A 139,160-nucleotide genomic window follows, 5' to 3' on the forward strand; every position below is an offset into this window, starting at 1 on the left:
TTTGGGATGAACTAAATATGATTGGAAGTGTGTGTGTGTCTGTGGGTATGTGACTAAGCAGCAGCTCATATTTAAGCACATCGTTAAGTGAGTTAGTGAGGAGGGCAGAGTTGCTCCACCAGCCTGCTCCTCCCTTTCACCGACATGCATGAGTGTGTATTTGTAAGGCTTTTGTTGCAATTTTCTAATGAACAGTGGGAAAGAAATAATCAAACACTGTGCAAAAGGCATTCCAGGTGTTCTACCTGGAACAATGCATAGGATTATGGCAGTTCACTTGCATTTCTGAAGACAACAGGTATTTTGTATTTCCTCTTTTAACCTGACATTTGAAAACCTGAAATTAAATACCTTCCAGTGGTTGTTTGTGTTGAAGTGTGATTCTGGCAATGTCCTCCCAGATTTCTACAGTCTTGGTTTTTTCTTTTCAGTGTTCTGCTGCTGAGCATAGTAATCAGTAAACTTGTTATTGACTCCTTTGGTAAATTTAATAAATCTTCATGGGACTCGATGAGAGTTTGGCAGGGTTTCATTTTAACTTTCAATAGAACTTCAGAAGTTACCTTTACATTAAGCTTAAATTTCAGACTGTCCTTCAAATTCTGATTTTCACCAGGGAGTAGTTTAAATGGGGGGAGGTAGAACAGAAGCCTCAGTGAGTCTCACAGCCCTGCATGGGCACGGGCACACTCAGAGCAAGTGCCCAGGTCCCAGCCTGGTCTCGGTGTGGGTGCAGAGCAAAGCAGGGCAGAGTGAGGAAAGGCAGCATGTGCCAGTCTCGGCTGCAGGAGCTCTCAGCTCCACGACTGACACTGGAGATGAGGCAGAGTTCACTTTTTCCATGCCTGGGTCAGAGCCCAGCTGCCCTCCTGGGTGTCACTCAGCCCTGACTGGCACTATCTTGGAGTTCTTCTGACTTGACTAAAAATAGGCACTCTGGAAACCTCCTGAGAGACCTGGCTTTGCAGAAGTCTCTCACCGAGCTCTGCAGAGCAGCAAGCACGGGGACATTTCTGTTAAAAATCTTCAAATGGAAAGAACAACCTTAGCCTGTGGGATTTTCCCCTTCAGTGCCCAGAGAAGCATCTCCTGCCCTAGTCATCCCTGCCTTGCTCGGTACGATAGGGATCTCGCAGAGCTTCCTTATCTGGGACCACGTGGCAGCTCTTGCAGCTTCAGCTGTTCAGACAGCATAGCAGATGAGCGTTGGGCCAGGGATCCCACTGTCCTGTGGGTCAGGGACCCTGCTGTCCCATGGCCCTGGGGCTCACCAAGGGGGCTGTCAGCATGTTCCTTGCTCTGCACAAGGTTTTGTGACTGAACCTCCCTTGGTGCTGCCTCCACCCCAATAGATCAGCTCTGCAAAATGCCTAAATACATCAAAGCTTGATAAAAAGGTGATAGGTGTCCTAGAACTACCAAACTGAACCCCTTTAAGTTATTTTGCCCTGTAAGCTGGAATAGACTCAGATAATTTCAGCATTTCATTGTGTCATCTTCAGTTTAATACACAAATTACTTAATGTGGAGTTGTGACTGCAGGAACACGTTGCTGTTTCCTGTCCTGGTCTTAGCAATATTGAATTTCCCCTGCCTCACCAGGACTCAGCTCCTCGTGCCAATCACAGAGATTGGTCATTAAAAATGAGAGACAAGAAAACAAGGAGCTGTTCCTGTAAGCCGTGTGCTCCAGCTGATGGGAAAGGCAGGAAGGAGGAGATGGGCTTTGCTCCTAATCAGCCAGAGATGCTGCACTCTGCAGAAACAAATCTCACTGCACCCAACACAGGCCTGAGCCACAGGCTTTGCTGAGACTGGCCTTGGACCTGTCTGTGTCCTGGCTCAGCAGCAATCCTGACATGTTGCTGACACATTCTCCTTCTCTGCTCACAGATCTCCCACTCCCGGGGTGGCTGCCCTGTCCCAGGGTCAGCGTAGGCACGGGGAGGGTTGGACAGCAGACTGGTCCCTGGCTGGGGGAGGATGGTTTGCTGGAGTTTAGGGAAAGCTTTTAGTTCCACGGCCAGGAAAGCAGCCACAAGCCGTGTGCTGTGCCAGGGCTGTGCCCTGAGCTGCCGAGGGGCTGTGGGGGCATGTTGGGCACACCAGGGGCTGGCCCAGGTGCCATAACAGCACTGCTGCAGCAGCACAAACACTCAGCCTGGGGCCCCTCTAGCAGGTTGTGGGAGCACAGCAGGCGCTGCTCCACTTTGACAAGCACAGGGAGTGATTAATGAGCCAGGGAAAACAGGGTGACACATGCAAATACTAGAGATCTGCAGAGGAAATTCTGAGGATCAAGTCCACCTTTGTAAACAGAAATATCTCTATTATTGCGGAAGACAAGAAGGGAGCAGAGAAGCTCCGTGAGTTTCCCAGACAGTCTCTAATGATACTTTCTGCAGTTTGCATCAATCCAGATTAAGCTTTGGGCTGACACAGACGGGTCCTAACTAGGCTCTCCTCCAATGGAGTTGCGTGTTCCCTGTCCCCCGCTTTCCCTGCTGCTGAGCTGGGCTCCGTGCCTGACGCAGAGTGTCTGCACATCCCCTGGAGCAGCTAACCCTGCTCCCCTGATTGCTCTGCCAAATGAGGCTCTGGTTTCACTGTGATCAGGAGTGCTGCATTGATGAGGGCAGTCTGTGTGCGGGAGGAAGTGGGTTTGGTCTGTAACTTCAGTTGTTCCAGGCAGAAATTGGAGCAGCTCACAGAACTGCTGAAGGAGGCATTCTTGGTCTCCCAGGGTATCTCTGCCAGTGTAAGGCCACTGACATTGCCAGCCCCCGAGAACTACTGCTTCGTTGTGGACTAAGCCTTAAAAACACCTCCCAGTGTGGGAAACAAATCAAAGCAGAGTTGTGGGAAATGGGAAATGCCACTGTAGAAGCCTGGGATGTGCTGAGCCAGGGTGGGATGAATGGTGCACAGCAGTGCTCCTTCCACTGTAGTGTTGAGAGCACGGAACGTGGCTCCTGGTCTCTCTCAGCCTGGAAAAGTTCACATCAGGTTCTGCAGTCTGCACAGTGCCCAGAGCAGCCCTGTTAGTGCAAACCTGGGCATGTAGCAGTCTCAGCCGTGCTCTGCAGGCGCCACTCACTAACAACTGCTGCTTCTCAGAGCATCACCAAGAACTGCATTCTCTTTTGGAAAGAGATTTCACTGGGGCCTCCAAAGAGGAGAGCAGTAATTATTCCTCTGCTCTCCATCTGGGGAGGAAAGCCTTGACCTCCTGGCACATGGTCAGATACTGGAAACAGTTTCCTGCCAATACAAACTTCTGAAATTTTCCCATGTCGCATGAGAGGGAAGGCTTTGCTATGAGATTGCAGAGCTTCTTTTGGAGTCCATTTTCTTTAGACAGCAAATACTGATTGAATATCTGTACTTTGGTGTAAAAAAGGTTGAATAAGGAGGAAGTCCTTGAGCCATACTGTGGTTTACTGGGACTCACCCACGGACAGCTGTGGATTCTTTTGCATCAACCTGAGTCTTCTCCCTGTGCCTGCTGCTCATGGAAGTTGTCCCAGGGCTCTGTGGACGCCACTGTACAAAAGCAGGCTCTCAACATAGCCTGGTAAACCTGGAGAATTGTTCTGGGGCAAGTGGGGACATGAGGAGCATGGTTGAACATGCCATGTGTCAGTCAGCGATGCCATACCTTTAGCAGATAAGGGAACAAGGGAATTGACTTTTCCAGGCTTGTGTTACCTGGAAACTTTCTCCCAGGTGGTGAGAGTCTGCAGTAGCACAGAAGCGTTGGTAATTGCGATCAGCACGGTGCACATGCTGCTAAGGTGAAGCCTTCTACCTCTTGAGAAGGCATGAGCTTGGAAGGGTTCTGGGCTTGATTGTCATTCTAGACAAGTGTATCCTGACATCCTTTCCTTTTTACTATAAATCAGAAGCAAAGTGAATAAATTAGTTATTGAAGTTCCTTGTGGGCTTCATTGATGCGATTGCAGGTGGAAAAGACAGGTAACATAACCAGAGGGAATTGGTGTCAAGGCTGCTCCTTACAGACCCGGATTATGTCACCAATCAGCTGGTGAAATAAAGAGATTTCCCGCGTATATTTAGTAAATCAACATGACAATGTCATATACAATCGCAGTTAATTAGGCAAACCTTCTTGCTGTGTACAGCATACCTCATGCCTTAGAGGTAGAGAGGCTTCCGTCAATGCTGCAGCTCTGGAAGCGTCAGGGGGAGTGGGCTGGGTGCAGCTTGGTGTTGAGAGGCCCCTCAGCAGCCTCCTCCTCCTCCCCGGGTATGCTCAGGGTGAGCTTGGGCTGGGCAGTTGCATGGCACCAGCTCTGAGGACGCAGAGGCCCGGCCTGCAGCACTGGGTGCTGTTGGGAGGGGCACCGCAGGGTTTGACACAACGGGGAGGCAGGAGCCATGTCAGAAGGCTCGGCACTCCCCAGGTTCCCTTGGGCCCTGTGACTGTGACCTGCTGCATTGCCACAAGTCCCCCAAGAGCACACACTGCAGGAGGTGCTCTGGCATACGACACTCACTTCTGGGGTCAAGGAGGGACACGACTGGCACCCCTGCCCTGCTCGAGCAGCTCACAGCTTCCTGGCATGGCTGCAGCAAAAAGCTTCTGATCCCTGAGGGCCTTTCCTCGCCCCTGCCCCGGGGAGGAGAGGCTGAGTGTAGGGCAGTGGAGGGGCTTGTCCGAGGTCAGCCCGTGTCAGGGCCGGGAGCCCTGCACCATTTCCTCCTTCTGACCGTGGGACTCCCATCTGGTTTGATTCAGCTGTCAACCCTGGAGCAGAGAGTGGCAGTAACAAAAGGCTTTTTCAGACATAATCCCACTAAACGGAGACAATCCTGTTATGTTTCCAGGCGACAGGAATTGAGACTTTAGTGCCAGAGTATGAGGACTCTGCCCTTAGGGCTTTGTTTCAGGACTTAACGTCAGGTGATCTCAGGGCCAGCCTGGTCTTTGTGCCCTAAAGCAGCACAGATTAAGCCCTAAAAATGTATTTTTAAACTGAGGAAAGCCCAAGAGGTGTGATAGACAATCTGGGATGGGGAGGAAACACCAGACCCACATCCCAGTAAGGGGGATTAGTCTGGCCAAGACAATAGAAGCCGTGAATCTCCGAGGGGCATGGCCTGACGTGCCAGCTGAGGGCTGGGCTGCCCTCCCCATGCCAGCTACACCAGCCTGCCAAAGTTCAAATGTCTGACAAGCATCACACTGCAGCTCCTGTATTCCCAGCCCATGTGTCCCTGCTCCCCAGCAGAGGCCAGTTAATACCCAATTAACAGGACTCTTTCTAATGAACTGAGCTTTAACTGCCAGCCACTTCATCCTTTAATCTCTCCCAGCCAGTGGAAGGGCTTGGCAGGTGTCACTTCAGGCTAGGGTGACAGGGCAGATCTGGCCTGCCGAAGCACAGCCACATGTCCCCTGTCCCCTGTCCCCTCCCTGGGGCCTCCTCCCCGAGACACCATTTACCCCAGGGCAGAGAGAATGTCCCTTGTTTCCATCGGCCCTGCAGCTCTGGAGTTCATCTCTCCTTGTCCCTGGAGCTAGGAGCTGTTACTTCCCTGGCCAGGGCAGGTATCCCAGTTTTTCTCAAATGACTCTCTTGGTCAGTCACGCTCTGTCAAAGCTGTTCTTCTTCCCCTGTTCCCTCGTCCCTTTTGTAGCCATGCTCAGTGTGAAGGAGCCAGTGGCACTCTGTGTGCCCAGGCAGCCCCAAATGCATGAGTCAGCAGCCCCTTGTGAACATCCCAAGGATGCAAGGAGAAACAGAACCTCACTTAGGACATACGACCATTCCAGAGCCCTCACCAGACAAACTAGGACTGGGTGTCATTAGCTGTAAATTTTTAGCACAGAGGGAAGCCACACCTCCTGGTGTCACAGGTCCCCTCAGCACCGCAGAGGGCTGGATGTGGCTGCAGCAAACCTTAGGAGTGAGCAGCTCTGGAGTTACCTTGGCTTTGGGAGCATTGGGGTGAAGCTGTTCCCACTGTACAGAGCAGCTGCCTTGCTTTACAGGGACTGGTGTGCAAACCAGACTTTCCCTTCCATGTTCATCCCAAAAGTAGAAATCTGTGATGTGGAACAAGCTGGGAAATCCTCTGCACATCCTATCTCAGCTCCCCCAGCCTTATCTCTGCTCACAGGGGCTGTGGGCATGCGATGCACAACAGCCTCGGGCAGAGCAAAGGGTGAAGATGCAGCACAGTGTGGGTGCTGTGCAGTCTGGGGTTGGGGCCAAATGAGGCCATGGGGGAAGAAGGATCACATGAATTGTAATTCCTGCAGGCTAGGGACATCCCTGCTTCTCCTGTGCCTCTCTGGCTTCAGGTAGCAGCAGCAGAAGCTGGTGGCTGGTTATGCAGCCAGTCCTGCCCTGAGCACCTGATCTACCTGGGAGGTGCCCCAAGCCTCACAAAGAACTGGTTTTCAGTGGGGAGCCTGGGAGAGGCAGTGCTTAGCGCACAGAAATGATCTTGTAGCACTCAAATCTTCCTTAAAGATGACACCAGCTTCTGCAGGCTGGGCTAGCACAGAGATTGTTTCATTGCATTTCCCTGTTCCTTTCACCTGCAGATCTCAGCATGCATCACATGCACTATTGCAGACACTGTCCTGGGAAGGGCTGGGATAGCCTCAGCCCAGCTCACAAAGCGGGAAGTAGAGAGCAGGAATGCATTAAACGTCGGCTTTTGTCTCTGTCAGGTGCATGCAAGAAGCTGGGCCAAAAAGTATTTGCTTTAAGCCCCAGAGCAAATGGCTGGAACAGATCACTGACTGTGCTCCAGCCTTTGGCTGCCTCAGCCACAAAACAGCTCTATCCCCATGACTGGGACAGGATACAGTGGGAGAGGAGTATGATTTCCTAGGTCACAGGGCTTCTCTAGATTTTTGGGGAACTAGTGGCACAGCCCCAGATGCTGTGGCACAAGCTGCTGGCACTGCTGGTGCTGTGACAGGCTCTAGCCTGGCCTGAATTGTGTCCATTGCCCTGATGTGACGCAGAGCCGGGCAGCTCCTGCCGTGTGACACTGCTGTACCCCAGCCCGGCACAGAAAGGTTTGAGCTGTTCACACACTTGTTTTCTAGAGCTGAAGAAGCAGACTGGATCCTGAGGGGTCACTGAGGATCCTGTGGGATCTATACAAACATATTGCCAGAGCAGCTTGTGCAGCTCCCCCCACTTTGCAGCCAGCAGTGTTGAACAGCAGAAGTGAGTGTGAAACAGCTTCCCCGCAGACCCCATTAGCCTGAGCTGGAATTGCCAACATAAGGCCGGGCCCTGCAGCCCTGGAGAGATGCTTGAGCTGAACAGTGCATCCTGTCAGAGCTTCCCAAAGCAGGAGGGAGTGAGACTCAGTGAGCAATGGCAGTGCCCTTTTTGCTTCTAGGCACAGGGCCACCACTTGCCCTTTGCTTCCAAGCAAAGCCCTGGTCCCTGCCCCATGCCAGCAGCATTCCCTCAAGGATCAGGCTGCACTGCGGGTGTCCTTCTGCCTCTGATGGGGTGGGGCTTCTCTCTGCTTTAATTTTCTCCCAGATGAATTTCTCCTGTGCCTCTAATTAAGCTTCCTCTTTGGCTTAGGACTGTGGACAGTCTGAGCATTTGTAAATTAGCCATCCACCAGACAGGCTTTGTCCAGCTCTCAGCCCTCTAATTACTCTGCTCAGCCCCCAGAGATGAGGGATCTGCAGCAGGCAGACTGAGCAGAGCAGATCAGGTGCGACAGACCCTGCTTGGACAGCAGCCCTGGGATACAGGGTGCTGCTGCCCAGCGCAAAGAGTGGGGGGACACAGCCCGAGCCTGGGCCCAGCAGAGCTCCGTGCTTGCACGTTGGGAAGAAGAAAACTCTTTACTTGCATGTCTGGGCTGTGTCAGAATCCCCCAGGCCGCGTGTGCCGCAGGCTGCTGCTCCCCCATGGCACAAAGTCGTGCCAAAGCGCAGAGCTGATGGCCCGTGCCCCTGGGCTGCGCCCAGCCAGCTCTGACCGAGTCCCTTCCTCCCTGCCAGTGTGCCGCTGTGGTGCCCTGATCCCAGGGAGAGGGAGGTGACTGTCCCTGACTGAGCAGGTGACCAGCAGCTGGAAGCACCCGAGCAGGTGACTCCAGTTTGCTGTCTCACTTCAGAGAGCTCTCTGGGGCAGGACAGTGCTGCGAATGAGTGCAGTAGGCTGCTTTGGGAGAGTTTGGACTTCCATATAACACAGCCTGTGAGACTAGTTCAGCGTTTGAAGGAGACACACTGCAAGTCATTTGCAATCTCCTCTGCAGCTTCTTCACCAGCAGAGCTTGAGCAGCCCTTGCTTGCATATTTGGATTTGTTTACAGAAAGTATTTGGACAATGCAGCAATTCTGGGGTTTCTGTTTTTTTAAAAACTAACATGCAGCCAGAAGTGTTGGGGTCATACACTGAGCTTTGCAAGACCAGGACTAAAGAAACTTGTCCAGCTGGGCTTGACTGGGGAGGCACTGAGAACAGAGAGCCCAGCTGACTGCTGCTCCAGGTGGAGGCACAGGCAGCCCTGCCCAGTGCCTGGCAGTCACTGCCACAGACACAGCAGAGGACAGGGGCATCTTCGGGGGCAGCAGTGTGTTTGCCCTGTCCCCCCGGGGCAGGGCAGCTGCTGCAGGATCACTCTTTATGCAAAGATTAAAAGAAAAAAATGCTGCTCTCTGAGCTTGCTGCTTTGTCTAAGTCTTGAATGATTTTCTGTCACTAGGTATCAAACTGCAGTTGAAAGGATTTCCCGTTGACATTTAGCAGTATTAAATTACAAAATAACCACAAGTCAGCCACTCAGTATGATATAAACAGTGGGATTTGACAGAGCTTTTTCTGGCCTTGGGGACCAATTTACTCATTTTTACAGTCCCAACTCCAGTCATCCACTGGTAATGCACAGTGCCTTTTGGACACCACCTATTTGGAATTAGAGACACATATGGCAGAGTGTAATTACCTATTTACTCTGCTGCTGAATCAGCAAACTGAGGCTAGTTAACATTACAGCTCATAAGCCCCTTTCATAAACATGGGTCAGTGCTGGAACTGAGCAAAATTAATTCAAAAGAAAGAAAGAATTCCTCTCAAAAGGGAAGCCAAAAAAATCGGATGATTTAACAGGGAAAAAATGGACCCTCAATGCTTTCTGTAAGGAAGAATCTGAGGAACCCCGGCCAGGCTTCTGGGAGGAGGGGCCTGGACCATCGCTTATTCCCACTGGTGCAAATCGGGAGTAGCTGTGGAAATGTCTTGCTGAAAATCTAAAATAAATGAGAGGGAAATCAGGCACACTGGCCAGAGCTCCGGCTCAGCTCCCTGAGGAAACAGGCAGCTGCTCTGAGCTCTGGGCTCTGCATCCTGCCACCCCATGGGGTCCAGCTCCTGCCAGGCTTTGTGCTGGCTTTTGGGGCTGGGCTGTGAGTCCCACTTGTTTGCATCGAGAATTTTTTAGCCCCTTGTCACTGTGGGCTGAATGTGCGCAGGGCCTGGGTGAACTGCCCTGCTCCCGGCTCGTCTTCTGCCCCCGGCAGCCCTGCCCTGGTTAGCAACCAGCAGCAGAAAGAGCTTTGCAGCTCCGTGAAGCTCAAGCATTTCCTGGTGAGTAAATGCAGAGCGGCCAGGCTGGGGAGCGCTGCCCGGGCAGGAGCGCTGCGGGGAGGCACTGCTTGGCTGGCACGGCACAGGGGCTTCCCCAGCCTGCAGCCACGGAGAGTCCCAGCCCGTGGCACCCGGAGAGCCCCAGAGCTCCCGGACAGTCCCAGCCTGCGGTGCTCCAGCAGCTGCAGAGGTGACACTGTGGAGGAGAGGGTTAACTCCCACCGGTACCAGCTGCAGAGGAGCAGTGCCCTGCCCTCTGGGCAGAGCAGCCGAGGGGAATCTGTCCGGTGGGTAACTGGATCTCCCAGCCCTGTGTCTCAAGGGCGCTGGGGGCTGCTCTGTTCCTGTTAAATGGTTCATGTGTGGCACTCCGGGGAATTTCAGCGCCCATCCACTCTTGGCTGCAGGATCTAATGGATTGTGTCTTAATCCAGGCACTGGCACGTGGGTGTGGGTGTTGTGTCTTTGTTCCTGGGGTTTGCATATTTACGGTCTCTGAATACGAAGCATCACAACAGCAGAGCTCTGTGGGACATGACTGGAAATGTTGTGGAGCAGAAAAATGTCCCTGTCAGCCTGGGGTGTGGGAGAGGTGCTCCAGTGTCTAAAGTTTGCCAAGTTGCAGTATGACACGTGTCGGGCTTGTGGCTGAGGAGTGGGGGAAGGGGACCCTTGGGAGGGCAGGGAGGGCAACTGAACAGCTCAGATGTGGAGCTGGGTCTCTGCAAGGGCAGTGTGAGCCCCTTGTTCCTCTGGTCACTCCAGTGGCGGGCAGGGCTTGGCAGCAGCTCGGCCAGTCAAGGGCAGGGGAAGGAGGCAGCTTCCCCTCCTCTCCAGATGTGCCAAACAGGCAAAATAATAGGAATCTAAGCTGCCAGCAGAAAAGTGAGAGACGCTTCTGGAAAGCACCATCTAAAGCTGTAGGAACATGTTTCTCCTCCCACTGACTTTCAGAGCTTTGCAGTGATTAAGACACATCACTGCCAGGACTCCTCCGTAAAGCTGCTCTTCGGTGGTTTCCCTGTGGGACAGGGTGAGGCCCAGGACTCCTCAGGATCTGAAGTGAGATAGGAGGTGAGGTGTTGGTGCCTGGCTCCATCCACGGCTGGTCCTGGCTCGGGCGTGTCTCCCCTCTGCTCTGTGGTCCTGCTGTGGAAAGCACCCATGGGCTGCGCTGTTCACAGGGCAGGTGGTGGCACGTTGCAGCCCCTGGCCTAACTGGAGTCTCACATGGCTCCTGCTATTCCAAAATGGAAAGGAGCCATTTTAATTTCCTCCCTCTATATTAAATTTGCCATGGTGACCAGTCACTGCCACTAAAAGAAGGAGGGAACTGAGTTCCTTGGCTGAGCTTCAGAACCTCAGGGGCCACAGCTGACAGGGAAGGGAGCAGCACAGCAGGGTGGGCACAGCCACCCTGTGTCTTTGCCCTGACAAACCTCATGATCTGCACAGACAAGTTCCCAGTTGTACCCAGCACCCTGGTTTGTACAGCTGTAATATGGGGACAGCAGTGACTGCACTGCAGTGCTACAAAGGCTGATGTTCAACTTGTATTTTTAAGTGCTTTGGGGTAAGACATTACTGTGAAGTGAGTGTGGCATCCTGGAGCCACCGGCTCCTACAGGTGCACCCACTCGTGCTCCTTCTCTTTTCATTTCCACTCTTCAAAGGGCTGGGCATCTCCTAGGCAGTGTATGGGGACCTGGGATTTGAACTCATTAGCTTTGTGCAGCCTGCATTTACGTCTGCAGCCTTTTTGTTTCTTGGTTTGGTTTGGTTTGGTTTGAGAGGGGAGGAGACCAAAGAGTGAAAATGACAAGCACTTGGGAAGACCAGCTTGTTCTGGGTGAGGTGCTGCCCAATAGGAGCAACAATGCCTCAGAGGTAGCTGGTGAAACTGTTCCAGGGGACAGGACTGACAAACTCATCCCCCTCACTGAGCTGAGGCCTCATTTGCAAAAAGGGACTGTGCTGGGGAAGCTTCTCTGTGGGTGCTGCTTGGACCTCTCCTGCCTAATGTGTGGGCAAGGCCAACCCCACGGTGCATCTCCAGTTGTGGAGGCCTTGTTTGGTACCAGCAGAAAATAACACAAAATTTCTTCCTCTTTGCCCCATCCTCCCTGCACGGGGACTGTGTGGAGGAGAGGAGGCTCAGACCATAAAGCTGGGCGGCAGGACTTGCGTGTCTTTAGTCTTCCCTCTGCTAATATTCTCTCTGCAAGCATGGATTTTTAACTTGAAGCATAAGTTTCTCAATCTGTAAAACAGAGATGGAAACGAGAAGCCTCGCAGGAATATTCTACACACTTCAGATGAAGTTTGTCTTATCTGAATTCACATCTCCCTCCCTCATCCCCACAGCCCTGTATCTTTTTCTTTCTCTGTGATTTCACACAGAGTCTCATAAATCTTGTTCCAGGCCAAAATTAAATGACTGCTCAGAAGTCAGATCCCATCTGTGGCATGCCCTGTGACCTGGCAATCTTCCTTTCCATCGCTTGAAGCTGGCAGCATCCCAGGGTCTCAGGGAAGTTCTGCAGAAGGATTGTCAGGCTCCTGGGATTTAGTTTAGATCAGGATTTCCATCCCCAAGACCTGTTTTGGAGAGAAGGGAGAGAAGAAAGCATTTTGATGCAGAGTTCTAAATTGGCCATGTAAAGTCCATACACTTAAACTGTGAAGTAGGCTGTTTTATACTGGAATTTTTTGGATCCTCTTAAAGCTGTGGAAACTTAACTGCAAGAAGTCCCCTTTCTCCCACTCCTGCTTTCCCTGGGCTCTGTGGTCTCTGAGCGTCCTGCCCCGGCGTGTGCCGCAGCCGCTGGCAGCGGTGGGGAAGGGGCTGCAGTTTGAAATCCTGAGACTGTGAGAAGTCTGATTTTTATCTCAAGTGAGTGTTTTTTGCTTTATTTAATACCAGCACTCTGAAGTGTCTGAGCCTGCACGAAATGTACCTAAAGAATGCAGAGGAACAAAAATGACAACAGGAAGCTGTTACAAAAGCAGCAGGAGATGTGATTGCACCCGGGCAGGATCAGGCTCCGGCCCTGCTGCCCCTCAGTAGGGGTGCCAGCACCCTCCCCACAGAGGGAGACAGAGCTGGGAGCCACTCCAGGACTTTTCCATGGGAATTCAGCGAGACCTATTTTCTGATGAAGCTGAAGTTGGCAGCGCATGTAACCAAGCCAAGGAGTTCACTCCAGAACATGGTGATTTTTAATAAAGTCACAATTGCTGCTCTGTGCTAAATGAGTCATTTTAAAGTCAGTCCCTCATAAAACAATCACTTCCCAGATCTTGCTTCCTTCTATACACGTCTCACCAGCACAGCATACTTTTATGGCATAAACACCACCTTCGCTTATATTGGTGCTCGACAGTTACTGCTTGTTCTCAGCGATTTCTCAGCGGTGAAATCCAGGCCGTGCACAATGCCAGGGAACAGCGTGCTCGGAGGAAGGGCCGGCAGCATCTCACATCCAAAGCCAGCGGCGTGAGCCGCTGTTCCGGTGACAAGTGCCCTGATGTGTGCGTGTGACACCGCCCTGCTGGGCACAACGGGTCCCCTGTTCCCTGGGGCGCGGGGTCTGAGCGTGCCCTCCCGGCCAAGCGCGGCGGGCGGCAGGGCTCAGCACGGACACTTCTCATCTCAGCGCTTTCTAGTCCACTGATCTTGTACAAACTTTGGCAAACTGAATTCCGTGTTGCAGCCTCTTTCAGCTGCCTGCCAAATTACATAAAATTATTTAAAATTGGCCAGTGAGCTAAAAAGATGGGGGTGGAGGAGCTGGGGGGAGATGACAGATGGATGGTGTGAATGCAGGAGTCTTGCGTCCTTAGGAAGCCAGGCTTAAAACATTCAGGAAACCGAAGAGGTCTCTGATCCATGAACCCTTTTGTTCCGAGGCACTAATCTACCCAACCAAGCAAGCTGTTGAAGTGCAGGATGATTTAGTTTACTTTGTTTATTTGCTTTTTGAGGAAGCGTGGGCCAAAATGATGGTTGAGGGTATGGCACGTCTCGCATTATTGACTGCAGATCGCAACCTCGTAAAACAGCATTTTTGTAAAATACACTGCGAGCATTTGTAACCTGAACGCAAACTGCCGAACACACGTTCACACAACTCTGGTATTTGGTTTAATATGTATATATTTTCTTTTACAATTTGGACCTAATGAAAAACATGTGGTTTGTGCAGAGCAAAAGGAATAACAGAACTTTGTGCCGGCTGCGTCGGTTCCTGCTGGGCATTGCCGACCGCATGTGCTCTCTTGCTGGCTCGTGACTCCAGATAGTGCAGAATGACTTGAACATGTTCCTCATCCCCACCCAAACCTGAACATTGCGGTTTTCAAAAATGCTGTTGTCTTGGCAACCCTCCAGATCCTCTCTGGGCATTTAAATCTTGGCTGAAACTAGTGGAGCAAAAGCACGTTCCAAGTATTTTCCCAGGCCTCTAGCACAACACCTGACTGCAACGCTGCTTTCTTCCCAATACTCGATTGCTTCAGTTGTCTTTGCTCTTCTTTCAGCAGCAGTGGCACCCCTGTGGTACCTCCCCGTTTCCTTCCGGTTTAAAAGAAAGCCCCATATCTGCCCAGCATTTGAGCCAGGGGCACCAAAACATTTTTGTTCTGTGGTTATTCACATCTGAGAACTGCAAACAGTGAGGACAGCGATGCTTCACGGGCTCTCCAGAGAGCTGAGTCAGCACTTTCAACTTCCTGAGTGGTACAGACTTAAGAGGGCATGAAACAGGGCTGCTGCTTTAGAAATGGCACAGAAACCCTACAAATGCAGAAAACTGCTCAAAGAAATGTAAATTTGAATGAGAGCCATTGAAACACACAGGAAAATCTTTCATTGTGAATGTAAATTTAAACAAAATCGTCTACCTCCTGCCTTCCCACACAAAGGAATCCTGCTGCCTCTTCCCTAGGAGAGTGTTTTACCAAGCTCATATGAAACTCTTTTTACAACATCCCTTTGTCTCTCTTGGAACCTGACCAAGAACTATAAGCCTTTAAAGAGAGCTTTTTGCTTGTTCAGGCCCAAGGGGAGTAGCTGAGTATAAATAATAGATTGGCCTCTTCTGTCTCCAGCGTTTCTGTTCTGCTGCTCCTCACAGACACAACCTGGGAAAGGTGTGGCGGTGCCTGCAGCAACAGAAGAGCTGTTATCTGGTGTCCCTCGAAGAAGCACGATGATAAAGTGAGAAACAGCTGACACGACCAGAGCTGGTATGTGCAGCCCAGCGGACATGACGTTCCAATTTTGGAAAACTGCAGCTGGGGAGGCTTGCTAGCTCACTGGACCTTGCTGCTGTTTTCCTTACAGGGAGCCTCGGGAGAGCAATGTCTTATCTGTCCAGCCTGCTCAGCAGAAACAGCCCCTCATCCCGGCAGCTGATGGTCAACAATGAATACCTTTGGAGCATACGCCTAGCCAGCAAATAGTGTTAGGGATTTGCAATATACAGGCAGGCAACATGAATTTTTTTTCCAGGGTGAACAGCTCTACTACGTTGTCCTAGAAAGCCACAGTTGTCCCTTGTTTTCCATTTTGCCAATGTTGCATTTTCTGTCATCCTTGCCTGTGAGCAGCACTGTTGTAACCCCAGGATCTGAGCTGTCCTGCTTCTCACCCACCCCACTCCCACCCAGCCCTGACTTTCTTCTCCTTTTATCTTGTGCCTTCTCGACTGTTAAAACCCACCTCCCCACCTTTGCTACCAGCTACCCTGTAACAGTTGTCTCTTCTCCCTCAGTGTCAGATTCTGCCTTGAATTGTCAAGTTTGACGCTGGCACTTTGTCAGAGCTTCCTGCGTGCTCCTTCTCCATTGCTGTGGGTTGCAGGGAAGGGAGGTAGGTGCTGTTGTATAGTCCCAAAAGGAAAGTCTGAATTTATCTCTTGGCAAGCAGAATTAGGAACTGGAGGGAGAGTATACGGGCTTCTGCTTTCTCCTACTCCTCAGTTCCTTCTTGGTCTCTCTGGGCAGATTAAGGCTTTTGTGCTGTTTTTACCAAGGTCAGCGATCTATTCTTTTGTGTTCGCTGTTCTCCACTCAATTAGTTGAGGGCATTTAACATGGATTTTTCATATTTGCATCGCAAATTCCAAATGATCCATGAAAGGCAGCTGTTCAGAAACTTCTGAATTCATTATCCCCAATGTCTGGAAAGAAACTTTGCCAGCCATTTGACTGGGGCCCTGTGTAGTCGGTAGGATAGGAAACTGTCAGTCATTTGTAGTCTGCATTGAAGAATTAATATGATGCTGTGGCATCTGGTTTCCATTTTACATTCCCTGCAGCCTCGTCTTCACCTGACTTGCCGTTTACTAACAGTTGTGTTGATGCATTTCCACCCTGCATTTCCACCCCGCGTCTCAGCTGCATTCCTGGCTGCAGGAACAGCATGGCTGAGAGCCAGAGCCTGCTCTTGCTTTCTCTGCTCTTTCCTTCCCTCCTTCCTTCTTTCCCTCCTTCCTTGGGCTTGCTGGGTGTGCCAGGCTGAGCACAATTGTTTATTGCTTTCATTTCCCCATCTAATCAGATCTCTTTCCCTGCCATTATGCAGCTCAGCACAAGTACTCCAGGTGGGATGAATCCAGTTCAGTGCCCTCCTCCCACCCTTGGCTGCTCCTATCACTAATGAACTGCAAACAACCATGTTCCCCATGTTCAACCTTCACCCTGTCCGATGCATCCATAATCTAAATATAGGCCATAATTATTCCGCTGGCGTCTGCTGGCCCATTGACAGAACTGACAGTGGCAGAGGTCAGGAGACCCTTTGCACCTTTAATATATTAACCATTATTTAACCATTTCCCTGCCACTGATTGTTACAGTCTCCCTAACACCCAGTAAATGTCTGGGGTTTGTTCTTTGGCTGTTCCAAAGCTGTTCCTGGGTCTGCTCCATTCCTGTACCACCGAATGCTGATTATTTTCTTCCCTCTAATTGGGGCACTTGGTTTGTTTATCTGGTTGTGCAATCAAAATGTGAACCCAGGATGCTCTTTTCCAGCCAATGACCTGCATCTCCCCCAGATGCAAATCCCAGTGCCTGAGAAAATGAGTGCAGGAATCGATCTCTTGGCCAATGCACTGTTTCCATGTTGGAAGCAGAGGCACTGACTTTCCATATTATTATTTTTATGGCCCTGTGGAACAAACAGTTGAATATGGTGGTGTGGGAGTCAACAGTGGGGAGAGAAACTAATTTGTGCTGTAAGTAATTTGATCGCAAATCATTTAGAGAATGTAAATTGTAGGGGAGAGATGTCACTCCTGGCAGAAGGTCGCCCGTGTCACCTGTCAGACAGTCCCCAGTGGCGATCATAAAAATTTCTTTGTGGGATTATTAATAAATAAACATAATGCTTTGCAGTTCTGCAGCACCTTTCAGTGCAGGAACAGAAACCACTTCAACTTTAAGAGCTACGCTCTGCAATTATTTTAACTTCCTTTCAAAATACTATTTTAAAGGTTAAATTTGTAATTTGTTTGAATGTTTGAATGTTACCATCAAAAGATGGTATTAAATTTAAATGACATTATTTCCACCTCCACCTCAGCTCATTTTGAGGTAAAGTGCAATCTCCATTTGACATTAAGTGAAGTTACAAGTCATTGGTTCTGAGACATACTTTAAGTATTTGCAGCTCAGTAGCTCTTGGAAAGCATAACAGTGGTCAGGAATCCAGTGGGCTCCTACAATGCACGAAGTTTTTGTCCCACAGAATTTATAGTTTAGTTCAAAACTACGAGCAGCAGTAGAAGAGGAAGAAGGTTGGAGGTTGAAACGGTCGTGGGCTGTGCCGCAGCACACAGGACACGAGGCTATGATCATGGAGTTGTTGTGCTGTCAGTCAGTGTGCAGTGATGCATTGCTGCTCTGCACCTCGGTGTGGGCATCCCCAGAACTGTCCACAGGCTACAGAACACCTGGCACAGGCAAAGAAAAGATGGAAGAGGAGCTGTTGATGTTGTATGATCCCTGTGTGTTCTGCTACCAATAGTGCCTCATTTTTCATTTGCATTCTTTTGTCTCTGTGGATCCATATGATTAGTCTGAAATGTAAAAGCACCCGCGGCTTTCTCTGGGTAAGAGTCTCCTTTTGTCCTATTTTTTTTTCCACAACAACGAGCACAGCTTGGGTCCTGACTCATGTGTAGGACCCAAAAATCCTTCAGTTACCAATCTGTCCTGCTGCCGTTAAAGTTTATAGCAAAATTCATCCCACTTTCCTTAGCTGTGAAATGATACAGCATTGGTGCTATGAGTCAGTCTTCAGAGCAAAGGAAGAGAACAAATCACAAAAGAAAAGCATTCCCCAGAATAGATTCCTCTGAAACGATTCCCCATGCAAGGGGCTGGGAACGGGAAGGTGCATGCCTGCAGTGTCTGGCAGGGTCACCCTCGTAACATCTGGCTGTGAAAGCTGGGGAGCCGTGCCAGCTCCTTTGGAATAACAAGGCGAGCTCACGGAGACAGAGCTGTGCATTCCTGCGAAACTCGCCCGGAACACTTGGAAAGGGTCACCAGGAGGAATGTCAGCAAAAACAGGGGAAGGGCCGAGCACTGTTAAAGCCAGAGCTGCTCAATCTGGCTTCAATTGCTTTTCTCCTTCCCTTTTCTCTATTTCTTTCTTGTCTCCTCTTCTCTGGCTGCTCAAGGGGAGCCATTTGAGCCTCACTAATGACCAGGAACACTGTATAAGCTGTATAAAGTGTATAAACAGGGATCAGCTTAAGGCAGTTCATTAAGAAAACAAGGAGACAGAGCAATAATGCCTCTTGCTTACACAATAATGAAGTAGTTAGAAGGGTTTATCTTCACTATCAGCTTAACATATGGTTTGAGTTCACTGCTGAGCCCAGGCTCTGCGGTTATCCTGCTGCTCTGTGGCCCCAGCCCAGTGAGCCACATTCACACCCTGCCCGGAGAAGTGAGGCACCTGAATGAAGGTGCTCCAAAGCCAGCAGCAAGGGCAGGGTGAGCTCCAACACCAGTGGTTAGTGGCAGCTCCAGACTCGCACAGCTGGAGCAGAGGGACAGCTCCAGGGACGGAGCTGCAGGAAGGAAAACGCCAGAGTCGATATTCATCCATATATTCATGATCTGTAGGCTTGGGTGCTGTGATGCTCATTATCTAGGCATGACCTTAAAAACTGCACTTGATTGAGAACACGGCAGCCCATCTGCTTGGCAGCACAGGCTGCTGGGGGCCTCACCCCAGCACGCTGCTCCCTGCACTGCTTCTCTGCTCTGCTGGAATACAGATTCGAGGGCACGGGCTTCATCTCTGAAACCTTTTGCTGGGGCTGAGACGAGGCACCCACAACTCTTTCTCTCTCTAGAGCACAGTGAGTGATAGCTGTGTGTGCAGGGCACATAGCTTACTCTGTGTCTCAGCTCCAACTCTGTACAGCAAACTTCCTCCTCCTCCTCCTCTTCCTCCTCCTTGCCTCAAAATGAGCTGCAACTACAAGACTGGGTGCTTGGAAAACTCCATCTCCGCTTGTCCTTCCACAAAAGCAACAGTAACAGCTGCCCCACAGCCCCTGTGAGGCAAAGTGGAGCTCATGCTGTAGGCTGTCTGCAGCTGGGGTGGTGATGGTACCACCCTGCAGCCAGCCTGGGTGTGCCAAGGAGAGTGTGCTAAGGCCGAGGTGTTCCCTGCACTGGGATGGAACATCTCTCCCAGCTGTCCTCTCCATGCAGGACGATGAGCAGATTCATGAATGAAAATGCACAATTTCCTGCTCTATGAGAAGAGGACAACAGGCCTCTTCCACTTTTTCTACACTGCCCCGCCCTGGTTTCAGCTGACCAAAGAAATGAATGAGAACTGTTTGCTGCCACTTCATCATTTCAAACACACAACCACCAGAAAAGAGGAAGCGATTTTCAGTTTTCTGTCCATGTGAAAAATCCTTCTGCTCCTTCCTCCAGACACCTTCCCAAGCCTGTTTTTGAGCATCCCTTCTTCTTTAAAGGAAAACGTGTCTTTCTTCTAAGCAATTAAACTCTATAAAAAAGGCCATTTTCCCCATCATACTTTCCCATCTCCCCTTTCCTGGATGGCAATCACATCCTGCAGATCTCACGCTGGGAAGGATATTCTGCCACTGGTCACATCTGGTTCCCTGATGAGATCCGCAGGCGGCCGGGCTGGAGCGCTCTCTGGGTCACGTGGTGGCTCTGGGTTCCTTATCTTCCCCGAGACCAACGCTTTTTAATCTCCCTTGATTCTGTTTCTCTCCTTTCGGAGCACGCTTATCAGTTTGAGACTAAACTGCTGCACAAATGCTCATGAGATCAATCTACAGATCTTAAATATGGTACAAAAGAGGTGTTTCTGCGAGCAATCTGTTGGAGAGATTTTGTGCTGCCTTTTCGCCTCGTTCCACGCTGGTATGCATTCCTTCAGCATTAATGCTTCCTCTGGGACCCAACCTTATGGAAATCTGAGCCGGAGCGTGCAGGCTGCAGCTCAGCCTGCGTGGAGGGAGCTGCAGCCCTGCCTGTGGAAAGGGGAATCCACAGCCTGGCTTCTCCAGCCACTGCTGCGAGACTGGCTCTCCTTAAACGCTACAGTTTGCATTTGAGGAAGAAGGTTATTTTGGGATTGTCTTTCTTTTTGTTTGTTTGTTTGTTTGTTGTGTTGCTTTTCCTCCCCTGAAAAAGAACTTCTCGCAGTGTGCTCTCTGTGTGCTATCAGGAATGGAAAATAAATAAGTCAATAGGCATACATTAAGTCAGTAAGGCCGGGAATTTATCGATAACGGGCTGAGGATGAAGGATACAGTGACAGCTGCATTTAGCTCTCAGAATAAAGTAAATCAATGGAATTGACTGTGTGTTGATTTAAAATCCTTAAAGATTTGGGTCAAGATCATTCCAGTTTTCCCACCACAGACTTGTGAATCTCCATGCCCACAAGAAACACGGGAATGTTCTGGTTTAGTGCTCTCAGCCCCTGACAGCACAGGGCTCCCTTGCTGTGCTGGGCTCTGTTGGATCAATTATCATGCAGTGGCCTCACTCCCAGTGGGTCAGTGCTACAACACTGGGCTGGAAATAGTGAGGAGGCCATGGGTGCTCTACAACCTTGTGAGCATTGGCTGTAAATGCCTCAGAGACATAAAAAACTATTTCTTTGTATTTTAGGTTAAAAATTAAGTTATTTAAGATACTTTTATTTAGGTAATTCTCTGTTCCTTGCAGACTTACAGTAACTGCTAAGAATTCCTTTGGACATTGAATCAGTGTGATTTGAAGAAGTGCAGATTAAGATGTACATCAACCCATCCTTGAACTGTATAAAATAATTAACTGATTAAATGAAATTATTAGCTGGGATCTGTGAATGATGCAACCCTCATTTAGATGTGTGTGTATAAAATACATTTTTTACACTTCAGGAGACTCGATCTGTGGCTGCTTCTACAGACCCTGAAACACATAAGGAGTAACGTAAACATCTGAAAGTTCTCACTTCAGGGGCTGTTTGAAAGAGAATTTCACACAGAACTGTAGCACAGATATAACAAAAGTCTATTTCTGTCAAGACTTAATTGAGGAAATTTAATTTTCTTTCTTAACTGAATTGCTGTTGATAATTTAAATTAATTCTGTCTGGTCTGTCTAATTTAGCCATGAAAAACCTGGATCTTGGAGCCGTGCACAAGAATGTAGCAGATTTTTAAAAACAGCTTTACTGAATAGAAAGACGGTAACTTATGGCAGCCTAACAATAGATATTTTTTGGTTGTTGTTTTGATGTAAAGCACTTAAGTTCTTCCACCTCAATCCTCTGACATTCTCATTCTAAGAGAAAGAAATGCGTTTTTGCAAATGGTACATCAACAGACTTTGGGAAAATTGAGTTTGGAGAAAAAAATGGAATTAATTTTGTTTCTCTAAGCACTTTCCCATGTTTCAGATTTTGCACTGATAGATTGATGATATGATTTGCTTTAAAACCAGGTGGCCTCTTAGTTTCCATCTGTTGTGTCTATTGCTCTGTCTCTGGTGAGAAGCATTGCAGAGCTGTGCAGGCATCTGCACCCCGGAGAGAAACTCTGCGCCATCAGAAATGCTCCAGGAGGGAGGATCGGCTTTCACTGTCTCTTAAATGTATCAGAATCTCAAGCCCCTGCATCTTGGTTATATTCACCCAAACTGAACACAGTGAATTTCTATAGCTAGGTGTAAACAGCTTCGTAACAAAACCAAAACTGAGTGGCGTTTCCAGAAGAAACAGTTAAAGTCTTCCCCAACAACCACGGCAGTCTCTGATCTCTCTGGATGCTGGAAGTGGCACTGCTGTAGCAAGAAGGTTTTCCTAAAAGTATGAGTTTCTATGGATAAAAGCCATTTGGGCAAAGATCTGCCATCATGTTTCAGGCTCCATAAAACACAGAATTATTTTGAAGTAAGTGGAGCCTGCTGGAAAAAGTGACTTATTTGAACCGAAATGTCTTGGGCAGCAGGTTCCCCGCAGCTCTGGTGTAGGTGTAGGTGTGGGTGGTGCAATCAGCCGAGAGAGAGGGGACAGAGCAGCGGCACGCCACGAGGGCTGCAGGCATTTCCTTGGAAGCTGCGTGTTCTGCAGAGCGGGGCCTTTCCCGCCGCTCCCGGCGGACGCGCACAGCGAATCCCCGGCGCTGCGGGGCAGGGCGGCTGCGTGCCACCGTGTGCTCCAGCCAGCTGCAGCGCACCTGAGCGGAGCGGCAGACAGCGAGGCCGGGCCCGGGGCACCGCGGGGGCGAGGGACAGGGCCCCGTGAGCGCGGCTCCATCGCGGGTGCCCGGCCTTAGCCCCCGGGGACCGGGCTGACCTTCCCCTTCCTGCTGGCACCGGCTCCTTGCTCGCTGGGAGCGCACTTCAACTCCTCTGCCTTGCGGGAGTGATTAAAAAGAAGAAAAAGCACTTTCAAATAGCATTTTACTAGCAAAGGGCTGCATGGCAATGGTTACAGTGGCAAAGGTGCTTTTGCTGGCGCAGCGCGTTTCGTTTGCGAGCTGCTCTAGGGCTGCTGTGAGCACCGTGCTGTGCCAGCGCTGGGAGTTTCCAGTCGTACCAGCAAACATCTCCTCCGAGGTTTTACAAAACTGACTACACTTGACAAAACAGGAGCAATGGCCTTGGTCCCGAGCCCCACCGCTGCTCAGGGACCATTGCTGAGCCTCGCTCGGTGGTTTGTGTTTATTGCCACATTCGTGCTCACTTGTGAAAAAAACCTGCTGAATTTGAAGTTCAAATTCAATTTATGTCGAGTACTCATAGATGTCTTGATTTGCAGATTGAGGATTTTCTGTCCCAAAAGCTGGATAGATTGTGGAGCCAGACCCGTTCAGGCCGGTTCGCGCAGGAGCTGCGCTGCGCCGCTCCTGAGGCCCGAGGCTGCGAAACGCCTGGGCCGGACCCGCCGTGGGGTCCCGCTCCGAGCCCAGCGGCCCCGGCCGCCCTCCCGCAGCCCCGGCGGGAGGGGATGGCGGGCCCGGGGAGCCGGGGCGGGGAGAGTGGCGGGCGGGCGGCCCTCCCGACCCGCGGGGCCTCGCGGGGCCGCTCCAGGTGCGGGGCCGCAGGTGGCGCCGAGCGCGCACGCGCCGCCCCCCGCGCGCGGCCCCCGCCCGGCCTGCGTGGCAGCGGCGGCGGCGGCGGCGCGCGCGCCCGAGCGGCGGCGCGTGCGCGGGAGCGCGGGGCGGGCGGGCGGGCGCGCGCGCGCGGCGAAGTTCCGTGCGGGACGCGGCGCCGCTCGCTCGCTGCTGCGGGGCTCCCGCGCCCCCGCGCCGGCTCCGCCGCGCCTCCGCCGCGCCCCAGGTGAGCACGCGGGGCCCCGCGCTCCGCCGCGCCGCGCCGCGCCGGGCCGGGCCGGGGGTGTGCCCGCCCGCCGCGGGCCCCGGCGCCGCGCGGCGCCTCCGGGCAGCCCCGGCCGGGCCGCGGGACCGAGCGAGGGGCGGCGGGGGGATCGAGCGGCCGCGCTGGCGGGGCCGCCGGGGGCCGTGCGGGAGGGGGGGGCCCGCACGTGCCCCGGGCGGGAGCGGGAAGCGGCCGGGAGCGGCACCGGGCGGGTCAGCCCCGCCGCCGCCGCCGGACGGGCCGAGCGGCGGCCTTGCGACTTGAGCAAAGTTGAGAGTGTGACACAAACGCGAGCGTTTGCGCGCTGTGGTGTCGCTCGCAGGGTTTGGGGAGCTCTGGGGGGTTTCCGTTTCAGCAGCTGCGCTCCGAGCCCACGCTCCCCTCCGGCCCCGCGCCCCTCCGAGCGCCGCTGGCCCCTTTGCCCGGGATGTGCTCGTTCGTCTCCTCGGGGGGGCTCCGGGCTTGGCGCAGAGAACCCCAGGGTGTGCGGGAGGCCCCCAGACCCTGCCCGGCTGCTTCACGCTGGGGTCTCCTGAGACCGATCCTGGCGGTCCCCTGGTCCCGTTGCCGCTCCCGGGGCGCGCTCTGCCGCGCTCTCCAAAGGTGGGAACCCGCGGTAACCCCAGTGCCGGAGGATTACACATGGCTTTGGAGAGAGCACATGGTACAGCTCCACTATCAAACACCATCTTTTCCCTCCAAAGTGTGGTTTATGCTTGGTTCGAATAACGGTGAATTTCTGAGCCCATCTGTTTGCCTGCCTGCTCGCACTCATGGAACAGCTCTGCCCGTGGTGATCGCCTATGGCATTGTTGCAGAAATAGTTTGATAGGAAATATTGTAGCAATTAGAAGTCCAGTGATGCAAGTTCCTGACACATTGTGACTGTCTTGCTGTCAGTTCTGTGTCTCCTTTAAAAGTTCATTTTTTGTGAATCACTGTAAGCAACCGTTTAACTTCTGCAGCATTTCAGCAGCTTCTGCATTTGAGACATCTCTTGACATTGAGTCAAACTCTTTCCACTGTTTTTTTTTTCCTGTAGACATTCTTTGTGACGGTCACATTCTGTTAGGCAACAACAGAAAAAAGAAGGAACTGCTTTTAGATAAGACTGTTGCTGCCTGTTTCCTCTGGCTCTGAGTCTTAGAGACGTAAAAAAATGGGAGCTGTGAGAAACTTTTATTATGATGGAAAAAGAGCATCTTCTGTGGGGAGTGAGATTCGAGATGGAATGTGAGTGGCTGCTGTCACCCTAAAGGAGTTGTCAGAGCAGAACCAAACTTTTGCTTTCTTAACACCTGTGATGTATAAAATGTTTCTGCTTGTTTCATTTTCCCTTCCTTCCTCTGGAATTCTGTCTTTTGACAAATAGGTATTTTGTGAGAGATGATGGATGCATAATTGGAATGTTTTTATATACCTTTTCAAATTCTTCACTCTTCATTTTGTTGGGAGAAAACCAGATGAAGATGAAGAACTTGAACCCCAAGCCCATACTGGGGAACAGGTTTTTTTGCAGTACTTGCCCTCTATGATCCTGCCTGAAAAGTTTTATGTCAGTCTGTAACACTGAATTATACATTGAAAATATTGAGCCTGCACTGGCTTTTCCTCATTTCTTGCAGTTATTGAGGCTGTACTGGAGAAAATAGGGATTCTGAGGCTTCTCATGCAGTGATTTTCTGGGCTTTATTCACACCTACCTGTTGGTCTGAAGGGCTCTTGCAATGGCTTGAAAGAGGTTTTTACGCATTGAATGAGCTGTTGTTTACTCAGAGTAAAATGAGTATTTTTGTTTGAATGGGGGTAGGAGCCAGAAATGCCCGTGTGGGCTTTTCTCCAGCTCTGCCTCTGCTCTCTTAGCTGTAAAATGGGGGTGGTTGCCAACAAGTCCCCTTCCTGAACACCTGCAGCTTTCTAGATCTGTAAAGGATTAATTAGTGGATGTATTTTAGCATCTTTTCTTCCTTTATGTGATGTGAAATATATTTGACCTCAAGGCTATGAAAAATGTACAACAACAACCAACCTGGCAGAGCAGACCAACCCCTGTGGCTGCAGCAGCCAACAGCTGGGGCAGGAGGGAGAAATCAAATGTGTTCAGTCTGAATTTAAACAAGAAAAAAGGGAACTGTGGCTGGAGGAGCAGAGGAAGTACTTGCAGGAAGATTTCAAAAATGAAATAATGAAAGTGGAAATCTGGACCTTGTAGGACATTTGCTTTGTCCTAAACAAAAGCTCAGATGGGTCCTAGGGAAAATGAATTTAATAGCCCAACTTGTGCTTTAGTTTTTGTCATTCTGACTTGCTTTTCTTAGAGGCTCTTGTTGCAGAGGAGGTTGTTCATGGTGATCTTCAGCAAGGAGAACAATAAGTACATGGAACCTCATTTTAGAGGCTGGGCTCACCTTCACCACTGAACAAACCTGTTTTTAATTGCAACTTCCACAGTTTTACTACAGCTCAGCACTTGTATAGACAGAGAGTGGCGGTGGTGGTGCTTTGTATGGTTTGAACACAGAATTATGGTTCTGGAAGTTGTGCATGGCCATTCTGCCCATGACACACACTCCTGCCTTTGCCTTGGAAACTCACTGAACCAGTCTGTTTTACCTTTTACGGGCACACGGTGACTCACCCTGCACACCTCCCCAGGTGCTTGACGGGGCTGTTTGGAGGAAATTATGTGAAATGTGTCCTTTAGCCAGGAGAAATACAAGATGCAGGAAGAAATCTTGAATTATTGAAGGCAAAAACTTAATAGTCATGCAGCTGAAATACAGTGTATGATGGCCTTGGTACCACTTGTCACTGAAGATGCTGAAAAGGTAGCAGAGAATGGTGACCTGCTCTGCTCCTGGCTGTGGGACAGGCATGGCAGCAGAGCAGGCTCTGTGCCTGTGCCACACTGCATGGACTGGACAGAGAGGCCTTTCCCAGTACAAAATCGTGTGGAAGTTAAAGGTTGTCCAAAATGGGCAAAGTGTGCGCTGTCCTGTTAAAGGCAGAGGCCTTGGAAACAGTTGTTTCTGTTACCAAAAGCTGTTAAGCCGTGTTTATTGTACTCACCCCTTGTAAAGCTTTCAGTACAGGCACAGGCCGGTGCTCAGCAAGGCCCTGCTGCTGCCACGGGCAGGTCAGGGAGCACTGTGCGAGATAAGAGCACTTTATCTCCAGCTGATGGGAGCAGTGGGGAGGATTCCGTGTGTCAGCACAGACAGTCTGAGAGGCTGGGCTCGTGTCCCTCAGCTGCTGCTGCCGGCCTGGAGGGGTTCCCCTGGTGCTCCCAGGCTGGCATTCCCCATCCTGTGGGCTGGCTCAGCTCACAGTGAACTGCTGAAAAACCAAGGAGCCAAAAGGAGCTCGATTAAAGAAGAGAGTCGAAGGCTTGGCTCTTTGTGGCTGCTGGAGGGCAGCTGGTGCTTTCCCAAGCTGTGTCCTTGCCTTTTCCGTGGTGGGACTGGCGCACTGAGGGACCCGAGCCTGCTTTTGGGGACTGGGATGTGTGTCCTGGGAACAGGCTGGACCCTGAGCCTCTCCACTTGTGAATTCCATGTTTCACTGCAGAGCTGTGTCTCTAAAGTTAAATGGAGGAGAACGCAGTATCTAGGAGGTGAAGGAAGAGTTCAAAATGTTCAAACTGAGAGGTGATGTTGGCTCAGTCAGTATTTTTATTTTCGAAGAAAAAAACCCAGAAGCCAAAACATTTGCATGCAAAATCTAGATTTAGGTCTGACTTGAAAGTCAAAGTGCTTTTTGGAATTGCTGCAGTGTGTCTAAATGACAGAAAATTAAACTGCATAAAGTACTTCAACATTCTTTTCTCACAGGTTTTGGGGGTGGTGAGAAGGTGTCTGTTTCTAAAGCTGGGCTGGGAGCTGCTGTCTGGAGTTGGCTGAATCGTAGGATGGGTAGAGCTGAGCTTCTGAGTGTGTGACCGAGTGGCAGTTCTAGAGCCTGGAGGTAAAGTTTTGTTTAAAACCAGAAAAGCACGAGGAGTTCTTTTCAATAGTGGTTCAAATGCAAAAGTCTGTGAAGCTGGCACATTTTTTACAGGTATATAAGGATTTTTCTATCTTGGCATATTTTTTATATGCCTTGAATTGAATCAAGATTACTTCAAGTTCTAACCTGTGCTAAGTGTTTAAACATCTGGACTCACTGTAAGTGCCATTGCTGTCCAGACATGAGAAGTCTCTTGGATTGTTTTTTAACATTTTAAAATATTTCAGCCAAAAGCTGTATTAGCTATTCTGTTTAAACAGTTTATGTAGCTTCCAGTGTTAAGTCTTGTGACATGACTTATAACATGGCATGATACAACAAATTGCAAACAATTTTACAGTGTCAGTACAATTAAAGAAATTAAATTTCTAAATTATTTACTTCAGCTTGGTGCTACTTTAAGTGTGTGCTATCAGAGATTCCAGGCAGTGAACAGCTGTCTGTCGCAGATGGGAGAGGAAAAAAACCCTTAGCTTCTTCCTTCTAAAAAGGTTTCCATATAAACCCTGTCGTAATGTAATACAACCTTTTAGTCAAATTTGAGTTTCCCGTTACACGTTTAAGTGAGCCGACAGCAGACTCGTATCTATTTGAAACCAAGTGGTGTAAGTGAATGCAACCTTGGGAATTTTGTACTCCAAAGCATTCTTGAAACCTCGCAGATGCTTGTTGAGCAGTCAGATGTATTATTTATTGCATCTTTAAAAAAAAAAAGCCTTGCAGGTACTTCGTGACTTCTATAGTCTGCTGTGTTTTGGTAAGATCAGGTGATACTGTCTGTCCTGTGCTTGCACTGTGTTTCACCCAAGAAAATCAGGTAGTTTGGAAACTATCAGCAAATCCACGTTTCCAGTCGAGTGCAGGTATAAGTAAGTCTGAAAGTAGGTTGTGGAGTGTTCTTTGCTGAGATCTTGATACGGCAGAAATGGAGGTTTTGCACAGAACTGCATGAAGTTTGGGATTATAAATTGGATGTGCTAGTTCATTGTTCTATGAGCTGGTTCACCATGGCAATTATAAACTTATTAAAATAGTTACGACATGTCAAATCACAAGGTGCAGAAGATGGTAAGATCATTCTTTTTAAATGAGAAAGTTGTTGCTGCTGTTGGCATCCATCTGTCTCCTTTATAGTGATTTCCTTGCTGTCTTTCTTGTTTTAACCCCTCTGGACTATTTATAGGCGTTTTACAGTTCTTAATCACTTAAAGTTTTTGTGCTTATTTGTTTTGAGTGACTTCGGTCTCCAGTTCTGGACTCCAACCTTTGAATTGTGCTTCACATGATGAATCAAAGTATGTTCCAGTCCATCCCCTGCCCTTGGACAGACCTTGGGCACCACTCTGGACAGATCAATGCATTTCATTTAGGAAGGCAATTCATTTTGTTATTTTATCAAAGTATTGACTGGTTTGGGTTGTAGTCTGGAGCAGTTGTCTCTGTGGAGCTGTGGAGCTTTCCCTGTCGGGAGCAGTGGTCCCTGCTCACCTCAGCTCCCCGAGGCTTGATGTGGCTGCACCTCTGGCTGGGTTCATCTCAATCCAAGGTCTAACAGGCTTTTTCTGCGTTCAGCAGATGGATGGATGCATTGTTCGTGTGACATCAGTTGGAAATGGTGTGGAAATGCTGATTTCCCAAGAGTGGAGATGCTGCTGCTGCTGTTCCAGAAACCCTTTGGGAAGCGAGCCCTCCTAGCGGGCAGGGAGCGCTCCCGATGCGGCGTTGCTGGTGGCAGGAGGATATATGGGGGCGATGAACTCAAACCTCTCCCAGACCAGCCAGGCTGGAGGAACCAAGGGTGAAAACCCTGAGTGTGGCAGTGCTGGAGAAAAGGGCAGAGGTTCCCTCTGAGCAGGGTGATAACATTTTGCACTGCGCAGCGCCTTCCAAAACGAGTGGCTGTCAGAGTGTTCCCTCCAGCCAGGGCAGCCCTGCCAGCAGACTGAGGGACCTTCCAGGGGAGATTTCGGTGTCTTGTTTCAGTGCATCCTCCCACCTTTCAGCCCAAACACCCTTCGGTGTTTGATGTGGTGGGACTCTCTGGGACTGGTTGTGCTGTCCCTTTGGGGGTGGCTGTTGCCATCGTGCTCCTCCGCGCAGTGTCTCCAGATGAATCACGATCTCCTCACCACGTGGGTGGTATTGCAGGGACCAGAAGCCGCACTGATAAGGGCTGTGACCCGGTCCCAGCTCAGCCTGCTGACAGAGCAGGTGTTGCTCCACACCCTGGGGAGGATTTGCAAGTCTTTCATTTTGCAGAGCTCGGTGACAGATCCTGCTCTCCAGTTACTTTTGTCGTGTGGTCTTTGGGAAGCCCTCTTGCTGTGAGGTGGGAAGTAGCCACCAGCCTGTTAAAAACTCATGGTGTGCATGGAGTGGAGTTTTAAGTCCCTGCTGACAGGAAAAGCGGGTGCTGGGTAGTTGGGACTGCTGCCTCTGAGAGCTGGGGTGCTGGGGGTGGCACAGCCCGAGCTCTTTCACCCCTGCTCAGTGGTGCTCACTTCCCACACCGCCCCTGTCTCCTGCCTCAAGTGGTCCAGGATAATGTAAGTTCCAACTTTCCTTCTTTCCTTAGAGCCAACTGTCCCCTTTGACTTGGGAGAGTAATTTGTTTCTTAACTTGGTGATTTTTAAACTGTGGAGTTGGAGAGGAAAGTCGCTGCAGAGGGTGCAGTAATTGGGGAATGCTGACCTACAGCACAGATGACAGCTTCAAAGTACATTCAATAGGATCCTTTCAGGAATTTCAGTTGAAGTGTCTTGTCCTGTTCTTAACCTTGTGGACACTTGTTGCTGCCATCATGAAAAGGCATGAGTTTTCTCCTTGTTGGAACATTTTGTTTCCTGCTTAGGAGCACTGAATGTGAAGCCTTTCTTGGAGGGTTTGTGGTGGGCTCTGCTTCTAGAGGCAAATCTGTCATTGCGGTGAGGGGACAGGCAGAAAAGCTGTAGGTATTTTAAGTTTCTTTCCCCCAAGAGTAGGATTTCAGGGAACACAGATACCAAACATGAACGCAAACATTCCTTCCTCTCTCATGGAGATTCCGATTAATTCTTTGTGCTGCTGGTGTTTCATTAGCTCTTCTGTCAGAGTTGTAAAAAAATGAGAGTCTCAGAAATATTAAATTGTAACAAACTCCCCCACAAAACAATTAAAAGGTTTTAAAAGTGATGACTGTATTTTAAGGAACCCAGTGAGTCCCAGCCGAGTGTCTGTGTGCCACCCTAGAATCAGCTGGGAGCCTAAGGAGCGCCTCTCAGCTGTCACTGTATTAAGAAGCAGTGCTGCCTTTTGTGGAGTCTGTATATACTGAGCTCAGGGCCATGGAGTAAATATTCTTGCTGTGTGTTCATAATCATTCTACTTAGAGTAAGCGCTTCTTGGGTGGGTATTACAAACCTGTTAGTCTTTATGGTATTTATAGGGTAATTTTTAACTCTCTTGAGCTCTTTACTTCCTTGTGGGTCAATTACTCAATTTATAACATCGTGTCAGATGTAAGAACTTTACCATTCAAGAGTAAACAGTGTTGGGGATGGTTCTGTACCTGTGTTTGCACTTAGTTTTTTGTATATTAAGGTACGCAATAACTTATTCTGTGACTGACTTATTGGGATTTCTTTTAGTTCCCCTGGTTTGCGCTTTGAAGTGACTGTAGTGTCTTATTTTAGCTTTTGTGCTTCATCAGTAATGCAGGAAGAGGAACTGTTCTGCTTTTGCACTTGCTTTGCCACGTGGCTTCCAACTTCCCTGCTCAGGCATAGCTGCACCTGGATTTTGCTGGACTTGAAAAATTTCTTTTGCTGAGTTGTAGTGTGTTATTCACAGGTATTAATAAGGTGTCAGCATTGGGGAGATTGGGAAAGAAATGCAGGCTGGGCAGGACTCTTGTTTCTGTGAGTAAGCTCAGGGTTGTTAATAATCTGATACACTGAGTTTATGCTTCAACACTGAAGCTTATTAGAGCAATAGAAAATTGTTACAGAGGGCAGATTACAGTGGGAAATGTGATTTGTCTCTTATACAGAGCTTGCACATTTAGTTATAATTTTCTTGAAAGGTTAATTCTCAGCTTCTCTTCAGAACATTCTGTGCAGGCCTTTCTGTAGGGAAAAAAAAAATTGGACCCAATTTAAATAGACAAGTCTTGTGAATCCTGAAAGAATTTGGGCATTTAGCCCAGGAAAGGGAGAGTTCTCTGCAAGAACTTCATTAACCCTGTCTGTCATCAAAATAAGTAATAAAAGTAGCTCTGCAGACATTGTAAAGAACAGATCTTCTTTGTTTTACCCTGTGGCCTTGATCTGCAAGGTGCTGGTGGATGAGTCTTGTTCTTTAGGGACAGCTGTGCCCGTGTGGAGGGGAGATGGAGATGTGCTGCACTCAGGGATACAGAAGTGGGGATGTGAACTCAAGAGCTGCATCAGTTTTTGGAAAGCTTGTGCCGTTGGTTCCAGGTACTCAGGAGTGTGCAGGGAAGCTGACTTTTATTTCGTAGCAGTATTGATGATGCAGTCTCACTCACTTCTCCGCCCCAACAAAACCCACAAATGCTATTTCTAGCATAGCTATTTTTGTAAGTAGAGAAATGTTAAATGTTTTTATGTGGAGAAGAGTTTCTGCCTCCGTTTGGTTGTTGCTTGCAGGATCCAGATGCTGTGGAAGCCCTTCCTGCGATGCCAGCATCTGGCTGCCTGCGCATGCTGGGTAGAGTTTTATGAGGCGGCTTTGAAGTTGCTTTTGGATTTGAATCACATGAATCTTTGGATTGGCTGGGCTGCACAATTCTCAGCATCATTTCCTTTTCCTTCTGATTATGGGAAATGTAAATACTTCAAGCTGTTGTTCTGATGTTTTGAAGTTGGGGGAACGTATATCTCTGTTTTCCTCCGTCCTTTTCCCTGGATTAGAGATACAATTTGAGTCTTTAATAGCCGGGAGCACGGCTGTAGAGAGAAGCTGCCTGAGCAGAGTTGGTTCCAGCAGGTTTTGTGGATTTTGAGCCCGTCTGACATGGGCTTGCTCTCGTACTTTGATCTACCTTTCTCAAACATTTCAGAAATTACAGCAGTATTTCAGAAGTATTTTTGTGAGGTTTGCTTAATACTTCTTGAGTGCTTGGAAGTGTTCTAATTAAAAGATATTTGTAAGTGCTGAGTGGTGGTGTTTCCAATCACATAGGTACATAAAGATTTATAGAAAACTTGGTTAAACTTTCTGAGGATGGGCTGGGCTGAATGGATGCCATGTTCAGGGTTTGGCCATGTAGCAACAGAGCTGATTCAAATTCCTTTTTTTTTTTTAACTTTGGATCTTCGTCCTGGTTTTGTCTTACTGCCTTAAGATGGTCCGTTCACTTGTGCTCCTGTGTGGGAGGGGTGGTCACTAAAGGTGTCTGCTAGGAACCAGCTGTGCAAGCGGTTTGGATTCCTTGTTGTGTCTGGAAGAAACTTATTTTAGGGGTTGGTTTAGATTGAGGGGCTTCACCACAGCCTCAGAGCAACCCATCTGCCCAAGTGCTTGAGTTTCGGCTCTTCTTTGACAAGGGTTCCTGTGGTGCTGCAGGAGAGTGGAGCTGTATTTCAGGTGTCATTGTCACCTGGCTGGGGGTGCAGGGAGATGGTTCCCTGCTGTGCCAGGAGCCCGCCTGGAGCGGAGGTGGCAGTGCTGGTACAGACAGTGTGTGTTCCGTGGCTCCACGGGATGGGACTCGTTTCAGTTAGCATTTAATGATGTGAAAATGTCTGGCAGTTTCTGTGAACATTTACGTTATGAATATATTTCCAGCCTATATTTAATCTTCCCTTCATCAGAAATGAATGAATTCCAAGAAGGATAACAGAAGTGTTCTTAAATAATTTGGCTTCGTGTTTGAAAGCTTTATTGCATTATAAATTAAAACGTGAGCATGTTGTCGCATGCTTGGTAAGCAGTACAGTGAAATTCCAGGTAGATTTGGTATGTGTTTATTTTTGGCTTGTGTTTCATTACCAGCAGTGGTGGCCTGAGAGATCTGGCTCTAATGCTTCAAAGGTGATAAAAATGAATACAGTGAATTTTCTGGAGGGCTCAAAATTGCAACTCCAAGAACATAAATTAAGGTTGGCTTGTTACTTCATCTGAAACACACCTAAGTGAAAACTGGTAGGAGAAGAACGCAACCTGCTGGTGCTGTACCATGGTCACAGTATCACCTCTCTTCAGAGGAAGTATTGTCCCTTTAAATGCTGCTCTCCATCCTGAGTTTTGGATGTGAATATGTATTTGATGTTTACATCCTACACAAACACCACACATAAATATTTACGTGTGGTGTTTACCAGGAAATTGAGTGCAGTGAAAGAAGGGGTGGGAATAGTCCAGTTAAGCTGGTGAGAAGGAACATTTACCTTAAAATATGAATCACCAAGTGCTCCTGGCACTGATCCTGGAGCTGTTTAACAGGAGCCCTGTGAAACCATCCCTTGGAATGGATGGATCTGCAGAGCATCTGAAATGAGTCCAGAAGACTTAGACAATTATGTTTTTTGGTTTAGGACCAAGTTCTAGGGAGCTGGTACTACAACACAGGAAAAAACCGACCAAACAAAATGCAGCCCTTAACTCAGTTAAAACTTTTAAAACTAAAATTAGAAGTCAGCTGCCTGCCTACCTGGTGAGAGATAGGCTCTTGAAATGTTCTCTCAAAAGTGTTGTATTAGCTCAAGTGGCATCCTCAAACACAGTGATCCAGCCAAGCACACTCTGCCCAACCTTGCTATTTTCAAGCCATTGTACTGGATTTTTCCCCAGACTAGAAGACAGTGTTTGAAGGTATAATGTTGCTTGCTTAGAATGGGAATATGGACCTGAGCTGGGTGTAGGTAGTGATTTGAAACAGAGTGGGATGTTTCATACAGTTAATTATTGGCAGGAAGCATTTGTTTTATTGACATCCACAGAGAGATGACTCTGTGTAGCTTTAAATAGTTGACTTAATGTCATTTTGCTTCTAGGTATGGAACAGTGAATTATGGTGTCTGTCACAGGATTTGTTTAATGAGTATCAGTTGTTGACAGGGTATGAAAAAGCTCCAGGGCTTTTCAGCCATTTCACTGAAACATTCTCAGTTAGGGGATTTGGGGTCTTTGAGGAGCCCATCCCTTACTGGCTGTTGAAAATCTGGTTTGCACAAAGTCTTAACAGAAACCCGTCTGCATTTGCTCTCAGGGTAAATCCGGCCCTCTGAAATGTGAGGTGTAACTCAATCACCATTCTTCTCTCCAGTGGTCAGTTTGTTAAGGACCCTCATCCTTCCCAGGGGGTTGTAGATTGCAGGTAGCTCACTGTCATGTTTGTCTGTGGGACTCCACAGATGCAGTTTCATCGAGATGCTAGGCCTGAAATTCAGAAGCTCTTTCTGGGTGATTTAGTGGACTCTGTTTACCAGTTTTTGCTTGAGTTCCCTCAGTGCAGCCAGAGCTGTTGGTGAGAGAGGCTCCAGTCCCTCTCACATGGCAGGGGTGGCCATGCCATGACCACCACCCTCCACGGGCAGCTCTTGCTGGGCAGTTTTTTACTGAATCACATTCTCTATGCTCTTGCAGTGTTCTCTCCTCAAGCATTTCAGTGCCATTCCTCGTCTTGTTTCGTTTAACATTCATATTATTTTTTTTTTCAGTGTTGGCAGGTGTGTATTTCACATTAACATGAGGGGTTTTTTGGATGTTAGACTGCTATTTGCTTATGGTAATTTCCAGTCATCATAAGGTGACTGTTGAGAGAGATGAGCAGAGAGGAAAAAAATTGTCAGGCATTTACAGTAAATACTCTCTGCTTTTGGAAACGCTGTCAGAAGTTTAATTGTTAGGTTCAAGTAAGTTTGTCATGTGCCAGACAGAATCAGTCTGCTGTAATGAACGGGTTACGCACTTCACCGGCAAAAAGGGAGAGTGAGAAACCAAGGGATGCTCAGGATTTCCTGTCACCTTGCACTGCAGAAGGAACAGGGTAGGCTTTTTAACCTAGCCTGTAATTAGGTTTTGCATGGAAGCATATATTACTGTGCTCGCTTTGCCAAAGCTCTTCAGTATGATGGATGAGATTTAAAGGTTGATCTGACTAAATTGCAATGAGAATACTAACGACAAAGATATTTCTGTTGTGAACTATTCCTACCAGGCGTCGTAGCTGTGACAGAAATGGTGTAAAGTAATGGACAATAAAAGTCACTCGAAAATAATACTCTCCTAGGATTGGGCTGCCTTCCCCTGAGCACAAACCCTGAACCACAGCGATAATGTAATCATAAGCCCAGATCATCATTTAAATATACAGGTAATCTCATAGAGTATCCTGGCAGATTTATTTTATGAGCAAGGAAGAGGAAGAATATTATTGGGCAGTAGAGAGGAAGAAAGCGGTGCTGATGTGGTTGTGTTTATTCTGTAAAACAGTTTGCATTGCTCCAGCCTTTGGGGAGCCTGCAGTGAGCAGCACAGTGGCTCCAGGAGGAGTGGCAGCCTGGCTCCCAGGGCAGCACATCCCTGCAGATATCGGCTGGGGGCCTGCTGGGTGTGCCCTGCTGCGTTTCAGTCCTGGCAACTCCCCGTGTGTGGTAAAAGATGGACATTTGTGCACTAGGTTAAGTCGTGTACTTGACTGGTTTTAATCAGCGTGTGGATTTCTGGAACCATGCATGACTTGCTGGTGTGTTTCTGTTTGTTTTACACGAGGTACCCAAACAGACCTGCTTGGCTCCCCCCAGCAGTCCCTGTGAGGGAGGATACGAGAGGCATACAGTAACTGAGGGGGAAAGCAGATTTGTATGGGTGACATATCTGTGCTTTAACTCTCAGGTGTGTGTGTGTGTGTGGTGGGCAGCAGCAGGGCTGAGCACGGGGCATGCAGAGCAGCTGGTGTGTCTTGCAGGAAGGTGAAAAGTGCTGGTACAGAAAGCGGTTGTAACGCTGAGCACAAGCTGCTGCTTTGCTGCCTGCCCGAGAGGTGCACGGTCCTGTCATGTTGATTATACATCTGGGAGCAAATAATTTGGCCTGCAGTTGAGTTGGAGGCATCCCGAGACACATGGTGATACCCGATCAGACTGGTCACAGCTGCTTCACCGAGGAGCACCCGGGGCACCAGGGCGGCTGGGACTGAATGCCAGGATGCTGATGAGGTTCTGCTCCTTAATGAGTGTCTTGTAACTAATGATCCTGGCCTTTGCTACCAAGTGCCCTGGGCTGTTCCGCCCTGAGAATCCCACCTGTCAGGTACCTGCGAGGTATCAGGGGTTTGATGGGATTTTGTGTTTTGCTCTCTACTGATGAGGTGTGTGCACACTCGGGTACCCAGAGAGGAATTGCAGCTGGGGATGTGGCAGGGGAGCTGGCTGCACAAGAGGGTTTTTGTTTTCCCTGTATTTGGAAGAATTCCAGGTTACCTGTGAGTGCCGCTGCATGGAGTAATACCTGTCCAGCAGCAAGGTGACAGTGGTGTGGGAGAAGGAGCTGTTCATCCCATGTGGGTTGTGGGCATTTTTCACGTGATGGTAATGATGAGCCTGTTCTTTTATTCACTTTCTGGAAAGCTGTGTGATGCTTCGTGCAATTTAAGGATGTTTTGATTTACAATCATAGTCAAGACTCAGTGTGAAAATGTGTGATACTGCAGAACTTCGTAGGAAATTTGGAACAGGAATAAAAGGAAAAGTGCAGAGCTAAGACAATGTCAAGTAAAAATGGGCCAGTGTTAGGAGGTACCTTGTACCTTTCCTGATGCAGAGCAGTGCCTGTGTGTTGTTGGCTGCTATTTGAAGATCCTCTGTGGAGGCCCTTCCCGGGGATTCCCCTTCTCTCTCCCTGTGCAGTGCCAGAGCCCGGAATAGCCGAGCTGCCAGCCTGGGCAGGACACGCTGTCCCGAGGTGTCAGCGGGCTCGGTGCTGTCATGTGAGCTCTGCTGGATCTCTTTTCAAAGCTGCTATTTTGTTCTTACTCCTTCCTCTGCTTCCAGCTGTAGCCCTTCAAACCAGCAGCGCCCGGGTGCAGGTGCTGCCCCGGCCCGTCCCTGCTGGTGGCAGTGGGCTCTCCTGGGCTGTGCCTGCCCCTGCTGCTCCCTCACAGCAAGGGATTGCTCCTCGAGTTTCCTTGGTGCTGCTGGGACTGCAGCAGTCTGGAGGGACTTGGTCATTTTTGTTTTACAAGTGGAGATGGGCAGAGCTTTTGGGATGTCCCCTAAGTAACTGGGGACCATGTGTCCTTGGGGAAGTGACAGTAGCCACTGTTAGAGGTGACAAAAGCAGTGTCCTTAGCCGATAGCCAAGGACTGACCCAAGAAAGCCGTTTTCTGCTCTTTTGTTTGCTGTGGAGCAGCAGCAGCAGGATCTGTGGTTCTGCTGGGTGCTCCCTGCGGCGGGGGGCTCTGCCCTGTTGCTGGGCCCTGCCAGCAGGGCTCTGCCCTGTGGGCCCGGGGCTGGGGAAGGGAGGCTCAGCTCCTGCCCCGCTGGGCACAGCCCTGGAGAGGGGCAGGCAGCCACCAACCTCTCCCCTTTCTTTTGCCTCAGCAGAGCCGAGAGGCAGAGTTTGGTATGATACCATGGAAGGGCAGCACAACCATCCTCATCATCTAGGGGACCAGAACAACCCTCTGTGCAAGCTGCCGGGGCAGGAATTCCAGCATGATCCTCAGGTAAGCGCGGGTGTCCCTGATCCGTCTCCCTCTGTCTTTGCTTACCTTCGTTCTGTAAAGGTCTCCTGATTTCTTAGCCTGTAGCTGCTTTTGTCCCTCTCCTTTTGTTTTCAGTGCAGTTATAGCAGTTTTAGGGAATATCCAGTTTGGGATTTTGCCAGCCAGCCAGAGTTTCCTGAACTCGCTTTTTGATTATAATAAGAGAAAAAGGAAATAGTTTGAATTTTGCTTAAAGCAAATGTTTTTAAATCATCTTATGAAAACATACTGAGTTGGCTTTCTCTTGTCTTTGATTCTTTGAAGAAAAGGCCAAAGTAAAATAGATTATTGTGTAAGTGAATAAATGTATTTTATCTCTTTTTATAGTAAGTGCTGGAGAAGTAATTACCAGATAAAAGAAAAAGCTCATTCTACATGGCACTGTAGGCTCCCTGTGAGTCTCTGGAACTCATCCTGCAATGCATTTTGTCCACACTATAATGAAGTTTCACTGCAGCAGCTCCTCTCTCTTCCTGTCTTTCTGCAGAAGGGAGCTAAAACCAGGATTAACCCGCAGTCTGTGTAATCATGAAACTTGGATTTTGGGAATTCTGGCTGCTTGACTTTTCAGCCTGTTTTCTGTTGATCAGAGCAATTCAGTTTTGCCCCTGTGTTGTATAAAGGAATAAACCAAAAGCATCGTGGAAGGCTGTCAGGAAGAAGAGCATTGGAGCTGGGCTGGGCTGGGCTGGGCTGGGCTGGGCTGGGCTGGGCTGGGCTGGGCTGGGGGTGAGCTTTGTTGTTCCCGTTGCAGCCCAGGGGTGAGGCAGGTCCCCGTTGCAGCCCAGGGGTGAGGCAGGTCCCCGAGGCAGCCCAGGGGTGAGGCAGGTCCCCGAGCCAGCCCGGGGGTGAGGCAGGTCCCCGAGGCAGCCCAGGGGTGAGGCAGGTCCCCGAGCCAGCCCGGGGGTGAGGCAGGTCCCGAGGCAGAAGCTGTCCTTGGGAAGGCTCTGGCAGTGCCCAGCACAGCCTCTGCTCAGGAGGAGTTCTGTGCACACAGTGAGTGCACTGCTGGGAAAGTACCATGGTGTGGAGCAAAGCCCCCTCTCCTAATGTAGCAATTTGTCATATTAAGTCATTTAATAATAATTGAATCCCCTTGATTAATCTCCTAGAATTAGCCAGTTGCATTTTGAGCAATTAGGGTTAATTACTGCCTCATTTGGCAGGATAGTGCCCCTGTAATTATTTCATGAACAAGATTAGGAAGTGTTCCTGTGCAGCAGATACATTCATGGCATCTTGGAGCACATGTTAGAATTTGTAATGACATAGTTAAGTGTAATTAGTAGCTAATAATCTGTGTTCTGCTGTGATGCTGATGCTGAGTGGGCTCATTTTGCTGTATGGTCATTGTTCAGTGAAACCTCCCCTCAACTCTGGTAATACCCGAGTTCTGTTAATGGAGGGCTCTGGTAAACTGTTCTGAGAATGGTCTAATTTGGAATTAGAATTGCAGGAAGACTGCCTTTGGTTTTGCTGTCAAAATAACATAAAAAGGCCTGAATAACAAAAATATACAGTCTACCAAGGAACTGGAAAAATGCATATAAAGAAGGTGGTGTTTGGAAGCCTTACATTGGTGGCATGATGGGGTTGCTGATGGCATAGTTCTGTTTTTCCATTTTTCAGGAATATATTTATATAAAACTTTTCAAATCTCTGATACTTTTTACCTGGAGAATCTGCAGTTACATCCTTTCTTCTGAAAAATCTGAGTAATGCAGACATGCTGTGTAATGGTTTGTGGGAGGGAGGGAGGTTTGGGAAGATAAAATGGACCAAGCTGGTCTGATGAGAAATGTCATTAATGGCAGAGATAAAAACTTTAGCAGAAAAAAACCAGAACATGAGTTCTTAGAGGAGCTTTGCATGGAACAGCCTTCTCTTCCTTGCAGCCCCTTCATCACAAATACTGTGCAGGCCCCCACAAGAGCAGGGCAGCAGCGTGCTCCTCTCCCAGAAGCTGCTCCCATAATTGTGCTGCTTCCTAAAGCTCCTTTTTTTGTCATTCTGACAGAGGTGTTGTTTCTGCTTCCTAACTCATCAGTACAGAATGTCAGTCAGGCTTTTCTTTCCTGTCTTTAACTGCTGTAGTTTAGCTAATAGGATGAATCCTTGGAGTAATGCTGGATACTTAGAAGTTATCTGTAATACAAACATTTTTTAAAATGTCCATTAAAATGACAGCTTTGGCTTTTGGCTCTCATACCTGCCCAGAAATACCGCAAGGAAGTTCATTAGCAAGAGGGAGAACATTCTCTAGTAATGCTCCAGAATGAAGGTGTTAATTATTTAAGTCTCCAGATTACTTAGTGGAGTGCTACTTATTTCTAAGTAGCAGTAAGCAATAAAAATTATTTAGGAGTAAATCAGCGATATAAAAATATAGAGTTGTAATTTTTCACTTAGTTTTCATACTAAATAAACACAGTAACTCACTTTTAAATAGCTCTTTTATATACTCACATTTTAGCAGCAGAGCTGTTAAGAGATTATTTCTATGGTAATTTTAATTTCTTTGTGAATGTCACCTTGTCCTACCATTTCCAAGCTGGTATGTTTCTCTTCCCTTGTGGTGTGGTAGCACAAATGTCCAGATAGGCACAGAATATCTGGATATCAGGATAGATCCCAGTCATGCTGACAGGGATGCTGAAACTGTGGAACTTAAGCCAAGTTCTTCAGCAAACTTTAAATTCCAGGTAACAGGTCAGGTGAAGGATATTTTATGACTGTAGTCTAATTCTGAAGCTCAAATTGAAAAACCTGCTGTATTCTTCAATAATTACTCGGCTACCTGTTTGAAGGATAATCCATATTTTAAAAGTTTCCTCATCTCTTGCAAGCTTAGAAGTTCCTTCTTTAATCAATCTGTTCTAATGTGTTCTCATAAATTCACACTGGAATTTCAGCCTCAAAGTATGCAAAGTTCTTTTCAGGTAGGCATTATTGAATGGAGGCAGGTGTATAATTTTGGACATACTAAAAGGGTTTGAAATACTGATGTTGATAGTAAATCATTGCTTATAATGTGTGCACGTTCTCCAGGAGGGGCTGCGGCTCCCCCAGTGCTCCTGCAGATGTCTTCTAAAGGTGAAATTAGTTACAGTAAATGTCACTCAGATGAAGTATGCACTTTGGAAGCAAGGAAACCATTCCTTTAAAATTAATGATGCATTGCAAATATCAGAAAAAAACCTTATATCCAGCGTAAAGATAATTAAAATTCAGGTCAGAAGTGTATGACTTAGTCGGGCTAAATTTTTTAATGAGATTTCAGAAAATTAATTGGGCGAGTATGTTTTTACTCTTCTAAAGAATATTTCATTTCATGGCTCTACAGGAAAGATGCTTTTATTGGCATCTGAAGATTGGACTGACTTTTTAACTGTTGGTTAACTAATCCTAACAGTTTTTAGGGTGATTACAAATACTCTAGATGCCTGCAGCCCTTTGTGCAGGGCTGACTGGTGCCCGTTTTCCACATGCCAATCAGCAGTAAAACAACTGACTTGATTATTAATTAACATTAGCATTCTGGGTTTCTGTATTGTGCAATTAGCAGTGAACACTCCCCTTTCTCAGGCCTTGGATCCCCTGTGTCCCTGGCTCTGCAGTGGGGCTGTGTTTGTGATATTCTGGGTTCACTCTCAGGATGCTCCTTGGCCCAGAGCAAGGGCTCAGAGGCTGCAGGCAGAGCTGCTCCCACAGTTCTCTTGGAGCTGTTCAGGTTTTCCCTGGATCTTAAGTAATTACAAAGAGGTAAATGTATTGGCCCAACACTAATTGTTCTGGAGATTGAAAGTATTTCTACAGAAGAGTTTTTTCTTATTCTTCCCCATCCCCAAACACAAATTCTGGACAACTACTCATGAAGACAAATAAAACATAACAAATGTGTTCAGGGTGTGTAGGCATCCTACCTGCCTGTCCTTAGAAACCTTACAAATTCTGTTCTGCAGACAGTCTTGTAACACCTCAAAATTCGAGGCTAAAAGCCCTGGCAGAATCCTTCCTGAAGTTCTGACAAGGGCTGCCCTTGCCTGCTTTTGTCAGCTTTGGAATTTGTGCTCTGGCACCAGTGGTTCCATCTCACAGAGCACACGTATGCCAGAGGAGATGTCCAGAAGAGCTTGTTCTTGGAATGATCTCTGCATTTCTTCCTCAAAATGAATGGTTTTTTATTTGCATGAGGAATTCTTTGGTGCTTTTTTTTTTTTTCGTGGAGTAGGAGAAGAATGAGACTTCCTTGTGCGCATGAAGAGAACAGCCTTTGTCTCAAAACAAGTTCTTCCCAGACTGTGCCCTTCCTACAGCTGCCCTGGGAACAAAAATGTGCAAACAGCCCAGTTTTCATATTGTCCTGGGTTGGGGTTCCTTTTGCTTGCTTGGTTTTTTCCTCCCCTTTTTTTCTTTTCATTTAGTTTTTTTTTTTTTTTAATTCAAGCTCCATTGTTGACCTTGACATCTGATCTGTAGAGGCAGGAGCTTGATTTTACTGCACTTATGGAAACCTGAGCCTGAGTCTGTCCTAAGAATGAGAAAATGTGTTTTTAATGGACAAGTTAGAAGATGACGATGGTATCTTACAACACAATTTATATCTGTGCATGAAAACTCTGAGGTTTGCAGAAATAAAGATCATGGGTTGTTCGAATGAATAGGGATTGGTTCTTTGCCAGCTTTCTGAAAAGTTGTGGTGGTTAATTGTGGGAGGACTAGAAAGCAATGGAGAGCCCACGTGAGGAGTGCTGAGATGAGGGCAGTGTGCTGGGCCGGAGCAGGGCTGTGCCTCTGGGAAGGCAGGTGCTCCCCAGCTGCTCTCTGTGTCCTTGCAATGCTGCTCAGCAGTTCCCTGCTTGCCTTCAGCTCCAGCAAGGCAGGAGGAAGGTGGCCTGTGAAGGTGGGGAGCTTTCTGGGACGGTTTGGGCCCACCTGAGGATGATTCCTGGTGTGTTCCGTAATCAAACATCTCCTGCCCTCTCCGAAAGCTCCGTTACTTTAATTAGGCCTGATAGGTTGTGATAGCCCATGCAAATCTAGGTCATTGCATATGTAAATGTGCAGCTGCAGTCCTGGAGGTGCCAGAACACATCAGCAGAGGTGTCCAGGCATGGGCAGCATCACCCCCAGCACCAGCGGGCTCTGGGGCTCTCCGTGGCCAAGGGGCTGGGGCACATTCCCCTCACACTTGCCCATTGTTTATTTATGCTTTCAAGTTCAGAAGTTGGTAGATATTTCTGGGCACATGCTTGAAATATTAATTTACACTTCAACACTCTTTGTGTAAACACACACTTTAATGATTTAGGAAAGGCAGTGGAAGCTGTCCTTGATTTCAGTGTGGATTTCTTTCTGCAAAATAAAAAATAAAGTTTTGCAGTAGTTTCCTCATAAAATGTTGTTAGAAGTGCTGCCTCTATTGTGAATGGTGACTGCAAGTTAGAGAAGCTTTTGCTCAGACTTTCTTACTGCCCAAGAACAGCTCAGGAGGCACATGGACACAGTGAAGGAGGTGCTGTGATTCCTTTCTATTTTAAATTAGGAAAAAGTGCTTTGTAGGTTGATGTGCTGACACCTCTGTTTTGTCTGGGGAAAGCGGTTTGTGTGTCCAGGTCAAGGAACTCGCCTAGCAGCTGGTGTGTAAGACAGTTGGGAAGCAGAGAAGTTCCTGGTGGGAACCAGGCAAATGGGACGGATCCCTGTGTGCAGGCTCTGCTGGCTTTGTCAGGCAGTGCAGGGGGCTGGTGCTTGTTTCCCTGCCTGGAACGAGCTGAGCCTTCCCGTCCGCTGGGATGGGTATTGAGGAGTGCTTCCTTTATCAGAGCCCTGCAAAGAGAGCTTGCCACCAGCTTGAACTGAGAGGGGTGCAGGGGCTGATTAATTGGAATTTAGTAACTTAGAGGAGGAACTATGTAAACAAACAATAAAGCAAAGCAATCGTGGCCTTCTGCCCCTTCCTGAGAACTGTAGGATACCTGCTCCCTCCTCACTGAGAGGATGCTCCCTCAGTGCATCCTCTCAGGTTTATTGGGGAGTGTACGCTGCCAGACTGGGAGATACGAATCCTTGGACTTCAATTTTGGTTTGGTTTTTGTTCTCTCTGTGAATGCAGCATAATTCCAAGCACAGCACGAGCACCGAGAGCTGACCCTGAGCTGCAAGCTTTGATTGCAGTTGATAGCTGGTGGCTTGTGTCAGAGTGTAGGGGAGACTGGAGGGTTCCTAAAGGGAGCCATGCCCTGAGCTGCTTGAAGGAAGCGCTTGCAGAAATGACCTTCCTCTCTCTGTGGGGCTTGCCTTCAGAAGTAGCTGCAGGTCCTAACGCTGGGCTGAAAGCTTTTCCTGCATTTCAAATCTCAGTTCCAGCCCTCTCCTGCTGCGTTAGGAAATGGCAGTGTAGCAATAGTCATTCCTGAAGCCGTGCAGCCCTCCCGGGACACTTGTGCCAGGCGTGGTTCGGCTGCAGGCCTGGCTCATCCCTGGGGAGCCCTTCCCCACTCCCAGCCTGTGCTGGGAACTTCTCTTCTTGTGGGTTTTGGTGCAAACTCTGAAACGGCTCAAGATGCTGGAACTCGAAAATGTTCTACTTGGCACGTGCGCTAACTTTGAGTAATTAATTTTCATAATTTCTTTTGGAAACATTGTTTGGCAGCCGCGCTCATGACAGAGAGACCGGCGGCGCTCCCGGGAGCCCTGGCAGCCCGTGGGGTCCCTGCTCCTCGTCAGGCCGTGTCTCCCTGCTGCCTGGCTGTTTACCTGGCACCGCTGGGCTGCAGCATCGCCGTCTCCCCGGTGCCACAGGCAGGCAGAGCTGACGAGAGGCTGTGCAGTGAGCCAGAGCAGTTTGGGATTAATTAGTTACTTACACGGAAGGCAAGACTTTCATTCCCTTAGTAAAGAAGTCGTTTGGCTTCCTCCAGCCTGTGTTGCCGCTCCATCTCGAGGGGTTGGTGCCTTCGTGGTGGGATGTTCTCCGCTCTGAGGGGCCGAGGCTGAGCCTTGCCCGCGAGCAGGGGGAGCAGGAGGGGCCGAGTGGCTCTTTGGGGTCCCTGACTGCCTTTCCTTTGACAGAGACATTTAACGTCGTACCCGTATCGCTGCACCTTGGCAGATTTTCAGATTGAGAAAAAGATCGGGCGAGGCCAGTTCAGCGAAGTTTACAAAGCCACTTGTCTTCTGGACAGGAAACCCGTGGCGCTGAAGAAGGTGCAGGTGAGCGTCTCGTGCAGGCTCTGGGGTGGAATGGGAGTGATGCAAGGGCTGCCCGGTGCCCTGCAGGTGACAGCTCTGCCCTGCAGGGTCTTGGTCCCTCAGCGCCCCGAGTGGGTTCCCGTGTCCACCTCAGGATTCCACAGCACTACTGCCTTTTCCTGTTTGTGTTAAATTTCACCAAATTGTTACTAAATGTGTGAGACAGCGAGGCCGTGTGGCTGTGCTGGTGCCATGGGGAGCTGCCATCCCAGCACAGCTGAACCTCAGGAACGTGGAGGGGAAAAAGGCTGGAGCTTGCTGGTGGAGCTGGAGAAGCATTTGTGAGAACCTGCATGGCAGAAGTGTAGATTTTTAAAACTTGGCTGAAAGTACTGGGCAGTATTCAGAACAGCATTTTGTTTGAAGAAATTTGTCTTTAATCCTTCAACAAATCCTCCAAACTCTCATTTCCAGTGATTTAGTGATCGTTGCAGAATGAATACTAATGCTCAAAGTTACTGTTAATTATTTCAGAGAAATCAGGGGAAGCTGTATCTGTTTAAAAGAGAAAAGTAAACATTTTGGCTTTTATTTACTATATGAAATTAATAATAATTAAGCCAATGAAAACCACAGCAGCAAATTCACAAACTTGTATCTTTATTTTTCGTGCTGCTTAGAATATTGCCTATGGGTTATAAAATTAGTTTTACCCCAGTGTTATCCCTGTGGTGGTTTCAAAATAAAGAAAACATTGATCTTTCTTTGATCTGGGGATTGTGTGAATACTCATTACAGTAGACGATGTACAAACTGGGGAAGGAAACACCAACTGCTTGTTAAAGTATAAAGTACTTTTTTTTGTTGTTTCATTTTTCTCTTCTATGTTTTTGTGTTTGAAGATTTTTGAAATGATGGATGCCAAGGCAAGGCAAGATTGCATTAAAGAAATTGACCTCTTGAAGGTAAGAATTTTTATAATAACTTTTTTTTTTTCTCTTTTTGGGGGTCTGGTGTTCATTTGTTTGTTTTGTTTCGTGGAAAGAAATTGTTTTCAGTTGGCAAATAAAGCTTACACAGTAAAGCAGTAAAGAGGTTTTGCCTGTGCATGTCACGTGTGTCTAAATATCACACGTGAAAAATGATAATTTAGATGAAGGCTCTTTAAGTTTAAGTGATTAAAACAAATAGTGAATTTAGTGCCTTAGTAGCTTATTTTAAGTTGTTGATTAAAAACAGATGTGTTGCACTGTACATATCTATTTTTAGTAAATGCAACAGACTGAAAAAGGCTAAAAATTTAGTTTAGCTAATCAAATTTCATTCTAAAAGTATCAAATAATTACTTCTGTGCCTGTGATTTTAGGGATTTCTGTTCAAATTCATGCAATTGTAGCCTGAGTCTGTAGGCTGTAGGGAAGGATAAACATGAGCCAGTTGCTCAATAGTTGTGGAGGAAAATAATGCTGAGGTTTACATTCAGAAAGAGGATCTGTGATATTTTGGGTTCTAGGAAAAAACTATTCAGGCATCAGTTGTGAATGTAAGAATGGGCTGTACTGAAATGAAAGAAAGGAATTGGTGAAAAAGCCAGCCTAAATAATCAGAGCATAAACTGACACGTACAAGTTGTGTGTTATTGTCCTTCTTCAAAGTTCTAATTTAGTTTTGTTGTTCTTTTAAGGGACAAAGAGACCTTGAGTACTGTAACCAACATCTGGGGCTCTGTTTCCATTTAATGGGGGGGGAAACTGCTTCTTGCTTAGCACGGCATCCTTCAGGACACTGCTTTTCAATGTTTTGCTGTGCCTGTGCCTGTGGGAAATGCTGTTTCTCCCAGGATTTTGTCTGGAGCAGGTTGCCCAGGCTGCGGGTGCCTCGCTGAGGAGGTTTGGCACGTGGCTCACAGGAGGTGCAGGGGCTGTGTCTGGGGTTGTAACTGCTCCTCTCGCATTCCCTCCCTCTGCAGCAACTGAACCACCCCAACATAATTAAGTATTTGGATTCTTTCATTGAAGACAATGAACTCAACATTGTCCTGGAGCTGGCTGATGCTGGGGATCTCTCTCAGATGATTAAGGTAAGGACGTGCCCAGCCTGGAGGTGCTGCAGGCTTCCAGGATTAGACAGCCTGAGGCAGTGGGGTGAGCACAGCTGGGTTAGAAGCACTTTTTTACTCCTCTTGCAGTTTTGCACACCCATGGGCTGCTTCCAGACCTGAACCCAAGTGGCTGGTGGCATTTTAAACACCCCCAGCCATGCCCTGAGTTTCTGGTCACTGCTGCAGAGGGGAGTGTCTGTGATCTGGCGGGACCTCGTTCTTTGCGAGGTTGATTTACTCAGTCCATGATTGATGGGGACATTTAATTACTGTTGGGTTCACTATTCACATCGCCTGTCTGCCATCTGAAGACATTCAGGGAAGTCTATTGACTTCCTTTGCATTGGGGATTTGGGTTTGAGAAAATGTTTCAAGTGCTTGTTCTTCTTTTATGTTGCTCTTAGGAATACTTGTATTGCTGCAAACCAGCTTTAGTTAAGCTGTTACCACCTGCTTTTATATTTTCTTTGACATGTTAATCTTTAGACATCCATCCCTTGTGAGAACAGATGTGTTATATCATGTTTGTTAGCACTCTCAACCTTCTCTCCATGTTTTACCTGGTTTTTGCCATCATTATTCTGTAATTATCGTAAATGAATGTTTGGAAAGTTCTCCTCCTCCTTGTTGTCTCAGTTAAAATATCTTATTAACAGATTTGTTTTCTTTGCCAGCAGAGCCATGAGGCACTAGGCCAAAGGCTGTCAAAGGAGTTACCCATTCAGTCCCCAGTCAATGGCTCAATTTCCAGGATCCAGGAAAAGGTGCTTGGTCAGACAGGAGAGCCCCTGGGCAAGTGCTGGGAGCAGCAGCTGGCAGAGGCACTCCTGGGGAGAGCCCTGGGGCTCCAGCCCCAGCCTCACTCCAGGGCAAGGGGATCTGCCCCAGCCTCGGGGAGCTGGGGGGCACAGCTGCTCCTTCTGCCCGGCCAGCAGCTCTGCCTTTGTCCTCTGCCTTTGGGTTCTGCCCTTTTCCCACCGTTTCCTGGGAATCTTGCAGCTCATCTCAGGCCTTTTGTGGTTGTGGTCGAAGATGGAAAAACCCCAAGGATTGTGAGCAGGAGTTAGGGCTGTGTGAGGCCCTCCTGGGCTGTGCAAGGGTTCTGCTTGAGTTTGCAATCTTGGCTTACAAAAGTTTTTCCTCCAGAATTGTAAGATTTCATGATATGAAATATTTGTATTTTTAGTCATCCGTAGTTTTTATTTAATAAATACTGACAAATATGTTCATTTGCTTATCAGGGATGGCTATTTAAATTTTTAAAATAACTTTCTGTGTCATTATAATAAGAGTTACATTTTCCAAAACATGACTGGTCGAGTCTCGGATTGGTGCCTTGCTCAGTTCTGGATTGTGCTGGCTTCCAGTGTCCACAGCTCTGTGTTCCCTCTGTATTTCACACATGAAGAAGATGCATTTCTTTTTTTCATGGTGATATAAATGAAGTTTTTCAACTGGTGTAAATCTAGGAATTAAATTTTTAAATTTCTAATAGAGGTAAAAAAACCAAAACCAAGCCCTAAACCCAAGAGGGAACAGAAGCTGCCTCCCAAATGCAGCCCCTCTGCAGCAGGGGAGTTTCCCCACCAGCTCCTCTGTGTCACCCTCTCCCCTCCCTGGGAGCTGAAGCTCCTGTGTGGATTTTTGGTGGAGCAGCAGTGACAACCCTGGCAAGGTGTGAGGGTGATGAACCCAGGGCCTGTCTCTGTCATGCCCCGGTGCCTGCATTATTTATGAGGGATGTAGAGCTGCAGGAAAACCCACTGGAGAGTTGGGACTTCCATGTAAATGTCAGGCGAACCTTATTGGACATGACATTTAGAAAATTATCACTTGTGGTCTTGCATATCCACTCTTAAATATTTTAATGAGAATTAAATAATTTTATTGTGTATATAACACTTTCTCCCTCACCCTCTGTAACTCCTGTGTGCTCTCTCTCCAGTTTTGGGTTGAGACTGTTGCAATCTGTCAGATTTGCTGCCTGGGGAATTGCACAGTCGTGCCCCTTCACAGCTGATCTGCAAAAGAAAATTTGCCATTGCTTGAGTCAAACACGAACTGGTAACAGCATTTCACATAAAATAGGGAATGTGACAAGGGACATCAGATGTCAGTGCTGAGGGGGAAAGCATGAGATGGAGAAAGGGGCAGCAAGGCATTCCCTCCCTTGATTCCTCTGCAGGTGGGGATTCCCAGCGTGCGATGCAAAGGAGGGGCAGCTGTGCTGAGGCAGGAGGGTGCGCGGTGCTCCCAGCGCCAGCCTTGTGCTGGGGCTTGAGGAGCAATGGGACACCTCTGGAAGTGTGGAAGGGCATTTTGTTAATGCTCTGGCTGTAGAGCTGGCTCAGTGAGAAGCCAGGGACCAACGGTCCGAGCCCTGCGGTTTTGGGATGCCTGGTGCGGTGCCAGGCACGGCTGGTGTGCCCCCTGCAAAGGAGGGAGAGCAGCTGAAGGTCTCCGATGTTTGGCCTTCACTGAAGTGTGCAGCTGGCTCTTTATTCCTGTAGTGGCTTGAAGAAGACTTCAGTATTGCAGGGAGCCAGGGCCACGCTGCCCTCGCTGGTGCTGCTTTGTGCTGCCCATTATTGTGAGAGCTCTGAGCAGCAGAGGTCCCTGGAGCGGGGACCCGGCCGCGCTCGCGCTGCCTGAGCACACCCAGCTGATCAGGAGAGCCTCTGTCTCACTCCAGTCAGGTCATTTAGTATTCCTAGTATGCATGAAATAGAATATATTATCCTACCTGATCACAGAAGGAACATGGATACTTTATTGATGCTCTGGCCATCTTTTAGAAAAGGAAAGCAGATTTCCTTGTTCTTGTTAGCAGACAATGCAATAATGAATGTGTACAAGGGGGGTGTTTAATGGCCTTTTGTTTCTCAAGGCAAAATATTTGAGACATTTGTTGTTTTGAGGCATTAAATATGTTTTGCAAGGTAATTAAGGAGATTAATGCTAATCATAATTGTGTCCATTCAAAAATGTCAAACCTATTTAAGCATATTTTTCGTAATAGTTGTTAATTAGTGAACTGCATCGAAGTTTCCACACAGAGAGGAGGAGTTAAAAGCTAATCAGAAGAAAAGTCATGCAGCTGCAGATCTGGAAGACATGAGCAACCTGCAGCTGACTAACACGATTCCAGGAACGAGTCAAATATGTTGCTTTTTACTGATCTTTTATTTATTTCCTCCCACAGTATTTTAAAAAGCAGAAACGGTTAATCCCGGAAAGGACGGTGTGGAAATATTTTGTGCAGTTATGCAGTGCAGTGGAACACATGCACTCCCGCAGGGTGATGCACAGAGGTAACATTAATTCAGTCTCTTTTCACTGAATAATAATATAATGTTCCAATTAGTAAGCGCCTACATTCAAAAACAATTATGCTGATGTTCAGCCAATGCATGTTTAGAGAGGCTGCAGCCTGCGAGATGGATTTCTCCTTCTGTCTCTGCCTCATCGTTAAAGCATTCAGGCCGAAGTGAGGGTGGTATTAGGAAGATGAGCTGCTTTGTATTCCAGACACTGATATTAAGTAGAAGTGTCAAACTTGCCATTAGAAAAGTGTCAGAAATAAAATGCTGAGACTCCTGGATACAGTGAACTCTAAGAAATCGTCTTCATTATATTAGCTGTGACCTTAGAGAGTTGAGAAGAGTTTTCCTGTCTTGCGGGCTTTTCTGAAATATTAATACAAATATGTCCCACACTCTCATAACCTGTTCTCTATTTTCATTAATTATTTTTGAGTCTCTTGTCTCAGAACATCTTATAACTTTGAGCTCTATCCAAAAATTACACTATTGCTTTCAGTGCCAGTGAGGTGTTTTGGGAAGAACTGGACTCAGGAAATGCAAATTTCCCAAAAGGTGCCAGCACCCATCTTGGCTGCTTGTTATTTCCTTGCTCCTTTGAAGGAGGGACTCTTCACTGTATTTTTCAGCAGTGTGATACCATTTTTGCTCCGTTACACATCCCCTGATGCAGTGTATCACTCGTACCTGAGTTAGGTCTGGAATGGCTGAAATGGGGAGCCTCTCACCTTGAGTCTGCTCTAACAGGAGGAGACAGTTCTGACATGCCTGCTTGGGAAACTGGGCTTGTGGTGGTATCTGCCCTCCATGAACCAGCTGGGCTGTGTAGAGCCCGGAATGTATGTATATGGAACAGTAATTACCCTTTCCATGAGGGGATGGTGGTGGGCAGTGCAGTTTCCTGTGGAAAGTGATCGTTCCCAAAGAGAACCGGGCTCATGCCTTTGATTTCCAGCAGTTAAAGAGGTTGCCTCTGTTCTGTTGAGCTGTCTCCTACATTTTCCCTCATTGGTATTTCTTGTGTGCTGGGAAGTACACTGTGATTTTTGTGTCTGTGCAGAGCTCGAAGCCTTGGAAGAGTGAGCCTATCAAAGCTCTAAAGAAGCACGGTTCTGCTCGAGCCCCTTTGTGCCGCGAGCGCTCCAGGCGATGCTTCTATTGCAGCATTAGAACCAAATAACCTTTTGTGGCTTTGACCTTTTACCTTTTTCTTCTTGCAGACATAAAACCAGCCAACGTGTTTATAACAGCCACAGGGGTGGTGAAGCTGGGAGATCTTGGATTAGGCCGGTTTTTTAGTTCTAAAACCACTGCAGCACATTCCTTAGGTAAGCTGGTACTCGTTAAGCAGGGCCTGGCGCGCGCTGTCAGCTCTGATGTTCAAATGCAGGCTGTCCGTCCTCCCGTGGTGACACGAGTGGCAGTCGGGCCATGGGGACTGCATTTTAAATGCTCTTTGGAGGCATTAATAGGTATTTTCTGTGTAAAAACCTGTTTTTGTTTTCTGGAAGGCCTGGCCTGGTGTGTGTTTTCCAGCAAACGTAGCAAATGCAGCTTTTCCCCTCCAAACAGCACTTTGGCTGCACGGTGCTCGCTGGAATCCAGTGTTCCCCCCAGTGCCTTTTACCTTTCTACCCTTGCTGGCCAGGGCTCTGCCCTGACAGGGGCTGGGGCTGCCCGAGGTGAGTGACCCCTCATGGCTCATCTGTGCCAAAAAGGGACTTCACTTGAAATAAGCTTTTCTTCATAGCTTCCACATATCTCAAGGTTGTCTTCCTCATTTTTAGTTTTAACATTAATTCCAGTGCTATAGGAAATTGCATAGTTATGCAGTTCATTCTTCAAGTCGTACAGTATAAAGTGTTTCATAATTGTGTCTGTAACCTCTTGAGAGGTGGCTGATTTTCAATTTTTATTAAGGGATCTGAATTTTTTCAGTCCCAAAGGTGCTTCTGTATTTTAGCAGTGAAGGAACTTTGGCTTTTGGTGCAATATTTAATCTCTTTTAAACTAATGTCTCTCATTTGGCTTTGGAACATGCAATATTTGTTTCACATTTTTGTTTGTGCAATTTCCTGCACTGAGTGTGTCTTGCTGAATCCTTTCTTGGATGTGAACAAATTTCATTGCTGATACTGGCCAGCAGCACTGGGCTTATCAGTGCACAAGGAAGGAAAATACCTGCCTTGTTTTGTGTGTGCTTAAAAAATAGGAGGCATTTCTATCGTTTACTTTCATAAAATAGGAGATTTCAGATTTCCCTTTGTATCAAAAGCTGTCCTAGGGTATCCCTACCATACTTAATAGATGAAAATAAATGCTCTTCACAGGAAGTTACAATCACATCATCTGAACAGGCCAAAATATGATCATGTCTAATTATATGATCTTATCCAGTTTGACTGCTGCACTTATTATATTAATAAGAATAAATTGGGGCTTGGAAACTGGCTGCACATGTAAGCCAAGCTTGTGACCTTTACCAGGGCTGCTCTCTGTTAATTGAGAAAGCTGGAGTAGGAAGAGCTCAGCCCCTGGCGCACAAGCCCTGCCCTTCCTCACGTCACCAGCGTCCTGCAGACAGGTGAGAGGTGCGGGACAGAGGCAGCAGTGAGTGACACTGGGGGTGTCGTGGGAGGGACGGGCACGTCACCATTTCCAGCGGTTCTTGGATCCAAGTGGAAAAGAATATTTTAACAATCAGAAAATACGCAGACGTGAAGCTTCTTCCTATTTTTTTGATAATTTGCCAGAGACAGAGGTTTTGTAGCAGCAGGAAATGGGCTGGTGTTGGGTTTGGTTTAATTAAGACGTTGGCTGCAGGAGCTGGGAGGGACGAGCACCCCGCGCCAGGGCAGGGCACCGCGGGCCGGGCGCGCCGGGCCGGGCACCTCCCGGTGCTGCGTTGTCCTGGCAACCGCCCCGAGCCATCATTTCTCTGGCTGCTGACCCATGAATTGAGCGCGCGGCTTATGCAAATATATTCATCTCATTTCTCCCTCCGCTTGTATTTGCTAGCAGCAGACTGGCATGAAAGGGCATCAGGCAGTCCCGACCCGGCTGACAGGTGTAGCAGGGGCTCGGCAGCGCCCGCCGCCGCGGCGGGAACGGAGCCGTAATTAGAGCAAGGAACAGAATGAACGTCAGATGAATTACCAGGCAGCAGATCATATTTGTCAGGAAGGATTGCATACATAAAAATTAAGTGACAGTACATGCCGAGGTAATGAAAGAAAAATGAAAGATTTGCCTGTACACAGCTCGTGAGATGCCGGCGAGCGCCGTGCTCCGAGCGCCGGCGGGAGCCGCGAGCGCCGCGGGGCAGCGGGAGACCGTGGGGCAGGGACAGCCCTGCCCCTGGAGAACCTGCACGGGCACACCTGCCAGAGGGGCAGCGGGGACACCTCCGGCCTCTCACAGTGCGGGGACAGGCAGCAGGGACCAGCCGGGGCTGCGGGCGTTCACAGGGTGACAGCTCAGCTGCCGCTTCTCCCTGGAGAGAAGACAGGAGATGCTTTTCCGTAGGGAAGAGCTCTTCCTGTGCAAGCCTCACCAGCAAATTCATGTTTTAAGGGTACTGGGTGTAGCTGAGGTGAATTTTACTACTTGTTACAACACGGTGGTTCACCTTCCTTCCCTAATTTTAGACCTGGCAAACTTAACATTAAGCTGGTAGATCTGTTTTTATTAGGAGCTATAATGAATACAGAGAATTTCCATTAATAATACAATGGATAACTTTTTTGAGAACTGGTATAATGTCCATTTTTAGCCAAATAAACTTGGCATTATCTGGAGCTTCTGACTGGCTTCACGTGTTGAAGAAACAAGAGGAATAAGAAAAACAACCAACCAAACCCCAAAAGAAACCAATTTTACACAGAATAGTCTTGTTTTGGAGCAGATGATTTATTATTTATTCTTGGACAAGAATATACTTGGAGCAGATTTTCCTTCTGGGAGATTCACATAAGTCAGATCTTCCCAGTTTCGAACATGCCAATAGCCCTGGATTGGAGTACATGGGCTGTTACACGTTCCTTCTGGTTCCTGCTGGGGCGGCAGGGTGAGCAGGGAGGAACTGAAGAGCTCTTCAATAAATGGACCATTTGTCTGCCTTCTTTTCTTTCTTTTGCTTGCCAAGCCAGTTTGCCATCTGAAACAAAATCCCAGGGCTTGGAGGGGCTGGTAATCAGGACTTGGTAAGAAAAAATGGACACAAGAAATCCACTGAAAACGTCACCAGCCAAGTGTGTTTGGAGTTCTTGGTTTGCCTCTGGTTCAGTATTTGTGGAAGGAAAGAGCTGCAGAATTGCTGCAGGTAGATTGTACCAGTTACATGTGAAAACCCAGCCAGCCAACCCAAAAACCCAACCCAGCCACAGAACTACCAGGAGTTTGGCAGGGTTGTGTGATTCAATGATATGAATGAAATGAAAAAAAAATAAAATAAAGAGCTTAGGACAACAGGTCTTGTAACAACAGCAGCAGTATTATGCACAAAATATTTATTGTTTTTCTCGAAGAGTAAGTAGATTTCATCTGTTTTTTTGGTTTTGTTTCCCCCATGAAAATTAGTGGGGGCAGCTCACACTGAGATTTGAAGGAATTTAAAATCTATTTCAGTGTGTTTGACCACAGTTTTATTTCAGCTAATTCCCAAATTCTCCTGGGAAAAGACCTGAGCTGCCTTGTTGGAAATGGACCCTAAAGAATGCAAAAGTTTAGAAAGGGATACATGAGATTTTGACTCCTTTTAAATAATGCTGGATGTTTTTCTTGGTAACCTTCAAGTGTGGATGGGGAGGGTGAGCCAGGTGAGAGATCCAGACTCTCATTTTCCAGCAGAATTGCTTCCCTGCTGTGTTTGCACCACCAGATAGCACGAAAACATACTCAGAGATTTTTCTCAGCTGATGTGTGTTCATGGAACATGCACTAGTGTTGCTCATCCTAAGCTGATAGTTCTGGAAAAACTTCATTAATATTTGATAAACTGGGCAGTTTTTTTGGTTTGCATGTAGGCATTTAAAAAGCCTCCATGTACACAGCCTGTAAAAATATCTGCAAATATTCTGCACTGATTTCAGTCTACTGCAGTCTGTGTTGAGGTGTGGGGGAGCCTGTGCTGTGCAGGGCTTGTCTGGGTTCCAGTGAATGAGACTCTGAGAGAGCCTCCTGGAAATATGAGTCAGGTTTGGCTGTGCCCGTGAGCAGCCAGGGATGAGTTTCTGAGGAAGCATCGCTCATAGCTCAGCCACGTTTGCAGATGTGACAGGAATGGAATTTGAATTTCATTTTTGGAATAACTTTGGCACCTTTGCCTTTGTGTTTTCCTGGTGAAAGAAGAGACTCTGCTCCTAATCTTAACTGGGAATAATTAGCATTTCCCTGCCTTGGATGTTGCAGCTATCCCAGGGCTGTTGCAGCTGCCCTGGGCAGTGCAGGAATGCTCTGGCACCTCTGAAGTGGCTGATGTTCAAGTGAAGGGCTCCAGCTTCCAGAGGCAGAGCAGGGAGCTCCGTCCTTAACCATAATCTTCCTTATGGTTTTGCGACCTTGTAACTTCAAATGCATTACTCGACCACCTGGTGAGTAATGTTGAATCTGAGCAGTATTTTGTATTTTCAGCAGGGCAAATGCTGAAGAAAGTTTCTGATTAATGGTCTCTGATTAGACTGTTCCTGTCAAATTGACTAATGGGATGCAAGGGCGAGCCCCGGCTGATTGCACTGGAAGCCTTGTGCAGCTTTCTAGAAGATGCTCATTACAGGAGAGTCCCACGTAATGCTGGACAGGCCATAAAGAGAATTGGCCTTGTCAGTCTTTTATCATGACAGTTATTTAAAAATTAATGCATCGCTTTTGAAACGCAGAGCCCTGCTTGTTTGTACATTTGCTGACAAGACTGCAGTAGTGATAGGTAACCGTGCAAGGTGGGCTCCACACAGTGAGCTCGGGCTGGGGTGGAGCAGCCCCGTGCCCCCGCAGCGGGGCCGGTGGCGCGCTGAGCCTGTCACAGCCCTGCCACGGCCCTGTCACAGCCCTGCCACCGCCCTGTCACAGCCCTGCCACCGCTGGCACGGCCGGGGAGGCCTGATCTGAGCCGACAGCGGGGCCCAGCAGAGCTGCTGCCACGGCCTAGCTCTGGGGCACTGACCTGGAACAATGGAGGGACAGAGCGGCTGCAGGGCCCTGCCACCGCCCGGCCCGGGCACCACAGCGGGCACCAGTGGGGCTGGCCTGTGCTCCTCCTGCCAGCCGTGTGCTCCTCCTGCCAGCCCTGTGCTCCTCCTGCCAGCCCTGTGCTCCTCCTGCCAGCCCTGTGCTCCACAGCTCCCCGAGCTCCTGCACGGCTGGCAGAGCAGCAAGGAGGAGGTGTAGGTGGGAATGTGTCTCACGCTGCTGCTCAGTGGGGACTTCCAGAAGTGTCCTCCACAACTTCCTGGAATGAATCACCATTTCTTCTGCAGCTGCATATTTTTAAGCAGGAAAATGAATCAGTGCAATCCCAGCCAAGTCAGTTCTTGTACAGAAACCTGGCAGATGTGTGGGAATTGCTTGGAGAGCTGCACTGTCCATCGTGTGGATGTTGCATGCACGTGGGACAGAGCTATGGAAAGCCTCTGCATGAGTCCTGTCTGCTCCTGGTGTCCCGGGAAGTTACTCTGTGTAGTCCAGTACAAATCCTTAACTGCTGGCAGGGCTCTGGTCTCCTCCCTGCACAGGGGCCTTTCACAGGCCATTAAACCCGGGTCTGGGGCTGTGCCAGACCTGCACCTCCTGAGCATGGAAACAAAGTAATCTCCCTGTAAAACTTTTCCTCTGTTGTAATTTTTATAGAATTTGCAAAAATATAACTTCTCGTTAGGATACTCTTCACATTGAAAGGGAAGTTATTTCTAAAGTGAAAGCCTGAAAGCATGAGCTGAGTTCATCACACAGGGCAGCTGGTTGCTGGACATCTTGAGGGTCCAGATAAATTACCTTCTCTGTGCTGGGTCACAGGTGCAGGTGCCAGGGCCTGGGTTTTGCCTCTCGAGGTTGTTCCTTGTGCCCCGGAACTCATTTGTTTCCCACAGTGTGCAGATCCCTCCATGGAATGCTGGGGAAGGCGGTGGCTGTTCTTCCACCTCTAGCACCATCCTGCAGCTTATTAGTCCTGCAGCTGTCTTCAGGCAGCATTTCAGATAGAGAAACTGTAAACTGAATATTACAGGCAAATTAAGCATTTGCCATCTTGTGAGAAAAGGTCTTTAATTAGGAGAAGGATACACTGGAATGCCAAAAGGAAAAAAAAATTGACAGGGGACGGACAAGCAAGGGGAAGCAGGAGAAAAGAGCATATACAGTCCTTGGATGTTTTAATAAATGATGTATCTGAGGATTTTTTGATGTAGTTGAAACTGCCAGGATGTCTTGTATTTTCACTACCACAACTGAAACTTATTTAGGATTTTAAAAAGAACCTTTTTGAGGTAAGGAATTTATTAATAATTTCCTGTAACTTCTGTCCAAAATACTGAGTAAATTTCTTTTGATAAAATACAGACTTGTGGAAGTACATAGAAATCCCCCAGCTTGTGACATAACTGCAAGCTGGAGCAGGGTTTTAAAGCTTGGAATGATTATCTTGGTTTTTTTCAGGCAGGTTTTGCATTCCTGGCTGGTGCTGGGCTTAGTGTCCCCTGCAGTGCCTGGTGACCTGTCAGAGGTCCCTCTGGGGCCTGGGTCACCTGTGACACTCTGTGCCTGCCAGGTGAACAGCCAGTGGTGTGCTGGCCCCCGAGTCCTGCTCTGGTGTCACAGTCGTGACCCCCAGTGCAGTCTGGTGAACCAAGGGGTGATCCCTTCCAGTGGCTCTGTCCATCCACGGCACTCTGAAGGTCCTTGGGAGCCTGGAAGGGAAACAAAACTTTTCCCAAATGTCAGAAATACAGAAAATATTTTCAACCGCGCTCACCATTCTCTGCTCTGTTTGTGATGATGTATTTGGTTCTAATCAGCTCTTTGTGCTACACCTGAGCCTTGAATGAAGTCTCTGTGTGTGACACAGGCTGCACAGTCACTGTGAGACAATAACCCCTGGTCTGTTTGTTTTTGCAGTGGGAACTCCCTACTATATGTCCCCGGAGCGGATACACGAGAACGGCTATAACTTTAAGTCTGATATCTGGTCCTTGGGCTGTTTATTGTACGAGGCAAGTATCTTCTCACTTTTCTCCCCCGGGTTTTCCATAAGCACACGGTCTGGGACAGGGATTGAGCAGCTCAGACTGCCTGTGGTCAGCTTGTGGAGAATCCTTGGAAGAAGCTGACTCATTTGGTTTCATCGTGCACCTTCTGAGCAGGAGCGGAGGGGCCGTGCCACCCAACGAGAGCTGGGGTCACAGTGGAGGGGGAAGCCATGAAAGGCAGCTCGCTGCCTCCCTCCTTGCTGCTGGGAGCAGAGCTCTGTTAGGGCAGCATGGGCAGAGGTTTTCCTCACTGCATTTGTTTTGAAAACGGCAAATTCATTGGAGTGCAAGGTACTGGTCTCTTAGATGGAATTCTGACCAATTGTGGCATTTTAATTTTGGGAGCTTCCAATAAGGAAAAACAGGTTTTATGTGATGTGAAATCAGTGTCTCTACTGTATTGTGGCTGGAGGTTTTTCTAATTGTGCATTGTCTTACAGCTTGAGGCACAGGCTCAGAGCAGACACATTTGGATGAACTGCCCGGTGTGCACCTTGTTCTTAAAAGCTGTTACTTGTGTTTTGAAAATAAGTGTTAGGATTTAGTAAGTGTGCTTTTGGTTTTGTGGTTTCATTTTTAGCAGGGATCAAAGGGTATCAAACAGTGTTGTACTTCTGTATAATCAAATCTAAATCTTTTTTTAGATGGATGCTTCTTCCAATCCAGGTGACAGTGCATGGCAGCGTTTAGAAAGCTTTTATCCCACCCAGAGAATTAAAAATCCCTGGGATTTATAGTCAGGAATATTGCTCACATCCTCTTTGGTTAACAAATTATGGGAACTGATGACATTTTGCTTCTCAACACGACTTCTGGTAATCCCATGAAATTAGAGAATAAACAGAAATGTAATTCATTTTGTGAGCACATCAGATGTGAAAACTACTTCACCCTGATTAAACAAACATTGCAGGACGTGATGGGGTAAAAGTAAATTTTCCCACAACATCTGTAAGGCTCGGAGCTGGGCCTGGCCCTGCCCTGGGCTGCCAGGAGCAGTCAGTGGGCCCAGCTGCACTCCAGTGCCTGGCTGCTGCTGCAGTGCCAGGGTGCTCTGAGTCACTCCAGGCTGAGCTCCCGGAGATGGGATTCCAGATTTATGCAGAGAGAAATATTTAGCGTTGTGCTAAGATATGTTTTTGTTGCAGGCAATATGGTCCCCTTATGGCACAGGAGTCTTGGTACTCCTCGCATTTCAAGAAGCTGAATTAATTGCACACTAAACATAATTCTCTGGTAGGAGTAGCAGTACTACAGTAACATCTGAAAATTTTGGCATGTGAAGCTTTTTTAAATTTCCTTCCTACGTAGGTAAACCTTAACTTAGGGAACAGGAGCTGTGAGATGCTGCAGATTGCAGGGAGGACTGGACAGGTACCAGTTTATCTTCAGTAGTTAAACAACTACTTGACTTCTTAAACTTTCTAGAATTTTGAAAATCAAGCATCTGCGTGTCTTTGAGGGAACTGTTCTATCTGCTGCAGTGTCTTGTAAGGAGAATGTTTTTCCATGTCACTTAGAAGTGAGGGAGGGACGCTTGTTTGGGGATGAGTCACTTCTGATATTTCTCCAGATAGATTGTGTAGATAAGCTGCAGAGATTTAATGTACAAATTGCCTTCAGAGACATGTGTGTCCATCGGAATCCACTTAGGGAGCACTGAGGGCTTTGGGACGTGATGCCACATAGCACCACTTAACTGTGACATTGATAATCATAGTGATTTTTATTAAATCTTATCAATATAGTAGTAACTGTCTTCATCCCTCACTTCCTGTAGCTATCTGTCAGCAAGATAACTTGGAGGGGATAAAAATAAGTTGTTAATTCCCAGAATGTAGCTACAAGCAATGACTTCAGCAGTTCTGGCAAGACGATCAATTTAAGCACTAACAGGGATTCCCATCTCTGGATGTTTGAACCAGTCGTGCTGCGTGGTGGGCGTTTTCCATGGAGATCTGGCTGGCCTGGGGTAATTGCTCTAATCAAAATGTCAGGAGCAAACCCCAGCGTAGCATCACAAACTGTAGTTAGTGAGATACTTGGAGTGCCTGTGGTCATGGCCCCGCAGCCCTGACTGCTGGAGTCACAACTGGGTGCTCTCTCTTGGCACTTTAATTCCCTGCGTTTACCATCCCGAGCCCCTCGGCGTGTCCTTTCCATTCCTTCCTTTTGCACACGAGCACTTAACTAAACCTGGAATGAAAAGTTAATGGGAATTGGAAAACCCCTCTCAACCTCGCTGGCATTATTGATGTGTGCATTGAGATCCTGGAGGCCCTGTTTAACCCTTGCTTGCTTTCTGTGCTTTCCCTAATGCCCCCATTAGTGCTCTCCCTGAACAGTCCGTGCTGGGTTCTCTGCTTTGCTTTAGCTGATGGAGAGCAGTTTGCTCTCAGTCCTACTTGGGGAGCAGACTCTCTAACTGGACTGTGTAATTTTTCTCCTGAGTTGCCTACCACTGTCACGGCAGTAATGAAGTAACGGTGACACTTCACCTTTTGCCTTCAAAATCTTCCAAACGCTCCTGCCCTGCTGGGGTTCTTTGGGATCCTGGCAGGAGACTCTTCACCCTCGGGTCTGTGCCTTTGTGAGGAGTAACTTGGTGTTACTCCTGATAGTAGTGGTGAGGAGTGAGGAAGAAACAGAGGTTTCTTCCCCAAGTTCTTTGAAAGGCAGGTGTATGTTTTAAACCCGGGGTGGTTTACCTCGGTGTGTTTGCATTGCTCAGCACTTGGATGTGTGTTAGTGGTGGGGAGGTTTTGGTGAGACCCCCTGGCTGCAGCCCCTTCCTGCAGTGCCCCTGGGAATGCAGCCCAAACAAACCTCTGTGTCACCAAATCCCTCCTAATGCATCAATCTTGGCTCCTCACTGCGGGGTAAGAGGTTGGGGATTTGGTGTTGGCTCTCCTCAGTCCTGCTGGGAGCTCAGTGTGGGTGAGAAAGAGCCAGAGCCTGGGCTGGGGAGCAGCAGCCTCCCTTGCTCTGCTCCCTGCAGGGAACAGAATTGGCTCTTGCAAACTGGCAGCACCAAGGGCTCTCAAATCCTTTGTGTTTCTGAAACAGTTTCTGGTTTTTTTCTCTCCAGATGGCAGCTCTGCAAAGTCCCTTCTATGGAGATAAAATGAACCTGTTTTCTCTTTGCCAAAAAATAGAGCAATGTGACTACCCACCTCTTCCAGCTGAACATTATTCTGAAAAGGTAAATCGGGAGGGTGGTTGCAGGGGAATGGGGAGGTGCAGTGAAGTTTCTCCAGGCACAGGGCAAGGGAACCCAGGAGGAGAACCCCCCACATCTAGGGAAGAACAGGGCATGGCCAGGGGGTCCTGCATACTTGGCTGAGCGAATTACTTCTGTGGTGTCTGAACACTGACAAGCTAAATCAAGAAAAAAAAAAGATTTTAATGTGGGGAGTACTGTGAAACTGAAGTCTGTGATGCAGTGAGCTGTGGGAAAGCCCTCTCCTTGTTTCCTTTGCCATGAAACATTTCATAAAAGAGCACTGATATGTTTGTTTATGAAGTCTTCAGTGTGTGACAGAGCGGGGAAGGATTCATTTTGAGAAAAAAAGAAAAGCCATTTAGTTTAATGCAATCAGCACCTCTACAGCATGTCCAGGTTTGTGTGTCTGGACACGAGGGATGGGCAGAGCATCTGAACCAGTGCATAAACCCAGTGTCCCAGTTCCTGCTGGCCCAGCTGCAGACACGTGTGCTGGGTTTCCTCAGGGCCCCTTGAGATGAGCTTGGCTTTTTTCTGCCTCACCTAGACAAAGCAGCTGGTTTTCCTTAACCTCCTCATTTCTTACAGTTGCCTTCTATCTGAAAGGAAATGGCTAATGGCATTCTGGATGCTCGCCGTATCCTATGGGGTTTTTCTTTTGTTTGACTCTACCTCAGCATCCTGAGGAGGAGCAGGAAGCCGGGAAATGCCGAGCCCAGCCGCGCTGGCCTCCGCCCTGGGAGGGCCCCTGCACCACGCTTCACCTTTGCCTTTATTTTTCCTTGCCGAGTAACTCGTGCAAAACGATGCTTTGAGAACTAGTCTGTAGAAGTGAATTTTAAAATTGTTTTGCCCCAAGCTCCGTGGCAGCGCCCGGCTCCATGCATCCCTTTGCTGTGCTGCTGCAGCTCGCATTTCAGGATATGCCTGTTGGCAGCAGGAATTAGTGTAAGTTGACAGATGTGTTTCCTGTCTTTACAATTACTGTCTGTTTGCTCCCCTCTGGCAGTGCTAAAGAGTGCGTGTAGTGCGGTGCTGCAGTCGGGGTGAGAAGATGCTTTAGAGCTCAAAGGCGCCGGGTCCCAGAGAAGTGCAGATGGTTCATGCACTATTAACGGGCTGCTGGCAGAGGCTGTGCCTGTGGCTGCAGCTCCTCAGCTGCTGCTGCTGCTCGCTGGGACAGCACAAACAGGGAATGAGAGCAGGGCTCCAGCACCGACAGCAGCCAGCGCGTACTTCCTCGGAACAAGAAAGAGGAATCAGGCAGTGTTTGGGGCAGAGCCCCTGCTTTAGTTTCCTTTCAGGGATGTTCCTCTCCTCTGTGGCCTTTTGTGCCTCAGCAGTCCAGATCCCCCTGTGAGCAACTGCGTGCTGCTGGGAGCAGGAGGAGGAGCTGGGACCCAGCCAGGGCTGGTTTTCTATATTGGGAAGAGGTTTGCTGGTAACTGGAGATGCTGGCTGGCGGTGCTGATCCAGGCTCGGCCCGCTGGCTCCTCTAGGTGCTGGTGAGTGCCTGTGAGGACAGAACTGCCCGGGCTGTGTCAGTGCTGCATGCACAGGGGAGCACAGCTACTGTTTGGACAAATGGTACTGATGGCACAGGCCCTGGGCACAGCTCTGGAAGCATTCTCAGTTGTTTGTGGGAGGTTTGTGGTCAGGGCTGATAAATGTTCAGTCTTTAGGGTCTCAGGGCTGTGAAGGCTGCAATGTCCCTGCCCTGAGCTGCTCCAAATCAGCAGAGAATGGGGCAGGGCCGGGCAGCAGGTCTGGGCTGGGAGCAAGGACTGGCCTCGATCCACGCAGGGCTGCACTCCTCGGGTTCGTTCGTTAATGCAGCTGAGCTGTGTGCGTGATCGCTCTGTGGCCGTGCTTTTAATTACCGGTAAAATAATTGGCACTGTGGCTACTGGGAGGATGTGAGAAGATCAGAGGCTCAAGGCTGTTTTTCCTGGTGCCTCAGGGGTACCAGCAGCTTTCAGTGTCTGTATAATTAAAAGCTACAATCTTTCATGTGCACAATAAAGAGGGCTGGGAGGTGGGGAGACTCCAGCCCTTCTGCATTTTATTTATTAGACATAATCAATGACCAGTTTCTCTTCCTCATAAAGGTTTTTTAGGAAGCACCAGGGTCTCGTAGCTGTGTCCAGCAGCTGAGGATCCACAAGTGCTGGTCAGCCTTGCTACGCAGGAAGGCTGGAGCAGGTTTAGTGCTGGGTGCTGGGGGTGGTGCAGGAAGGGCAGCACAACTGCACCTCCTGAGAGCTCTGCTCAGGCTCCCCCTTTCCTCAGCTCCCTTTCACTGGCAGGTCCCTCCTCACCTCCCACCTCAGTCACATCTTGGAAGTGATCTCAGGTTTCCTTCCTTTCTTTCTCTTTGTTCTGCTTGTGCCTCCCTCTGTCCCGTGCTCTCCCCAGCCCTGGTGCACAGGCTGGATCCTCCTTTGGGATGTAAAATATCCTGGGGTTGGGCAAGATTTAAATCTTTAGTGAAGATTTGGTGGAAAAGATTCTTCTGGCTCTTCTGGAGGTGGGACACACAGACATGAGACAGACGCATGCCTGGACTGTGCCCAGCAGCATCTGCTCGGGCAGGCCTTGCCTTTTCCAGGAGGGCAGCAGAGGATTCTCTCTCTCTCACGTGTGCCTGTTTTGCTGTCTTGCAGCTGCGGGAGCTGGTCAGCATGTGCATCTACCCCGACCCAGATCAGAGGCCTGACATCGGCTACGTGCACCAAATAGCCAAACAAATGCACGTGTGGACCTCGAGCACATGAGGCAGCGCAGCACAGCTCAGTCTTACTTGAATTCTTTTCTCAGCTGAAAGCGACTGGTGCCAGGTCACACAGGTGGGAGGTTGAGCACTCGCAGCAGAGGCTCCATCATTTGCAGGTTGTTTGACAAGGACTCTTACAGGTGGTTGTGCTTTAACGTGAAGATTCTGTGAGGTATTGCAAGTGATTCTTTTCATTTTTTATTTTTAAGGCAAATAATGTTACGGATGTAGATCATTTAAGGGTCCTTTCTTAAAACTGTTGTGTGTAATCTAGGATAGCAGCTATTACGAGGGCTCAGCGTTTGCCAGACCTTCTATCTTAACTGTAATGTGAAATATTGAAATAATTCCTTCAGTGAAATCACTTTATACTAATGTAAGGATTACCATAGATTTTGTGTAATTTGTATAACTGCTACTTTGCCTCTTCTGCAAATGGTTAATAGCAAATTCAGTTTTTACTTGGTATATTTTAAAGCAGCCATTTATGTTTTTATTAATTTCCTCCTCTTCAGACTTAGGAACTGGGAAGGGTTGGGGGGGTGGGAAACCCTTTCGTTTCATGATTTCTTTTTTTTAAATTGAAAACTTAGGAGTATTTTGCTGATGCATTTCTCTGTCAGAGATGAGTTAAACATGAGCCTGGGGAAAAGAGGATGAACGTGCCAAGCAAACCCCTAGCAGCCTTGCTCCTGCAGAGAATTGCTCCTCTCCCTCATGTTTCCCTTTTGGAATGGTTCACCTCCAGGTGACCCTTCTTCACCTGCAGGTTCCTGTTTCAATCCAGTGTTTATCAAAGCCAACTCAGTTTTGGTGCAGAGACTTTTACACGTTCAGTAGTACATCGGGTACTGTCGGTGGAACTTCAGCAGTGTTTTAAACACTTGGAAAATTAAAAAAAAATAAATGAAATGCTTTGTGTATGGAATTCTGCATAGGATCAGCCCCTTCTCTCAAACTGTGAAAGCTCATTACAGAATGTGAATGTTTATAAAATCTCCACGTGATCTGAAGGAGTCATCGTCTTTAACTGCATGAAAATTGTCAGCCAGCTAAATTCATTCATTGAATCAATGATCTGTCTCACTACTGTCACTGGAAATACTGCTTCAGGAAGAGCCGTGGAGTCACGTTGCAGTGTCTCCATCCCGTGTGCCCGGCAGGAGGAGCAGGGCTGCCCTCGGTGCTCCAGAGGAAATCCTTCAGCCTGTGCTGCTCCAGCGCCGCTTCCTCGTGGGACAGGGGCTCATCCAATGTGCAGATTTGAGTGTGGCAGTTCAAATGCAGCCTGTGCCTGGTTTTTTTCTTAAAGAAAGCTTATGATCCTTAACTTTTTTGAACTAAGATTAGGGGTAGGGGGTTACATACATATATATGCTTTTAGTGGATTTTTTTAACCTACTTTTCTCTACTTAAAGGAAAACTGCAGTGCCATCTTCAACTACTCCCTGTAAAATTTGGGAATATTTGTATAGGGTACCAAGGAAAGCCATTAATTGCTGTGAATATGATTGGTGTCATTAATGGAAGGTGCCATTTACTGAGGCTTCTCAGCAGAAAGTTGAGGCTGCTGCTCTCGGGCGAGACGTGGGAAATTTAAATCAGCAGGAGAACATCCTGGAGGCACCAAATTGCTCCCACCATTTCCATGCCAAGCAGCCTGGTTATTCATACCAGCTCTTTAGCACTTCCCAGAGTTCAGCCTCAACCTCTCTGCTTCCACTGCAGCTTTCCTTGGAGCCATGGCTTCCAGGGAAGCTCAGCTCAAATATGAGTGTCTGGACAAGTCTGGTCACTTTCTTGCTACATGAAATTTCGTAGTGCTTATAAAGAAATGTATTTCAAAAGGTAATTTTTTGCAACTGTGCCTTTTTAGATAAATAAAAAAATTATTTCCAAAATAAACACCTTTGTTTAAAAAAAAAAAGTCCAGTATTAAAGGTCCAAGTGGAGGTGAATAACAAGAGAATCAGACTGGAAATGATGCTGGATCTGCCCTGGATCTACAGCCAACAGGGAAGCAGTACCATCAACATCCCCTGGTGACCAGTGACACCCTGCAGCAGGAGAGCAGTGTCTGTTGGAGGGGGCAAGGGCAGCAATTCAGAACCACCAGTGCTCACTGTTTTCTGACATTCTATTAAATCAGAACTTATCAAATTCGACTTCTGCAGAGCAGTTTTACTCCTGCTGTTCTGTTCCTGGAGTGAGGTAACAAAGCAGCTCCTTTTGTGCCCCCAGTGCCTGGAGGGGAGCACAGCTCTCACCTGCTCGTTCCCCTTGGGGTCAGGCCCAGAGCCCTGCAGGGCTGCTCCAGCCTCACCTGCTCTAAAGGAGGAAGGGAGAAGCAGCAGCAACAGCACCAGGTACAGACGCACACAGAGATGGGGCAGAGCCTCTTTATTCTGCACCAGCTGCTCTCTGAGCACCCACCAGGCTCAGGATGTGTCCATGGTTTGCACGGTCTCATCCACCACCTCGAGCTCCAGGTGTGCCACGTTCTCTGTGAGAACAGCAGTTGTTCCTTTTTCACACTTGTACCTACCAAACCTAGTAAAGAAATGGGGGAAAATTAGTCTGGAGGATGGTACAGAGGAAAACTTGCATTCAAAATTTTAGAACTGATCAGCTTTAGGCATTTCCTGTAAAAGTCCAAAGTACAGGAACTGTGCTTACTGCAAAATCTGTACTGATGGCAATAACTGACAGAGCTTCAGATAAACCAGTGACTGCAGGAAGCTGTTCACAAAAACACTGCCATGAACTGGAAAGGTTTTTATCAATCAGTGGGCTCTCAAAGTGGGGAGGGACATTTGTGCTAAAAACCAAAGAACAAGCAATTTACTTCTGTTTTGCAACTCTAGACTAATTCCACCACGTATCCAGCTGCTGCTGCAGCCGCTCCTGTGCGCTGTTCAGGGGAGAGCCCCACAGACGGGGGAACGCTGACAGAACTTGGCATTACTGAGAACACGCCTTGCCAGGCAGAGCAGGGACCCCTCGAGAGCTTCAGCAGCACTCACCTGTCCCCCTTCCTGTTGGCCACATCGTAGGGACGGAGGAAATCCAGCTTGCTCTTGCTGATGACGCAGATGTCGATGTTGCTGCCGGAGCCCAGGTCGTTGTAGATGCCGGCTGCGATGGCGTCTCGCACGAGCTGCTTGGCCTCCTCCTCCTGGGAAAGGTAAAAAGCTGTCACTGCCCCAGTGCTGGCTTTTCCCTGTGCCGGTGGAGGCTGAGCTTGGAGCAAGAAATGATACACCAAACCCTTCAATCACCTGGTACTGCAGTCAAAATGCTGAGCTTGGTTACGTTTGTACCACTGAAGGGAGACAAAAAAGGAACTTCAGCTACAGTAACGGACCTAAGACAGTTACTGGTCAGAAGGAACCCGAGCGCAACAGTGCCCATGTTAACAACTGCATTCAGGAGTGTCTTTTACACAGAAACATTTCAAATTCATTTTGCACATACACAAATCTCTTCAGTAGCCCAGAAAGTACAAACCACAGGGTGTGGACCCCTCAGTTTCTCCCAAAGGTGTGTTACTGACCTGGAAACTAGAGCTGCCTGTTCCAGAACACAAACAGTAAGGCTGGCACACACCCATGGACACACAGGTGTGTGGACTCGTCCCCAGGTCGTGCAGCAGTGGCTGCTCAGCTGAGCCAGCAGATCCTGCTGGAATGCTGAGGCTCCCAGGCTCCCTCCTCAGTGCTTTGCTGCTATTTCACACCTCGGAATAATCCTCTGCCACCAGACACCAGAACAAGAGATGGGGTCAACGCTGAATCTGAGAAATGCAGCTTTTTCCAGCGTGCCTCATTTCACAGCCTGTCTGTGCCAGGCCCCTGCATGTGACAGCAGCAGTGCCAGGAGCAGCAGCCCCGACTGCAGCTGCTCCAGCCCCGAGCCAGCTCCAGAGGAGCCCAAAATTAGCTCAGCTCCCACCTGCCTGCCCCGGGCCTGCCCTGCACTCCTGCTGCCCCTTGGACAGGGGAACGACAGCATTCCTGTGCCAGCAGCCACGGCAGCAGGGCACGGCCTCCACTCAACTACACAAACAGCAGCAACTCTTGCTTCACTCCCACCTTTACAACCATTCCTCTTTATAAAAAATAATAAATTGAATTACGCTTCCTACCAAGCTGACTAGAACAATACAGCCATGCTGCAAAACAATTCCTGTACCTTTCCTTCAGTGTTTTGGGCAATAAAATCCTGATAAGCAAGTAATTCCTCACTTAACTGACATGAGACTGTCAATGCTTTGTTGCAGACAAAGGTTATTTTAGTACTATAGTGAAAGTAAATAAACCAAACAAGTATGTGTAGATCTGTTTTAAGAACTAAGTGGTAGCAAAAGCAGAGTAATTTTAAGCTATATGAAGGTTAGGGGTAAGAAAAGCAGCTTAGGAAAACTACAGCAGGTGGAGTTTGTTCCACTCTTCCTTTTAATTTCATCCTTTTAGGTCAACACTGCAAACCTCACAGACTCCTCTAATTTAAACCTGATTTGATTTAAAAATGTACTGTATCACCCTGCTGTTATCAAAATAGTTCAAAAACTGCCCAATGAAGTGCAGTCATAAGAGCTGAGCTGTAGCTGCACGGGGCAGCCCCTGCACAGGGAGCCCGGGCTGTAAGCCCAGCTCCTGCACTGCCACAGTGCAGCTCAGCCTGTGAACATGGAACAACTGTCATTAGAAAACCCTGCCTCAGTGCTGCCTCCTGCTCCCCTTCTGACAGTTCACAAAGATAACAGAACAGCCACAAGCAAAACCCCAAGTATTCCTTACAGAGACCCTGCACGGAGTCCAGCACGGACTCTACTCACGGTCACAAAATAAGGGGTTGGCAGGAAAGTGCTGACACAGTCTCAAGTACAGGGCCCTCAATGAGTCACTATAATAATTAATCTTAAAAAACCCTAAAAGTTCAGAGTATATAAAAGGAGCACTTCCTGCTTTATGGTTGCAAAGACCAAGCTAACTGGGAATATCCTCCTGTGGGGCCCCCAGAGCTCCTTAAATGAGATTACGGCCGAGTGATGAAGCGCGTGCCGCGGCAGCGGTGACAAGCAGCACTTTATGGGGCGATCTGTCTGTCCCCATCTCAGAGCCCTCGATGTGTCCCTGGGCTCCAATGTGCAGCTCCATTTACCCGCGCGTGACAAACGGCAGCGCTTGGCTGCGATGGTCAGCGGAGCCGGCTGAGGGACAGCCCCTCATTACCCTGACCCAGCTCGGCTGCCAAAGGCCGCCTGAGGAACGGGGCAGCGAGGGCTGAAATAAATAACTCAGCACGCAAGGCTCATCTGAAACACCGTTCGATAAATTATTTATAACACAGACAATTGTCTGCATTTAATATTGGCGCTACTGGTAGCATCTTTAAAAGATGATTTATGTGTTGTAATGCCATTAAGCTTTATATGAGCCCACTGCTGGCTATAAAGTCTGCTGAGATTTAGAGAATGAGTTTTAAACTGTCACTGCAACATCATAGTAGATAGAGCCTGTATTAAATCTTTACTTTAAACCTGTTATCTGGAGAGTTGCAGTTTGCAGACACTCAGAGCTGATGGATTGCCTCTCACAGCTGCTGTGCCAAGAGTCCCAAACAGCACCAAGGAGCAACTTTTACACATTATTCTTGTATACGACTTGGATCAACTTTCTCTTCTCACTTAAGCAATTTCCAAATTTCAAGTGCTACTGAAGGGAAAAAGAGACTTTCCTACAGGAGATGAGGTTACTTCCACATTGTATTAATACTGTCCTCACTAATAACCTGCAAACAAGTTTATCCTTATGCTCCAGCAGCACAGGGAGCAGCTGGAATGGCTTTGTGAACACTATTTCCTCACATTTTGTAACTTCACAAGCAATTTAAAAAGGAAATGTCTTTTCCAGATTTTAAAATCTTAGAAATTCCTGATTTTTTTTCTTTTACCAAAATAAAATGAATCCCTTCTGCAGGTCACCAGGATGCTGTTAGAGATGCAATACACAGAGCAGTTCTGCACAGCAATTCTTAGAAAGATTTGAAAGGCAATGCACAATCAGTACAATATCAACATAAACAAGTGCTTTTGTGAGAATAAACAAATGCAAATACTTACCACAACAGCCTTTTCCAATGAGACTTTTTTCAAATACTATCATATAAAAAGCTGATACTACTTACAATGAGAATCCCCAAGACTTATGTGGAAAGAGAAGGGAAGGAAAAAAATCAGAAGCTTCAGGACAATGGCAACAAAAAAATAAATCGATGAAGGAGTGTTGGGAATTTGGGGGTAGAAAGCAATACTTCTTGAAGGACGTAAGCACCTACAGGAGCATAATTAGAGTCTGGAAGAGAATCAGCAGCGAACTGACTCTCTGAACAGGGGCTGAGGGGCTGGGTGGAGATCTGTCTGTACCTGAAGAGATGCTGAAGCCTGCTCCAAGTCCAGAGAACAAACCTGAGAAGCAAAGGACTTTGTATTTCTAGTAAGGGGAGGCTGGAAGGCTCCAGCAGCAAGAATAGATTTGGTTTGGCTGTCAGGAAAGGGGCTGGCACGTGTCACTTAAACCACTCAGGTTTAACGAGTCTCCCCCCAAAAAAGAGCATTTCCAGTGCTGCCTTAGAATAAGGAATGACACAACTTGTCTCTTAAAAAATTTTTGAAATTAGACATGTGTGTTTTATGTTTGGATTCAAGTGTCAGTAAATGTTTATTTTTCTAATCATCTTCTGCTAAGAACTTTCAAATAAACTGCTCAGTAGTCCCTAATAATTATTCTCAGGGCTAAGGGTTTCTCCCGTTCTGAGGAAGCTGCCTGTGAGCGCAGGCTCATCCCCACCCCCTCTCTGATACCATACACCACCAGTACAATAAACCACGTTAATATTTCATACCAGGGTGAAATATGCTGGAGTATCAATTCAACATCTGCTGTCTTTAGGGTACTGGCGTCCCGCAGAGACACTTTCAATTTGTAATTGAGTTCTATACTGAATTAATCAGCAGTTTATCTTTTTTAGTAAAATAATGTCTTCCCCACTAACCTGGATTTACATTAACAATTTATGCCAAATTACCTGCCAAGCCAAGAATCGTACATGATTCGGAACCACTATTCAATAGCATTAGTTGCTGCATGTCATTCCCTACTCGGGGATTAGTACAATCCATATTTCCGATGGCACAGAATTAAATTACAAGCTCTTCTCACAACTCTGGGATTTCTTTTAACACTATTCCCATTCTCTGAACTAAGAATGATTACAAAAACTCATTCAATCCATCACGTAGTAAAGTTCATGGGTTTTTAGGGAACTGCTTCTCAAAATGGGAACTGGCTTAACAGCACCAGAGCTGTAACTCCTGCCAGGCTGCAGCTCCTGCTCTGGCCCCTCTGTGCTGCTTGCAGTAACACGCCGACCCTCAGCCACCCAGATATGCAAACCCTGCAAAAGACTACAGTTAAAGTTACTTTATGTTACTGCGTATAAAAATTAATATCAAGCAATAACACGTCTGGCTTCAAATACAGCAAACTCTGCCCGTCTGACCTGCTTCACCTCTGACAAAAGGATGGAGGGGAACGAAGGTCAGTGTTTTATTTGGAGAAGCAGCCTTGGGCGCTCTGGTGATATATCCCTCCTAACACACCAAAATGCTCCACGAAGCCCAGGCTGGCTGCTCCTCCTCCCGCTCCCTCCCAGATTGCCCTCAGCCCCGGCCCTCGCCGCGGGAGCAGCGCTCGGGCTTCGTGCCACGTGAAATATCTTCCAGTGCATTTTGCCTGTGTTCTGCAGTTATGGGAGATATACAAACTGGAACAATTTAAACTGGAACACCTGCTCCTGAGAAATGCATCAAAAATAATTACCTGTCCTCCCCCTACCCTGTGCACTGAAATGATCTCTTAACACAGAGCCCCGCTTCTGGCCAGCTTGTCTGCATTATTACGGACAAAGTTTAAGTGTTACTTTCATGAAGGTGAAGAAATTGCTGCTCTTTGACACGCAGCAAGGCCCAATTTACACAAAGGTAACATTTATTTCCCTTGATACAGTCTGCAATCAGCAAACTGGAATGCAGCACTGCTGGGTATCTCTGGGATCTCCGCCTGGTGCTGCAGGCAGAGTCCCACCGACTTCAGCACACAAACCAGGCTCTCCTTCCTTCAGAAAACACCCCACCGAACACCTCTCCTGCCATCCCAGCCGTGCCAGAGCATACCCAGCTGGCACATTCCAAACCGGCCCAGATTTCCTGTTTAACACAAGTCCCACAAAGGAAATCGATCCACGGCACAGTTCTGTGAAAGATGATGAAAACAGTACAAACTGTCCAACGTGTCAGGCAGAAACCAGGCTGCCACGGGATAATTGTGATCTAACCTAAGAATAAGAAACAGGTATGATAAGCCTTTATTTTCTGGCTGACTGTATGCACTAAGACCTGATATTTACCCATGGAAATCCCTGTCTCCAGGAGACACGAACACAGCTATGTCAGGAAAGCTGAAAACTGCAGTGCCACAAGCTCTGGCAGCAAGGAGTGAAGATATGCCACTAACAGCCTCAGTTGCTGTCACTGGATAATGAAATACACAGGCACAGAAACACAAAGTCCTGATTTTTGCTCACCGAGTCGGATTTTGTCTCATCTCCCCCCCCATTTACTTAATTCCGTGTTTGACACCAACAGGGGTTCAAGTATCTCAGGCAGGCTCTCCAGCCTGACTCCCGGAGTCTGGCTTGATCTCCATTGTGTGCTGCCAGAGCGGCCCGCCCGGCTCCCAGCAAGGCTCCGGCCCGCCGAGTCATTAAGGCGGCGCTGGCACACCTGAGCCCGCTGATCACCCCGGCTAATGAACAGCGCTCAGCCCAGCCTGTCACTGCTCCCGCCCTCCGCAGGCCGGGAGACAACTACTGCTGCAGATGAGAGACTTTTGACAGATTCCAAAAATAGCTCAGCATTGTTGTCAGTCGTTAATAAACAAAAATAATCCTGCCACACTGAGGGACAGTGGGAAATGTGAGCACAGGAACATGTGAAGGATCTATGTGTCAGCTGCTTAAAAATGGAAGAAAGTTACATGTTTTCATAATATTTTGTGGTGTACCTGATGCATTCTTTACTGAAATGAGAGGTGCACAGTAAAAGCTGCATTCAGGCTACTTTGCATTTTGATACAGCCAAGATCCCAGAGCACACGGAGCATCCTGAGGAAAGCTCTATCCCTTCTCAGCTACTTCACTTATGGACTAGGGGCTATTCAGAAGTGCCTCAAAAAGCACTCCTCCCAAACCTGCCTGCCTAACTGCTCACCAGATGGCTCCCAGCCCCTGCAGGTCCCCCCAAAGAGGCGAGGCAAAGCCCCCACAGCAGAGGGAGTGACTGCAGCACACCGGGGCACAGCACAGCTGCTGCAGCACCGAGAGGCCTGTGCTCCGTGTGGAACACGCTCTGAACAGTTCTCTCTAATTCACCTTTCTTACCCTCCAGGGTGTTCTTGTTTTTATTCAGTACCACTTGATTTCCTACCACACTTAAGAAATTGTACAATAAATGACTGTAAATATAATCTCACACATTTGTGGTGATCTATCCTAGAAATAATTAAGTATCTGCCAGACTGTCTCTTATCTCCTGTCTTCCACCTGTTCTGCTCCTAACTTGCTACTCCAAGATTTACTTTCTTTTATTTGCAAAAGTTCTGTTTTCTGTAGCTTCTGATTCTCTTCCTTTTGGACCCTCTTTCTATTAAACCTGGCTGTTTTGATGGAATACAGAAAAGAAATGAAGTTACAAGCAGCCTTTCCTTGCTTAAACAAGAAGTCTACAACGTAGCCCCACTGAGCATCAAGTAATTCTACAGACAAAATGCTTCTGCTTTTCAAACACCAGAAATCAAATACCAGAAGAAAATATATCCCCCCTCCCCATCTCCTGAGGCATTCAACCACCACAGGATAGATAAACCCAGAATTCCAGCATTTAATACTGTAGACATTTTTTCCCAGTTCCCAATGCTTTCTTTCCATACCCACTGACTCAAAGTATTTCTTTGCTATTGTTTAACACCAGAAGGCACAAATGCATTTACAAAATGACTGTAAGGTTTAAAACCAGTGGCGACTCTATTGGAAGAAAAATTGGCTCCAGTGAAAGATCTAAGCTCGAAACACTCCATTAGATGTGCTGTTCTTCCACTTACGTTTTTTAAAGCAGATCTATAGCTGCCCACATGACAGATTAATATTGTTCCACAGTAGTTAGGTGCTTGGCATTACATTTTTGAAGCATCTAGAGGCCTTCAGGGCTGAAAGTGTTCCCATCCTCAGCGATCTATAATGGTTCCTCTAGAGGCCAGCACTCCTTCCCCACAAACCCTGCCTCCATAAATCAGGCTGCACAAGTGGCACTCGGGGACGTCACCATCCATCTCCCCAGCTCCCCTGAAGGACGGTGGGTAAAGATCCTCTCCCAGCACTGCAGCCAGGGAAAGGACCATCACAGCTGGCACTGATGAAGCATGTGCTGCTTAAATCTGAAGACACACTAAGTCTATGGAAAAAAACACATCCTGCTGGTGTTAGCATGCCTCAGGCACTGGGAGAAGCTTCAGCAACTCATCTTCAAAAGGCAGAGAGCCAGGGCTCTAGAAACCTGCAAAAATTGGCTAAGCCTGCAGTCTTTTTTTATTTTATTATTTTTTTATTTTTTTTAGTTGAGCATCTTCAAAGTCTACGATTCTAACTGTAGGGCACAGCAGCTGCCACTGCAGATTTGATCCTCTCAGCTTTTGGCAGCTCTCAACTTGAAATTCTAGCAAAAGAATTTTTCAAGTTGCTATTATTGCCTGTCATGGATTTATAAATATTGTGCACTATCTGCTGTGGCATGGCTCTCCTGGGACACCAGTGCATGCCAAAAGCATAACAGAATGAAAAACAGTTCCTATTCTTCAAATAAATGCTAATTTTTTTTTAACTGTGCTCACACGATGCGTTTGGTGATCAGCTTCAATAGTACAGAATATATATCAGAGGCAAAAAAGCTGATTGTCTTTTCCAGTAGTATTCAGCTGCTACTTTCATTAAGCTTGTTTAATTACATTCCAGATGCTAATTTGCAAGTTGATACCAGAGGGTGCAGGACAGTTTGCCTTTGAATCATTTTTCTGTGATGTGATGGTCTTGAAGCACACCACTACCCTCCACTAGCCCTAGCAAGCTATTCTGACAATTAGTGCAAAAGAAGGGAGCATTGATCTTGACAGAAAAATAATAATTTTCTACCAATTTTATTAAATTAATCTCCAGCAATTTTATCTTCATTGCCATTTCGTAGCCAGTTTTATGTAAAATATACATAGCGTATTTCAGATTTAATTTGGAATCATTTCAATAGAAATATCTGTTATTTTATTAATTTATTGAAAAAAAATCTGACTTAGAACGTAAATAGAAACTCACAGCCATAACAGAATATGAGGAAGTGTTCAGGAAACTTTGCTGGTTTGGTTAATAAATACAATTCCTGAACTGTTATCAGGTAACAGATTACCCAGGAAAACCAAAGGAAGGGTTAAGGTGCATGCAAGTCTCAAAGATCTAAATATCTATTTCAACAAATTGGTAGGCTGCATTTCTACATGCTTGTTATAAGTGACTATCTGCTGCCACTTATGGTTGCGTGTGAAGACAGTTTAATGAGGATGACCTTTCTAAATAGGAAAATTTAGAGATTTACCAGTTTTTGGTGCCTTTTTCGGTTGTTCTTGCACAAGAAATAACTTAAAATCTAAGCCTGAAAGCTAGCTGAGAATAAATGAAAACTTCAGTTCCCCAGCACAGCTCTTTGCCATTTCTCTTGGAAAGAGGGCCATTGTGCTGGAGCTGTTCTGCCAGGGATTTGCAGTCCATGTTTTCAGTGGAATGGCACACGTGCCAAGTGCACAGTCACACAGGAGGCTGGAAAAGGAGACTCTCATTCTTACAGCAGCACGAGGGGAGAGGGAAAAACACAGTCTTCCTCTCTCTCTCGTGGCTCTATCAGCCATCTGGTGTGAGGATCCTTCCCAGAGACACTTGGGAGCCCATTAAACATATCCCAGTATTTCTGATAACAACTGTAAATAGACTTGAGGCCAAAAGTCCAGTCTCTTCAGATGCTGCCCACATCACAGCAATCCTGACCCCACTGCGTGCCCCTAACTTTGCACACCTGCAACTCTTGCTTGGTACTGACAGAGAGGGGCCGGGGAGAGCTGCAAAAGTGCTCTGTACTAATGGCAAACTGCTCAAAACAAGGTGGGGCAGTTGACTGCTTTCTTAAAATCTGCTGGAATTGCACACTGGGATGTGTCAGGAGATGTAGCAAGGTACAAGAGATCCTCTCACATTTTAAACTTCACTGACCAGCTTTGTAGAGAAGAGCTGTGGATTTACAGGACCATCACCTGAAACCACAGTGCACTTCAGGGAGAGGAAATGACCCACGGCAGCTGCATTACAAAAATCAGGAGGGTCTGAAGACTTTTAGTTGCATTCTCTTTTCAAGACTGAGAGAGAAGGACAGAGGGACAGAAAACCAAAAATATTGACTGTGCAAGGGCTGGTAAATTGCTGAAGTAAACTATAACTAGTAAGCTGTATGTTTTTAAAGCCTTCCCCTACATTCAAATCACACATTTTCCCATACAGAAATACAGCTTCTTGCAAATGTATTTATTTTACCCATCAATTTTTACAGCTTTGCAGCAAGCTGACATTAGTAGATTTTAAGTGCAGCAAAACTAGAGCATATTTACCTTTTTTAGAGTTTCCAACCTCCTAAATTCTCCTGGTGATGAGGATTGCTGAGAGAAGAAAGACTGAGGTTGAAAAACCCAGGACTTACCTCCATGTCGGGTTTGTATTTATCCTCAAACACTGCCATGGCCGCGAGCGATCCAGAACCTGTGGTGACAACACCAGGACAGCCCTTCAGCCAGTGGATTCAGGCATGGCAAATTTTAGAGAAAAATACAGTACATCCCATCAGCACAAAGCAAACTGAACCCACCACAGCTGCCTCCGCACTGTACAGTGTCTGCACTAAGTCAGAACCCAGTTTAATCCTGGGGGCACAGCCTGTGGGCACAGACTCGGCACAGGCCATCCTGATTTCCCTTTCACCCTCCTGAACATCAGGTACCATAACAAGGTTAGAAACAGAGTTGAGGGAATGCCAGAGTCTGCAGTCCCCACTCCTCCATCCCCCCTGCCCCTCTCAGAGAGAGGAGATGACTCCAGCCCTGGGGATGAGCAGCCCAGCAGTGGGAACAGGGCAGGGCTGCTGCCACCAGCAGATTTCCCCTGTGATTAAACAGTTAATTGTGCTCCTGCTCTGCGCCATTATTTTCACAATAATGAACAATAACAGCTGAACAAATGCCAGGGACAAGCCCACGAGTTCAACGCTCCTCTCCAGAAAGCACGAGGTGCAAGTGCAGTGATGGAACGGGAGCATCTCTGCCCAAAGCACTGTGACTGCAGGGTTATAAATGTGCTTTTTGTGAATTAACACAAAAAGCAGGACGGTGCTATTTGAAACTGTAAACTTGCTTTGTTCAGAAAGAGTGAGCCTTCAGGAAGATTTTCTTGTCTGTCGGTGGCCCTACCCATATTTCAGAGAGCACTACTTTTGGGGAGTGAATAAAGTTACCTGCAATTTTTTACTCCAATTAGAAGATTTTTTGGCATTTATTACTTTTTAACTTGTTTTGCATAGTGCTATCTGTTTAGCTGGGTCACAGAGAAAGCCATATTTCCTATTTAAAATGATTTGTGTATATCGCTTGACCACCTCAATGGTTTAGTGAAAGCAAAAGGCAGCGATTAAACAGTTTCAAATGAGGTGTCCTGCTGATTTTATCAAGTCTGCTGAATGTATAATGAAAAAGGAGAAGCTGACAGTGACACTGTTGAGAAAATACAGACTACCTTAGCTGAACCATTTAAGGAGGTCCAATTATAGATCAAATTTAAAGGGTTGAAGCAGCAGATTTACAGACACAAATCAATGAACATGGTAATCCTGATGAATATGACAGATATTCCTGTTACAGAATATTGCTGTGGTTGAGGATCATTACCTTTACAGTACCAAATACATCACATCTAAAAGCAGTAGGACACTCTAAGTATGCACTTGTATTGCTGGCAATGACTATTCATTTACACCTTGGAGCAATATACAACTCCATTTTTTAAATGCTGAAACTGAGAATAAAGAAGATTTTTAAGCAACTAATAGCAAAACTGAACTGCTGATGCAAACAGCTGGTATCACAGAACAAATCACAAATAAAAGGAATTTTACTGACCCTTCAAACAAGGTCAAAACAAAGCATGTGCCAAAACAAATAAAGGAACCTGAACAATAAAATAATATTTTTTCTGGAATTATATAGGAATATTTCTAATGAGAGGGGGAAAAAAATCTGGGCTATGGTCTGAAACCAAGCCCACATTCCTACTATACCCAAATGAAGGGCGACCATGAGCTGAGTGGGAAGCCTCAAAGGTGGAAAACAACCCTGTTCTTGGGGAAAGGATGACAAAATCAGAGTACAAAGATTAGAAAAAGTGCAAAAAAGAAAGTATAAAATGTAATATCTGACCAAAATGACTACATTAGCTATTTAGTTGGGGAAAAGTGATCTTAATTTCTTAAAACTTCTAGTGACAAATAAAGAATTATCAATAACACAACTGCATACATGGCTCATGCTGAATTCCTCCAGCTCCTTTTAAAAAGAAGTTTCCAAAAGAACTATGGGCAGGAAATCAGTAACTTAAAGACAAAAAACAGAAAAAGGAAAAAGGCAGGGGGAAATTTATGTTACAGTACATGAAATCCTTTATACATAAAGAATTACACTTAATTATTTATCTCACTATGTTACCGAGACACAAATAAATGCCAAATCTACTATCAACCTTAAATAAATAAATCCAGACAGTCCTATAATGTAAATTTTCAAAGAGTTGTTCAAAGTCTTAACTTAATTAAGCCTACATGCAGACATTTACATCTGAAAACCAAGTTCCTAAGGAGGTTCTAGCAGAACAGGAAGCTGGAAAAGCTGAATAGACTCGCTTCATTTTTTCTCTAGAGCTTACATCCTAAACAAGCTTACATTTAAAATTTGCCTTAGCAAAAGCCTCCCAGCACAGCTAAGCGTTCTCTGAAAGAACAGAATCTCCTGATCTTCAACAGCACAATGAAAACCCTTTACTCGTCCTAGCAGCAGATGTAAGCCCCTTGTTTTCAGACAGGCCAGTCAATGTGCACATCCGAGAGTCTCCATCAAACACGGCATGTTTGACACTGGGAGCTGCTGGGGAGCCCTCCTGGCACACACACATCCCCTGTGCCACCCCACTGTGCCCACCCCCTGTGCCACCCCACTGTCCCCACCTCCCTGTGCCACCCCACTGCCCCACCCCCCTGTCCCTGTGCCACCCCCTGTCCCTCCAAACAGCCCCACAATGCTGCAGCCACTCCGGCTGCCTCCTGAAAGCTGCATTGTGACAGGAGAGCAGGCAATAAACCTGGCAAGCTAAGTAAACACTGCAAGCACGGTTTTCTTATGGCAGCTCCTATAAAAACACAGCAAACTTGGATATTAAGGGTCTGTGGAGAACTTGTTTGTGTGTGGGGAAACAGCTGCTCTCTTGTCCGTGCACTCGGTGCCCACCAATAACTCATTTTTAACAAGCACGCTTTGCCTTTATGCAGAAGCAAGCTTCACCATTCCCAAACATAAAGTCTGGAGAAGGATAAAACCCAAACACAGCAAAACACCATCCTTTAGCTTGGGATGGATTCCCCCTCGTACACACGGTGACTGCTCTGAGCCACCCCCAGCTCAGACTCAGCAGCAGTTCAACCTCAAATCACTGAAACCTCCAGGAAAGCCGTGTGCTAATGTGTCAATAAACAGAGTCTACCTGAGCTCCAAGCAGCACCACACCAGCTATTTATCTTGGGTCAGATTTCAAACTAAGCTCTGCAAAAGTAGGAAATTTTCTTTGCTGGATTTATTTTTTCCACATGTTTAAAGTTTATGTCTCTTCTGTATAAGAATAACTAAAATGAACTATAATTAGCAAAATCATAATTTATTTGTATTATGTAACATTCAGGAAAAAAACCCTTTCAGATCTTTAAAATCTGCTAAGAATGCTTACACTTGACATCAATTAAAAATGCCATCCCAATTCCAAAGAATTCACTTTGCATATATCTTCAGTGAGCTACACTTCAGGACCAAACATTCCGGAAGCATTAATCTAATATCTACATACATAAAAATATTGACTGCAAACAAATTCTACAGAACTACAGAGGCTGAACTACTCTGAGGCAAATGCTTTTCAGTATGAAGCAGGTAAGTTATGAAATGTAAGAGAATTTACTGCTCTCTCCTTTGAGTAACACCGGGCATTTCCTGATGTTTCCCAACCAAGGTGTGACATTTTCTGCATGCAGCCCTAACAAACTGACTTTAAAAATACCATCTGTCCTTCACTTGAGCTGTTGACCACTCCAGTATGGATTTTAGGTGAAAGATAATTATTGATACGTAGCAAAAAAGTGCAGCTCACAATAATTTCCACTGTGAATTCAAACTGCAGGAGCTTTTCTAAAGCAGATGCACTGGATCTGTTCAGCAGAACCCGCACTGCAGACAAGTCCCCACGGCCAGGTACAGTCCATCTCACCCAAGGACCTGTTTGCTGCCACCAGAGGATGTGCTGAGCTCTGAGAGCAACACTCAGCACCTCCTCATCCATCACTGCCAGGGCTCCCTGACAGGGCATTTATCCACCGGCGCTCATTGTTATTCGATTTGCTGCTCATCCCAGGTAAGAGCCCGGGATCTGCAGCCCCTGGACCGGGATCATTTTTCAGCGTGGCTCCTGGCGGGGCTGGCTCCAGCAGCGGGAGCTCCTGCTCTGCAGCACGGCACTGCCGCTGCAGCGAAGAGCTGATTTATGAACGTGAAGCACCGCTGGCACCAGGGGAGCAGCTCCGGCCCCCAGAGACTGCCGAGCACTCCGCCTGCTGCCCAAAGCTCAACTGCACACTTCAAGCGCTTTAATTTATGCATGCATTTCATTATGAGCCTTGGCCAGAAGCTTTCCTAGACAAGCCAAGCAATCAGACAATCTTGCATCGTTTGCTGAAATCCAATTTTGTCCTTTGTCAGCATAAACAGTTTAATTTGATGTTCTCAGTCCTGAGTAAGCGCTGTGTACCTTTTAAATCTCTCCTGCAAGGCAGGACACCACTGTCCATCCAGACAGACCAGCAAACCAAAATAAAACTCAACTTCTCAACCACCTCTCCTATTTAATTTCCAGAAGTTAACTGGCCAAACACACCTACTCTGATTTAATAAACCACCTTTTGAACATTTGGGAGAAAATACCCTGAAAAACAATAAATTAGTCTAAGTAAGACTGAAATACATTTCCAACTGCTATCTTAAATTTGACTTTTCATAGTTTTTCTGCTGTCACGATTCTATCTTCCATCTATATGCATTAGCTATTTTTTTTCTAAAACACATCCTGGTCACTGGAGGAAGTGTCAGTGCACAGGGGTGGGAAAGAAGGACCCTGATGCTGAGCAGGGCTTTGTCTGACAGCGTGGCCAAAAAGAACGCGTGGGCACCACACACTCCTGGTACTGCCACACGCCTGGAGCTGCCCAGAGCAAACCGAAGCTCAAGCTGCACGGAGCTTAACTCTCTGATCTTCCATTCCCATCCGTTTGAACTGAAGGCTGCTACCATGCTATTTTTGTGGAGGGAAAGAGGAGCTGCCAGCCAGCATTTCCGCGGGTCCCAGAGCACCGTTCGGGCCGGTTCCGGGGCCCCACAGAGCCCCGTTCGGGCCGGTGCCGCGGCTCCCACAGGGCCCCGTTCGGGCCGGTGCCGCGGCTCCCACAGGGCCCCGTTCGGCCCGCGATGACGTCACGCGGCCCTCGCCGTGCCCGGCCCGCCGGCGCCACCCAGCGGCCGCGCGGCGCAGCGCCCGGCCCGGCCCGGCGGCGCTAATTGCGGGCGTTAATGAGCCCGGCCCGGCACCGCCCGCTCCGCTCCCAGAGCCCGCAGGAAAACAGGAAAACGGGAACCTCCGCCACCTCCTGGGCAGCTGTTTCAGCCAGAGAAGCCAGCCAGCAATAGAAAATATTAATGAGAATCCGTAAATGTGCGTCTTCCCAGCACAGAAGCAGCATAGAAGCTGCACCAGGCACAGGCTGATTTACTCATCTGACACACCTCGTTTCCAGATTAGTTATCTGATATATTTATCTCAACTTTCCATTACACTTCCATAGTTCTACCAAACATAAGCTTCTGTTTAAAATAACCCAAGTCTTCCAAGCAACACACAAGTTCCCCAGGCAAAATTCATATGAACCACGAGGGAAATTGGTACCAACCAATCTGTACGAACCTGCAAATCAAGTTTCTGAGGAATTTTTTTTTTTTCTTTCAGCAAGATTTTAGGAATCCCACAATTCTTGTGCATTAAGGTGCAGAACACACACAGCAGCGTTCCTAAAATCAGTTTCCTGGCAGCTGAGTTTTATCCCAGCCCACGTTTGTGAGGAAACAGAACAATGCACCTGCCTTATAAATCCAGGTACAGCTTTATCTTTGCGGTCTGAGGCCCAGAGAGCTCGCAGCACACAGCGGGCTCTAACTGAAGGCCCTCCAGGTCCCAGAGTGAAGCATTCCCCATCCCTGCCCCGCGGGAGCAGACTCACCCATGGTGACGTAGGGCAGCTTGTCGGTCGAGCCGTGGGGGTGGATGCTGTACAGGTGGGGGCCCGTCACATCCACTCCCCCCAGCACCAGCGCGGCCCCGATGTAGCCCTGGTACCTGGGAGCAACGTTTGTCTGTCAGTCTGGAGCCCAGGGGGCTGGTCAGCACAACACAGGGGTTTGGAACAGCTCCCCAGCGAGCGGGCACAGCTCCGCACTAAACAGGCTGCTTTCACCAGCGGGCAGGATAAAGTAAGAAATGTACCAAAATATGGCTTATTTCAGCGTCCAGCAGGCTTTCTGAGGCAGTGATTCCATTGCAAATCACTCCCAGATTTACAGGCTTGCACATTACTCTGCTACAGGTCCAGCCTTCTCACCACAAGGACACACAGCAGTTCCCATGGGCGTGATGATGCATTAAACTAAATCCCTTCTATTTCTGTAGTGTGACCACCACATAATTCTGTAAACCACCACCAACTCCATTTCTCTCCTATCTCAGTTAAGAAGCCCATGAAGCAAAGAGCAATTATGAAACCTTTCCAAGTCCTGAAGTTATGAAGGTCAAGCAGGCTGAGACAGGACACTCCTTAAGCGTTATTTGGTTTTACCAGCACGGGTAATAAACAAGAAACCCCCCCAGTTACCTGAAGAGCATCTGCTTGAGCATTCTGTTGGCAGTGACCACCCGTGGGAGCCGGCCCGTGGACAGGGAGTGCAGCTCCAGGTTGGAGGAGATCAGCTGAGTTGTCATCTCGGTGTCTGCAGCTGTGCCCGCACCGCAGCAGCTGAGGAACGACCAGCAAGTGAGGAAAAGGAGGCAGAAACCGACACGCTTCGGGCAACAAATGTGAAATTTTCAAATTGTGAAACTGAGGGAATTCAGTTCTTGCACAGAGAGTGTGAAACAAGAGAGCCTGCTTAAGTGTAAATGGAATGCCACCAACCCCCAAGCCTTGCTAATAAAACATCATTTTGAAACAGAGCTTAATATTTGCTCATAGTAAATAAAACGGCTAAAACTCCCAGTACCGACACCATAACACAATAACGTACACAATAAACAACTTACTACCCAGCAAAACACTGCAACACCTACTAGATATTAGGGGAAATGAAGTGTATTTTCGAACAGTTCTTGTCAGCAACAACCATCCCCTCAGTCGCTCTCGTATCCGCTCCGAGGACGACGCCATCCTGCAGGAAGGGAGGATTATTCCCAAGGCCGGGACCCCTCAGGGGGCAGCTCGGGGGCCGGGATGAGGCCGGGACGGGCCCGGGCCCACCGGGGCTGACTCAGCAGCGCGGAGCCTCCGCCGTGGGCCCGGCCCGGCCTCGCCGCCGCCCGCCTCACCTTGAAGATGACGCCGGCGATGGTGGTGCCGGTCTTGCGCGGCGCGGGCACCCGCAGCCCCTTCTGGGCGAGCTCGGCCTCCAGCAGCGAGTTCCTGCAACACAGCGGGACGGTGGGGCCGGGCGGAACGGTGCCGGTGCCGCCGCCGCCGCCACCACCCGGCCAGCCCCGGCCCGGCCCCGCTGCCCCCGGCGCCGGTCCCGTCCCGCTCCCGGCCTCACCGAGCGCAGTTGTCGAAGCTGAAGCCGCCGGCGGGCGCGCGCAGCACGGACACGGCCGCCATGTTCCGCCGGGCACCGGGACCAGCGGCGAGCGCTTCCGGGGCACGAAATGGCGGCGGGGCCGCGCGCTGAGGGGCGGGGCCCGGAGGGGCGGGGCAGGGAGGGGCAGGGCGGGGCAGGGAGGGGCGGGGCCCGGCCCGGTGGGATCCGCCCGTACGAACAGCGTGAAACGGACCCGAAACCGACCCGAAACCGACCCAGAAATGACCCAAAACCGACCCGAAACCGACCCAAAACCGACCCAGTAGTGACCCAAAACCGACCTAAAACCGACCCGAAATCGATCCAAAACTGATCCGAAACCGACCCAAAACCGACCCAAAACCACCCCAAAACTGACCAAAAACTGACCTAAAACTGACCCGAAACCAACCTAAAACCGACCCAAAAGCGACCCTAATCCAACCCCAAATCGACCCCAAACCAACGTGCTGGCAATGGAATGGTTCTGTGGCAAAAAAAATAAAAAAAATTAAAAAAATTCAAAGTTGCAGGAGTTCTGCTGTATGTCACTAGAGTTAATTTAGTGCTTTCTGAGTAAACTACATCCAGCCTCCGGTTTAACTTTTCCTCCTGTGTCCCAAACCGTTGAAGGAATGCTGAAATGTATGCACAAAGAGCAGAAAGGATGTGCTTTAAAGCAAGGCAGAGAGTGAGATTTGTCCAAAGTTCACACATAGTTGCTTTCTAGCTAAGTGCCTGACATTAAAAACCTTATTGATTAAAAAAAAATAAAGTGCCATTTGTTCCCAACATTAAATATTAATTATTAGACACACTTTCTCTTGCAGGAAAATGAACCTGGGGTCCCCTGTGTCCAACCAGATCTGTGTGTCTGCACTGTCCCACCCAATTATTGAAAAATTACTGTTCTCCACCAGGGTGTCCTCCAGATGAACAACAAAAGTGGGGTGGGTGGGCAAAGCTATGGGCAATGTCCACTTTTTCCTCCAATGCTCAGAAATACTTGCCAATGGGAGAGAACAAAAATGGGGAAGAAATCCAAACCCCAGCCTCTCTCTTGATTGCAGAAAAAAGCCACCAGAGCAGCAAGACCATCCTTAAAGTAAACACACAGAGAACCTGTGCTCTGCACGCTCTTCTCCCCTTCCTTCAGCCCTTGGGTAACTGAATCCCGTGTTCTTGTGCACCAGTAAAGCTGGGAAACTGTCTGAGAGACAGAATATCCCGCTGCCGGATGCTCTTTTTTCATTCTAACACAGTTGTTTTTCTCCTCACTTGATAAAGTTAAAATAAACAGTCTCTGGGGTGAATTACAGGCATCAAAATTGGATTGGCATGTAAACTGTGGAGCAGTTGGTGGTGGGGAGTCTGGGGAAAAGGAAACAGCAGGTTTTAGCTAGAGGGGACAACAGCTTTATTTCCCTTTTGGTCCTTGACAACTAAGCAGATGTCCTACAATTATTGTTTTACCTTCCAGAAATGCAGTGCCTTCTCGCAGCCTCCCAGGTGCACAGGGCAGCCCCTCTGCAGGTGTGCAGGTGCCTCTCCTCCCTGCTCCAGAGCCCCCTTGCTGCACCACGAGCTCCATCTATTGCTGGCAAATGCCTGGCTGAGATGAAACGCCTCCTTGTCTCTCCCTCAGCTTTCTTGGACACCCATTTCCAGTCCCGTGAATGCAGGTACAGCTGATGGTCTAAAGAATGAAATCCTCTCTGATCATCTGGCATGGGCTTTTTCACTGTATTTATGTAGCAAGGTATTGTACACAGCAGTTCTGGAATGGTGGCCCCTGCAGACACGAGGTCTGTTGATGTCCTCGAGAGCCCTTGGGTGTCCCTGGGCCCTGGCAGCAGGGTGGGTGACAGGAGGTGTCCCTGGGCACCCACTGTGCAGGGCTGGAGGGTGGTGCTGTTCTGACGAGCTGGGGAAGACAAAAAGTCCTAAGGAAGAATGAACCTTGGGGAGGAGAGTGCCAGGTCCAGTTAATTGTTAAGGCTCTGGTCCCATCTCTAAAGAAGTCCTTGTTACACATCTGGGAGCGTCTCAGAGGGCTGCACACCTCAGAGCTCACCTCACCTTGCTACAATGAACAGCACCCAAGCCTGAAAAATGCAAACTTTTATCTTTATTTTTTTTAAGCAGTCCTGAAATCTGTTTCTAGCCTTAACAAAGCTGCAATCCAGGTTTGTCATCCCACAAGACATCTGAGAGGGAAGTTAAATAGCACTCCAGACACGTTTTTTAAGGCTTGCCTGGGACGGGAGGAATGTTTGGTGCTCTCTCAGCAGGTGGGCACAGGAGCTGAGGTCTGTCTCCACGCGTGTGTAATGTACCAGCTCCCAGGTATCCTGGTGTTTGCATGACACCCGCCTGCTTTCCCAGTTTTGTGTTCAGTGCTTTCCCAAAGTGTGAATGACAAATGGCATCTTGAATTCTTGGACCTTTTGGAGAGACGCTGGGTAACTTGGAATGTTTGACAGAATCTTCAGCGTGGTTCTCCTCTATGAAGCCTGCACCTGCTCCTGCAGTGCGAGAGGCAAACGCGCTGTCGCAGGGTAACTAGAGGAAATCAGGCAATTTTTTGCCCTCCAGAATCAAGGAGCTAGAAAAAGGCAAGTCTTACAGGGTGAGGCTGGCCTCTGCCCCAGCCAGCCAGCCGTGCCCAGGACAGGTTTTCATCGAGCTGCTCAGAGGCAATGCAGGCTGGCCAGGAGGGAGAGCACTGATGGTGCTCCTGACCCTCGCCAGGGCTGTGGCTGGTGCAGATTCCAGCATACTCCTGGGCGGGGTGTATTCCTAACCCCAAACTAGCCAGCAGCTCCTGTAATGTCCCAGGGTGAACTTGTGTCAGGAGTGGAGCCAGGCAGGGAGATAATGGCTGAACTGGAGAAGAAATGCACCATGTGTCTCTCCTGTTCCAAACCGCTCTAATTTCAAACATCTCGCCTCAACAACGATCTGTTAACGAGCTGCAAGCCAAGAATCCGTCAGAAGAATTTAAATACAATTCTGACAGGATCAGAACTAGATAGACTCAAACTTTACCAACCTGTGGCTAAAGCAAAGCTGATGGAGCAAGTGTTTGCCCAGGCAGGACAGAAGGTGAGCGTACTGGATCTTCTTCATCGCAGCTGAAACTCCCAAAAGCAGACTTATTTAAATTCATTAGAGGAAATGGAGTGTTGATTTGAGTCCAAGAGGGTGCCTTCATTACTTTGAAAACTGAAAGAAGCGGTTGAAGCTGGAGCAGAGAAGTGATGCAGGCAAGGGGATGATGTGAGACGTGACGGAAGTTCCACAGAGCCTCTGAAAGAGCCATCTTCTGCAGGGGAATGGCTTCTGGCAGAGCTGTAGATGTGAGAACAGGCTGTCTCCCTCCAGGGGACAGGGTGTCAGCAAAAGGGATGTGAGGGGGGATTCCCAGTCCAGGCTGGGAATGTACCCCTGAGTTTCCTGAACTCCAGAACTGTGGGGAGCCCGGGGCTCAGCTGGGCATAGCGTGCTGGCTCCTTCTCCACATCTGTGCCCCTGTAAACTGATGGGGAGCTGCTTTTGCCAGTTGTTTGTAGACCCTCCTGTCTTGTGACTGGTGTGATTAAAGGCAGTAAAGAGATGGTTTCTCTCTGCCAGGCTCCTGCAGAGCAGCCTTGGGCCATCTGCTGACTGGTCTGTTGTGGTTCTGGCCGCTGCTGTCGCGGTGGCTGCAGCTCTGCTGTTGTGCAACAGCCACGTATGGAAAGCTTTAGCCTTTAATGTGAAAAACGGGAAAGACAGATGCAATCTGGGGCTAATATTGCTCTTGGATGTTTTCTCTCATCTCTCAGGAGCTCTCTTGCTGCTGCCTTTCCTCACTCTGAGCACCAGAGCTCCTTTTTCACTTGATAAAGCAGGCACAGCCACTGTCCCCCAAGCCCAGATCCCTGCTGAGGGTGTTCCTCAGCAGCTCCAGAGGATGTGAACCATCTCCTCATGATGGTGGTGACCTCAGCCTGTGCATACTCACACCTCACAGAAATGACTGTTTGCAGGGTTTTCCCTAGCTGTGATTCCAGGTTCAAGCAGATGCTCAGTGGGTGTCTGGTTAAACCAGCAAAACCCCTTCATTAGAAAAGTATGGAAAAAAGGTATCAGAAAGATTTAGTGTTTCAAAAAGAATCAGAACCAAATGCCCTGTCTTGCTGGTAGGAGGATGGGAGATTTAGGAGTAGTTAGCTTGAGGAAATTAAAAAAAACACCAAAAAGATGAGTAATACAGGCAGCTCCTGTTTTTTCTATTAAGTTTCTGGGCTACACAGATTTGTAAATGATGGCACTAAATAACCAGCCGTGCCCAAGCTCCCTGAAAGGCTCTGTGATATCAGCAGCTGATGTCCCACGGCGCAGGGACACAATTGGGTCTGTTCCTCCAGACAATACACCTGTCACTGGGAAACAGAAAGCTGGCAATTAACAGGGAGGCTCTGTGTTGGGCTTTCATCCCAGACAATGAGAAGGGCCTGGAAGAGTGAGATTAAGGCTGGCATGTCCACATGAGATTGCTGGAACAAACCTCGCTGAGACTTGGGGGCATTTAAGAAGCAAAAACAAGAAAATAAAACCCTGGTTAAATCTAACTCTACACACAAGTTAGAAAGCAAAATAGCACTGGAACAGGGTCCTTTGCATTAGAAATGTGAGTCCGAGGATGCAGAGGGAACTTTCTTCTCTGAGATGTCTTGTTCTTGTCAGTGTATCACAGGAAATGAAGCCAAGTGAGGTTCTGCCCTCAAGGGCTGCAGAGTTCTGGGAGCTCTGCATTGCTCAGCCAGGACCAGGACTGAGCAGCAGCCTCCACAGACAAGACTTTTTACCTAACTGATGCAAGTTCCATGCCTGGGGACTCCATGCCTTGCACTCTGAATGTTTAAAGGTCTCCCAGATTACTGGCCCCACAAGGGCCCTGAAAGCAACGCAGCAGCAGTGCACTGGCACAAGCAGTGCCAGTGTGTGCTGAGCCTGGAAGGGAGCAGCTGTTAGAAAGGAACTCATTTGGTCAGGAATCTCAAGCATTTTTTCTCCTGGTGCAGGTGTTCTTCCAACACACAGGAATCAGGAAAGCCAGAGGAAAATTAGGAAAATCTTTTCCTTGCTATCAGCTCCATCTCCCCAGGATGTAGCTTAGGACTGCGGAGAGCTGGACATTTTCTGTGCAGGAGGTGGCTGGTACAGGCAGGCTCTTGAGGCCTCCGTGGGTCACGCTGTCCCCTTGGGGAGGTATTGCTCTGCCTGTGACCTGGTGCCCTCTCCCCTCAGCTTCCTGGGGACATATCCATCACCTAGCAGGCCCTTGATGGGAAGCCTGCAGCATCAGGAAGTTTGGGCAACCCTGATGTGACAGACTTGAAAGGAGAAGGGGAGAGGAAAGCAAGAGAAATAGACAAAGAGTGGCATTGCAAAAGATGCGGGTGTCTGGCCATAAAATCACCCCAGTGCAGACCTCCAGTGTGCAGGGCGAGGAATGTGTTTGGATACCTGAAGAAATAGCTGGAGCACGTGTCCTCTGTGTCCCTGCCCTGCCGAGCTGTGGATGGGAAATGGCATCTGCCATCCCAGGTCCAAGCTGTGCACTTGACGACTGCTCCACGGGCAGTCAGAGGTGGCTGTGCAGGTGCAGACCTGTTTTCTAGGCTAGGGGAGTGTGGGGCCAGGGGGTGACCCTGTGCCTGTGTCCAGAGGGGCTGGGACAGTTGTCTGGGTTTTTCCAGGCGCTGCTGCTTCTGCCAGCTTGATCCACGTGTGTGTGTTAAGAGCTTGCCTGGAGTGTCAGAGATGGGATGTCCTGCCCTGAGTTAGCCCTGGGAGCAGGAGCTGTGCCGTGACTGCAGTGCAGGGTTAATTGCTGCCTGAGTGCTGATGAATCTTCTTTTGGGGGAGCTGGAGTGGGAACCCGCAGCAGCACGAGCCAGCAGCAGCTTGTGAAACATTCAGATGTGTGAAAGGGTGAAATAATTGTGATGTGGCAGTGGTGTGACACACTTTCACAGCCCCAGTGCTGGGGAGGGAGGCGAGTCTGCACCTCTTCTACTGGTGCCTCCTGAGTCAGCCCTTGGGAAACCCTGCCTTGGGTCAAAACTGGTTCTGAGGAAAGTTTGGGTGACACTAAAACGAGGAGGAGTTGGGTTAGAGAGAGTGTCAGTTCTGAGCAGTAAACAGCAGGACAAAAAAAGACTGGAGGAGAATAATATGTACAACTGGGCTGGGGGAATGCTGTTTTGAGGGATAACTCTGCAAGAGGCAGACTTGCACGTGACTGAGTGATCTCTGACACGCTCTGTGCTTTGTTCCATTTCTCAGTGCATCTTGCTCAGACACATGGCTTCTACTCCATTTGGCAAATATTTGATTTATACAGATTAACATGTTCCTCGCCCATGTGCTGGGGAGGGTTGTGTGAAAGATGTGCCTTGAGGGTGGCAGCTCAGGGTTTACTCACTGCTAAGGGAACGCTCCTTAAAATGCACCTGAGCTGATTTTTTAAATTGACTGAGGGTAAACAGAACTGCAACCTATTCCAAACCAAGCTAACCCAGAGTGACAGCATCACCCAAATGGCACAAAACAACTTGCCCTTTTGCTCAGCTGCTTGTTAGAGAGATTTACCAGCATTAAAAGTGCTTTGGGATTTTGCCATCCAACCATCCCAAGGTCGTATGTCTGCTTGCCAAGGTCTTCATGTGCTGGACAGACACCTCTTAACTCTCGGAACTCTGTCACTTCTGATTTTTGTTAAGATGTATGAATGAAGGTGATTCCAGAAGCTGCAGCTGCCCTGAGGAGAAGGCTGACTGGCTTTGTGGGAATTAGTGCTGATACAGTGAGGAGCTGCCAGCACAGACGGCAACGAATCTGCTCCGTGGCAAGGAGCAAGCAGCTGGCAGTGCCCATGTGTGCACAGAAATCATCTGGAGAGCCAGGAGGCCCAAAGCAGCCACACTTTCTGGGCTGTGCTCTTTGGGGCCTTTTCAGTGTGATTTTAGGTGAAAGCACAATGAGATGCCAACTGTTGGTTTCCACTTGCTGGCTGTGACCTTTCCTCTGAAATGCCAGTGATGCTTTCTTGCCAGGGTCTCTAGAGCCATCCTTGATGCCAGCCAAAGCATCAAACCTTACTTGAAAGTCCAGTGTATACTTATGGAAATTAGTTCATGTTTAAATCCAGATAACTGGTGCAGGTGAGGTTGGAAACTTGGGTGGCATTCAGTGATCACAGCAAGCTTCCCTCCACCTCTCTGCATGTGCACAGAGGAAGGTTTATTTGAATACACAGAGAAGAGTGAGGCTGAGGGCTTGATCCCTTTTTAATGCTACCAGAAAAGTGTACTTTGTGCTCTTACAAAAGGTGATTCATTCTGTCTAAGGCACAGGCACAAAGACCACAGTTTTGCTGTCTGCTGGGAAACTCTAATTCTCATTAAACCTAGTCCAGCCCAAAATTTGAAATAATTTTGCAGTTTCCCTCTGAAGTTCTTTGGCGTAAAGTTGGGCTCTGCCTCGTGCCCTTTGCTCCCTCCATTTCCAAGGGAAGCAGGATCCAGTTTTGGCCAAGCCACGGTGGGCAGCAGAGCCTCCTGCAGGGCTGCCATGCTGTTGGCAGGCTCTGTGCCGCGCTGCCAGCAGTGCCAGGCCATTTCCCAACTGGCACCTGAGCTCCAGAGCAGCTGCCCCCGAGGTCCATTCTTCTGTGGGAGATTTATTGCCAAGAGCAGAGGCGTTGGGATGGGAAAATTGCTTTCATTCCCAGGCGAAGACCCTGAAGAACAAAAGCCAGTTGCTGGTGAATCCATGGAGTGATTCAAGCATTTCCTGGGACGGGAGGAGTGGGAGCTGAGTGCCTGTTGCTGTAGCAAAAGTGAGTGGGCACCAAGCAAAGGAGCAGCTCTGGCTGCTGAGGAGGGGAGCGCCACAGCCATGGGGCTGAGCTGGCCCCTCCAGCCTTGGCATTCTCCCCGGGGCAGCTGCAGGCCCCGGGGGGAGGAAACGCCAGAACGCTGAAGCTGCTGGGCGAGGACATCGCCCCAGGAGCCCGCTGGACATCTCCAGAGCCGTCCCTCTTCAGCTGCACTCCTGGGCTGGTTTGGGTCCCTTCTGCTCTGAGGATCCCTGGTCACTCCCCCGCTCCCTGATTCTCTGCCGCGATCATGCGCCAGACTTTCTGGGCAGGTTTATTGGACACTGCTATGGAGCAGTGAGTGCCAGGGAAGAAGATCCCGGCGCTGCTGGCACAGCGGAGCAGGGAGGCTGTGAGTGCTTTGCTCTCGGCCGTGGGGTGCGCTGGAGGGGCGTCCCGGGGGGCGGTGTGGGGTGAGGACGTGGGCAGTGGGGTGCGGCCGCCCAGCAGCGCCCCGGGGACTCGGAGTCGCCGTCCCGCTGCCCAGCGGGCGCGGTGCGGGAGCGGCGGCACCTTCCGTGTGCGGGGCTGCGAGGGGCGGCGGCGTGCGGGGCGGGGAGCGGGAGCGGGGAGCGGGGAGATGTGCGGGGCGGGGTGCGGGGAGATGTGCGGGGAGATGTGCGGGGAGATGTGCGGGGCGGGGAGCGAAACGAGGTGCGGAGCGGGGAGCGGGAGCGGGGAGCGGGGAGATGTGCGGAACGGGGTGCGGAGTGCGGGGAGATGTGCGGAGCGGAGTGCGGGGAGATGTGCAGAGCGGGATGCGGGGAGATGTGCGGAGCGGGGAGATGTGCGGGGAGATGTGCAGAGCGGAGTGCGGGGAGATGTGCGGAGCGGGGTGCGGAGTGCGGGGAGATGTGCGCAGCGGGGTGCGGAGTGCCGGGAGATGTGCGCAGCGGGGTGCGGAGCGGGATGCGGAGCCGTGGTCCCGCGGACCGGCCGCGGTTCCCGCTCCCCGCCGCTCCGGACGCCGCAGCTCCGCGCCCCGCCGCGCTGTCGCGCTTGTCCCGCCGTGGCCGTGCCGGAGCTCGGCCTTGCCCGGCCCTGCCCCGCTCCCCAGACCCGGGGTGCCCGGAGCCACCGGGCTCGCCCCAGCTGGGTCACCGGGCGCTCCCCCCTGCCCCGTTTTCTCTGCCCAGAGCGGGTTCCAGGTTCCTGCAGCATCTCCAGGGCCCTCCTTGGAGAAGCGGACGCCTGAGGCTACAGGCGCAGGCTGAGGAGCGGGAGATTGGCGGTGCCGTGGCTCCCTCTCACCCATCAGATTTCTGCTTTTCCCAGGAGGGCCAAGAGCAGTGTTCGATGTTTCCAAAGTCTCTGCTGAACTTTGGAAGACTGTGAGCGCAGAGCCCGGGCTGCAGAGCGCATCTCCGAAGTCCCTTAGCAGCAGAGTGCTTAAATGTGCTTTTACAGAGCAGAGATCACCCGCAGCCGGCGATGCCAGCGCCCAGAGCTCTAGGGCTTGTTTGCATTGGCGTTGCCAGTTTCCATCTTGTGTCTTTACGTGCCCTCATCTATGATTTTACTAGGCTTTTTACTGTCTGCACTTAGGGTTTCCTCCCTCCGGGGCAGAGGTGGGGAGATGGGGGATCGCTGCCCAGCCCTGACCCCACAGCTCCCCGGGATGGCCCCGCGGCGCTGGGCTCTGTGTTTGGGCTCACAGAGGCTGGATTTGCAGCTCTGCAGCGTCTGCTCTGGTGCTCTGCTCCTGCAGGTTTGAAAGGCAACAAGAAAAGCTGCCGGTGATGCAACGCTGTTTAATGATGCCATTTATGGTGGCTTTTTTATTTAGTTAATGCAGATGAAGAGGCTCTACAGTCTTGCCTGTTCCTCAGTATTGCACATCTCTGTGTTTTATGCTTAATTATTTTGTATCCTGCAAACAAATGTTAAACGGAGACCTTTAGGTCTTCAAGAAGATCTGGGAATTCTTTGGATAAGATACTATTTGGGACAGGTATTTCAGAGGGAGTCATTTTCTCCTTTTTGTTTCAAGACTTTCTGAGGAAAGCAGCATTGTCAGGGAATGCCATTTCTGCAGGATGCTTCTGTCTCCATGAAGCGTCTCCAGTAATACTTTATTTATTCTAGCAAAGGGTGAAATCTTCCCAGCTGGTCAGCATGCTTAGGAGATACTTGAGACCTGGTTCTTGCTTCTTCAGCTTTCTGGTGAGTATTAACATTTTGTTTTGTTTGGGTTTTTGGTTTGGTTTTTTTATTTTTTGTTTTATTCTGGATATTTGAGATATTATTAATATTTCTCTGAATGTTACAACACATCCTCTCCACCAGGTCGGTCTGTCCAGGAGTCTCCTTGCCTTTGCAGCCCTTGCCAAAAACCAGACTTCTAAAGGTTAGTGTTTTTATCAGCACTCTCTGTGTGTTTTGCAATATCCAGCACAGAGAAACAAAAGGTGTCTGGTGGTGCAAACAAAGGTAAAGAAACTTTTTCTGTTACCCTGTTTTGTGCCTAAAATGCTGTTTGCAGAGCTGGTATTTGCCAGGCTGTTTGCTCAGCTGCTGCCTCCGTGCCCCACTGCATCTGCAAACCAAACAGATTATTTTGTGCCTGAAAATTGCATCTGCAAGTGCAGAAGCTGGGATGAGCTTTTTGGGGATAAAGCAAGTAAAGCTGTTTTTGCATAACTGCTTTGAACAAGCTTTTCTGAGGGCCATCCCTAGGCGTGGCAGAGTGAGCTTTTCCTTTGTGCTGAGCTTAGCACGGTCGTGTGTCCCAGGGAGTGTGCCCAGCTCCAGCCCTGGCCAGAGGGCACTCACAGCACCCCTGAGCTCGGGTCCCATGGGGTCTGAGCTCTGTCACACTGTGCCCAGCTCCAGCCCTGGCCAGAGGGCACTCACAGCACCCCTCAGCTCGGGTCCCATGGGGTCTGAGCTCTGTCACACTGTGCCCAGCTCCAGCCCTGGCCAGAGGGCACTCACAGCACCCCTCAGCTCGGGTCCCATGGGGTCTGAGCTCTGTCACACTGTGCCCAGCTCCAGCCCTGGCCAGAGGGCACTCACAGCACCCCTCAGCTCGGGTCCCATGGGGTCTGAGCTCTGTCACACTGTGCCCAGCTCCAGCCCTGGCCAGAGGGCACTCACAGCACCCCTCAGCTCGGGTCCCATGGGGTCTGAGCTCTGTCACACTGTGCCCAGCTCCAGCCCAAGGGCTGCATGGGGAGATGAGCCCTGCCAGGTGCACGAGGCACTGCTTTCAACCGTGGGCTGCAGAGGCTTTCCGTTTCCCCAGGCTATGTGTGCCCCTCTCCAGGTTTTGCTCCTGTCACAATTGAGACCCCAGGACACACGTACGAATATGTGGCCGCTGCTCTGGACTGGTGGCAAGCTGACAGGTACTGCGAGCAGCACTTTGCCCAGCTGCTCTTGGAACCCCAGGACAGTGAGCGAGGCTCCTTCAGCAAACTGCTGCAGTCCCACCACATCCGAGGCTCTGTCTGGCTAAAGGAAAGGGACGGTGTCCTGCACAAAGCAAAGAGGAGACGTGAGTGAAAGTGGACATGGGCTATTTATAGATGCTTTCAGACTGAAAAATATGACTGGAGAAGCTGTCCCTTGTTTTTTTTATTGTCAATTTATTGGCCTATGCTTCTCCCTTGCTGCTGACTGAAATTTCTCCTTCTAGGTGGCCACACTGTCCCAGTCCTGGTATTCAGAGACAAAACAGACACAAAATATGTGAAGGTGCTGTCTGCCTTCCCGGCCCTGCCTGCTGTCACGGCCTGTGCCCACGTGCAGTGGGACACCCGGACCCAGGAGATCGCCACCATCTTCTCCTACGCCGTGCCCGCTTTCATCAACGAGTTCCAGCTGCGTGGCTTTGTGGATGAGGAGGGCTTCGTTCGGTTTGCTCTCATCGTCCACGGGCACCACTCCCCTTACCTGCCCGTGTTCCGCGCTGACGGGCGGTGGCATCACTTCTGCGTGACCTGGCAGCAGCAGAACGGCGCCTGGGCCATCTACGCCGACGGGAAGAGGCGGGCGGCAGCCAGTGGTTTGTGCTCTGCGGGGCCCTCCGCCCCCCAGGCCATCTCTGGCCGGGGCACCTTCATAATCGGGCAGGATCAAGATTCCCTGGGGGGCACCTTCAGGGCAAAGGAGTCCTTCAGTGGGAACATCACTGACTTGCACATCTGGCAGACAGTCCTCAGCGCCGAGCACATTGAGAAAGTTCGCTCCTGCTGGGTGGTGGAGCAGGACCTGGTTTTTGGGTGGAGCTCAAATGCCCTGGAAGTGGAGAGCACCGTTCAGGCAGTGGCCACGCAGCTCCTTTGCCCAGGTGAGTCTCAGTTTCCTCTCTCCTGGCTCTTAAGGCACAGCCCACAGCGTTTGTTGCACCAGGGCTTGTGGGTTGCTGCAGGAAAGGCGATGCCTGCTGGGGATGGCGTGTCCCTGGGAGACCCTTCTGTCTGTGTGTGTTTCCACAGGGCCTGTGGAGGAATGCAGGGTTTTGGAAGTTGGCAGCAGTGGATTCAGTTATGCATCTTGTTTGCAGACTTTGCCTTTCATCTGTCACTACAGCAAGGGTACAGCATCTGTTAGTTATTCATGCCTTGCTTCCACCGCACGCGCTCCTGGAGGTCCCGGCTGGGCTGGGGGCCAGCGATGGGGAGGCCCCCGCTCTGAAGGGGTCACACGCCAAACCCTCTGGGGCTGGCACTTTGCTGCAGCTGCCTGCACCCTGGCAGGGGCTCTGGCTCTTCCCCAGCTGAGCTGGGCAGTGGTGGTACACATCCATGGCTTCTGGCCGCAGCGCTGTGAGTGCCTCCCAGTCCAGGCATTCCCAGACTCTTGGCCAGGGGGGCACGGGGAGAGGCAGAAAAGGAGTGTGAAACTGTCTCTCCAGATGGGGTCTTGTGCTAAAAATAAGATACAGCTGTGGAGTCTCCTTCTCCTGCCTGTCCTGCAGATTTAGCCACCATCTGAGGACCATTGCTCAGGCTTTGAACGTGGCGTGTGTTAACCACTCTGTGGGACACCTCAGCAGTGGTTCTGGTTCTGCTTTGTCCCCAGATGCATACTGGCAGCTGAAAAGAGCTCAGCTGGAGTCCAGTCACTCGCTCGCCAGCCGTGTGAACACCCTCGCAGTGAGGACTGTGGTGAGTCCTGCAGCCCAGCAGTGGCAGCTGGCACCTGGAGCAGGCAGGAGCTGCTGGGGTGGCCGTGTTGGCACCTACAGCTGTTTGAAGTCACTTTGCCAGCAGTTCTGCCTGGGGTCTTTCCTGAGCTGCTGTTGGAGATTGTGACCAGCACAGCTGTAACTTCTGCTGTGATCAAACAAGCAGTGTTGCTTCAGATTGACTCATCTCGCTGAGGATGGGAGTCTGGACTAGAGATCCCTTCCCCCAGGATATTCCTGGTCGGCCAGACAGGTCCTGATGCCAGCAGGGGCATGCAGGGCATTGCCAAGGCACAGCTGAGGATCAGGGAGAGTCAGGGCTCTGCACTGAACCAAGCCATGTTTTCCATGACAGATTCCTGACAGCCTCTTCACGAGTGGCGTGCAGGACATGAACCTCTCTGTGGCTCTCGATGCCCTGGATGTCTTGGCAACTGTTCTGAGAGAAGGAGAAGTGCCCGTGCTTGAGCCATCTGACCTCCTTGCAGTCCTTCAACTACTAAAGCAAGTTTCAGATTTGGAAATCCAGGAGGGAGATGAGCTGGAGATGTTGGAGCAGTTGGGCCAGTATTACATGGAAGTGACTGAGTTAATTCTGGAAGAGCAGAATACCGGGACGTGGTCATTGATCAGCCAGGTAATGGTGTCACCAGAGTGACTGCTGTGTGCCTCAGCTGCTCATCCTTGGCCTGCTGCACCACCCCAGCCTGGCTGTGCTGTCCTTGCATGGCCACCTGCAGCCTTTGTGGCCCCGCTGAAGCATGGAAATGCTGCCAGCCCAGGCATGGAGCCTCTTCACCTGCTCACACCTTCCACCTGCCTTCCTGGTGCCTCATTTGTTGGAGGTGCAGCCAAGTTCTTGTGCGCGCAAGTGCAGTGCTAGTGGTGCCTCCCTTGCAAACCCCTCTGGTGGTTAGCTCAGCTCTCTTCAAGTTCTCCTCTCTGTCAGTCTGGATTGACAGCTTGCAGGTTCCTGGGGCTGTTTCCTTGCTCCCACATCCTGCTGCCTGGCAGGGACACACCCTTCCTTTACAGTGTGTTGTGCTTTCTGTGGATGGGCTGTTTGTCATCAGCCCCCTCGCTGCTCAAAGTCAGGCTTTGCATAAGGGATTTCCATCATCCCACCCCTGTGAGGTTTTTCTCCATGCTCACGTGTGTTTTTGGTGCCTGGTGCGAGGTCTGCACTCTCCACCTGCCTCTGGAAAATGTGTGACAGTGTCTGGCCTGGCCTGTGCCCCAGGAACCAAGCCAGGGGTGTCCAGAGATGATTAAAGGATGCTGAGCAGAGCTTGCCTCACTTGCTCAGGTCTCCATGGCCACAGTCACTCAGAGCTTCTCAAGAGTGGCACAAACCCAGCGCTGGCCCAGTGCAACTGGTGCAGCTGCCAATCTCTGAGGGAGGAGTGTGGGAGCTGTGCACTGCAGGGTGGCACTTGTGCACCCTGGACCTCGAGCAATGGGGCCCCTCTTCTGCTGCCCTCCAGCTGCAGAGTCTATTTCTGGGTCTATTTCTTCCTTTTCCAGGAAGAGCAGATGGCTGTTCTACAGCTTTGCGAAAATCAGGACTCAAGTCTAAAGGTCTTTCTTCCCAGAAGCTCACTTATTTATTTATTTATTTCCATGCTGTTTTAATGGCTTTTTATGCAGAACAGCAAGTTTCCCTCACTGCCAGACTTGTCTCCTTGCTGAAGGAACTGGACCATCCTTCAGTAAAGAAAGCACAGAAAAGCAAACCCAAAGCCTTGAGTCTCAACTCCTCTTTTTTCTTTTTTTTTTCTGCCAAGGGCCAAACATTTGAGGAAACTCTTGTGAGCTGTGGGAAGGGAGGGCTGAGGGTGCAGGTGCTGATTTCCATCGCTCTGTCTGTCTTTGCAGGTTATCAGGGGGCCCATGGCTGTGGTTGAGCTCTGTGACAGGATGGTGTCACTCTTGGTCCCACTGCTGACCACAGAGAGGACAAAGATCACGATCCAGCATGGGAATATTGGTGAGTGGCACTGGAGGGCAACTCACCAAGACCCAGATCAGTTCCCAGCCCAAACCCACTCCTGGCTCCTCTCCTCTGGCTCGCCTCCTGCCAGCCCTGCAGCCTGTGAGGGCACCTCTCAGGTTGTGGACTGCAAGAGGATTGTAAGAAACTTTTGGGCATGGGAGAAGCTGGGCCCAGATGCTCTCTGCTTGCACGGGAAGGGGCCTGTCTGCTGCTGCTGCTGCTGCTGTGGGTCCTGGCTGGTCTTGGCTGGGATTACAGAATCCTTGTGGCACTTTGCTGTAGCAGTAGCTCTGGAGGAAGGCTGAACCCTGATTTTCCCTGTGCACAGGGATGGAGGTGAGGGAGCTGGAGCTGAGCGAGCAGCAGCTGAGTGGAGAGGCGTACGTGGTCCAGAGCCCCGAGAAGGGCAGGCACGACCTCATCGAAGTTCCCGCGGAAGAAATGCAGAGGCTGAAATCCAGAGGTTTGTCACACCTGACACCTGAGCTGCCCCTGGTACCTCTGCATCGCCTTCCTTGGTGCCAAACTCCTCACCTTGGCCACGTGAGGTCTGGAGGAGTGTGGGGAGGGGACACCGTTGGAGAAAGGGAGATGGGGAGGTTCTGTACAGCCCCTCTGGAGACACAGCTCGGAGCCGAGGGCGTTCTGGACCCCCAGCATCACCCCCAGGGGCGGGCAGTGACATCCAGCGCTGCCCTGCGCTCTGTACTGTCCCCGTGCCCTGTCCCTGCAGGTCTGCACAGGGTCACGGTGAAGAACATGTGGTTTGGCTACGGCTCCCTGCAGCGCTGCCTGTCCAGCAGCGGCACCAGCGCGGCGTCCCAGGACACGGCTGCCCCCGACGGGGGACAGAGGTGAGTGACACTGAGCCCCCCGCGCCCCAGGGCTGCCCTCCGCGCCACGGAAGAGCTCATTTTCAAATCTGCGTTGAGCTGGTGCCTCGGTTTTGGGGTCAGCTTCATCCCGGCCCATCTCAGCCCTCGCACCGGGGCTGCCCCGGGCACCGAGGTGCTCCGTGGGGTGTCCTGCGCGCCTCTGGCTCCCGCGGGTCACCAGCTCTGCCGGGGTGGCAGGGCACAGAGCCCACAGGGGCTGCTGCAGGGTGCCCTCTGGCTGGGCAGGAGGCGTCTCTGGAGATGGTGGCTCCGGGGCCGGGCTGGCTGCGCTCCCGGAGCTCCGAACGCTAGGTGGGGATGGCCGCCCGCGCATCCCCACCGCTGAGCCGGAACCTTGGCATGCTCCGGTGCCCGCCCAGTGACGGGCAGCGCTGGGGCTGTGCCCGGTGGCCCAGGGTCCGTTCTGCCCCGTGCCCGGCCCCCGGCAGCACCCGGGTCTCCGCCGCTGTCCCGTACCCCGGGAGATGCCGTTTGAGGGCGCGTCCCGAGCTTCCCGTGCCTGTGAGCTCCTTCCCCGGCAGGTACCTGAGCACCACGGTGGGCACAGCGGTGATCTCAGCCACCCTGCTCGGTGACCAGCAGGAGATCAGCGCGTCCGTGCGCTACCGCCTGCAGCACCGCGTCCAGGTACCCCGCGGCCGTGCCCCGTGCCAGCGGCACCTGGCCCGGCTGTCCCCGGGCACGGCTCAGCCCCGCAGCTTCGGCATGGGGACTGTCCCTGCCCTGACTCCCGCGTCCCTGGGAGGCGTTTGTCCTGCGCCGACAGACCCTGTTGCAGCCGAGGCAGGGACCTGCACCCCGCGTCCAGCAGTGACCTCTTCCCTCCCCTCTCTGCCTGCAGGACCTGCCCAATACTCTGGTGGGGCCCGTCTGTGCCTTCTGGAACTTCAGCCTCAGGTGCCTTGTTTCAGTTCAGGTCCCCAGATTTATGAGCTTTTTATTTCCACTGGGAAACCAGACATCTCAGTATAAATGTAATGGTAAGAGTAGAGATCTGGAATTTTTTGCCTCCTTTGCATGCTGACATCCCCTGTCTGCTGGAGCAGAATGCTTTCCTGGGAAGATTTCCTTTGGAGAAGTCACTCACAAGCAAGTGACCTTTAATGAGGTATATACAACTCAAATGGAAAGCCCTAGTTAATTATGGGTGTTGCCTGTGACAGAGAAGAGTTAGCCCAAGATACACGCCCCAAAGACGTGCAGGACTCCCAGCCTCATGAATCCTGCCTGGCACTGGGATGTGTTTTTGCTGAATGTCACTGTGGTGAGAACACTGAGGCTGTGATATATTATGGATTGGTAATTAAGTCATTCAAGTGAAAAAAACCTCCTTAGAGTCCAAGACTCGTAGCAGGCATGGATCAGGTAGGGGAAGTGGGAAGGGTGATTTTGGAAAGAGCTGGTTGTTGGGGTCCCAGCAGAGGGTCCCAGCAGCCCTGCTCTGATCCTGACCTTCCTGTGGTACTGGGAGGCTCAGGGGGCAGTGGGACAGAGCTGCAGCCACGGTCCCTGCCCAGGGAACTCAGATGGGAGCATTGCTGGATGGCTGGGACAGGCCTGTCCTGGGGACCAGTGGCGCCATGCTGGGGTTGTGGCAGGCTGAGCAGAGTTAGACACAGCAGTCTGATGCTGCTCTCAGTGAAGGGGCTGTGCAGGGAGCTCTTCCCAGAGCCATGCAATAGCTGGGCTCTGTTTGGAGCTCTCATGGCTGAGCTCCACTCTTTAATGCACACGTTGACACCAAATCTATTATCACTGTGTGCCTGCTGGATGAGGCAAAGCTGCTGAGACAAAGGGTGAACCAAAGGGAAGTCCATGTGAAGACCTGTTTCTGATATCCTCATCTTCCTCCTTTAAACTCTGTCTTTTCTGGGAGAGTGAAATTCCCATCGTGCCCTGGTTTTCTGTGGAAGTGGAAGGTGATTTCGCTGTGTTTTCTCTGGTTTTGCTGCACGTTAGCCCAGATGCTGGTGGGATGTGGTCCACAGCTGGCTGCTCTGTGGCCAAGTCTCTCCCAGACTCCACTGCCTGCTTTTGCAACCACACCACCAACTTTGCCATCCTGCTGCAGGTGTACGAGCTGCAGGTACGTGAGGAGCCCGGCTCGGGGGTGGCTGCTGGCACTGCCAGCTGGTGGGGCCGATTCACGAGGGGTTTGAGTCTTCTGTTGTTTCATGTCTGGAGCAGAGGACCACCAAGGAGGAGTTCACCCTGCAGACTTTGACTTTTATTGGATGTGGAGTTTCCTTCTGTGCCTTGGTAGTCACCTTCGTTTTGTTCCTGGTGGTTCGGTAAGAGCAGCCTGGACGCTTGCAGCCTTCTCTGTGTTTTCTACTTGATGTTTTACTCCAGAGCCCTTCTCAAAGTGTCCTTTGCCAGCATGGGGTGGTGCAGGTGCGTGGGAGGAGGTGGGAGCTGCCCTGTGCTCCATGGCAGGGGGGACTGGTGGTTGTTGGCTGGAGAGGGGCTCAGCCCTGCTTGTTTCTGTGGAGATGCTCATTGATCTGTGCACACACCTGCACGTCTGTGGCAAGGTTTCCATCAATTGCTAACAATGTTTACCATAAAAGCTGCTCTGCTAGAATGAATTTTTGTAAAATAAATGGAGCCAGGACTACTTCTTTGATTGCCAAGCCTTCTGTGTCACTTGGCAAGCACAGAGCTCTGCCTTGTGAGCATGGCAGTGGCTCCCTCCACCTCTCCCTCCCTGCCTGAGCCCTGGAGCCATGGCCAAAGCTGAGCAGCTGTATCCAAGAGTGTCCCCAGAGCTCGCACAGCAGGGCTGTCCTCTGCCCCTCTGACTGTCATCTTTGCAGGGATGGCAGAGAGACCACAAGTTGCCCAGGCAGGCCTGCACAGCCTGAGGGGACAGGGAGGACCCTTTTGTGGCGCACCTTTTGTCTGGCTGCAGCTCAGGGCTCCCTCTCTCCCTCCCCAGCGTCCCCAAGAGTGAACGAACAACTGTGCACAAGAACCTGATCCTTGCTCTGGCTGCAGGAGAAGCTCTGCTCATGGTCAGTGAGTTGGCCAAGCCCAGCCAGGTGAGCTCAGCAGGAATGGCCAGGCTCCAGCACCACTGCCAGAGCAACAGAACAGAAGTATTTATTAATTCCCTTAAATTAATTAAAGGCTAATTACCTTACCCTTTTATTAATTACTTGTAACAGGCGTCTGGGGCAGAATTGTCTCTCTGTTTGCAGATGCTCATATCTACGTTGTGCCCTGTGGTTTCTGTCCCCTGCAGGTGCTGTGTTTCATGGTCACTGCCTTCCTGCACCTCTTCTTCATGGCAGCCTTCTCGTGGATGCTGGTAGAGGGGCTTCTCCTCTGGAGCAAAGTGGTAGCAGTCAACATGAGTGAAGGCAGGAGAATGAAGTTCTACTACGTGACAGGCTGGGGTATCTGCACACTCCTCTGCCTTGGCTCCTCAGGAAAATACTCTTTTTCTTTTCTAGTGAAAGTTTTAATAGCAGAGATGCACAATTGTTTGGTTTAATTTAATATGAGAACTGGGTGCCAGTGCCCTGCAGAGGCTCTCTTGAATTATTTGTCAAATTTCTAATCTTAGAATATAAGCTGAGCAGCATTTCTGTTATACTTTTAAATCCAGGAGTTCAGTATAAAAATGGAGGAGGAGATTTATGGTAAGGTCTTGTTCTTGGAGAGCATCACCACAGTAATTAAATATAAATGTGTTCCTCACTAAGCACCTTTTATTCAGAGGGAGCCCTTTAGGGGCATAGCAGTATTTGAATAAGCTGAGTTTTGTGTCAAAGAGGAGCCTCTTTAGGGATGTGCTGCTCAAAGGGCACACACCTCCTTGGACACAGGACAACTGCTTCATGTATTTTGGATTGGTTTATGTCTTTGATTGTCCATTTTGTTAAAAAAGCAATCCGAGGAATAAATTGCTTTGGTCAGGACTCAGGACTTGGAATGCTTTATACCTCAGAGAAAGATGCTGACAGCTTGTAAATCTGTGGCTGTGTTGAGCCAGGACAGGTTTCAGCTGCAGAGGATTGATGTTGCTCGTGGGGTTTTGGAGGCTCACGCTGAAGTCTGTCTGGTCAGGGGGGTTTTGAAGCCATTGTCTGGTGCACAGTGCCCCGCACGGGGCATCTCTGCTTTTCCCAGGGTTTAACCTGTGGGTTTTTCTGCAGGGCTTCCAGTCCTTATCGTGGGGGTGACCCTTGCAACTTCCTTTCACAAATATGTGGCAGCCAACCATTGCTGGCTGAACGTGCAGACCAACGTCATCTGGGCCTTCGTGGGGCCTGTGCTCTTCATCCTGGCTGTAAGTGCCAAACCCTGCTGGGAAGGTGGGAGTCCCCTGGGTCTGCTCCTGGAAAAGCAGTGCAGAGCCAGGGGTGCAGCTCATTGTGCCTGCTGCTTTTCGAGGAAAAATGATGTTTTACTTCATATAGACTTCTACAGCGCCAGTAAATCTCTTTAATCAAAAGGGCTTTTTGATAGGAATAAGTGCTTTAAGAAAGTTTTGCTGACCAGTTCTTGGCTGGCTGCTCAGTTAGGAATGTGGTGTGTGACGTTGCCTTAGCTAAGGGTCTGATTTTAATACAGGAATATCTACATCCTTGAAATATCATTATACAAAACACAGCAGCAGAAAAAGGTCCAACGTTTATGGGGTTCAGAACAGGCCTTTAACAGGGAAGAGGTTCTGTAGGAGCAGTTTTGGGATAAGTTTCCTAAATTTCATACATGTGTAGATAGCTCTGTGAACTCTTTTGATTTCATTGCTTTCCTGGTAGTGACATTTGTCCCCAAGTTCTGACCCTAGTTTCCAGCAGAGGAGTCTCACCCTCTGGAGCTGAGACCACAGGGTGTCAGTGAGCCCAGCAGCTGTGCCCTGGCAGGTGAACAGCCTGGTGCTGCTCCGGGTGGTGACGGTGACCGTGGCCAGCGCTCGCAGGAGGTCCAAGATGCTGACACCCAACAGCAGCCTGGAGAGCCAGATTGGAACGCAGATCTGGTGAGCAGGGAAGGGCCTGGCTCTCCCAGCCGTGGCTGCCCTGGGTGTGAGATACGTGAGGCAGTGTTAGACACGTGGAAGAAATCCTTGCCAGGGGAGCTGCTGAGGCACTGGCACAGGTTGCCCAGAGAAGCCTGGCCGAGTGAAAGAGCGAGCTCTGGGAGCCAGAGCAGCAGGGGCAGAAGGGATTCTCTCCCCCAGGGTAGCTGTGTCTCACCCAAAGACAGTCCCTAATCCCAGCTGAGAAGCCCAGCCAGCACCTTCAGCTCAGGGAACAAGAGCTGGTCTCCATCTGCACTCACCTCCTGGATCTCACCCCTTTGGACAGGAGACCCTTGGCAGTGCCTGCAGAAATCCAGGCTTGGGGCTTGGTGGGTTGAAAGTGAGCTGGTGGGGGTTACACACACAGTGGAAGAGGCAGTAGGGACTTCTGTAATCAGTCAATACTGAGAGACCTCTAAAAAACTGCTGCCTGAGTCATTACTTTATCATGCTCTGTGAATTTTTATTGTTGTTAGCTGGCGCCGGATACCCCTGCTAGACACGCATTGTTCCCCTGTAGCATAAATAAATTTCCCCAAATTTACAGAAGCACAAAGATAGGGCATTGCTGGAGGGCAGGGTGACATCCATGTGCAAATAAAACAAATAGAGAAGCCCTCCTTGCAGCAGAAATTGGGGGGAAATAGCTGTTTTCTCATGGCTGATGACGTCAAAGATCTCCCTTTCTGCTAACTTGCAGTGATAAATGAAGAGCAGGGCTGGCACACTGGGGTCGGAGAGGTGAAATATTTGGTTTTTCCTGTCTTAACTTATTTTGTTTGCAGAGGAAATTGTTCCACAGCTCCTGTCCTGGTAGTGTTTCATCCCTGAAACGTGCCCGGGTAACCCTGAGCTCTTCCTCCCACCAGGGCCACGGCCAAGCCCGTGCTGGTGCTGCTGCCCGTGCTGGGGCTCACCTGGCTGTGCGGGCTCCTCGTCCACCTCAGCATCGTTTGGGCCTATGTCTTCGTGGTGCTGAACTCCCTTCAGGTGAGTCCTGCACCCCGTGGGTGCCCAGGTAGGCTGGCACCTGCAGGGCACTCGACCTGTCCTTGTAGCCAGGGACACTTTAGCTCTGGAGCCAGCCCAGCTTCCCCAAGCCACTGGGCCATTTTGTCCAGGGAAACTCATTTCTCGCTTCCAAGATACAAAATGCAACTCTGGAGACCTTGCCCATCTCACAGCCCTCAGCACCAGTCTCTGGCAGTGTCCTGCTGGTGCCACAGGTTTCCAGCTCAGATCTTGTTTCTTGTGCTAGTTTTTCTCACACCAGTGTGGTTTCAAATTGGCAGTTACAAACTCATTAGTGTTTTTATTTGCTCGTATAATGGGTAATTAAAATGGTACCTGTGCTGTCAAACGGGGCAGACATCCCTCCTGCTGTGTGCACCTGGGAAATGAGCCCGTGCTGCAGGACAGGGCTGGCCCTGGGTGCCACTGTCCCTTCAGAGCAGGGCTGCTGAGGAGAGCCTGCCAAGGGTCACATCCAGCCCAAGGGTCACATCCAGCCACAGCACGCTTGACTGCTGCTTGGCTGGCGTGTTCCAGGACGGGTGCTTTCCATCCAGCTCCTGCTCAGACCTTTGGAGAGGCTGTGACCTCTGGGAACAGTGCAGGCAGAGCCACCTTCCCCCTGCCTGCAGTTCAGCTTGGCTGAGGGACACTGGGGAAGAACTGAGAGTCAGGAGGTGAAAACCTTTGCCTCTGGAACCCTTGCTGTCTGCAGCCATGCAGCTGCTCCCCAGGGATGCTCCCAGTGCCCAGGGACTGCTGCTCTGGGGTCTGGTGAGCTGCAGGGGTGTTGGGTGTGCCAGCTTTGGTGGGCTGGTGAGCAGAGCCTTGCTTGGGACAACTGGAAGTTTGGGGACTGCTTTTAGCTCTGACTTGCAGGACCTTGTGTGGATAATATCATCTCCTGCAGACTCTTCACTCCTCTTCATCACCTGGCTACATTTTTAAGGCTTTCTGCTTGTCTTGGTATCTTGCAGGGCCATGGCTGTGACTGCCATTATTGCAGTCATGTTGGTAATCAATTCGTGTAAGTAGGGAATTCTGGAGGGCAGAAAATATCATTACCTTGTGCATTAAGCAACACTTAATATTTGCTTCTGAGTCGACTGTTTTCATCAAAAGGCTTTAAAGCTTTAACCAGCCTGTATGCGGCTAAGAGAGCAAAGCAAATAATTTAAATCCCAGCAGCCAGCAGTGCTCAGCTCTGCACCAAGCTGGGACTGTTCCCAGGACCCCGGGATATCTGGAACTCAGGGACACAGGGTGACAAAACTCCCGGAACACGTGCTTGCCACCTGCGATCCAAAGCATCAGCAGAGGCCTTGCAAACCTCGAGAGAAGGCAGCTGTAGATGGAGCTAGAGAAGCACTGAACGCCCCTGCACGGTCCTGAGGGGAAGGGGGAGCTCCCAGCAGGCAGGTGGGAGCAGGGAGGGCACAGCGTGGGCAGCCCAGCCCTGGGCTGAGGCTGTGCCTCACCAGAGGTGCCCACGGGCACTCCCTGGACGGTGCCAGCCCTCAGCACTGCCTATTCAGGGTCCCTTGCCCTGTGCTTGAGGACAAACCCTTCTCCACGGGATCCAAGCCAAGGCACTGCCCTCCAAAGCACTGGGATTAGAGAGTTTGGCAGCCCATCTCCCATTTTTCTTCTGTTTCAATAGAAATTGGCTCCTGCTGTACTCGGCTCTGCAGTGCTTCCCTCTGGCTGGTTCCAGCACGGCACTGGCCCCGCTCTCTGGGCCAGTCACCCCCTGCACACGAGGGGTGGCTGCTCAGGGATGTCACCCCTGCACACCCTGGGTGGCTGCTCAGGGATGTTCAGGGATGTTCAGGGATGCTCAGGGATGTCACCCCTGCACACCCTGGGTGGCTGCTCAGGGATGTTCAGGGATGTTCAGGGATGTCACCATGGGCACACCCTGGGTGGCTGCTCAGGGGTGCTCTGCTGGGGCTGGCACTGCTCCAGAGCCAGGCACTGCTCAGGCACATCCATCAGGCCCTGGTGGGAAGCTCCAAGGCCAGACAAGTGCTGCCTCTCCACATCTCTGCTCTTCGGGATATCAGGAGGATGGCAGGAGGCCTGTCTTGATGATAATTAAACAGCATCAGTTCTCTGTCTCTTCATGCTATGCTTGGGTTGTTGAGCAGGAGAGAACTGCAGGCTCTGAGCTGTGTGGACAGACATGGCTGTGCTGTACTCATTTGCCTCTGTGCCTTCATTACCAAGTTCAGGACAGCCTGCAGATTTCCCCAGAGGAGAAATAAATGCTGGTGGGAAGCTGCAGAGTTGAGAGAAAGCCATCCTGTTTCAACCCCTTTGCTTACTTCCTATAGATCACTTGGAATTTCCTTTGAGGCCAGAGTGTTCCTTCACGTGTGGGTCCTGCGCTGGGGTTGGTTTTTCGTTTGACTCTTTTCAACCCCTGTTCTGTTGCTGGGGTTGTTTTTCTGTTTGATTCTTTTCAACCCCTGTTCTGTTGCTGGGGTTGGTTTTTGTTTGACTCTTTTCAACCCCTGTTCTGTTGCTGGGGTTGTTTTCTGTTTCACTCTTTTCTGTGTGTCTGCAGAAGCCCAAGCCTGTCTTAGGGCTGCTCTGCGTGCTGGCACCAAACATGAGGACTCCTTCTGCAGCCAGGCAGTGCAGGAACCCGGACAGCGACCCAGCAGCAGGAGGGAGCTGTGGGGCTGTGGGGCAGGAGCAGGGGTGGAAAGGGAGGGGGCAGGAGGGGCTCTCCTCCCCAGAGCTGCATCTCCTCTCCCGCCCACTGCTGCAGCTGGGCCTCCTCTCCCTCCTCGCCCTCCTCCCCGCCGCCCTCCCGCTGCCCCCTCCCCGCGCTCATCCAGAATGATTCTTTCAAGGAAGACCTGCCTTGGAAGCCCGGCCAGAAATCTGGTCTGGGGGAGTGACCAGCATTGCTGGCTGAAGGACAGGTCACGGCGCGGTGCCAGGGGCTGCTGCCATCGCGCCTGCCAAGAGCTCGCAGATGAGAGCAAGGCTCGCTGGAGACAAGATGAATTGCATCTCTTGCTGCAGCTGATTTATCTAGCTGCGATAACAAAACACCCACAGATATAACATAAATCTGGTGGGCCAGATAGGGCTGCCTTCAGGCCAGAAGCGTCGGTCTGGAGCTGTAATTAGCCCCAGGCTGTGGCCCCGGGCAGTGCTCGCTCGGGGCCGGGCCTGGCACATCCCTCACACAGCTGTGCCCCGCGTCCCGCCGTGGCAGAGGTGCCACTGCTCACTGCTCCTCTCCACTGCTCACTGCTCCTCTCCTGGGCTGGGAGAGCAGCAGGCTTGGTGAGCAGCCTGGCTGTCCCTGGCTGGGCTGTGCCCACCATCTGTGCCAGCCTCACCCACCCCAGGGCTCCTCAGCCCGCTGGCCCCGTGCAAAGGAGCACAATCCAGCCGTGCATCTCTGACCTTCCTCTGCTCTCTGCCTTCCAGGGCCTGTACATATTCCTGGTCTATGCTGTCTACAACAGCGAGGTAAGAGGTGGATTTGGTCACTGGCCACAGCAGCTCTGTGTTGGCATCTGGGGGAGCTGGGTTTGGCAGTTGCACAGCTCCACCCTGGCTGCGTTTCCTCCGTGACTTGCTGGAGCATGTCCAGCTGTGCTGGAGCTGCTGTGGCCCTCTCTCATGTGCTTGCTCTGCTGCAGGTGAGGAATGCCATCCAGAGGATGAAGGACAAGAAGAAAGCCCTCTCGTTCACAGTGAGTTGGGAGGAATCCCTGCTGCCCCTTCATCCATCAGCCACCCACCCGAGGAGGGTCCCAGCTGTACTGTGGGTCTGCTTTGAGGACATGATGATGGAAAGAAATATTTTTTCTTATTTTTTCTGCCCTTTTTGCGGTCTTGTTGGACACCACAGACCCAAAGATAGCCTCCCCTATTAGGCAGCAGCCTGCTCTGCCAGGGTGGGATGGGAGCCAAAGCAGTGATGATGAAATCCATCTTTGAAGTCAGATCTGGGTGTAGCAAAGGCTCGTTGCAATTTTCACTGTCCTGTGTCTCCTGCCTGTCGTTCCAGAACTGCTCTCATCCCATCAACTACTTATCCAGTCCAAGAAACACCTCCTGGGACACAGGGAAGCTGAGTCCTGCGGCTGAGACTGCCCTGCCCAGCCCTGTGCAGAAAGACCCTCCCGTGAAGAGCATCACCAACAAAGGTCAGAGGGTTGTTGTTGCTCTTGGCCCAGGCTGGGTGGTCTCATCAGCATGTTAGGCAGCATTGCATTATCCTGAAGCAAAAATCCATCTTAGTGTCTTAAAATTAATTTTCTGGAGGAGAGGCAAAGGTGACAGTTGAAAATAGGGATTTTGGCTTTGGGGAAAAAAAGGTTTTGCATTCTCCAGCCAGTTTGTGGGGGCAGGGATGCAGAAAACCCGTTTGGTCCCTTTGCTTCAGCGGGGGTCACAAAGCACCAAGTTCTTGGGAAAGCATGAATATTTCTGTTCTCTGGTCTATGAACTCATGGCGCTGCTTCACCCTTTAGGAAATTTTGGAGCCAGAATTCCCATGGGCATTTCATCCATTATGTCACCCGAGAGACCGGTATGTAACACCTGCTGGTATTCACCTTCCCCCCTCGCAGGGCACAGCAGATCTGCAGGGACCCCACCTGAGCCTGGCCGGGGGGACAACAGGGCAGGGCACCTTTCCAAGGGCAGAGAGGAGTGCTCCCAGAACAGCTGAATTCCCAGGCAAAGGCTCACCCTGAGCCCATGGGGAACCAGGAGGGAGCTTAGAGCAGGGCCCTACAGGAACACGAGGGGCTGCTGAATTCGGGCCTTAAAGCCCTACACTGAGGTTGGTATGGATCAAGCAGGAGGCTTTCCCAAGGACAGCAGATTGAATCAGGCAGTGGGGCAGGTGCCAAGGGCAAGCCTCACCTCTCCCAGGAGGGCTGTGCTGCCTGCATGGGGATGGAGAGCTCAGCAAGGCACGGCCTAAAGCTGGGAGCAATTTAAATTTGACTACTCTGCTCCCACTTCCATCTCCTGCTTTTGAAATGATCATCAGTCCTTGTGTACTTGACATACAAGTGCTGTAACTCCCTCAGAATAAAATCCAGCACTACTTTCATGAGTCTCTCACTGAAGGATCTCTCTTTCCCTCTCTAATATTTATCCTTTGAAAACCTATGTCACATAGACAGCTCTTATTTATCCAATAGATAATACTTCTACAGCTGGCATATCGTTCTGAAGCCACTCAGTAAAATCCATATTTCCATCTCTCATGATTTATCTTGTGGTTAATGCTGCAGCACCAGGCCCCTCGTGCTGTACAGCACCAGCACTCACTGGCAGGGATGCTTTCCTCAGGCAGCCAGGTGCTGGCAGTGCGAGCCAGGGTCAGGGCTGAGCTCCTGGCACCAGATCTGGGACGTGGGCCACAGGGATTAGCCCAAGGACCCGAGCTCCTGAGCAGGGGCTTTAGGAGGCAGCAGATCCCCTGAATGCCAAGGCCGTGGCATTTCTCAGCAGGCAAAGACAGAAAGTGCTTCCCTCGTGTGAGGGTCGAGGAGGGCTTTGCTGTGCATAAACACTGCATTTTTAATGTGCTTGTTCCCTTCCTGGGTGCTGCAGGGCTGAGGCTGCTCCCCGTGCCTGCAGCGGGTGCTGGCACAGCTCCTGGGGCAGAGCTGGCAGGGCCCGAGAGCCCTGGGCATGGCAGGGCTGGGCACAGGAGAGGGCTGGGCACAAGGCTGGGCATGGCAGGGCTGGGCAGGGCAGGGCTGGGCACGCAGAAGGCTGGGCATGGTACAGTTCTGGGCATGGCACAGGGCTGAGCGTGGCACAGGGCTGGCCATGGCACAGTTCTGGGCATGGCACAGTTCTGGCCGTGGCACAGTTCTGGCCGTGGCACAGGGCTGGCCATGGCACAGGGCTGGCCATGGCACAGGTCTGGGCACAGCACAGTGCTGAGCGTGGCACAGGGTTGGCCATGGCACAGTTCTGGGCATGCCTGTGCCCTCTCGCTGTGCCCTGTGCTGGGGCTGCTTTCAGTGCCCTCAGTTATGTAAGCCAGGCTGTTTTCCCTGCTCCCTGCCTGAGTCACGGTGCTCGCCAGAGGAGTGGAGGACTCAGAATGTCACTGGCAGCTGCACAATAGTTTGGATGAAGAGAAGATGCTACTTAAAGGCGTTTGAAAACACTTAAAATGACAAAACACTGAGCGAACGGAGATACAAACACAGACAAGATGTTCTTCGTGTTGCAGCTTTTTTAAATGTTGTTTGGTGATCTTTGTTGTTGTTAGACTGGGAGTAGGATTTTCACATCTCCCAGAGCATTAACCATCCTTCGAGCACAGAGTGCAGACTGTGTGGGCTCTTCCCACCGCAGCACAGGGGTGCTCTCACCCTTCCCTGGCCTTTCCTGTGGTCTCCAGCATGGCATCCAGCCTGGTGGGTCCCCACGGGCTGGAAGGGTCCCCAGAGGGGGCATGAGGAGCAGGGTGTCAGCTCCCTGCTCTGAGAGTGCAGCTGTGTGCAGGGACCCTGTGCCAGGTGCCCGTGCCTCGGGGCTGGGATGAAGCTCTGGTTCCCAGCCTGTGCAGGGGCAGCGGGTGGCTCAGGGCAGGCACAGTGGGTGGGTGGCTTCTGGGGAGCCCTGCCTGGCCCCAGGGAGTGTGTTGGGGCAAAGCCATCAGACCCATTCCCTCTGCTAACACACCTTCTCCCCTCTTTCAGGCCGTGGAGCTGACGGCGTTCAAGTGCTCAGGTAACCTTTGCCTGCATCGCTCTGTAGCTTTTGCTGCTCTGGTTCCTGTGGTTGTGTGTTGGAGGGCAGCTGCTTTCTGCTCAGGCTTCAGGATAGCATCATTTCCAAACTGCCCTGCTGGGTGCTGTCCTGGCCAGGCTGTGGGAAATCTGTGCCCCCTGAACAGATGAGGGCCAGGTGGGGGCTGTGGAGCCCCAGCAGCCCTGCCAGTGGCACTGCCTCCCCTGGCAGCACTGTGGCTCGGCCAAAGGTCCCATCCCAGGGCACCTGCCTGGTTTCTCCCCACATCTCTGCCCCTTTCTTGCTGCCTGTCCTTGTCTGCTCCAGCTCCTGGGGCCCTGCTGTGCCAGCAGAGCTGGGGGTTGCAGGCAGGGGCAAGTGGCAGAGGGGCCCTGCAGGTTCCTGGTGCTGGGCTCTCCAGGGGGGCAGCAGCTCTTTCTGCCCTGGGCTATTTCAAACCAGCAGCTGTGGCAAAAGGCACTGCCGGGTGCTGGGAGTGCCATGGTCCCAAAGAAGGGAAGCTGGGGAAGGTGGGTATTCAGACAGGGCTGGATTTATGAGCTTAAAAGCAGCCATTTAGCTTCTTCTGTTTCAGGCTGTAGAAAGGCCAATGTCACCATGGAGGTGGGTAGAATTAAAACCAGAAATCCCTCCTAAGCCCCAGGCCTCTGCTGGAGGGCAGCTCCCTGCTACCTCCTCAGCTTCCCAGCCTGGCTTTGGGCAAGTCCCCAGCTCCTCAGAACACAAATGCAGCATGTTTCACTTCATTTTCTTTAACAACCACTGCTGCGTACTCCCAGGGCAGCTTCTGGGTGGGGACCCTCAGGTGGACAGTGCAGCGAGGACACCCCAGGGATGCAGCGATCACATTTTTTCTGCATTGTGACATTTTCTTTTGTCAAGGCAAGCAGTGCATTAGCAGTGTCTGATTTTGCTCCACATGAAGTGTCTAAGCAGGGCATCCTCAGACTATTTTCGAGACGATGCCACCCAGAAGCAGTGCAGCTTTCCTCCCCACACTGGACACGTGAGAAAGGCAGGAACGGTGGCATCCAGGAGTAGCTGTGCAGCGGCATTTCGGGCACAGGAGTGGGGTCTCAGAGGCAGCGAGACCCGCACCCACCCCGGGCATTTGTGCTCTGTCCACCCACCCTCACCTTCCTCCCCGTGTCTTATAGCCCACGTGTGCGATTAAACTCCAGCTGTGCAAAGATGTGGGTTGTTTAGTTTGGTTTTATTTCCTCAGGTGAGCCCTCAGTGTGCTTTTAAAAGCCCAGGTCTGCACAGAGGGTGATGGAATGCCAGGCTGGGCTTGGTGCCATGGGAGCGGCCAGGGGTGGAAGGAGTGCTGTGCACCCCCCTGAGCCCCCAGGCTGCCCCCGTGGCTGGGCAATCCTTGAGCCCGGGGTGAAGGAGAGGATCTCGAGGCAGAAGAGCTCTCCTCTCTCACTTGTGCTGTCCTCTCTCACTCATGCTCATGCACTGGTGCTGGCCCCTCGTTGCTCCGGGCTCAGCCAGAGAGCCTCCAGCCATGGAAGCAGATAATAAAAGGCTGCAATGCCCAGCTGCAGGGCTGCTGGGGGACCCCAGGGCAGCTCAGCCTCACACAGGCCTGTACCTTCACATTGTGCTCACAGAGCAAAGCGCTGCAGAGCTCTTGGGTGCCAGCATGGGGACAGATCATTCCAGCACAGACATTGTCCTCCTTCTATTTGTTCTCTCCCAAATAGTTCAATGAAAAGAGATGTGTTTAGCCCCAGATATCTCTATTTGAAAGGCAGCAGCCAGCGGATGAAAATGGTGCTGCTGCCAGCAGGAGCTGTGGCAGAGACAGGACAGATGTCCTCTGTTCCACCTGTCCCTCCCGGGAAAGCCGTGCTGCATCTGGGACGGGGTCCAGAGCCTCTCTGCTCCAGGGCCTCAGCCACACTCCTGTGAGAACTCTGGGTGTGGCACTGGCTCCAAGTGCAGGAGACAGACAGTGGGTCCATGGGGAGGTGGGAGATGGGACGGGTGAGCATAAGGGTGGATAAAATCCAGGTGAGTGCCAGAGAAATGGGGAGTTTTGCAGCGTGGCTGTGGCAGGAGCCCGGCAGGGCCTCCCCCCAACAAGGGCTCAGTCCGTGGAGCAGTTCTGCAGTAATGAGCTCCAGCCCAGCTGTAGGGAGCTGCTCTGTGCAGCGAGCCCTGCCTGGCTTCATTACACACTTTTTGTGAGCAGGGCATGGCTGGGGCGGCTCACATATTTGCACAAACAATAAGTCCCATCTTCCTTGTCTTGACAAACAAGGGCTCCAAGAGGCCTCCACATCCTCCATCTCCTCAAGTGATGGCTGCTTTGTTTCCCCACGATAATTTCATTATTCTGTTTGAATACATTTATATGTTGCTAAGCCACACATAGCAACATGGATCTTGTCTGCGCAGCCCAGCCTTCCACTGATCGATACTGAGTAATTCTGCAACTCTCACCATATTGTGCTCCAGAAGCTTGGCTTGAAATAATAAGGAATTTGTGAGCCTTTAGGATTCCAAGCCAGAAAAGCACCTGAGTGTCATGGGGAGAGCTGCAGACCCCGTGCATGCCACCCCTGCTGGGCTGACCGTGGTGGGGTCAGCACTGGTGCCACGGCCCTTCCTGGGGAGTGCCTGGTGTGCCCTGTGGAGGAGATGCAGCCCATGGGGCTCTGTGCTCCCTGCCATGGCAGAGCTGGGGCTTTCCTTAAATGCCAGCTAGAGCTCATTGTTCCGTGCTGCCAGCACCGGGTGCTGTGCCCAGGCTGATCACTGGCAGGGAGAAGAGGTTTCCCTGCAGCCATGCCCTGAGCATGGAGTCTGCTTTGGCTCCCTGTCACAAGGACCACGTTTCAGAGACCCCCAAAGGGACAGGGGGTCTCTGGGGTGGCAGAGCTGTACCAGTGGCAGGCAGGGCAGGCTGTGCCAGCCCATGCCAGCTGCACCCACAGCTCTGCTCTGCGGCAGGTTTGGGCTGTGGGGTCCCACCAGTTCTCCCCTGGTCCTGGGAGGGACCCCTGCCCTCCCCTGCTGCCCGCAGAGCTGAGACCTTCTCTCTTTTGCTTTAGGTTTCTGAGAAGTTTCTGGGTAGCGAGGCTGCAATGCAGAGGGTCCTCCAGCAGGAAGGATGGCAGGCTGGAGGAGATGGCTTCCCTTGGAGAGCTTCCAGCCTGGGCAGAGCTGTCACCCCGCGCTCCTTCCCAGCACCACGTGCCGAACCAAGGCGGGGGCAGCGTGGGGTCTCGTGGGGCTTTGCCTGCTGCTGACGACTGCCCTGCTCCTCCCCCGGGTGGGTGCTTGTGTTCTGGGGTCCCCACGGCTCCTGCAGCCCCTGCCAGGGCAGCCAGGGCTGGCCTGGGGCAGCGCTGCCACCGCTGTGCCCGTCCCCGCTGGCAGCACTGGCAGTGCAGGGCCGTGGCTCTCGCTGTTGCTGCTGCCTGGGGGAGCTGGAGCAGTGGCGTGGGGATGAGCCCAGCTTTGCCCGTGGCAGCTGTGCCCAGGCGCTGCCCACGCTCCCGTGGCAGCGGGGATGGGAGCACCCTGAGCTGGGGCAGGGCTGGCACGGGCTGCGTACGAAGCACATGCACTAGGGAAGCCAGCAGCTGGCTTCAAGCCTTCTCTAAACCAGCTGACATCAATAGCATCTTCTGCTGCTTAGGACAAAAATCCTCTCCCTGCTCCTGCTTGGGTTCCTGCCCGGCTGGCCTGGCCCCTCGCCAGCTGGGCGCTGCTTTCCTTCCCTCTTCTCCTATTACCTCTGTAGTGTTCAGAGCACAGAAAATGTGGTGGGTTTTTGCTGATTATGACAACAGTAAACGCTGATTTTAAAGACAACCTCCTCTCCTTGTTGCACTGTGTTCAAGGGAAGGGGCTCGTGTCCAGCTCTGCGTGGCTGAGCCCAGAGATGAGGGTTTGGCCACGGTGCAAGGACCAGGGCACTGCCCACTAACTGCCCACAAATGTTGCTGTTCCTGCACTCACTTGCAAAACACTTCAAGAGTCACCGTGGCAATTCCCAGCAGCACTTTGAACCAATCTGGGGTCCCCAGTGCCCAGAAGCAAAGGCAGCAGCAGCCCCCTAGCACAGCCACGCTGTCCTGGTCCCACAAAGGCAGGTGACACCCCAGGAGTGCACCCACAAACACCCGCCCTCCCCGAGCACCAACCACAAGGGTTAGAAAGACAGCCGAAAAAGACAAAGTTTGCCATTTTAAATGAACTGCAAAATTTATTACAGTGGTTTGCTCCTGACAAAGAAGTTGGTAACCTTCTGCCTGGGAAGGAAGGGGGAGGAGTGGGGAGGGCAGGGATGAGAGGGAGGAAAGGATGTAAGAGACAGAGAGAGACACTTAAGGACACTTTTCATTTTCTGAAAATAAAACTTCTTTTACCTCCCAGAACATTTTCTCCAGTTAAGTTCACAAAAAGAAGAAGGTGAAACCAAACCACAGACTTCAGGAGGAAAATGCACAAACGTGTTAAAGCAGAGACAAACATGCTCTTTCTTCTGGGTCTAACAAGCTTCACAACCGGCGCGGCTCCGGGGCAGCCTCTGTGGCTCCTCAAGGCACCGGCTCTGCAGAGCTGCCGTGGCCCCTGGGCACGGGGACAGCCCTGCCCTGGGGACAGCCCTGAACAGCCCCAGCCACGCTGCAGGACCCCCAGAGCTGGGGGTCTGTGGGGCAGGGGCTGTGCCAGCCCCAGTGGTGGGGCAGAGGAGAGAGAGCACGGCTGAGACCGAGAGAAAGCAGCGGTGAGAGTCCAGCACGGCCCAGTTTGGGGGGGTTGAGACCCCCAGTGCTCCCAGTCCTGTCTGTGAGCCCCAATCCCATGGTGGGAGAGGAACAGAGAGCTCTTTGCCTGTGGCTTCGGCACAGCATTTGCTGTCCTGGGGACATGGCAGAGCAAAGGAGGGGGCCAGGAGGCCCAGCACGAAGTGCAGCTCAATCCTCATTCCTCCTTACCCACTCCCTCAGCAGATAAATGCAGGGGGGCACTGCAGAGCTCCCCAAGTTTCCCCAAGATCCTGAGCACATGCTGGAGCTTGCACCTCCCTCCCACCTGGCTGCTGTGCCACCGTGGCCGTGGGCAGGACTGAGCTGTGCTGCCCGTGGGCAGCTCGGGGCACTGTGGCTGCCACAGAACTGCTGCCTCCAGCACCAGCAGGCACGAGGAAAACTCACCTCAGCTGAGGATCCAGCACTGCCCGGCCCTGCCTGCCCTGTCTTGGCCAGGGCAGCTTCAGGACAGAGCTGGCAGCAATTGGGACCTGGCATCTGCACCTTGGGGTCCTGGCACTGCTGCACGGGACACCTCCAGCCCAGCCCCTGCATTCTGTGTGGATTTCCTGCAGAAATCCACCACCTCCGTGCGTCCCCTGGTGCCCGGAGACACCTCAGTCGCCATAAAACCACAGCCTGGAGGGGTTTCACCTCCCCTCTCTCCTGCCCTGTGCACGAGGGGCCCTGAGACATGGGCAGGGTCGGGGAGGGATGGCGGCACTCAAGGAACAGCTGGCGGGGGCAGCAGGAGAGGAGCAGAAATAGGAGAAAAACCGGGACAGGCTTTCCCCTTCCTTGGTGCTGCTGAGCCGGGTCGGCAAGTGACAGGTTTGGGCACCAGGCGTGCCGTGGAGCTGGAGGTCAGCACTGCCAACGGGGCAGCGCCAAGCCACGGCCCCGCAGCCTCAGCCGTCCTTGCTGGTGCGGAACCTTCTGGGGCGTTTCCAATAGCAGAGGTTAAATAGCATCACTGAGGAAGGCAGGGTGGGAGGCGGCCCCTGCCAGCCCCGGGCACCAGCCCTGCCCCTGCTGGAGGCACTGGGGTGCTGCCGGGTCCTGCCGCTGGCCACTCAAGTCCGCTTGGCGTGCAGCATCTCGATGAGGAGGTTGTTGCAGGGCACCTCCCCGCTGAGGTGCTTGTGGTACAGGTACTCCTCGGCCTGCAGGCTCAGCGCCCTCACCTCGGCCAGCCAGAGCAGCAGCTGGCGGAACTTGTCCGTGGAGTGGGGGTAGTGGCACGCCGTGTACTCCAGCAGCGCCGCGTTGGCCTTCTCCTGAGCATCCTTGGCCAGCGCGTGGTTCTCCAGGTACTTCACGTCTGCAGGGGGGAGGACGGGCATGAAACGGTGCCAAGCTCATGGGTCTGCCCCCTCTGTGCTGCACCGCGCTGGGTGAGCCAGGAGGGACCCACACTCCCGGGTCCATGCCCCTCGTGCGTGAGAACACAGTGCAGGAGGGGTCCCGCGCCCCGTCCCTGCCCAGCCACGGGCTCTCCATCCCTACCCTGCTCCCAGGTCTTCCCTGATGCTGAAGACAGATTCCAAACCCCCTGGCAGTAGCCCTGGTGTCTCCCTGCCCTCGCTGCCCAGGAAGCTGCAAAGCCAGAAGGTGTTGCCAGCTGTGCCAACGCACTGGGGGCCGCCGCCGTCAGCCCTCTTTAATTCCTGAAGGTCGAGGAAGCGGCTGAATTAATTCCCTGATCTAAAACCTGGTCTTTCCAATGTGGCAACCAGGCTCACCAGCCTGGAAACCCTAATCCTCCACGCCTCGCCAGGGCCACAGCAGCTTCCCATAATCCTGCTGCCAGCTCCGGTGCCAGCAGGGCAGCGACAGCTCAGCAGGCAGCGGCACCGAGGGGCAGGCAGGGTCAGTCATCCCTGCACGCAGCTTTGGAGGCTTTAGGAACCAGGGCTGGGCACTGCCCCATCACCAGCTGCAGCTGCACGCAGCCAGGTCCCACACGCTGCCCAGCAGAGACCTCCAGAGCCTGACACGGTCCATCCAGGGCGAGTGGATTCAGGGGATGATTCACTGTGCAGGACGAGCACACTGGGAGCACTGCCTCGGTCACGGCCCCTCTGGCTGTGCTGCACACAGACCCTGGCGTGCCAAATCCCCGCTCGGCAAACGGGGAAATCTGAGCGCAGGGTCTGGCCAAGGCAGCTGGGAGTTTGGGGTCCCTTGAAGGGATCGTGGCACCCAAGGCTGCTGCAGCCCAGCCGGGGGTCAGAGCCGGGAGCAGAGGTGTGGCCAGGGGACTGCGGAGCCCCAGGGACGGGAGGCACAGCCCAGCCGGGCCGTGAGCCCCCGGGGAGCCCCAGCCCCGGGCCATGCCCACGGCCGCGGGCGCTGGGGGGGCAGGCACAAAGGGCACAGGTTGTGCCAAGATGCAGGGGATCAGATCACCCTTCCCTTTTCACTCTGACAGCACATTTGCTCCTATTGTCTCCTGCTACCCGGGTTGTTGTTATGAAATCTCTTTATCTGCATAAGGTTATTGTGCATGTCATTAAAAAAAAAGAAGTTATATTGATAAATGTCAAATCTATCCCCTGAGTTGGCTCAACAATAGCTAGTTCTACTCGATGAACTCACCTGGTTCTCTGAAAGACCCTATTCACTGTTTAATTGAATATTTGAATAATCTTTTCATTCCTGCAAGGAATAAAGAATGTTGTCCAAATAACATTGACTCACTTCATTTAGAGACACTGCAGCAGTTGCAAAGACTGTCCTGTGACAAAGCCTCCCATCACACATACAGATATGCCTGGGATTATTTCTATGCCCTCAAGTGTTCTTCCTATTCACAGCTCCTTTTGTTTGGGAGAAGCTGCTGATAAATTGCAAACGCTTAAGGGAATGTGGGCTATAAAAGCCTCTCTTCCTCCCCTCCCCAAGAGTAGCTGCTTCATGAATGTAAGTCATGAAATCGAATGATAGGTCAATCCATTAAGGCTCTATTAAGCCCTTCTGTAGAACAAAGCTAACCTGTGCCGTCCTCATAAATATTGCTATTTTGAGAAGCCCTAATTTTAATTAAATCTCTTTACCTGCTCAGGAGAGAAATCTATTTAGAACTCAAATGGCAGCTCTTGTGAACAGGGCTTGGCTTTGACTGTGCTGTGGCAGAGTGGTAAATGTGGAAATTCTCTTGTTAAAGGCAATTACATCCTGCACATAATACACAATCCCGTCCTCTACAGCTGAGCCTAGGAAGGGCAAATTACTCCAAGTGAGCTCTGCAATATGGAGAGAAAAAGTTGCATTTGGGGCAAAATGATGTATGGGAAAACACAGCTACTGGATTCCACGCCCTCCCTGAAAGCCGCTGCTCTGGGGAAGCCAGCGGGGGGACACTGCTGCTGCTCGGTGCGCTGTGCCATGCCAGGGGCACAGGGGGACCCGGGCAGCACGGGGGGACCGGCCCTGCTGTCGCTGAGCCCGCGGGGCAGCAGTCCTGGCTCGGGGTGCGAGCCCCCCCGGCTCGTTCATTTCCCAGCCTGGGCGCTGTTTGTGCCACACCTTATCACTGTTCAGCAGCGAATTATCGTCTCTCGTTTCTCCGGGTTTCTAAACAGCTCCAGAGGAAAGGAAAGGAAAGCTGAGGGAGGAGATGCTGCAGGTGCGGGACGGGATAGCAGCGCGGCTCCCACCGCTGGTCCCTGGACGGGACCCCGCGGGTGCAGAAGCGCAAGCACGGAGCCAAGGCACTGAGCAGGGACGGGGATGGGGATGGGGATGGGGATGGGGATGGGGATGGGGATGGGGATGGGGATGGGGATGGGGATGGGGATGGGGATGGGGACAGGTCTGCCACGGGCGGCGGTGGGCTCACCACGCACCCGCACTCGGCTGACACAGGGAGGGATGCCAGGGGCAGGAGCGGGCTGTGCCACCCCAGGCGCGTTCGGAGCTCCGGCAGCAGCGCGCACGGCTCCGGAGTTATTTAGTCTGGGGAGGTGGGAGGCGTGAACGCGCCGGCTGAGCCCGACCGCAGGCTCCAGGCCGAGCCTAATCAGAGCGCGGAGCCGAGCCCAGCGGCGCGGGGCTCTCTGACGCAAATCCCGGCTGATAGGGCCGGCCCGGCCCGGCCGCCGCTGTCAACAGCGCTGTTTGCCGCAGCCGTATCAGCGCTCGTTTCCCTGCGGCTGGCATGGGCGAGCGACCAAAACAGGCTCCGCTGTGCCAGCGGGGACAGCGAGCCCTGCAGCTGGAGCAGAGCTGCCCAGCGGGGGACGTTTTGTGTCCCGGGACAAGAGAGGGACAGGCAGGTGCCAGCTGTGGCTGCTGGCTGCTCGTTAAAAGCCACTCTGTCGCCCAGCCCGGCCCGGCCCCGGAGCCGCTGCCCCTCGCCCCAGCGCCCCCCAGCCGCACTCACCGAGGCTGAAGAGGATGAGGAACTTGAGGCAGACGAATTCGTGCCGGTCCACCTGGAGCGAGTGCAAGTGCAGGACGAGCTCCTGTGCCCGCAGCACCAGCGTGTTCAGGATGGAGCCGGCCTGGGCTGCGATGGCCGACATGTCCACCTGCGAGGAGGGGTGGCATCAGCTGCGGCAGCCCCAGTCCCACCACAGCCTGCTGCAGGGCACCTCACTGGGCCAGGAGCCAGGTCCAGCCCTGAGCACTGACTGAGAAGTAGGGGTGTCAAAAAAAAAGTGGGTGAAATGGGAGCACCGTTTGAAATGGAGGCCCTCACAGGGAGCTGGAATTGTAGGCATCACATCTCCAAAAGCCACCTCCAGGGAGGGAAGTGGCCCCTCCTCCCATCCCACTGCTGACAGTACAGGTGGGGCTGTTGGTCTCTCCTTAAAAAACGTTATTCTCCAGAGCCAGGAGCTGTGTGGCAGGATGGGACAGGATGGGACAGCATGATCTGCACAAGCAGACCCAGAGTTTACAACACCACCTGCCTGCCCTATGCCAAGTTGGCCACACTGGAACAAAAGAAAGAAAGAAGTCCCTCCATCCCCCCTTGCAGCCCCTGCCCGTCCCCACTGCCCCTCCACAGCACCACCCCAGTCCCAGAGGCCGTTTCTCACCTCCTGGCCGGTGACCAGCAGCACGCTGTGCTCCTTGCCGTGCTGCAGCTGCCGGTAGATGTGGTCAAACACCAGCAGCTCACTCCAGCAGTTCTGCAGCAGCTTCATCTGGTCACCCACCTGAAACAGAGCAGGAGTAGCACGGCTGACACCCACCGTGCTGCAGTGCACAGCACCCACCCTGTGCCTGGCAGGGATCCCATGGGAGGGGGCGTCCCTTGGGGTGAGCTTGGAGAACTGGAGCTGCACCCCAGAAAGGGGGATGCCGGGCAGGTGGCTTTGCAGAGCTGGCTTCAAAGCAGCTCAACATGTTTCAGTGGCGCTTGCTGGCTCTTATCAGCACGGGTCTTCCCCCAGCAGGCACAAGCTCCTCAAATCGCACACAAATTTTAACAAAATGACTGCGGGAGGGACACGCGGTGGCTGCACAAAGGGCCTGTGTGTCCAGACAGCCCCTCTGGATACTTTAAAACGAAAGAAGACAGTGCCCATGCTGACTCCCTGGCCAGGGTGGCAGGCTGGGGGGGCAGCAGGGCCGCGGGGGAGCCGCCGGGCGCGGGACATCGCTGTGCCCTGCAGCTGCCAGCCCGGCCCTGCCCACGCACCAACACACGCACTCGAGACCACGTGCACCGCTGCACATGTGCTGCTCCGTGTGTGCCCAGAGAAACACCGGGACTGCCCCTGAGAGGGGCTGAGCCAGGACACCGCCTGGAAGGGTCCCCAAAGGTCTCACAGGGCGCTGGGAATGCAGGCAGCAGCAGTGACTGGCAGGATGAGCTGCCAGAGCCAACAGCTGCATTTGGAAGAACTAAAAGCCCTCGGAGCTGTGGCAGGATGCAGGGCACGCTGCCTTCCCCGCTGTCCTGCCAAGAAACACCACGGGTCACCGGCTTCATCCCCTCGGCACTGCTCTCCACTGAACCCCAACTGCTTCCGACAAAGAACTGAGCTCCTGCCCTGCCTGGACTCCCCTCTGCTGCGGGGCCAGTGTGGGGAAAGGGCTGGGATTACAGCACTGCCTCCACCACCGCTCCGAGGAGCAAATCCAGTGCCAGCAGCCGAGCTCTGCAGGGCCATTGTGCTCCCCCGTTAATAGAGGGAAGACAGATGCAGCATCACAGGGCTGGATAATGCCCTCGTTCTGCTGAAGAGGCTGCAATAAACCCGTGCTGGGAGATTGCAAAAGGAATAGAAGCCAGATGAGAAAGAGCTTTATGGTCTCAGAGCCGGCGCTCCCCGAGAGCCGCCGGGATTTGTCTCTTGAGGGTGGTGGGTGGCCAGAGCTGGGACTGTGGTAGGGCAGGGAACGAGGTGGAGTGGGAAGGCAGTGACAGTGGCACTGCCCCTGCCCACCTGTGGGGCTGCCCCTCATCCCCCAGCCAGTGCAGCAGCTGCCGTTCGTGGCCCAGCACTTCAGAGCATGAGGCTCCTGGTCAGCTGCTCAACAAAACCCTGGGGAAAAGCTCACTGTGCACTAAACCAAAATGGAGACTTTCTGCACCCCTGGTGCCCCCTGCCAGAAGGCGAGTGGCCGCTGTGGCAGTGGCCAGCCCGAGCAGGGAGCTGTGGCCAGCCGGAGAAGGGAGCTGGAGCCAGCCCGAGCAGGGAGCTGTGGCCAGCCCGAGCAGGGAGCTGTGGCCAGCCCGAGCAGGGAGCTGGGGCCAGCCCGAGCAGGGAGCTGGAGCTGGGGCCAGCCCAGCTGCACGATCCTGGCCGGTGCCGAGCGCCTCCGCTCTGGCTCAGTCAGGGCGTTGTTTTGGAAGTTCTTTCCTGTGCCTCATTCCCGAGCGGGATGAGCTCCAGAAGAGACAGACAGAAGGTTTTGCCTTGAAAACCGTTTTAAAAAGTTAGCTTCTCCAAAGAAAGCACTTCAACAATTTTGAAATCCTATTTTCTTCCTTTAAAAATTACTAATCGGCTTCTCCCAAACACTGAGGGGTGTTTGGCTGAAGCCTGAAGCCCCTCAGCAGCACATTTCACCCTTCATGGCTGCTGCAGGGCTGTTCCTTTGCCAGCACGCTCCAACGTGCCACAGTGCTTCCTGGGAACATCGCAGGGCACCGGAGACACATGGCCCTGGCATGGGGGAATGCACTTGGGGACATGATAGGGTGGGCCGGGGCTCCGTGGGCCAGTCAGAGCTGGCTGGGATCTGTGGAGTTGTCCCCAGCACCAAGCAGGGTGTCCCCATGCCCGGGCTGCGTGGCAGTGGGCAGCCCCCACGGCCCCACTCTGGCACGGAGGCTGTGCTGCAGGGGCTCAGGCTGGGGGTCACAGGGCGCACCCCACCCTGGCCTGGCCTGAAGGAGCAGGGGGCTGCTAATGGAGGGCACTCAGAGGCAATCAATCCTCCCAGCAAGGCGGCAGCACGCGCTCCAGTTAAAAGTTAAGCAAAGGATCTTCCTCTTTTAATGTCAAGGCTTTTCCTCAGAGTGCTTCATCAAAGGCCTGATGCAAGCTGTCTTTGAGAGGCAATCCTTATCTTTTTTTGAAGCGAGCATTTAACCCATTCACAAAACACGTGGTGAAACCCTCCCCACCCTGGAAGAGCAATCCCTGATGGGCTGCAACCCACAGAAAATGCAGTTCTCTGTGGGAAAGGGTCTGGGACGGGGCTGGAGGGGAGGCAGGGCAAGCAGAGGCAGGGATGGTGCTGCCCAGGAACGGGAATGCAGGACCTGTAGTTTTAAACCTTCTGCAACCTTCCCTGTGGGTTCATGGGTACAAGGTGAGGGAGCCCCTGCAAGTGTTGGGGCTCCCAGAACGTGCCCAGGCCATGCAGGGATGGTGCAGCCCTGCAGTGCTCACTGCTCCCTGCACGGTTGGTTCAGGACAGCCCCACCCTGGCACCGCTGCTTTGGGAAGGAGAGTGACCCACCAGCAGCCCCTCTTTGGCAGGAGCCCTGAGCTGGTGCCAGGACATCCATCCCCAGCAGCACTCGGATGCTCCCAACCTGTCCCCACCACACAGATGCCCTCCGGGCTTCCTCCCAGATCTCAGGTGCAGGATTTGCCCCACAGCCCTCTGGCAGGTGTGTGGCACGTGCCAGCACCCCGAGCAGCCCCAGCAATTCCTGAGTGCAAGCAGGACCCATCACCTTGGCTACTGAGAAGTGTGAAAGTGGATTGGTGTCCACCGGCCACCCGCAATGGAAAACCCAGACACGTCCAAGGTGTGAATGGTCAGTGTGGGTCCCCATTGCCCTGCCCACGATGTGCATCTTAGAACAAATAACCATCAACACCAGTGTGGCTAGGCCAGGATCCCATCTCCCTGCTGGCTCCCAGGCTGCTGCAGTCCTGGCTGCGCGGGCATCACGGCTCTGCAGGCAGGGCAGTGTCACATTTCCCCCAGTGCATGGGATGCTAAACATTGCAGCAGCATCCACCACCAGAAGGAGATTTTAAATCTGCCAAAAACGCTCTGGCCATCGGCCAGGAGAGAGATGGGGTCAAGATGACCCACATGTTAAAGGCAGAGGAGCAATTGACTGCAAATAGGCTTTGTCGTGGCTCTGGGATCTCTAAGCACAGCTGAGGGAGAGCAGCCCAGCAGACAGACCCGGTGACCACAGGGAACTCTGGGTCTGTGGGAACAGTGCTGCCCTCAGCATCTCCCCCATCCCTGGAGCCTGCCTGGGGATGAAGGATGGTTTGCCCCAAGCCCTTGGCACAAAAGGGCTGAGGAAGGGGTCGGCACCATCCCACCACCCTGCAGCTGGGCTGTGCCCCTCCAGCGCCGCAGGGACCCACTGCACACCCAGCCCAGCCCGGCCTTCGTGCTGAAACCGTGGCAATTTGTTTAACATTCCTGGCTGCTCATCCCAATCTAAAGGTCACTGCAACCCTGTGTTCACGATATTGATATGTAGGTATGGCAGTGACACCTATATAAACCAGGCTGTGCAAGACACGTGTGTATAAACCTCACCAAAACCAGACACAATGTGAGTGTGCAAAAGCGCCCGCGTGCGTGCACATCCCTGCGTCTGTCTCTCCATATACATATAAAAAAATTACATCTGAAAGGACAAAGTTGCCCGAGACTCACAACCCAACAAAATATATTTCACCCCCGGCCTATATTTTTCTTCCTGAAAAGATGCTGCAAATCTTCCCTCAGTCCTGACACATCTCATCTAGACTCAGTTAAAGTTCGTATTTATGGGCGTCAGCGCTGACCTCTTCCACCTCCGCCCGCGCGGCCTCGCGCCGCGGCTGCCTGGCCGGCCCTCGATAAACAAGCGGGCCCCCAAATCCCCCTCTGCCGAGCAGCGTTATTAGTCTTGCCTCCGAAGGCCAGCGCAGTCCGTAATTCTCCTCCTGGTGACACGGGATGAACGCCGCGACATCAGTCTCCCGGCGGATTGGCATGGGGACCCTCGTTTGTCAGTGGCAGACTGACAGAATTACTGGCCCTTAAATGAAACGATATATCTGGGAAGTTAAATCTGTTTTCAATCTGACTGCCCCGCGCCTGCGGGCGGACGTGGCGTGTGAGCCGATGTCAAGAGGCCATTAGCCCGTGGCCCCCCTCCTTCCCCGGGCGCAGCGCTGGAGCCAGGGGGGCTCTCCCCAGTGTCATCCAGCCCAGCCACCACGCAGAGACAGCAAAGAACCCGTTGTGGCCCCCAGCAGATTGCTAGGGTGGGAATGGGAATGGGAACAAGACTGGCCAGCTCCAGGGGAAACTGCTCCCACTCTCCCTGGGCAGGCACCAAAGGCTCGTCCTAACCAGGTGTGTGCCAGCTGTTCCCCATGCCCCTGAAGATTTGCTCCTTCCTCTCCAGGCTCCCTGTGAGGCCCCGGGGAGAAGCCAGGTCTCTGCTTACAGCCCTGTGGAAGGAGCACAGGGGTGCTGGGCAAGCTCAGGCAGGGCAATCCATGATGGGGCAATCTGCCCACAGCCCCCTTCTCACCTGCCTGCACCTCCTCCCATGCCGTGCCAGCCTGGAGTGGTGTCCCAGCACGGTGCCTTGCCAGCCTGGATCCCTGCACTGGCCTCAGCCAGCAGCCCTTCCCTGCTGGGGCTGGGGACCATCACCTTCACACAGTCCTTCCCAGGGGATGGAGAGGGCTGCTGGCAGCCCTGCCCTGAGGAGCCCCGAGCCCCCAGTGGGGACTGATGGTGCCGTTGATCCCGGAGATTGTGATGTTCCTCCGTGCTGGCTTTAGGGCAGAGCCATAAACCCTGTGCTGGCAGGAGTTCATTTACCGCCCCAGCGGCCGCTTGCTTTTATGTGCCAGGCAGGAGCAGGAATGGGGATTCAAGCTCTCAGACCTGCTCCTGCTGCCCACTGGCTGCTCTCCCTTTGCCCTGGCCAGGGGGGATGAGCCGCGTGGGGTGGGCAGGGGCAGCCCCAGGTAGGGGCACCGAGGATATCGGGCACCTCTGCTCTGCGCTGGGGCTCGGAGCTGCCCGGGCTCTGTGCACAGGAGGCAGCCACGGACGGCCAAGCCTCGTTCTCCCTCTCCCACTGGAGCCAGGTGGGCTGTGGGTCCTGCAGTCCCCGGGCCTGGGAGATGCTGGGAATGCACCCCACAATCCCCATGTGGATAAGGCAAAAAGCTGAGCCCCCAGGATGGCAGTGATGGATGTGGGCACCTGCTGAGCACCAAACCCCCTGTCCTGAGCATGGCAGGGCACGTGCCCTGCTCCCAGCTCTGCCCAGGTGAGGCCGGTGGCGCTGCCATCCCCCCCAGAGTCCCACGGCAGGAGGAGCACCCGCCAACACCGATTCACACAGGAACAGCCTATTTTGGTGGCACAATCACGCTGACAATGGAGTTACAAGGCTACACAGCTATACAGCTGGGAACTGAATTTACACTGTTTACAATATCTCCTGCAAAACAACAACCACCCTGTTCCCAAAATCCAGGCTGGACACTGATATGATTGAAACAAGCCCAACCCACCCCCACAATGCCATTTCCTGACACTGTTCTGAACGATGGGGGCTATTTTGAGCCACGAGGCTCGGCCACACTCAGCCCCATGGCACCCATGGCACAGGGAAGAGCTTGGTCCTGTCCTACAGCCCAGTCCCACTGGAAGAAGGTGATTTTGGCCAGAGCCAGGCAGCACAATCTCATGCTGGAAACACAAGAAAACACCTGAGTCTTATCACAGCTGCCCCAAGATGTTGCTCTCTGGGTTTTGGCCGTATTGCAAAATTTTCTCTCCTATTTTTGCACCAGTTTGGGATCTTAGGTCAGCTAAGAGCATGAATGGAAAATTTCTGAAAGCTTGGCAAGGTGTGCAGGATGGCAGAAGCTGCTCCAGCCCTGCTAACCCTCCCCTGGCCCCAGTAAATGTTCAGGGGGGATGAACATTTGCTACAGGGGATGTCTTGGCAGGATGGAGGTCAGCTCCATGTCCCCCGGCCAGGCACACTCGTGGGCTGCTGGCAGCAGACACGGCCTCGGAGCAGGCTGGGGCTGCCCCTGCTGCCTGGTGCTAATAGGACCCACCTGGCCACATCGATTTTCCTCCTAAAGGCAGGGGAGAGAATTGTCTCAACTATAATTCCTCAACGTTACATTTTTCAATTATGTCTTGAGCTTGACACCACAGTCACTCTGCCGGCGATTGCCTCAACACCTGCCCCCGCCGTGATGAATCTGAAATCACGAGCCCCACACGCCAGTGGGAATGGCTCCGGCATCGCAGCCAGGCCCCGGCGCCTCCAGCCCTGCAGGGAGCTGGGAGCAGGACTGGCACGCATCAGCAGATCTGCAATGGTGGCCCCAGGCTTGAGCCCACGGGTGTTGCCCCATCCTCGCAACGTTTCACCTCAATCCTGCCCGCAGCCACATCCCATCCTCGCATCACGGCAGCCTCGATCCCGCCCGTCCCCTTGTGCCCCCGGAGCAGTGCCCATCCCACTGGCAGGTCCTACCTCCAGCTCCTTGAAGAAGATGCAGCTCCGTGCCCACTCCACGATGGAGAAGAGGGTCTGGTCGGCCATCTTGCACATGAGGCCGAAGGTGCTGAGCTTCTCGTGCCGGCCTTTGCCCTGCTCTTGCTGCAGGCAGGACAGTATCCGTGCCTTCACCTGGGCCTCGTCGGGCTCCAGCTGCAGCAGCTTCAGGATGACCTCGGGGATGTCGGGGGGGGAGCTGCTGGGGTAGGTCTCTGGGTACATGTAAGCAGGCACGGCCTCGTGGGCGTTTGTGTAGTGGTCGGGGTACTCGGACTTGATGGTGCGGTTGGGGAAGGAGGGGTAGTGGTAGCTGGGCAGCGGCGCGTGGCCGGGCACGGCCATTCCCAGCGAGGGCGTCCCGTAGGGGCTGCGCTCGTAGTCCACGGGCGTCAGGGCGGCCGGGTTGGGCGGCAGGGTCTTGGACATGGCGTGGATGCTGTGGATGGTGGAGGACAGGCTGTAGTCGCTCTGCACCGGGGACATGATCTGAGGCACGGTCTCCAGCTTGAAGCCGTTGGCTCGGATCAGAGCTTTCTTCTGCTGCTTTAAGGCACGGTCCCGCTTGTACATGGGTCCAAACTTGTTCCTCCCTCCACGCATCCGGTCTGCACGGACAGCTGGAGACAGAGAGAGGGCAGAGACTGCAGTGAGCCCACATGGAGAGAGACCAGGGCTTCCACAGGATGCAGAGAAAATGCTGGGGGACACGACTTAGAGGCAAAAAGGGTCTGGGGGGCACTGGGGAAACCTTCCCAGAAAAATCGTGTCACTCCCAGGCCAGCCAATGTCACCCTCAGAGCCTCTGGGGATTGCAGGAAATGAGGAGACATTTGACTTTCACTACAAAAGGAGCTGGGGGAAAAAGCAGCTTTCATTCCCCGTGGGTTGAGGGGACAGCCCTTAAAGCCTGAGCTGAGGAGGGGATTTCACACTCACTTTAGTTTCAACAACCTGTGTCACCGAACCAGCCCTGGGATTTCTTTGTCCCTGCAGAGCCTGGGACCCCACAGCCCCCTCAGTACCTGGTCCCCCCATCCAGGCTGCATGTGCCACTCCTCAGCAGATCTCTGGCCCTTTTTCAGGCAGCACGGCTGGCAGGTCCCAGTGGGTGCACTTCACCCCACCGGCCTCAGGCAGGAGCTGCCAGCCCTGGGGTCCCAGCCCTGGCAAGGGCTCTGCTGGAGCATCCCGCTGGCAGGGTCGCTCTGATGGCTGCAGCAAAGCAGATGCTCCCACCAAACCAAAAAACCCCGAGGATCTGCCAGCGTGCCAGGGAGCAGGTGCTTCTCTGCAGAGGGAGCCTGTCCTGCCGCTCTGCCTCGCCGTGCTCCGGGGGCTGCTGCCCCGGCATCCCCTCGCAAGAGCCTCAGACCGCAGGAAGGCAGGAGCGGGGGGCTGGACGGCAGCGGAGGAGTGCGCCGGCGAGAGCAGCCCGCAGCGAGCATCAAAGGCAAAAGCCCTCTGCTATCTTGTGTTCCTGCTGACAGCCAGCGGGTCTTGCTTTGCCTCTCAGCTGTTACCTCTGCCTTTCTTTCGCCTACTTATCCTGGGGCTCACAGCCAGCCCCCCCGGAGAGCTGGAGCACCTCCCCAGCGCTCCCAAGGCAGGCTGGAAAGGCGGAGGGTGGCCGGGAGCAGCAGCATTTCCAGGACGAGCAGGAATGCGCTCCCAGGAGAGCCGCCCTGGCTTCCTCCCTCATTCTTTATTCATGAAAACAGCATCTCACTGGGAGCGGGCGGCCAGCGGCAGCCTCTGAAGAGAGGGGTGCCGTGTCCCCGCTGCCGAGAGCCGGCCCGCGCCCCTCTGGGCAGCAGGGAGCTGTCCCGGGGCAGCTCCCGACTCGGGTCCGAGGGAGGCGGCCGCACTCAGACCTGTGCACACCCCAGCTGGGGTCCCACGCCGGCAGACAGGCTGGCACAGGCAGGTCTGGTAGCCCTTGCCACAGACCTCAGAGCACACCAAAAACTGAATCTCACACCCACTCGAAGTGACGTTATCCCACCAGTGCTCGAGGTCGGGCACAGTGACGCCCAGGGATCGCATCCCAAAGCAAACCCCTGTGACCCTGGGCAAGGCAGAGACCCTCCTAGGGCTGCCTGCACTCCCACACACAGCGAGAGGTGCTCTCAGCCTGCTCTCACAAACCCTCCAGAGGCAACTGCATACACCTCCTCCCCTCTCCCAGCAAGAGCACAAAGGGAGAAAAGGCCTTCTGATTCCCTCCTGCTCTGCTTTTCCTGCCATTTGTGCTACGCTTGGGATTGGGAACAACTTGCCATTTGCTGTGTCCCAGCCGACAGCCGAGAGGAAGATGATGCATCCTGACCTCCAGGGCTGGGGAGCTCACGTGGAGCCACCCACGAAGCGCCTGTACCCCCAGCAACAACCCCAAAACCATCTCCAGAGGACCCCCAAGCCACACACCCACACGGTGGCAGGAGGGTCTCCAGCACCCTGCAGCCCCTTCCCTTCCCACGTGCACTGCCTCGCCTGCTCTCATCCCAGGGCACAGCCCTGGCTGGGGCACGCTGCTGGCCAGGCTCTGCCTCCTCTTGGCACCTTTCTTTACCTGGGCAGGGACATGGAAGGTGCCATGGGTAGTGCCCCCCAGGGCTGTGGGCAGCCTTCGGCCAGGGCTGTGCTTCTCCTCCCGCTGTCACCTCACTTCAGGCACTTTGAGGGGTGCCTGTGTCAACCCTGTGTTCCCAAAATCAGTCACCTCGGGGTTGCTCTTGTCGTGTGGACCTGCAGACTCGCCTCCAAAGCATCACCTCACATGCCTTGCCCAAAAATGCTCGAAGCTGAGAAAGGTGGTCTCTTTTTTACTACAAAAGAGACGGTTCTGTGGGAATATCACCCTTGGCTGGGTGATTGCCTCGTCTGCCCAGCTCTGCTAAGGAGCCAACAGCAAGAAAACACGCACGAAAAGGCTGTTGGGACAGCTCTGGGACTAAAGCACCTCCACACGTACACGACAAAAACTGCTGGAAAGGGACAAATTGAGACCATGCCTTTCCCCCCAAGCACTGTCCCTGCCTGTCTGTCGCAGGGTCTCCAGCCCCTGCCCAGCGCCCAAATCCCCTTGCGACATCGATCCAAACGGCCGGAGCATGCACCGAGGGATTTAGGGCACCAGTAACCCCAGCCCAGGGAGGAGAGTAGAACTGGGATCTGGTCTGGAAGCCAGCCCACGCCGGGAGTTTGCAGCGGCTGAATTTGCAGCTCGATGTTGTGTCTGACTCCCGCGCTTCTGCTCGCAGGCTCCCTCCCCGCTCCCGGAGCGAGCGGCCGCCCCGCCGGAGCACGAAGCCCTCTCCGGTGAACCGCGCTGCGTCCCGAGCAGCGAGCCCGGCGGGCGAGGGGCTCACCCCGCCGGGGCCAGGCGGCAGGACTCAGCCCACTGCCGCCCGCTGCAAAACGCAAACGATTTCCAGGGCGGTGTGGGGAGGGGGCGGCTGGCTCGGGGGTGGGGGGCTCCTCTGCCTCTGCTTTTGCTCTGCCATCCCGTGCCAACGACCTGTCCCCTCAAATACATTTCGCTGCCGGATGCAGAGCATCGCAGGACCCGCAGCACGGGCTGCCGGGGCCCGACTCTGATGTCGGGATCCTCTGCGCCGACATCAGAGAGAGGCGGCGGCGGTGGGGCTGGAATCGTCCCCCCGGGGGTCAGAAATCCGTTATACTAAATGTCACCGAGAGGAAAAATATCATTCGTGGTGGCTCTGCGGCAGTTTTATTGCGATCCCCATAATTTTTAACGTTTTTCCTTAAGTCTCGACTTCTGGAATTATGTGCTTAAGGAAAACAGTAATTTATTTGCTATTTCCCAACCTTCCTGCCAGCAAAAAAAAAAATCCTGGAAAGTTGAAGCCGTAGCAGCAGGAACCCCGGGGAAACAAACAAAATGAAACAAGGAAAAGAAGGAGACGACGCGAAAAAACGATTTTTTTCTTAACTTGGGAGGGAAAAACGGAATCGAAGCGGCGGCGGGACCGACCTGCCCGGGGAGGTGGCGGCGGCGGGGACAGCGCGACCGGTCCCGGCAACAGCACAGTCCCCGCACAGCCCCGACCCAGTCCCCGGCCCCCGGCGCCCCCCGCCCCGCCGGGCCGTGCCCGGGCTGTCCCTACCTTCCAGGCGCATCCCCACGGTGAGGCACTTCTGGAAGCGGCAGTAGGGGCAGCGCTTGCGCTGAGTCTTGTCGATCTTGCAGCTCTGGCTCTCGGTGCAGGTGTAGTGCTTGTTGTTCTGCACCGTGCGCTTGAAGAAGCCCTGCGGCGGCGGGCGGCGGCGATGCGGTGGGCACCGGCACCGGCATCCCGGCACCGGCGCCCCGTCCCCGCCACCCGCCTTCGGCAGAGGCTCCCGCCGCGCTCGGGGCTCCCGTCGCGGCCGCGCTCCCCTCCCGCCGCCGGGAGCGAATCCGCCGCTAACGAAAACGGGCGAGAGGAGCCCCGCGGCCGGTCCCGCCGCCCCGGCCCCTGCAGAGCCCTCTCCCCGCTCCCCACAGAGCCCCGGACCCCTCGTCCCCGAGCAGCGTTCCCCTCACAGCCCCGGCCCCGCAAGGCGCCGGTCACGCAGAGCCCCGGCCCCGCTCCCCCGGCCCCGCACGGCCCCGGCCCCGCTCCCCCGGCCCCGCACGGCCCCGGCCGGTCCTACCTTGCAGCTCTCGCAGGTGAGCAGCCCGTAGTGGTACCCGGAGACCTTGTCCCCGCAGACCGGACACAGCTCGTCCAGGTCCTCATCATAGGAATAGTCCATCCCCTCCAGCGGCCCTGCTGCGGGACGAGCCGCGGTCAGCGGGACGGGATGGGACGGGGAAGGGGACGGACGGCGGCCCCAGCCCCGGCGCTGGGTGCGGACCGGGAGTGGGCGCGGTGGAGACCGAGCGGCAGGTGCGGGAGCCGGAGCTCTTTATAGCGCCTGGAAGAGCATCTCCATGTTGGTGCGGGCTCACGGCCAGCCCCCCGGGGCTGGGGAACCTCCTCTGGGAGAGCGGGCGGCTCGCGGCGGCAGGGACGGGGCGGGGGCGGAGGGACCCGCCGGCCCGGGGAGCGGGGACACCGCGGCCGGGCTGGGGAGCGGCTCGGCCAGGCCTCGGCAGCATCAGGGATCCCCCCAGGGACTCCCCCAGGGACACCACTCTGCGGGAAGGGGGGCGAGACCCTCCTTGCTCCCCCACACCATCTGTGGGGAACGACAAGTCCCCCAGCCTCTCTGGAGGGTCCGGCCTGGGAGAGGCGGGAGCTGCTGAGAACCGGCAGCCTCAGGGCTGGAGCAAAATTCACCATGTCTGGACAAGAGCCTGCTCTGCTCGGTGCACAGCCCTGGACCACCAGCTTCGTGAGAAAAATATCACCCCCCACCAGCTGCCCCTGCCAGCCCAGGGAGAGCTGCGTGGGAACACTGGGGTCTGCAGCAGCTCCCGAAATCTCCTCTGGGGCCACCACTGAGGAGATGGGTTTGGACCTAGCACGGGCCACCCCACCAGGAGCACCCAATGGTGCCCTGGTCTGCCTGTCAGACAGCAGCTATTGAATCCATGCTTCACAATTAGGGTTTCTTGATGAAATGTTCCATGACGGCAGCAGACCAGTGCAGGAGCACCCCAGCTTCCGGCATGTCCTGTTTATCAGGATGCCCCTGGGCCACACACCTCGCCTGGGACTTGGCTGGGGGCAGCTCGAGGCTCTGAGTGCCTCTGAGAGCTGAGGCACTGGAGCTGAGCCTGTCCTGCAGGGCTGACCCACCGAGTCAGGGACCCTGTGTGGCTGGTGCAGAGCCTGTCCCAGCATGGTGGGAGCCTGCTGCCAGCACAGCAGGGCTGGGGCCCTTGCTCTGGGGGCCTGGAGCCTGGCACAGCTGGGGACTGAGCTGCTAGCAGTGCCCCACAAAGGAAAGGCATGGCTGATGGCCCCACATGGCTGATCCTGCCAGGCTGACCCCGCATGGTTTGTCTTGAAGGGCTCATCCCACGGATCTCATCCCACCCAGCTCACCCCTCACACCAGCTGCCCATGGGTGCAGCGGGTAGGAAGCGGCGCTGGCAGGGCGAGCAGCAGGCAGGAAATGGGCTCAGCGGAGCATCACTCCAGAGCCACCAGGAATGGAGCCCGGGCTAAGAATAGCAGCAGAGCGGTCTGCAGTGCGGGTCAGCGCCGCTCGGCCGGGAAGGAGCGCTCCCACCGCCGGCAGAGCCCCTCGGCCAGGGCCCCCACACTCGCCACTGGCTCCCGGGGGAGCTGCCGGGCAGCCACAGAGCAGGACCTGCCATCCTGGAAAAGGAGCCCGGGAGGGGCTGTGAGCTGGGAGAACTGAGCAAACACTGTGAGATACAAAAGCAACTCAGGGCTGACGGCTGTGATCCCTGCCAGCGTGGGATGGGGACAGGACACGGGCTCAGCCAGCCCCAGGAGTCAAGGGGTCCCGGATGCCTCCCATGCCCGCTCCAGGGTGTGGAGGCTGCCTGTGCTCCAGTGGGCAACTCCCAACCCTTGGGTGACCGGGGACCCCCAGGCACCACCAGCTGGGCTCCCAGAGCCCCTCAGCAGCCCGATCTGTCATTTCTGAGCAGCAGCTCGGCTGCGGGGCCAGGGCTATGGTGAGGCCTCGCTCCGCTGCCCGTGATCTGCAGAGCCGCCATCCCCACGCCCGCTGAGGGGACGGGACGGGAAGCGGAGGCCCACACACAACTCCTGCTTCCTCATCGAGCCCTGCCGCGTCCCCAGCTCCAGCCTTGGCTGCCACCATGGCGGGGAATGGCGGCCGTGGCTGGGAGGTGGCTGGGATGGGGGCCTGGGTTCCCCCCACGGACACGTACTCACCGCGAGGCGGCTGCACGGCTGCTGCGCGTGGGGCCGGCGGGTGGGAGAGCCTCGCTCGGCCACCGGCCAGGAGCTGCGACCCGAGGAGCCTCCGTGGGCTGTGGGTACCGCCGCCCTGTCCACGGTAGGCTGGGGGATTTATGGGGACCTGCGTCTCTTGGGAAGGTGTCGGGGCTCTGGCTGCGCACACGCCGCCCCGGGCAGGACACCGGCCAATCTCCTCCCCATGGGGGCCAGGCTCAGCCAGGATGGACCCACTTCGGTGCCTTATTGGCTTCTGTAGCCACGTGACCGTGCTGAAAAACATCATAATTAAGCTACAAAACGCTGCCCATAAACTAGCATTAGAAAGTGACAGCGAAGATAAGTGGAACCCCTGCGGCAGATAAGGTGCCCCGGGAGGGAGACCCCGCAGGGAGGTGGGGGGCACCAGAGTGCCCCAGCACCCACGGCCACCCTGATTTATGGCCCAGGGCAGGAGGGAGGCGGCCGAGGGCACGGGGCAGGACACCTCTGGGAGGAACGTGAGCTCACCTCACTCACCCAGCACTGGGATGCAGCCACGGCCTCCTCGGCCCTGAGAGGTCTCCTCTGCAGGGGAGGACGGGAGGAGGCTCCTCCACACTCAGGGCCCCACTCTCAAGTCCCTGGGGCTCACGGCGCCCGTGGCCAGCAGCTCTTCATTTGCCAGAACAGCACTCACAGAAAGCCAGCGCCCCTCCTGGGCCTAGGCAGCCACGCCCTGGCTGTGTTTTTGCCATGTGTGATTCCCCACATTTCACTGCCATACTCCGTCCTACCCACAGGCGCTGTGCCGGCAGATCTCGGCTTCCAATTGCCCCGTGCAACACAGGAACTGCAGTGCCAAGGCAAGAGGCTGCATGAGAAACCCTTCCACCCTGCCAGAGCAGGGATCTGCTCTCACTGCTGACCCCATGCTCTGTCCATCCGTCACCACGGTGTCTCCCCACATGTTTGCACAGCGCCCTGCTCTCTGCTCCATCCCACGGTGACAGCCTTGAGAAGGGGTGGCTGCCTCGAGCCCCACACCAGCCCAGCAAAGGCTGTGCCACGGCTCTGCTCTGGCCAAGCTGCTGGTAATCAGGGTGGAACAGCAGGACCCACAGTCCTGGGCTCAGGGAAAGCTTTGTCCTCCCTCTGTATCAGCACAGCCCCGTCACGGTGGGACAGTGAGGTGCCCTGCAGCGTTCCCGTGCAGAGTGAGGGAAGCAGTGAGCCCCGGGTGCTGAGGGGAGAGGAGTGGGAGTGCGGGCTGCACAGCCCTGCTTGTTTTTTCCTTGCTTTGCAGCTGAAGAGAGGAGAAAAACTAATGAAAACAGAGCTCTGGAAGAAGCGCCAGGCC

The 139,160-nt window shown here is 51.6% G+C and overlaps 4 protein-coding genes across 9 annotated transcripts; 2 read left to right on the forward strand and 2 right to left on the reverse strand.

Annotated features, from left to right (window-relative positions):
• Positions 1-23,333: 23,333 nt before the first annotated feature.
• On the forward strand, positions 23,334-66,976 carry NEK6 (NIMA related kinase 6). Of its 5 annotated transcripts, none has more exons than XM_038156025.1 (10): positions 23,334-23,447; positions 38,041-38,162; positions 45,276-45,416; positions 46,298-46,360; positions 47,365-47,475; positions 50,699-50,807; positions 52,037-52,144; positions 58,923-59,017; positions 62,142-62,255; positions 64,940-66,976. In XM_038156025.1, the coding sequence occupies exons 2-10, from the start codon at positions 38,070-38,072 to the stop codon at positions 65,048-65,050; spliced, it is 945 nt and encodes a 314-aa protein (XP_038011953.1). In that variant the 5' UTR covers positions 23,334-23,447; positions 38,041-38,069; the 3' UTR covers positions 65,051-66,976. The 5 variants fall into 5 exon arrangements, with proteins under 5 accessions (XP_038011953.1, XP_038011954.1, XP_038011952.1 ...); XM_038156026.1 differs by having other exon boundaries at positions 23,351-23,447; positions 38,038-38,162; XM_038156024.1 differs by lacking the exon at positions 23,334-23,447 and adding an exon at positions 23,693-24,150.
• A 458-nt stretch (positions 66,977-67,434) lies between these two features.
• PSMB7 (proteasome 20S subunit beta 7) lies at positions 67,435-85,596 on the reverse strand. The gene is made up of 8 exons (XM_038156027.1): positions 85,461-85,596; positions 85,240-85,333; positions 84,985-85,082; positions 84,533-84,673; positions 83,885-84,000; positions 77,957-78,015; positions 68,073-68,224; positions 67,435-67,599 (listed from the first exon to the last, which is right to left on the reverse strand). Exons 1-8 carry the CDS (start codon positions 85,520-85,522, stop codon positions 67,488-67,490), a joined length of 834 nt encoding a protein of 277 aa, XP_038011955.1. The 5' UTR covers positions 85,523-85,596; the 3' UTR covers positions 67,435-67,487.
• An 8,118-nt stretch (positions 85,597-93,714) lies between these two features.
• ADGRD2 (adhesion G protein-coupled receptor D2) lies at positions 93,715-115,268 on the forward strand. The gene is given in 26 exon segments (XM_038156716.1): positions 93,715-93,763; positions 95,497-95,574; positions 95,698-95,758; positions 96,677-96,907; positions 97,049-97,702; positions 97,851-97,949; positions 98,437-98,522; positions 98,880-99,179; positions 100,418-100,529; positions 100,864-100,998; positions 101,269-101,389; positions 101,953-102,058; positions 102,273-102,328; positions 103,391-103,517; positions 103,619-103,722; positions 104,370-104,472; positions 104,676-104,829; positions 105,592-105,725; positions 106,306-106,421; positions 107,333-107,453; positions 110,922-110,963; positions 111,137-111,190; positions 111,508-111,646; positions 111,974-112,032; positions 114,176-114,206; positions 115,153-115,268. Coding segments are annotated over 25 exon segments (3,309 nt in total). The 5' UTR covers positions 93,715-93,763; positions 95,497-95,526.
• Positions 115,269-118,431: 3,163 nt separating this feature from the next.
• On the reverse strand, positions 118,432-138,005 carry NR5A1 (nuclear receptor subfamily 5 group A member 1). 2 transcript variants are annotated; one of them, XM_038156657.1, is made up of 7 exons: positions 137,798-138,005; positions 135,633-135,748; positions 135,104-135,245; positions 130,950-131,590; positions 124,045-124,164; positions 123,384-123,531; positions 118,432-120,320 (listed from the first exon to the last, which is right to left on the reverse strand). In XM_038156657.1, exons 2-7 carry the CDS (start codon positions 135,732-135,734, stop codon positions 120,073-120,075), a joined length of 1,401 nt encoding a protein of 466 aa, XP_038012585.1. In that variant the 5' UTR covers positions 135,735-135,748; positions 137,798-138,005; the 3' UTR covers positions 118,432-120,072. The 2 variants fall into 2 exon arrangements, with proteins under 2 accessions (XP_038012585.1, XP_038012584.1); XM_038156656.1 differs by having other exon boundaries at positions 135,633-135,751.
• Positions 138,006-139,160: the final 1,155 nt, after the last annotated feature.

The sequence above is a fragment of the Motacilla alba genome, chromosome 17, assembly GCF_015832195.1.
Source record: "Motacilla alba alba isolate MOTALB_02 chromosome 17, Motacilla_alba_V1.0_pri, whole genome shotgun sequence".
Taxonomy (NCBI): domain Eukaryota; kingdom Metazoa; phylum Chordata; class Aves; order Passeriformes; family Motacillidae; genus Motacilla; species Motacilla alba.

Coding starts and splice junctions, on each gene's coding strand:
- NEK6 (XM_038156022.1), top strand. CDS start 31,859: ATGGAGATGTGCTGCACTCAGGGATACAGAAGTGGGGATGTGAACTCA. Junction 45,417..46,297: donor TGGCGCTGAAGAAGGTGCAG/GTGAGCGTCTCG, acceptor TTGTGTTTGAAG/ATTTTTGAAATGATGGATGC. Junction 62,256..64,939: donor CTGAACATTATTCTGAAAAG/GTAAATCGGGAG, acceptor GCTGTCTTGCAG/CTGCGGGAGCTGGTCAGCAT.
- PSMB7 (XM_038156027.1), bottom strand. CDS start 85,522: ATGGCGGCCGTGTCCGTGCTGCGCGCGCCCGCCGGCGGCTTCAGCTTC. Junction 84,674..84,984: donor TTCATTTCCCCTAATATCTA/GTAGGTGTTGCA, acceptor GTCGTTCCTCAG/CTGCTGCGGTGCGGGCACAG. Junction 84,001..84,532: donor CTCAAGCAGATGCTCTTCAG/GTAACTGGGGGG, acceptor CGTTGCTCCCAG/GTACCAGGGCTACATCGGGG.
- NR5A1 (XM_038156657.1), bottom strand. CDS start 135,734: ATGGACTATTCCTATGATGAGGACCTGGACGAGCTGTGTCCGGTCTGC. Junction 131,591..135,103: donor CGTGGGGATGCGCCTGGAAG/GTAGGGACAGCC, acceptor CTCTGTCTCCAG/CTGTCCGTGCAGACCGGATG. Junction 120,321..123,383: donor CCTCATCCTCTTCAGCCTCG/GTGAGTGCGGCT, acceptor TCCCCCCTGCAG/ACGTGAAGTACCTGGAGAAC.